Source organism: Cyprinus carpio, chromosome A19 (assembly GCF_018340385.1).
Source record: "Cyprinus carpio isolate SPL01 chromosome A19, ASM1834038v1, whole genome shotgun sequence".
Taxonomy (NCBI): Eukaryota; Metazoa; Chordata; class Actinopteri; order Cypriniformes; family Cyprinidae; genus Cyprinus; species Cyprinus carpio.
In genome coordinates, this window is record NC_056590.1 from 9,535,726 (window position 1) to 9,658,684 (window position 122,959).

A 122,959-nucleotide genomic window follows, 5' to 3' on the forward strand; every position below is an offset into this window, starting at 1 on the left:
TTACAATTTAATTAAAATATAGTTTATGTTTTAATTAAAACAAAAACATTTTAATTTGTGCCTAAAATCCATTACTTTGCCATTTTCTCCATCATATTTTTGAGGCAAACCACACAAGACAAACTAAAGGTTTTCCAATATTTCATTCATCAAATATTCATTTATTTTGAATGACAATAAAATAAAAATGTGCAAGGGTCTGCATTTTGTTTTTAACAAACAATACAATGTATTATGTATTTCCTTAAAAAAACTAAAAAAAACTACAGACAAACAGGTCAGTATTTATTTATGAAAGTTACTTTTAAGGTTAAGGTTCATTGGAAACACTTTTAATATGTAAGAATCCATCATTTTGCACTATAAATGCAGTAGGAGCCATAAATACTCTGAGCTGAATCAAGGAAAACTAACTTCTCAAAATCTTCCTTCTGTCCATCTAATACAAACACAGATGTGAAAACTGATCATCTTCTCTGCTCAAACCGGTCTGAACCAGAACAGCATCAGATAAACATCGGGACAGAGTAAGAGACTTTAGGCTGGATCTACATGAGAGAAAAGAGCTGGTAAAGATACTAAAAAAGAGAAACCAAAGTAAACTCAGCTGAGCAGGAGCCACAGCATTATGAAACTCAAGTAAAACCCTCCCGTTTGGGAAAAGATATGTGGCTACTATAATCATCTATGAATATGTTCATTTATAACTGCTCCTATATTCATTCAGATGTGTCCATGAGACACTACATCAAACATTTCACAATCAAATAACAGTCTGTTTCAGTCGGCACTGGATCAGCCGGAATGAGTTTGTAAGTAAAGAACCATCTTATATCCTGGACCCCAAGGGCCTGCTGGAGATTGGGTACCTGTGTCTGTTCTTGTTCTTGCGTTTCTTGTGGCTGCTATGGTGGCTTGCAGAAGACGACGAAGCAGCTTTCTGGGGTTTCAGGTCCTGCAGGGCTCCATCGGCCTCCTCTGTGTCTTCCTGGCTGGGTTCGTTTTCCTGGTTTTGGAGATCTGGGGATGTGTCGCTCTCTGTTCCGCTGCCTGGTTCACCTAAGAAAGCAGAAGAAAATGAAAGTTTACAAAATTATTACAATATTAAGCCACTAAATACGCTGATTTTAAAAAACAATCGTCAAATTGGCTGTTTATCATGACTGCATTTATGGGCATCACATGTACAATCAAAGGTTTTCAATGTTCATTTGACAATATCCATTTTTTCTGTGTAGGTGAACACATAATTGTGTCCCCAGCTCACTAGGTTTTAAAACAAAGCCCTTTAACAATTAAAGAAAATATATGACCGATAGAAATCTTTTTGCAGACACAAGAAGCTTGAGATTCTACTCACGTTTTTCATTCATATGATCAGGAATTCCTCCAAGAGCACAAACAGCCTGTACGATAATCCACAAAACAGTCATTTACATCATTTACTAAATTATCGTTCTATTTATTTATTGTTATTTTTACTTTTCTTTTACTTATTATATATGCACAAATAAGGTATATATATATATATATATATCTAAAATACTGACCGCCACTGATGTGACGGAGGACTTGCTGAAAAGTCGTTCCGCTTCCTTGAACTTCCTGTTCCTCCGATCCGTCTTGTTGTTGTTATTATTGATGTAGTATGATAGTTTTTGTTATAATGTGCGTGTTTTTGATATATATATATATCTGTGACCCATGAAGTCCCATCACACTCACTTTTGATTGGTCAGATATCGGTCCCATCCTCGAATGATGTTACCATACATCTGAGTATCCTCCAGGTAACTGCCTTCAAATGCATAAATCTGTCTTTCCAGATTCACCAAAGTCTCCTGTTGAAAATATAAACAAAAGTTTAGCTGCAGCTGTCAATCGCACATGACCTGCATATAATCATAGTATAATAATATTTATTTCTCTGTGCAGTTCTACTTTCTTTGTTTATTTTGTAAACCGAAGTTTTGAACAAGTGGCATGTTTTTTATTGCTATATAAGCTTCCTTTGCTGTATATGTCGTGCATCGGGAGGCGCCACAACAAAAGCGGTTAACACAGTTAGCATGTTAGCATAGATATACAGTAGTTATCGGAATATAATATTGATACGTGTAGTACAAATAGGGTAAAATAAGACTTTCTTGTTTCTTAATACGAACACATATTCATGCATTCATTTTAAAGTATTTATTACAGTTTATTTCAGACTCGGGTTTGTATGCTAACACAATTACGGCTATTTCGGTCTCATTTGGTGCCGCATCAACACGGTTTGTAGGGTTTTGGACATTTAGAAATGATTGTAAATTACCGCAAGCTCTTGTTTTCTCTTGACCAGCTCGGAGAGCTCGCGGCGGGTGTCTGGGATCTGCGGTGGAGTCGCTTTGGCGTGCATCGCCATGATGGAGCTGAGCTACTCGATGACCGAGAACAGCTGAAACGGGACCTAGTGACTGCAGTACTGCGCGTGTCCCCGGTTCGACAGGGGCGCGCGCTTCGCCTCCAGAGCAGAATTCGAAACACTAAACCTAAAAAATAACGATCAAAAACTTCCCCTAGGAATTTTGGATTTTTTTAAAATAATAGTAGTTCACTGTTAATCAATAGAATGGGAACTGTGATTAACCTTAACTTTAGAGAAATGCACGTGTTGTCGTTCGTATGTACAGAGAAGCACTACTTCAAATTTCGTTTGGGTACGATAAGTTTTAAGGACGGGAATTATATTAGTAATAATAAAACCCTGATAAATTATGGTGTATACTGAAATCCTAATAATAATGTAATTTATGATATCCAATAAATATATAACTAATGATTTCATTCGCATTCAGATCAAGTTTAGATCGTTTCCATGTGACGTGTCCTCCTCCTTGACCAATGAAACGCGGGCGTGAACAGGTAAGCCACGCCTCTTTGGGTTTTCGTTCTGCGTGCTATTTCCAGTTCTAGCCAATATGAACTTTCTTTGCCTTAGGCCACCATTATTAACACGAAGCGCGTTCGCGTCCCGCACAACAAAATCTCCTGCTTTCTCGCGCTTTTTTGTCTTTTCTGTCATTTCCCATATACACACACACACACACACACACACATCCAGTGGCCAGTAAGCAGCGATAGAGTACTTGTTATAAAAGCAACTTTCTTTACATTAACTAATGTATAACTAGACGTCACAGTAAAAGCCTATTTTGGGAAACATTTTAAAACTGTAAGGGCAATAAATATGAAGACAAGAGCAACTATTATATTAATAATACATTTATTCAATAGTAATATAGATTTAAAATAGAAAGGCTTTTCTTCGCAGTCAAAGATGTTTCAAGATCACCTGGTGAGTAAATTAAATAATCCAGCTCTCCTATATTCATTTTTATGTATTATATACTTTGAGTTTATGGTGTGCCATTAAAAGCAATGCTATCTATCTATCTATCTATCTATCTATCTATCTATCTATCTGTCTATCTATCTATCTATCTATCTATCATTTCTGAATGAGAATCCAGGGCCTGGTTCATATATCTCACGTGCACCTGCCGAGGGATGCAGTCCTTCATTCTCTAAGAGAGGAACAGGCAGCTTTGCTTCAAAAGTGAGACCCTGATCAAAGACATGTTACACAGAAACAAAGGACATATCCTACATTAATCAGTGAATGTGCAGGCATCTTCTTTATGGCAGAGGTCTTAATATAAGTCTTCCAAACCTTTATGCTTTAGACATTTGGCCTTGCTGTTAATTGCCTTGCACTTCTTTGAAATATATTATTATGTATAATATTACTGACTGTTTTTGCATCTTTAGGCCGGTCGTGTGGCACGTAGCTTCCAGAGATTAAGCCCAGGACCTGATGCTTATAACCTCCAGACGTCTCTACTTCACAAGCACGAGTTTAACAGAGGAGAATCCAGAATGTTTCGTCTGCCTGTTGCAGTAAAGAGGGAAGAACCAAAAAATTAAAATCCTGCACCAAATCAGTATGATGTATGTATCACTTTGTGACAGACATATACTATTGCTTTTTGTCACAGGGAAAGGTTACCATTTGATTATGATTATGATTGATTTCCAAATCATTTTCTTCTTAAATCAGCATTTCTTAGAACAACACACACAAAAAAAACTTTTGTAGCATTATAAATGTGCCTTTACTGTCTCTTTTGATTTGATACATTCTTGCTGAATAAAAGTAAAAAAAAAACTTGACCCCAAACTTTTGAATGGTAATGTATGATTTAATTCATGTTCTTGTCAGGTGTCTTATAGTGCTGTGGACAAAAATTCAACCGTTTCAGCTCAAAGTGCGTTTTGCTCTAAAACCAGACGGAGTGCCAGTGTCTCAGACATTTTTAAAGGACCCTCTCCCTGTGAGTAACTCACATATTTGACCAGTTTTAGATGAAGATAATTAAGTTAGATCTGCAATGCAAACTGTTAAAGCACTTCAGTAACTCTGAGGTTAAAAACAACATTATATATGAAAACAAATGAATATTGATGAGTTTTGTTGGCTTTTCAAGAAAGTGAGTATATGTTTGCACGTGCACATAATTACAACTACTGTACATATTTTAAATTGTGAATTTCATCACAATACATGGATATTTTTGAAAATATTTCATGTATAAAAACAGCTGCTTTTATCATTAACTACTAGATTTTCAAAAGCAGAATAAGAATAGGAATGGATATCTCAGATGTCTCATTCTTCATGGGTTAAGAGGTTTCACTCCTGAATCTGTGCAGAAGGAGACACTACTTGGTATTATCAGCGCCACCTCTGATTCCTACCAAAGACCCACCCTTCCCTGGCCCGGGACATTATAACATAGGAAACTTAAATCCTTCAGCCAAACACCTTGTATCTAGTGCCGCCTTCCTGTCTGGGACAAGCAGGTGGATACAAGACGTCAAAGGACAGGACATACCTGCTCCTGGTAACACTTCCATAACCTTTACTTCATTTAAAGTAGTGTTTAACTGTAGTGTTTTAACTTTTATCATGTATCTATGTACTGAATATCCTACATTTCCTCCTCCCAGGTTTCTATGAACCCACGGTCCTTTCAAATATATCATTCTTGTATAATCCTGCAAAAATTTGGATACCGGCTTAAACAAACTTACTTTGAACTAATTTTAGTGAAAAGTTTATACAGATTTGAAGTATTTGTGTGCTCATGTTTCATAAAAATGTTATCTCTATAAGATTATTTTAAATGATTATTTTGAATTTTTATATTAGTTGAGCGGTGATCTCAAATTGCTGTAATGAAGAGATATACACTGACAACCAAAAGTTTGGAATAATTAAGATTTTTAAATGTTGTTGTAATAAGTCTCTTATTCTCAGCCAGGCTGCATTTATTTGATCAAAACTACAGTAAAAACAGAAATACTGTGAAATATTATTACAATTTAAAATAATTGCTTTCCATATGAATATTTTAAAATGTAATTTATTTCTGTGACACAAAGCTGAATTTTCAACATCGTTACTCCAGTCTTCAGTGTCACATGATCTTTCAGAAATCATTCTAATATGCTGCTTTGCTGCTCAAGAAACATTACTAATTATTATCTATATTATTACATTATCTACAGTATACAGGAAACCTCAATACACTACCATTCAAAAGTCTGGGGTAAGTATGATTTAAAATAAGAAACCAAATTAATACTTTTATTCAGCAAGGATGCATTAAATTGATCAAAAGTGACTATAAAGACATTTAAAATATTACAAAAACTAAAAAATTCACTTTTAAATAAATGCATTGATACATTTTCAATTACCTTTATATTCATCAAAGAATCCTAAAAAAAAAAAATGTATCACAGTTTTCACAAAAAATATTAAGCTGCAAAAACATTGCAACAAAATCATTTTTAACATTGATAATAATAGGACTATTATTAATATCTGTAACGCTGGAGGCACGGAAACACAAGGCAGATGATCTACTTGAAGTAGCCTTTATTAAGAGCAGAAAACAAAGAACTAAACACAGGGTTTAAAAAAAAACGGAATAGGAGCAACACCAGGAAACAAAAACTGACACCGAACAAGGCAAACATAGGGGTAGTTATACAAGGGCTAACAAGGTTAACAAGGGGGTGGAACCAATGAATCACTATGACAACAAACAAGGTAGAACAGGAAACAGAAACTAAACACAGGAAGTGAAAACAGAAACACTGGGGACAGAAAACACTTCAACATAAAAGTCTTTGAACACAGATTGGGAATCGTGACAATAACTGAGCAGCAAATCAGCATATTAGAATGATTTCTCAGGGATCATGTGACACTGACAGCTGAAGTAAGGGCTGCTGAAATTCAGCTTTGCATCAATAAATAGCATTTTAAAATATATTATACTAGAAAAATAGTTCACATTGTAATAATATTTTACAATATTACTGCTTTTACTATAGTTTTGATCAAATAAATGCAGACTTGATCACTACATGAATCAAAGCATTCTCAGAAACATGAAGCTGCTTTCTCTGTCTGAGTCATGTCTGAACAGCTGAAAGTCAAAGCAGACACAGCTGAGCTCCAAACCCTTGATCCCTCAGCAGCTGATCTTGGAGCTGCTGGATGGTGAACATCATGGTGTGAGTGATGTGCTTCAGCTGATCCTGGGTCAGTTCTGTAATACAGGGGTAGGAGCAGCTGTTGTGGGAGAGGAGGGTGTGGAGGTCCGCGCTCTTCTGAACAATGACAAAATCTATGAGGGGATTTCAGACAATCGTGACATGAAAATGTCCTCTGGAGCACCTTTATCTGTTTAAACAGTTATAGATTATGATGTAACAATATAAAAGATGATTCAGTTACGCTATTGGCTACAAAATATAATAGACAATTGCTCACCAAAGCTCCATTTATTTGATCAAAAAATACAGTTAAAACAGTTATAATGTGAAATATTATTTCAATTTAATAGGACTGTTTTCTATTTTAATATATTTTAAAATGTAGTTTACTGCTGTGATTCAATGCTGAATTTTCAGCAGCCATTATACTCCAGTCTTCAGTGTGACGTGATCTTTCAGAAATCAAAGGGTCTTTACTGCACAAGAAACATCTCTCATTATTACCATTTTTAAAAAAAAGTTGTGCTTCTTAATATTTTTGTGTAAACATAATAAAAAAAAATCAGTATTTTTTGATGAATAGAAGGAAACAGAATGAAACAGTAATCTTTTGTAATATTATAAATGTCACTTTTGATCAATTTAATGCATCCTTGCTGAATAAAACTATGAATTTCTTTCAAATAAAATCTTACTGACCTGAAACTTTTTAATAATTTAGTGTATATGCTAATGATTTTTAATGATAATTATGACTACATATAGTATAAATGTTCTCAAAACCCGCCAGGATTCTAGGGTGTTCTGGGTGGTTGCCGGGTCATTGTTATGGGGTTACTAAGGTGTTCTGAGTGGTGTTTAGTGTGATGCTTTTCAGTTGCTAGGGTGATTGCTATAGGTGATAACTTTAGAACTGTTCACTAAAATGGTTCTTTGGGGAACCTATTGGTTCTTCTATGGCATAATTGCAGGAAAAAAAACCTTTTGGACCTTTTATCTTACTTTGGTTTGTTGAGTTCTAGATATTTTCAGTATGGGAAGCCTTACAGTAAAATTCAGTGCAGTTGGTGAAATATTTGGAGTAATAAGAGTGAAGCAATGTCGTCTGTTGCTGATATCTCAAACCCTGCAGCTGTTCAACCACCCCCATCAGCAGCTGTGAATATATCAAATGCTGACCTTACCATTGTCCAAAACAGCTTATCTTTAAAATCATGTGTATATCTTACAGATTTTATAATTAGATCTTAACTGTTAAAGTGATGTGAGGTTTTTGCTTACATTTATGCATTTAGCAGACACTTTTATCCAAAGTGACTTACAGTGCATTCAGGCTAACATTTTATTTACCTAACATGTGTTCCCCTGGGAATCGAACCCACAACCTTTGCACTGCTAACACAATGCTCTACCAATGCTCTTCTTGTGAGCATAGTCTAAATGGTCATTGTACATCTCATGTGAGAAGAAATCAGCCATAATTGGGTTTCTTTAAGAGAACAGTTCACCTCAAAATGGAAAATATTGACTTATCATCTGCTCACCCTTATGATTAACCTATAGGTTGTGCACTCATTGAAAGTGGAGTGTGACCTATGGTTGTCCAAAAAAAAGCTAAAAAGTACCTTTAATTAAAGTAGTCTCTTCCTTTGTGTGATCAGTATCCCAACATGCCACTACTGAAAATTATTCATTAACTAAAGTTAAAACTATTAAAAATCAATTATTAAAAATAACATATAATTATAAATGGTAATGTTAAGAAATTAGAAATGAAAACACTTAATTTAGAATTTAAAAAAAATAGAAATCTTTTTATACGCCAACCATATTTGTTTTATTTACCACTTAAATTTTTAACTGAAAAAAGTCACTGATCTATATAATATAGTTCAGTGAATAAAGCATCAAAATTGCTCACACTAATCCTGAAATTAAGATGAATTAAGCAAAATATAAATTAATAAAAAAAAAGTTAAAACTAATAAAAAAGACAAGTGCATAACAAAATTAAAATAAAAATGTAAACTGAAAATATTAAAATAATAGCTAATTCAAAATATTTATAAATACTATAATAGTATAGTACAGTATAGTTTTTTTTATAATTTGAATTTTGTATTTTCATTTACATTGTAATTTTAGTTAAAGTTTTAATAATTTTGCTGAAATGTTGTGTTTTTTTTTTATCTGTTAATCTATCTATACAGTGTTTGTTCGTTTTTATTCCAGTTTTAGGTATTTTAGTATTATTTGCATTTTTGGGTGTACTATCCTTTTTTCATCGTAAGGTTAGCTGTCTCTCATTTTCTGTTCTTGTATTAAATTCTCAGAGTAACTTAGCCACAACGAGAAAGCAATATCCAATCCATTTTGTGTTTCTATTCATTTAAACGTACTGAGACCCATTCGAAACACATTTTACTAAAGTGCAGTGAAGGCGTCTTGAAGGAGCTTCTTCAAATTGGGATTCAAAAAAGCCTCAAAGTTGCCCTTGATCTATCAGTGATGGATGGTGCATGTTAAAATACCTTCAATCATAACCTCTTCACTATCTGTCTGCCTCCTCTTTTGGTTTGCAGGCCACATTAGAAGAGTTTTTTGATGTAAGATCTTTACAAAGCACTGGACAGATTACATAAAACCCATCAGTATCTACTCATAAACAAATCTGATTTATGTTTTAAGGCTTATTTGTAGTTTAAGGGGGTCCAATGTGACCACATTCTCACCTATGTCATTGCAACAAAGCCTCTTTTTATCACATCTGTGTCGTTCTCCGTGATGAATTAGGGCAGGGTACGCAATGAGTGCGCCATCACGCCGGATACACATCCCGGGGCTTCTGTGCTGTACAGATCCCACTTGTTTAACTCATGACTGATTGGATCTACATTTATCTCCAAATACCCGCAAGCAGGGACTGAAAGCAATCTGAGAAACTTTCCGCCTGACTTGCATTGCATGCTGTTTTTTGACCCATGTGTTATTTTTATGTCTGTTTTAGCTAATCAGTTTTAATCTGCTTGTTTTTTAACCATTTGCAAGAGTATGTTTTGGAAATGTAGATTATTCACACAAATGTAAGTGGTTCAGTGTAGGTATGCTTCACTAGTTGTTGTTGGCAGGGTTATATCAGTGGCTCCAGATGGCTGATTTGCTTCGTGCTGCTAGAATGGCCTGATTTCAACTCTTAAATGCTCTATAGTTAAAGTATTAAATAAGACCAGACTCACATTAGTTTACACATGACCCAATCCAGTTCGAACTATACTGACAATTTCAGCAGTCTCAGATTGGTGTGCTCACAGTTATACGGGTCTGAGAGTCTTTGACTTGCGCTGTATTTAATTCAGTTCAATTCAAGTTTATTTGTATAGCACTTTTCACAATACAAATAGTTACAAAGCAGCTTTACAGAAAATTAAGTTTCTACAATATATTTAGTAGTAGCTTGTCAGTGGTGACTATGTCAAATTGATGTACATATGGTAGATTTGTGTGGTGTATTTTAGTTTTTGGTTATTTAATCAATTATTATAATTCAGGTCTTGGACATGGTTCATTTTATTTGTCTTTATGGGGAGAACTGTACTTTTTGAACCACTGTCTGCAATCAGTGTTATTTTTTCATTGGATGTTATTCTAGTTTTTTTTTTTTTTCTATTTTCATTTCCATTTTTTTATTTCAGTTAGTTAATTTGGTTGAGTTTTTGTAATTTTTTATTAGTTATTTTGTATATCGTTTTTGTCAATTTTTTTTCAGTTTTAGCTTTAGGTATTTTAGTAGGGTACATCAATAATAATTATAATTATGTTCTACATAATACTAAATTAAAATAGTAAACATTTTTACGAAACATTTTTATTTATTTATTTATTTATTTTTATTTTTTTTTTTTTTTTATTTTATTTTATTTTTTTATTTTTTTTGATTACCTGGAAATAAATATATTGCGTTTGCAGACCCAAATGTTGGGTGTGTATATGTTTTGCAGCGGGACACAGTAAAGGACGTGTGTACCCTTGTGCCTCCATCCTGATTCCGTAGATCCAGCTTTTAGAAACCGAGAGAGGGAGCCATTCTGCAAAAAACCTACAGCTCTACCTCTTCCTTTACAGCACATGTGAAGACGCCAGTATTTTCATAAATGTATTTAAAGTAAATTAGAGATATAAAATTTTAAATAGTGTATTTAGCCATTAATAACATTTTCAAATATGCAAACTGCGTGTCAGCGTCCCCCATGCAGGTGAATGGTACGCTCCAGTGGATAGGCAGAGACCGTCCCGCATCGAGCCGCTGTATTCGGCGAACGGCTGCTGTGTGTTGGGCAGGGCCCCGGACCTGGCCCCCCTCTTTTTCTATCTTTAGTTTTCACAGCTGAGATCACACGTTTGAGTGGGAATAGCGAATTTAATCTACAATCGATCGTATTGCTCTTTTAATTGAGCTCAACTGTTTGTTATTGACCAGATTTAAAGGGCCACTCCATTCGGGTGTGTTCATAACTTGGAGTTCCTCTTTTTTCACTCGTCTCTTCTGGAGCCTGTAATGGAATGACTGACTGAAAACCATGAACAAAATGGAGAACAAGGCTCTAGAGAGCAGCTTTGAAGAAAAACTGACGCTGTCAGACAAAGGTAAGTACAACTGAAATAAAACAAATACGTACAAAATGTCCATGAAACCCTGAATAAACGCATGGGTGGTCAAAGGACGCAGAATATATTACCAGAGTAGGCTATATGTGCGCATATTTTCCGTCATGTCATAGTGTTTATATTTTGTATGTACCTATTATTATAGGTTTCTGTGCCGCCTGTCATTAAGAAAATGACAAAATAGCGGCCCATATGTGTTTGACCTGGATAATGGCTTTTCGCATTTCAGTGAGCAAAATTCAGTGGCGTTTAATGTCAGCACTCTTTGATGATTCGGATATTATATTCGCTGTTATTGCTTGATCATTACTATATTTCCACGAGAAAAGCATCAGTGAGTTTATCTATTAAGAGGTTTCATGGATTTGAGTGCAGTACCGGTGTGCGAAAACCAGCCCTGCTCATGTCTAATTATCCGCTACATGTATAACACTCATAATTCAGCACCAAATGAAAGCCCACAGGTTTTTCGTTGTTGCATCATGATTAATCCTCCTGTTACCTTGTTATGATACAGAACTCAATGTGATCCTGCAATTGGAAACTACAAAATTTTTTTTTAAAAAATTCTTAATCAGTATTTTGATATTGTTTGACAGTAAAAAACAAAAACAAAAAAAACATTAAACATCCTTAAAACAAGATTAATTTACTTGTGATGCTAAAAGGTAAGCAGTTTGCCAATGTAGTAAAAATGTATTATTATATATTGATTATCTTGTCATATATTTTATAATATATAGGCCTAGGCTATCTTTTATTAATAGGACAAAGATACTGATTGCCAGCTTGCATAGCTTTGGAGTAATTTCTGTGTAAATTCGCAATGCCACATAAAACCCAGGCTAAATTATACCTGTTCTGACCCGCCTCAACAGTATCAAAAAGTGCAATTGCTGCATAAATGCATTTATGCTACCTCTGAGCAACATTAAACAAACCCCTAAATGCCACTTCAGAAATGCTTTTGTGCTGCCGTTGTAGTGCAAATTTGATGTTGGTTTATTAATTTTGCATGGGATCATATTTGAAAAGGATTCTGTAGGTTGCAGATTCAAATCCCATAAGGCATAATTCATGATCAACAGCTATTGTGTCCTTGAGCAAGGCATTTAACCTCAGGCTAGTTATAATGCATTGTAAGCTGCTTTGAATGAAAGTGTCTTCTGAAGTCGGATGCAACCCCATAGGTTTTACTAGAGTTCTCTAATAAATTACCTTTAACGGCAAGGTCAAATGCTGCCTCCAGATGCAGTTGCAGGTATAGAAATGTCAGTTATGCTAAGGAAACAGTCATTGCCTCTTAGTTTGTGCACATTCCTGTCTCTTGGTATCTGTAGTTTTAAATCAGGTAGTTTTGAACTGTCATACCACATGTGTACTTGTGCAGCCCTAAACTGTAAAAATGCGCCAAAAGAGGAGGAAACATGTAATCGCATTCCTATGAGATGACTGTGTTAAAGACAGATCTCGTTCTCAACTCTTTTGTGCCGGGCCAGTAAACTACAGCCTAGCAAACCCCCAGAACACCTTAGCAACCATGATGATCCTTGATGACCAGCTGACCTTTAAAGATCACATTGCAAAAACAGCACAGTCATGCAGGTTTGCACTACACAACATCAGGAAAATCAGACCCTTCTTAACAGAGCATGCAACACAGCTTCTCGTCCAGGCCCTTGTCATTTCTAGGTTGGACTATTGCAATGCTCTTCTGGCTGGACGTCCAACATGTCCAACTGAAAACTCATCTCTTCCATGAGCATCTAACTGCCTCTTATTATCCTCCTGTCCAAGCTTTTTACTATTTTGAATGATGACTGAAACCTTGTGTAATGAACACTTCTTGTGTTTACTGCCATCTTAAAAGACCCCCCCCTCAATTTTTTTTCTTGTGTCATTTATTCATATCCTGTGAATGTGAAGCTGATCTCAGATCAGTGGCAGCTGAATGGCTCACACCTTGGGCCATTTGAGTCATAGACACCAGTGTGTCATTATTATTAGCTCTGATGGATGCCTTGTCCTGTAGCCTGAGGCTCAGAGAGCCAGAGAGAGAGACAGGCAGAGAATCCTCTGTACAGCAACATTGATTGCTTTGTAGTGAGTGTTTGGGGGGCAGGACCAAGATTCTCCAAGACTGAACTTGTTCAAAGGGACACTGTTTCCCCATCACACATGAGACTATACAAAGACTTTGTCAGGTTTTCTCTCTCACACATGGCAAGACATTTTCTGTACACTGCACATGCTATATGATTCTGCTTGATAATATAGAACTTAATTTTAATTTGCTGTTTTGTTTAGAGTAAAGATATCAATAAGAAACTAGAAGGTTTTAGAGCCTTTTGCCATACGAGAACCTTTATAATTTTTTTTTTTTTTGCTAATATTGTGGCTATAATGTCATATGCTGATTGCTTTGTTGTTTTTTATTCTTGCCGTTTTTAATTTCATTATGTTTTTATTTTCAGTATAGTATATTTTTAATATCGGAGGGTTTGTGGTGTGAATGTTTTTATACATATAAGTTTGCAAGGCATGCGCATACATAAAATCTTCAAAATCTCCACAGAACCACTTAGAACCTCACAAACCCTCTACAGCCAAAATCAACGTTTTAAGAAGAAAAATGGTGCTTTGCTAAACCTGAAGTACTGCAGAGGTCCATTAAATAGCCTTTATGTTTTAAAACCAGGCCTAGATGAGAAAAGGGTTATTTCCTGTGGGATGAAGTTATTTATTGTTCAAGCCGAAGGCTCTTGTCTTTGTTAGTAATGTATGACGTGGATATTCTCATTCTCAGACACTCAGAGCCAATGACGAAATATTTCCTGCTTTTTTTTCCAAGAGGTCTTGGAGGATTGGAAATTTCAATATCTGGCCAAAGTGGCCAGCTCAGCAGACTGCGTGGGATTATTGCAACAGGTTTTAACTAAGAATTTCATTTTAATATTACCCAACAGACTGCTATAACATAAGAAACATGCTTTAAAAGCATTCTCCTTCAAAACTAACATCCTACAAAGCTTCCAGAGGTGATTTGAACTGTATACTAATGATCTAAATCTGCAAATCATACAAGTGTTGCAATAAACCAACATGGCTTTTTTCCATAATAAATATAGATCCAAGAAACCCCATTTTCACTTCTGTTTTCAGTGGAAAATCTGAGTAGTTTGTGGCATATGACCACATTTGTAAGATTTTGTAGTTCAAACTTGATGGTAGATGGTGTCGGCCACGAGTAATCGTGACTGTTTTCACCATAATGTCGTTATATACAAGTAGACCAAGTAATGAGAGAGGATGACTGCTATTTTTGGAGGTATCTTTGGCAAGAGCTGTGTGTCATAACCGTGTGGGAAGACGGAAAAGGAAAGGGAGGAGGAAGGAAGCAGAAGCAAGGATTTCATTTGGATGTTTCCAGAAGCCTGAATCTGAAAAAAAAGAGAACTAGGGAGTGCTATAAAAATCTGTCTGGAAACAGCTTGGATTTTAGTGATATATGAGAAAAGATGTTTTTAATATGATTTATTTGCTGAATTAATATCAGACATTGAATTTGCAAGAATTTTATGAGATTCAGATCATTGGGTTGCTATATTGTTCTTTGGAGATATTATTTTTCATTATAAGCTCTTCAGAATAACATTCTGGTTAATGGGTTCTTCAAAGCACTATAGATCATTGCCTTTTCTAGAGTGTTTAGTGCTATATTTCTTGGTTAATTAGAAGTTATCCATGTAGAGATATCCAAAAGATATCCACCAATGATGGATTTGTTTCTTACAAGCGCACAGCTATTTGCTGTCCAAGACGTTAGTTGGACTAAAGTCATGTGGATTACTTGTAATGTTTTTAGCAGCTGTTTGGACTCTCGTTCTGACGGCACCCATTCACTGCAGAGGATCCATTGGTGAGCAAGTGATGTAATGCTATATTTCTCTAAATCTGTTCCCAAGAAGAAACAAAAACTCACCCTCTGGCCAACAATGATGAGTTTCATTTTTTTTTTTTTTTTGCGAACTATTTCTTTAAGTGGCAATAGACAGATGATGAAGTCATTTTAACATGGAGAAACACCATAATTTGGCAGTTCTTTCCACTCCAAGCTTTGTTTACCCTAAAGCTCTAAATTATGGTGTGTGCTGATGTTTTAGATCTCAGAGGCATTTCTTTTTAAACTGACAGTGTGCATCTTGAAATTAGAGAGTGATCGTCTTAATTTACAGTTCTGCTTCCATAATGAGGTGTGGCGTCTGCAGGGCCGTGAAGTCAGGATCCAGTTTTTGTTGGCAAAACTGTTTTGTTGCGGCAGCTGAAATGTAAACAAAGTGAGAATTTGCGTGATTAGATCACATCTCCACTGTTGCACAATGACTTTGTCTTGGTGGGAGGAAAGCAGTGGAAATCAGTCTCCGTCTTACGTAAGCCAGGCGTGTGAATTCCTTTTGAGTCCAAACGTGAGAAAACAGGATCCCCTCAAGGACAGAATATTTCAAATTAAGCTGAATGAATATGTCTTTACCAACATACAGACAAAAGCCATTACAGGTTATGCTTAAAAGTGATTTTACCAAGTGAAGAAGTTATGTTTGGTGAGACACAATGCCTAAAAGAAAGCACTTTTATTATTAACGACTTGTATTATTAGAAAGGTATTATTATTATTATATTATTATTGTTGTTGTTGTTGTTGTTGTTATAAAATTATTTATTAATTTTATTGTTTTCATTTATATATATATATATATATATATATATAATATATATATATATATATGCGCTATATAGATCAAGCTTGCATATATATATTTTACTTAGTAATTTGTGATACTTAATATTTAAAGGTATAATATTCTTACTGTGCATTTTTAACAGCTAATTTATTGTTTATTTTGTAAAGTAACAGCCATAATTGTTCAGACTGGGTGACATATATAGCTACAAAAATATATTTCCACAAAGGTAAAAAATGCTTCTGAAAATCAAATCAAATGGGTTTATTTCTGGCCCTGGTTTGTATATGTTGAACACAGTATGCTACAGTTAGTTGTCAGATGCTGTAGTTTAGTGTATGTTAAGGCTGTTAGTATGAACTTTGTGTGGTGCACATATGAAGTCTCAATTGGTTCCCCTGCAGCTGTAGCTGTCAGTGTGGTTTTGACGAGAGACATGTGTGTGTCAGAAAGAGAAAACAGTCGTTAGCATGTGCTTGTATGTGTGTGTTCACACACTCATTCGTTCCCTGTCCTGTTGTCACAGGACCGGCCTGCTAATATTAGCACCACAGTTGTGCGGGCGGGTTTGGACCCCTTTGCTTGACATTATCACACTATAACACTGATCTAGAAACAGCACTGTAACACCTTAGACTGTTTCAGCAGCCATAATATAATCTAAAACAGATGCAGTATAAGTGCTTAGAGAAACATCTATTAGGAAAGTGCAGAAAGAGAGTGTTTGCAGCATGTGTTGTGATCTCAGAAGGCGTTTCATGATGGGAAAGAGTCACAGCACTCACATTTTCTTGGATTCTTTCCCTGATGTTCTCACATCTGCTTCTGTTGACCTTCAAAATGAATCTTCTGTCGCTGTAGCCCACAGGAAGCCTTTCCCCCAAGTGTGTCTGAATAGACCAGTAGGTATTTATAGACGCGGTCATATGATGAGAGTAATATTAGATGCTCTTCACAGAACGCTGCATGGTCGTTGGTTTATAAGTCATGATGGCTTGGCTAGGTGGTATCATTTCCGCTTTCATCTTGGCTTAGTCAAGGACGCAGGTCGTCTGTCCTCCATAAAATGACCTCAGTATCAAGTGGCTCTTAATGGAATAGCATGTAGGGAAATCCATTTCCTCCTAAACATGCAGCGCTTCTCTCTGTTTGGCTGAATCTAGACAATTACGTTTTATGTGACCGGTATGCTACTCTAAAAGCAGCTTATTGCAATGTGCGCAACATTGTTTTGATGTTTCTGAAGTGGTTGTCTTCGAAAGGTGATAAAGTGTACTGTTCCTTATATTCATCTTTAAAGTTTACTGGATCAAAACCCTGTGGTTCAAGGATCTAACCATCAGGGAATTAAGTTCACATTCCTTTTATGGTTTTCATAATTTTTAAGACTTCTGACAGCAATGTTATACTGCAATATGTCAGCGAGCCTTCACCCTTGATACTTCTGCAGGATCAGCTGTAACGGCAGACAGCATACCTTTGCTCTGTTTTACATATTTATATCTGTCCTCTTCTGCTTCAGTGTACACAGAGACGGCTAGACGTGACACAGACAAACCTAGATACCCTCTGCTACACTCTTGTCGTTTGTTTTCACTTTTTTTAGGTGTCTATTTGTGAGGAAATTGTGCACGGTTTTGCTGTCTGAGACGAATTTCAGGAATTGTAACATATAGACATATGTTGTCAAATCTGTGGAAAAGAAATTATACTAGCTTGGATCAAGTATCAAGTAATGTCATTCGTATCACCTCTTTTGTCAATATTTTAAATGATTCTTTACATTTATAGTATTATAAACATTTACATTTATTTTATTATTAAAATGTTATCCACCAAAATATTAAGCAGCACAACTGTTACATTGATAATAAGAAATGTTTCTTGAGCAGCAAATCAGCATATTAGAATGATTTCTGAAGGATCATGTGACACTGAAGACTGGAGTAATAATGCTTAAAATTCAGCATTGAAAGTGAAAGTGACGTGACATTCAGCCAAGTATGGTGACCCATACTCAGAATTCGTGCTCTGCATTTAACCCATCCGAAGTGCACACACACAGAGCAGTGAAACACACACACACACTGTGAAACACACACCCGGAGCAGTGGGCAGCCATTTTTATGCTGCGGCGCCGGGGAGCAGTTAGGGGTTCGATGCCTTGCTCAAGGTGCACCTAAGTCATGGTATTGAAGGTGGAGAGAGAACTGTACATGCACTCCCCCCACCCACAATTCCTGCCGGCCCGAGACTCGAACTCACAACCCTTCGATTGGGAGTCCGACTCTCTAACCATTAGGCCACGACTTCCCCACGACTTGCCATGGATTGTTTTCAGTTCATTTAGTTTAGGCCCTGTATTTATTGCTGTGGCCTGCTTAAGCAACTACAATTCAGGCCATGAGATAGGTCAGACTGAGCTGAGAGCACTGCACTCTTATTGTTAGCAGAAAGCATGATTAAATTAGACAGAATATTCCAGGGAAATTTGTTGAGCATTTAGTGGAATTCTGCAGATACTGATTCTGTGTGGACCTGGACATAAATGATATTATATGCACAATAGTTCACCCAAAAAAGAAAATTTGGACCCTCCGGACATCTGAGATGTGAATGAGTTTGTTTCTTCATCAGAACAGATTTGGAGAAACTTTGCATTACATCACTTGCTCACCAGTGGATCCCTTAGCAGTGAATGGGTGCCGTCAGAATGAGAGTCCAAACAGCTGATTAAAACATCACAATAATCCACAAGTAATTCACACCACTCCAGTCCATCAATTAATATCTTGTGAAACAAAAAAGCTGTGTGTTTGTAAGAAACAAATCCATCAATAAGACATTTTGACTTGAAACCATTGCTTCCAGCTAAAATACAAGTCCATAATCCATAATAACACTTCCTCTAGTAAAAAAGTCTATCCTCTGTTGTCCTCTCAAATCAAAATCCTCTTTTGGCCCATTTTTGGTTGATCTCTGCATATTCCTCTCCTCAATCAGACGAGATAACTTTTTCACTAGAGGAAGCAATTTTAAGGATAAAGGACTTGTTTAAAGTTAAAATGCCTTTATGATACAAATGCTTATTACAGTGTTTCACTTCACAAGATGTTAATTGATGGACTGGAGTCGTGTGGATGACATACGGGTTATTGTGATGTTTTTATCATTCTGATGGCACACATACTTTTCAGTCAAAGACACACACGAGTCATGCACATAGCCTTCCTGTAGTAGCGCATACAGCGGGACACGGCACTAGCAAAGACAATGTAAGTTACTTTGGATAAAGCATCTGCCAAATGCAGAAATGTAAATGTAAGCAGTATATTCAGAAACATGCATTCAGAAAGTAAAAAGATTTAATTTGATTTCCCGTTGACAATTCATGGCTATGCTGCTGAAGGCATGTGGATGGATAGATGTAGGTCACTCACTGCACATGTAAACAAAGTCACTGTGCCAATATCCTTCACGTCCACACACATAACACACACAGTGTAAGCATGCATATGTACATTTGGATGCTCTTTCCATTAAAGAGCCTCTTTAATGTAGACTGATAAAATCCCTTAATGCGGCTTATCTGATTTTTACTCATCTGAGGGTTTGGATGCTTGCTGAAAAAAACACCATGAAAAACACGAACAACTGTTAAAATTTTTTGCATATTCTCATATATATCCTATAAAATATAATGTCTCATTGTACCGTGGATGCGCTGAAGTGTTTATTGGTGCTAAATGATCAATCTCAACGATCACACACCAAACAAACATGAAGCGTCTCAGTAGGAGACCAATTACAACATGATGTAATATAGCGCTTACAGGCAATGCTTTGGTTTAAAACGATTGCCGTTGTTGTGTTTGTTGTGTCTGTAATCGGGGCAGCCATTTAGGCTGTGAGGTTGTTGGACTGGGAATCATTTTTTTGTGCTATGAGCTGTCTAATGAAGAACAACTTTTAGCCGTTAAGTCAGTCTTGCCCTACAATCTCTCAGACGTATATCAAGATATGAGCTGTTTCTGATTGTTTCTGTTTGTGCAAATGTCTGACTTCATTGAGTGGGAGAGATGCAGAGGGTTCTTAAAATATTAATGGTGTTTGGATGATTCCAGCACTTCTCTGAAGTACTGTGTGTGTCAGTGCAGATGTGGGTAACTCAGTTTATCCGGCATATTGATCTGCGAGACAGATTGTTGCCACTCCATTGGATACTTCTGAAGAACCCCAAGAGAAATATGCAATTCCATTGCTGTTCATTGTTCTGTTTTGTATTGCTAGTGCTGTGAATGTACTTGATTTGGATTTAAACATAGCTTAAGGGTTGTGTTTAGTCTCATCACATTACAAAGACTATAGTATAACACAGATGATCAGTATTAGACATGTAGAAACAGGTAATATGATTTAAGTAGCAGTGATTTACTGCATAGTTTTTTATTTTTTATCAGGGCTACTGAAACGCTGAGATCTTAAGAGTGGCAGGAACAGCTTTCAGTAGTTCAGCTTTGTTAAACATCAGATATACACAGTTAATGTTGTTTATTACTACTCCGTCAGATGTATAAGTGCGTTATTCTCAGGAAACGATGCTACTTATGGCTGTAATTTTCAGGAAAGTTATCTTTAAGTAATCATCAAATTGTACCATTATATTCTTACTATTCTGTTTCATTATTCAAGCTTATAATTTGTAGGGTTGGGTACCGAAGGGCACCGGTATCTATGTAACCGATATGAACCGAACCGAATCAGAACGCAGATTTCGGTGCCTCATTTCGGTGCCTCTTAAATGCCTGAGTGATTGATTTAAATATTTGGCCTGGTTCTCCGAAATGTACGCAATAAGCATGGGCATCGCTAGTCTTTTTTTAGCGGGGCTATAGCTCCATAAACTGCACACAAATTCGCGATCGCCTCAGAGTCAGTCCGCTTAAATTTCATATGAAAATGGTGGCAGACGGGTCTCCTCCCCGTCTTTCAGCACGCTCTTTAATCGGCCGACCACGGCGGAGCAGTGCTAGCGGACTCAAACAGAAACAGAGGACACAAGGTGTGTTTATCGATATTGCTCGAATATCTGTATCTGTGCAGTTCTTTATCATAAATACAGTTTACAAAAGGTCACGAGGGAGCAATCGGTTTCCCATCTACTGTAAAGTTTTCAATCCGTCCACCGCTCATCACACCACAGCTGTTTCCTCCAGCGAAAATCTAGCCCTTAACACATATGAATGCATACTTTAATTCTACTTATTTAAATATACTTAATTTAATAATACTTACTTTATACATACACTAATGTGCAAAAGTCTTAGGCACGTTAGTATTTTCACCCCAAAGAATGGTGTTCGGCCAGGTATTTCTATCTTATGCTGTAGTGTGTCTGTTTGCTGTAGAGACATTTAGTTTGTCTCAGTTTCATCTGTTTCTTCATGTAATCACAGACAGATTCGATGATGGTGAGATCAGATCTCCGTGTGGAGCACCGGCTGTTGTCAGACTGCTTGTGCGTTCAAAAGTCTCACTAGATTATTATTAAAATTAATGGCAAAATTAATGTTTGGAATTTTAAACTGATATTTCCTACTGACACACTACAGCAAAAGATATAAATAACTAGCTTAAAACCCTTTTTTGGGGTGAAAATACTAATGTGCCTAAGACTTTTGCACAGTACTGTACTTTACAAACGACATTGTTGCACTGTCATACAGTCATTCACAGAACTGATTAAAGACAGTGACAGACACCACTCATTTTAAATAAATATCAGAGTGATTGACAGAGATACAGTAGAAACATTCTATGCATCCTTGATAAATAAAAATATTTAACATTTAAATTAATTAAACAGTGTTGAAGGTCATAATAAATGGCTAATAATAACCTTAAGTAGCAAAAATGATGAAATTACATATCACACCGCATTAATCACAATCAATATTGCTTGTTCTTTATGCCAAGAAAAATATATATATATACAACTAATCAATAGTTTTTCATGCAAAGTTGAACCCTGTGGAGGTTTGAGTGTTTAAGCATGTTTTAACCAGTCAGAAAAGATTTCTAATTATGTAACTGCCCTAAATATGATGGCAGAAATGTCAAACCATTATTTTCAATGTAGAATCTGAATTTGGATCAAATTAGTTGATGTGGTACAGTAGATGCAAATTATCTGATTATCTAGCTAAATAAAATGTTTTGTTTCTTTTGCATTATTTAGTAAATATCGTTAAATCTGTCAAATACTGAGACTCAGTTCAGCATCTTCTTAATTATAGCAGCAGCAAGTCATTGGAACACAAACAGGGCACAAATGACACAGTTTCCTGTGAATGAGTTTACTGCCTGCAGGACACTTACAATAAAATTATTAGCACAAGGTATTTGTGGCATTTCAAGTGTAAACAGTAGGTAATATGCACTCTGTTGGTCTCTGTGAGTCTCTCAGTGTTCTTGTTTTGCTCCGCTGCTGCTGCTGTCTGACCGTCATGTGCCTGTGTGTGCAGATCTCAGGTGCCCTGTGCCATGTTGTGCTCTGTTGCCATCCACACAGACAGTAGAGACGCATGCCACACATGCCTGAGGTCCGACTGACCCAGATCCACTGAGCCTTGTGCTCTTCCCTCCGCTGCCGACACACACAGACCTGTTATGGACGTGCCACTGACCCACTTCACACCATTGTGTCTGTAAATCCCTTCACCAAGCACATATGCTAATGCAAAATCCAAAGTATGGGGTGTATTTACAGCTGTATATTTAAATCATGAACAGTATGTTAATTTTTTAAATCATGAACATGTATATTTACATCATGAACAGAATGTTAATTTTTGGTTGAACTAACCCTTTAAAATAACATTTTAAATGAGATGAAAAACTTAAACTGAACAAAAAAATGTAAAAATGTTGCTTTGCAAATAAATGAAATAAATTGATGTTATGAATCACTAAAATTGCTATCTGGAAATAAATAAAAACTAAAACAGAAAAAAAAAAATATATATATATATAAACAAATAGCACATGACAAAATTACAAAAAAATTGAATATTATAATTGTTAAAATTGTAATGAAACATTACAGTTGTAATAAAATATTGATGTTATATTTCTTTAAACTATATAACATTTGTCATTTGTTTATTAGTTTTTTATATTACTATTTTTTGTTTTATTTTAATTTCAACTAATTAGAGTAAGTTTTTTCTATTTCAGGTAAATTAACAAGAATGAATTGTTTTAGTTTTAGTTAGTGATAATAACCCTGTCACCTAACCATTTTATTTTTAAATATTACTATTTAGGTCAGTTTTTATTTAGTTGCTAATTTAGTTTTTTTATCTAATACTTATATTTTATCTAATTTCAGCTTTATTTCATTATTATTTTATAGTTGTAGTTTTTGCATAGCAACACCCTAGCAACCGCACACAACACCCTATCTTGGTAGTATGTTTTGCATGTCAGAAAATGTAAAGATCTAGTTTTGTCTCATTACATTTCTTGTCTTATATATAAATATATATATATATATATATTTATTATTACAACCTTTAAGAGTTTCATCTCCTTTTATGGCTGATGAGGGATTGTGGGGTCTATTTTTACTGGTAGCTAGAAACTCGATCCGGCTGCAATGGACCTGTGAGATTCTGTGTCTGTGTGGTGAGGAGCCCATCACGTGAACTTTTATACTCAAACCTAGGTGTCTGCATGTTTAGTTGACTACAGTCAGATGTGCTGAAGCTGCAACATTCTCTGCTGTGGCTACAGAACTGCCTGCATGAACCAAATCATCAGGATGAAGATTCCTCCTGGCCTTTTCTCTGAAACAGCACAAAGCCTGTCAGGAAGAGCTTTCTCTTTTATTTTATTTTTTAACCCGAAATGCCAGACCTCTCTTCTCTGTAGTGAGGTTTTCCCTTGCTGCGTCTCAGATGATCTGCCTGGACATGTCCTGAACTCTTTTTATGCTTTCGTCTCGGGTTTTACTGCTGTTTTTATCTCTTTGTCCCTTTGCCCAAACATTGCCTCATCCCTGGATCACATGCAATGTTTTTCTTTCTCTTTCAAGCTCACAAAACTTTGGTATATGACCTCTTTTTCCCTTCCTAGTGCATCTTTGGAGGTTTTGTTCCTGTTGCCATGCTGATGGGTAATTAAAGTCAGTGTCAACCATTATAATTAGCACAATTAATCTTACCACAGCGCTGTTCATCTGGCATTACAACCTCTGGTGGTGCATTAATTAATTTTTTTAATAATTCAACAATCTGTCATCAGTTTTTCTTTACATAATATTATAAATCACAGTCAAACCCCTCTCAAAATGATGATTGTGAATGTGAATATGTTATTTTTAAGGCTTTTCTCCTGGATGTATTATTTTAATCTAAAATAAAAAATATTATCATAATTTTATTTCACAGTTTAGATTTAAAAGTACACAATACTGATATTTTTAGATTATTTTCTTCATTGTCAAACCACAGGGAGCCCCTTGCATCCCTAACTAACATCAAAATAACCTCAAGTCCCCCATGTGACCCACTTTTTGTGTATTTTACAAACATATGGAAGGTAATTTCTGCAGAAGTCTAGCAGGTCTAAATGCAGTTAATGCATCATAGGAAATCGTAATTACAGAGTTTGCATTTGTTTTCATGTGGAAGATTTGACGTTTGAACTTTTGACTTGAAAGATTTCCCGATACATTAAATCTCTTTCCTAAAGTTGGCGTATTGTTCTGATAACAAATCAGTGTCTGCTTATGGTATCTCACGTCTGATATGCTTTATGTAACAGCCTAATTGCTTCTGTGAAGAACTAATTAATTCCATCTCCAAATTAGTGTAATTTAGCATCTGATCAGTGTGAGCGTTCTAAGCAGAAGAAAAATGGCACACTTCTGTGTCTTTCCCAGGACAGATGGCATTTCTTTGTTAACGCAGACAGTTTATCCCGTTGGTCTCAGCGGTGAGACATTGGCCTGCTGCTAACCTTTACAGACTGAACATGGGAACTTGACTCCCTCTAAAAAGAGCTCAGAATTGAATTGCTAACAGTGAACTTTATTTACTGCCATATGGGTTTCTCTGAGTTATTTACAGTAGCAAAGCTCAGCGATTGTCTCTTTGCACTTGTAAACAGCAGTAGCGTCAGTAGGCAGTCAAGCATTTTGTCTTCCTGTCATGAGGTCGGCCCTAAGAAGACGACAGCTGCACATTCCTCATCAACCTCAAACAACTGGAGAAACACAGACATGCCCTCTAATCAAAAACAGGATGTTTTGACCCACGCTGACCTTATGTTTACTCTGTGAGGTCAGAGGTCAACTGTTCAACATTAGCTTTAAACTTGGTGTGACGCAGTAGTTATGATTGACACAATCTCAGCAGCCAATTTTTCAGTAGTCAATAAACAAACTCTTATTTTACATTTTTCAAGATTTTTACAGTACATGTATCCTTAGTCTGAACCTACAATTGTTCAATGGCTAGTGCATATCAAGGTTGTTATAGTTAGCAAAAAAAGTAACAACAGAAAGTTAACATAAAAAAGTTATTTAAAATAAAGTATAAAAAACTTTTTTATTTTAGTTAAAGCCAACATTTCTCATTTAATTTAGTTTGACTTGATGTATTAAAATAACTGAAATTAAAATTAATGCATATATAAAAAGACATTAAGACACACACACACACATATATATAAAATGCTCAAATTTACAAAAACACAGAACACAATCACTACAACTTAAAATGAATATAGAAAATCTAAAAATAAAAAAACTAATTCCAAATATTAAATAAAAAAACTGTACCTTAATGATATAAAAATAACACTGATCCACATCTTTTAAGTTGAAATTGATTGACTATACTGATTTTTCAACGCTATCTCACGATCAATTCGTACGTAATTTACGAGGTGGCTAATTCGTACGAATTTGTACGACCTAACTCGTACGATTTCATACGATTTGGCTAGACCCCAGTGACGGGTAGGTTTAGGGGCGGGGTTAGGTGTAGGTCATTCTGCAAATTCATATGAATGTGCAACTCGTAAAATACGTACGTTTTGGCAAAAATCATATGAATTTGTACGAGTGTGGTCATACGAATTCATACGTATTAGCCACCTCGTAAAATATGTACGAATTGCCGTGAGATCGGGCTGGATTTTTAGACAATTGTTTTGAATTAGAAGTTTTCTTTTAAATGTTGTTTAAACGTGTAAATGAGGCAATATCTAAGTAAACATGCAGAAATTTGCATACATTTCCAAAACAGAAATCTGAACAATTGATAAAGGCAGGTTCAAGACTTGTTTCTCTCTCTCTCTCTCTCTCTCTCTCTCTCTCTCTCTCTCTCTCTGAATTACTCCATAAATCAACATCAAGAAAATAATTTGAAAAATAAAATTTAAACCAATGATTTAAGAATAAAATATCATTAATCAGGCAAATGACATTTGAACAAACCCTTCTATAAAAACCTTAGAAATATCGATGCTAATAAAACAGTAGATGAGAAAAAAATCTCAGCTTTTAAAAATATATTGTAACTGAAATCTACAGATGCAAATAGTAAAAACTTAAATGTGTATTCATCTAATCAACTGCCTGCAGTTCCCTCATAAACCCAAGTTTGGAAAACCCTAATATAGGCTATAATTTTGGTGTCACTATATAAATAATTGACTTTGATCAGTTTGTTGTAATTCAGAAACATCTGATGCTTTTGCAAATGGTTTCTTCATATAGCTATCGTTTAGCTGCATTTATTACAGATGAAAATGACTTTTTGCCAATTTTCTACTCTCTCTGCTGAGCAGCGTCTGTTTGAAGCTGGGATGAAGCTGTTGGATTGAAGCCACCCGCCCTTTAATTGCTCTTCATTTTGTCTTTCCTAAGGATCTCGCTTCTCAAGCAGACCTTCAATGCATCTGAAGCTCTTTTCTGCATCTGATGTGAATAGAATAAACATATTTAGTCAGCTGTTAAATGAGCAGTCAGTACTGATCCTGTTATCTAATTAGATTCATGCCATGATCATTATCCAAACTCATCTGAAGGGCTGCAGTCATGGATTTCTGCAGAATAGCTTTCGGCTAAGCCTTCAGAAGCCACTAATTCCATTATGTTAAGGATGGGGGAGAGTTTAAGACTTGCATTAAACTAATGAAAGCATTAAGTTGGAATAGCAAGGCCTAGGAAGGGTACAGTCAACGTTTATCGCTTATGTGGTATAGCCTAGTGGTTAAAGGCCCAACTGTTCCTCCAGGCCTCATCCACACCTTTATATTCAGAGAAAAGAGATACACAAGAGTCTAATGATTCTCTACTGTGTTTATCATGTGCAAATCCTGTGGGAGGGAGATCACATGCCATCTTTAATGTATTTTACGTGTGAGAAAAGTGTGAACAGGTTGCTAATGCCATGCTAATGGGGTTGAAGTACTTGGTTAGCGAGGAAACATAGTGAGATAATTTCTTCAGAGTGAATCTAGGTGAAAATGTGATACTGCATGCTGGAGCATACAAATTACTGAATTAACAGTCCTGGAGATTCTGTGCTGAGTCCTTGAAATGATGCTGGGGTTGCCAGGGAATGATACTTGAAATCATGAGGGTGGTTAATGTATATCCCATGAAAAAACTGACCATGGTAACCATAGTTTTAACATTGTTATTTTTATGATTAGTGTTGTGCAAATTATAAAGCTATCAGTTTGTTTGTTTGTTTATTCCACAACATTAACAAAAACCTTAATACAGTCGCAAAATTATACGTTTTCCCCCACATCAACCTTTTCTGCCAAAAATATGTACATAAATGCATACATACATATATGCATACATACAGATAATCTCTACAGAAGTCAATAGTGTCATTATTCAGCTCAATTTAGTTCAGTGTTGCAGTTCAGTTCAATAACTGTGTCAGTGTTGCAATGTTCATCAATTATGATGGTTAGTGCCAAATTACCAGTATTATATATGTGACCTTAGACTACAAAACCAGTCTTAAGTCGCTGGGGTATATTTGTTATAATAGCCAAAAATTCATTGTATGGGTCAAAATTATTGATTTTTGTTTTATGCCAAAAATCATTTGGATATTAAGTAAAAATCATGTTCCATGAAGAAATTTCCTACTGTAAATATATTAAAACTTAATTCTTAATTAGTAATATGCATTGCTAAGAACTTCATTTGGACAGCTTCAAAGGCGATTTTCTCAATATTTTGATTTTTTTGGAACTTTTGATTATATATTTTCAAATAGTTGTATCTCTGCCAAATATTGTCCTATCCTAATAAACCATACATCAATGAAAGCTTATTTATTCAGCTTTCAGATGGTGTATAAATCTAAATTTTCGGTCCAGGGTCACATATAGTATTTTATTACTGTGAATTTACTATTTACCCTGATAAATCTTTGGTTAGTTTTCAAAGTATGATTCTAATTTGAAAATCCTGCTTTATGTCCTTAATGTAAATTAACGTTCTTTTTTTTTCTCTCCTCCAGTTCTCACATCTCCTCCAGGCACGAGTGGCACGCTTCAGAAAGAGAATGAATTGGACAGTGAGATCCTGAAAGCTGACGACACAACAGTCACAGACTCTTCCTTCATAACAGACCCTCCCTCAAAAACAGAACCAATCAAATCAGACCCGAGACCCAGCACACCTGGATCCAGCCCCAACCCACAGGCAAAAAAAGGTACAGTACACTGCAATAGATGCTTTAACATGCTTAAAAGTACAGATAAACCTTTGGCAATGGTATGAACAAGATTTAAAGTAGGATGAAAAAGAGACATGTTGGACGAATCAATACACCCTCATCTCTGTAGATCGCATGTGAACATCCATGTCATCAGACTGACTTTAAAAAGACCCTTTTCTAAATTCATCCTAATCAATGGTGGAAAGCCAACTCATTGTTCATGAAGAGGGCGAGACGTTGAAACCTGGCATGGTTGTGCATCAAAGCATCAGCCGAACCTTGGGCTGTGTATGTGTTTGGGGAAGGTTTGCTTAGCGTCCTCGAACAGTCTCAAGTGTATAAGGCTTAGTCGAGTCCTATTGATAGTGGGCGCGGGGCAGACCGGTTGCTATGGCAACAGTTTGATTAGCTGGGAAAGGGTTGCATGTATAATGCATTACAAGGAGGACATGCTTAATGAGAAGAATGGATAGATGAAACACTAATGCATGTGTCTTAATGAGCATCCTTTACATGTGACTGTATGATCAGAATAAACCTGACTCACCACATCTCTCTTCAATGCCATGGGTTAAAGCATCTCTGCAGTTAAAGAGCCGGAGTCACACTTATCTTGATTGAATCAATACACTGCTGAGGCTGAGAAGAAAATGGAAAATGTCAGTTACAAGCCTCTAATTTGTCAGGGAAGAGAAATGAAGGAGAGAAGTAGCTCGAGAGACAAATTACTCAGCATAGGTTTTACCTACCACGTCAGCCAGCTCTCATCAGATTAAAAGCACCATACTTTATACTTTTTGTAGCATTTTACAAATTGTTCCAAGCAAAGGTTTAGTTAGAATATCGTTATTTTTTTCCATTCTCTCTATACTCCTTAGAATTATAGAGGTTATTTTAGCTTTTGTAGCTTTAAGACTACTATGCAAAAATGATAAAGATACATATCAGCCAAGCTGATTAATCTGCGAAAAAATGCCCATTTAATGTTGGTCTTTCATTTGCATTTCATACTTTTGCATGGTATTTTATTTGCCAATGACATACTTATGTCAATGTCAATTTTAGTGTAATTTAAAAGGTATGAAAAGAACATTTTAAATCTTTACATTTTTTGCTTTTTCCTCAACAGATGGGATGAGTTCAGAGCAACGGCAGAAACAGGCCAAAAAGCGGCGAGAGGAACGGGCCAAATATTTGGGTGAGACTTCATAAACGAAGCTTTTGTCCCAGGACATGTTCAGCCCTGTAGAGCTAATGATATGCTTATGCCACACAAAACATTTATCTAGTAGTGACTGAAGTATATCTCAATATATATTTATATATAGACACACACACAGTTAAAGCTACTGGGACTTAAGAGTCAGCGTGAGGCCAAATAATAATTAACCCAATTATATACTATTCTCATGTGTAATTAGGTAATCAAACTTTAACTGCCAATACAAGGCCAACTGGTTTCTAATGATGTTCAGCGAGACACATATCTGTGAAGTCAGCAGCATCATTTAACGGTACAAACTGATGTGACTGACAGATGTGCTTGTGATTTGTGTTTACTGCTGCAGACCAGCGAACCCAGGAGCAAGGTAAGATACACCATGTGATCAGTAATTTGATTAAGTGGATCCTTTCCATTTATTTCATGTCCTTTACTCTTCGAGTCCTTTTGTTTTTCTTCTTTTGTTGTGTCCAGTTTGACTTTGTATTTCTTTATCCACAATTAAGGAATATTATTTTAAATGTACTGAAACTTTTACTTTGCTTCCTTGTGCAAATCTGTTTTCTTGTTTGTTTTTTTTCACTGGTTTTCTGTGATTAATATAATACAAAAAAAAATAAAAAATTAGCATCTATTGCAGTTCGTAAAGAATGCAGGCCGTCCCATGCTACAAATGATTATGAAATACATGCATATTTTATCATTTCCATGTGCACCAGACTTCATAAATCAATGCATGTGTCTCATGTTCCCCACTTTTAACTATCTGATAGATCCCTGCAGGCACAGGGTGAAAAATGTGCCATCATTACAGTTCATTTAGCCATGCCGCTCTCTCAGATTAGCTTTAATTAAGTTTGCCATTAGCATGATTAGCCTGCTTGGCTATCAGCTCACTTTCAGCTGTAGAGATGCAGATAAACCACAATTGTCCAGCTGTTTATCGGTTCGACAAGTCCAGCCTTGCCCCACAGCAGCAGACTTTACATAAAGGGTTTATTGTAGCTTGGGACGAAATATCTTGACAAATGCTGTGTATACAAAGACCTAAACCTGGTTTAGCTGTTAAAACGAAGCCTGGCTTAGAGCCGGATTGCTGCTACACTGAATTGCATTGAGTATAAAATCTATTTTTCAGTGCAGTCGCACTGTCATATAGCATATTGTATGAAACTAATAGGATTAGCAAGCGCTGTTTAGCTCACTAGCGGTTCACTTCAGCTAAGACCAGTGGTTTAAAATGAAGGCTGAGATCATCTTACTTTTGAAGGATATAAAACAGAATTGTTATATAATTTATAAAGGATTGAAGGGTTTTATGTAATTGGATTTAGAGAAAGTCAGAATTACACATTAATGACTTCGTCAGTGCACAAACTACTTGCCTGCTACACGGTTTTAAATAGTCTACATATGAGACTTTTTAAGGTAATGTTAAAAGTTAAGTCATGAATCTGAAATTTTTTAATATTTTATGTAGTAAGAAAGCAATATAAAATGTATTAATCAACACAGTACAGCCACATTTTTCTCTGTTCAGATTTTTTGCCTTATTTGTGTTCAGTGAATTTCAGTGCTTCTCAAATACTCAAATAAGATTTTATCTGAGTCACAGCTCATCTCATTGTTGAGTCACTGCATTTCCTTTGCAGTAAAGCAGATGTGCCTTTGAAATGAAACAGGGTAAAGTGAATACAATTGGTTGCCACACATGGATCTAAAGCAATGTTGTGAATGGAAGCGGTTCCTTTGTGTTGGTATTCCTCAACTCACATCCCATCTGGACTGCTGTGTGTGTGGGTAGATTTAGTTATGGTTGAAGGACTGAAAAACAGGAAATTCCACTGTGATGTCTCGTGTGTTCCTTAAATCGGGCCTGTGAGCAGAATGCATCCAGCTGCCGCACAGCATGCTTGAGGTTTAAAATAAAGAGCTTTGATTGGTTTTTAATTGTTTTTGAAGTGAAACGACTGAACCCACATGAGAGAAAAATGCTGTTTTATTAGCAGTCCAATGGATTTTATAAATATAAAAATCCAGTTTCAGTGGAAAGTAAATCAACAGTTGGGTGTGTAATTATTAATGTTTAATGAACCTAAAACAGTCAGTTCTGATTATAGATTCACATGAGATATTTTTGATATTTCATTTATTTCTGCAAGATATTAATTAGATTTTTGCTTAATTGAGACTTTTCTGAAGTTTCCTGCTTTTCAGATATTTTTCCTGAGAAAAAGGCCAGTTATTTCACATCTCCTTGAGGTTTTCTGAAAAGATCTCAATGCCTTTGAATATGCTCAGAAGGAATTTTAAGTGTAACATATGAGGAAATACACTTCAACAAATATTTCAGTAGTCAAAAATGAAAATTGACTGAAAAATTTACTCACCCTCATCTCATCCCAGATGTGGAGAAGTTTGTTTCTTCATCAGAACAGATTTGGAGAAATTTAGTGTTACATCACTTGCTCATAAGTGGATCCTTTGCAGTGAATGGGTGCCGTCAGAATGAGAGTCCAAACAGCTGATAAAAACAACACAGTAATCCACATGACTCCAGTCCACTAACATCTTCTGAAGAGGAAAGCTGTGTTTGTTTCTCAAGTGAAAAAGTTGTGTAATCTGAATCAGGAGAGAAATATGCAGAAGATCAAACTCTGTTTACAAGTGAAAACAGTCCAAACGAGTTCTAAAAAAATATGTCAGAATTTTTCCAAATCTGTTCTGATGAAGAAAACAAACTCATCTACATCTTGGATGCCCTGAGGGTGAGAAGATTTCAGCAAATTTACATTTTTGGGTGAATGGTTCTTTTTAGATGAAATGTAATTGAGAATTCTGACATAAAATGTCATAAAATATAGCAGGCAGCATCACTCAGAAACTCTCTGTTCCTCTCAGCGGCCAAGAAAGCTCAGTGGTTGGAGAAGGAGGAGAAGGCACAGCGTTTGCGTGAGAGCCAGTTGGAGGAGCGCAGAAGGAAGTTAGAGGAGCAGCGACTGAAGGCAGAGAAACGAAGAGCTCTACTGGAGGAAAAACAGAGACAGAAACTAGAGAAGAATAAGGTGTGGAGACGCCATGTACTCAGGAAATGAGGGCTGTAGGAGGACAAACTAGCTGCAAACATAATGATCCTTGAGACAGCATGACAAAATATTATAAAGATTCAATGCATAACTGATTTTTAAGCTGAACTTTTCACAAAAAAGCTTAAGTTTCAAATTATAAAGCAATAAGCATGCAATATTCATACTATTCAATTAAAAAGATTTTACTTTATTGTTTTTAAAGAAAATAATACTTATATTCAACAAGGATGTATGAAATTGGTCAAGCACCACAACTGTTTTCAACACTGATAATAATAAGAAATATTTCTTGAGCAGCAAGTCAGTATATTAGAATGATTTCTGAAGGATCATGTGACACTGAAGACTGGAGTAATGATGCTGAACATTCAGCGTTGCGTGATGGCAATATATTAATTAATAATAGAAAACAGACATTGTAATTTGTAATATTTGTTTAATAATATTACTGTTTTACTGTATTTTTCTTCAAATAATTGCAGACTTTGTGAGCATAAGAGACTTCTTTCAAAAACATCAAAAAAATCTGTGCAAAAATGTGCTGCTAAAAATGAAGATGAAAAGGGTTGTGAGGCTTTCTGGTTGTCAAATGAATTATGTTTATAGTTCAAATTTGATAAACTACAAATGAACTACTAAATGAATTCCTGGACTGTTAATATAAGCTATTCAGAATCTTAGTAAGATAAAAACTGAACCACAAGTGGTCTTGTGATTGTCTTTTTCTCTGCAGGAGAGGTATGAATCCGCCATAAAGAGGTCAACCAAAAAAACGTGGGCTGAGATCCGTCAGCAGAGGTGGTCATGGGCTGGCGGCTTGAACCAGACCTCCCGCAGAGAGAGTAAGTGTCATTAGTCAAACTTTACAGTCTCAAACAACTTTAAAATAAGAAGTGGAGTTATCATAACCTTCTAAAACTATACTAAGGAACGTAAAGAGAACCTGATAGAAACCTGGAAATTTCTTATGTTGACACAGTATTGAATTTGTTCTGTGTCCATACGGATGAGTTAAAGTGTTCAGTATAGATTTTACTGCTGTAATTACTGCTGTTTAATGCGTAATAGGTGTCACCCTCTGGTTATGATTCTTACGATAACTTGATAATCATTGACATCAACATCATTTCTGTGGTTTATTTTTGTTTTTCTTTGGTTTTTGTATGTTTTTATTCTTTAAAACCAATTAGTTTAGTCTGGTTTTGTAGTAGCTTTGCTGGATGTATGTAGATAGAGGACTGTGATATTTTCTCTTTCTCTTGTTAAGGTGTGATTTTTTTTCTTCCATATTATTAGACCAAAGAGGTTAAAAGAGATGCTATGATGGGATTTTAAAGGGAAAAAGTGAAAATCCCGTCATCGTTTACTCGCCATCATGTTGTTCCAAACCTGTGTGACTTTCTTCTGTGACACACAAAAAAAGATATTTTGAAAAATATTAATCAAACAGATTTGGTGACCATTGACTTTCGTTATATGGACAAAAGAACACTGAGATGATTCTCCAAACAATTCTTTTGTGTTCCGCAGAAGAAGAAAGTCAAACAGGTTTGGAATGAAATGAGGGACAGAATTTGTATTTTTGGGCGAACTATCGCTGTAATGTCACAGTGACAGGTGTTGATATGTCTGCTGTATGTATGACATTGATTGATTAGAACATAAAGATAAGAAGTCTCTTCTATTCTAGTTTAAGTGTCTGAAGTGACCAATGATGTTCTGTTGCATCACTCAGTCCTACCCTTTTGAAAAGACCAGATCAGACCAGTATGAAAGTCTGGTATGCTGTTTGGTAATGATGGATGACCAGCATGGTTTTTATGGTTAAGCTAGTTAAGAAGCCTAAAGAGGAAACCAGCATGCCATGCTAGAAGCCATCCTCCATAAGACATCACATGCTGGAGATAATGCTGGTCTTCTCAGTAGGATAGTGCTGATTTATCTACATATTCAATGCCATTCAAAAGTTTGGGGTCATAAAGATTTTTTGTTTTTTAAAGAAATGTATACTTTTATTCAACAAGGATGCACTGAAGCGATCAAAAGTGAAAGTAAAGATGTATATAATGTTGGAAAAATAAAAAATTAAATATAGCATCAGTTATCAACAGTGATAAAAAGAAATATTTCTTAAGCAGTAAATCAGCATATTAGAATGATTTCTGAAGGATCATGTGACACTGGAGTAATAGCTGCTGAAAATTCAGCTTTGAATCACAGGAATAAATTACATTTTAAAATATATTCAAAAAGAAAACTGTTATTTTAAATTTGTAATAATATTTCACAATTTTACTGGTTTTACTGCATTTTTGATTAAATAAATGCAGACTTGGTGAGCATAAGAGTCTTTTGTTTTTTTTTCAAAAACAAAAAAATCAACCCTGAAACTTTTGAATAGTACTGCTCTGGTCAGCGTTCATGTAACTTTAAAAATGTTGTTAGCATTACATGGAATTTAATGTACATCTTAAATGTACGATCATCCTACATGATCACAAGTTGATGTAAGAGTGACCCGCCTCCTCCAGCTCTCCCTCTTTCCCCCTTCCTTCGGGAGAACCAGAATCGCGCTCCCTCCCGCCGTCGCTCACGGGGTCAGTATGAACGTTCTGCTCTCTGTGTTGCGCTCTGCAGGCAGATGCTCGGCCTCCACGGTCAACCTGCCACGGCAGACGGAGCCTGTGATTAACAACAGGCTGTCCAAGTCCTCGGCCACGCTCTGGAACTCGCCCTGCAGAAGTAAGAACGGAGCTGCTCCCGCGTTTCACCTCCAAAAATCCCTCCCTCCAAACCCTCGTCTGGTTTTTGGTTCTTCAGTTGTGTTTTCCCATCAACTACTTTTGATTTGCTCATTTCTGGTGGCCTGCTTGCCTGTGCCTGTGCCTGGTGATCAATGGTCATTCTCACACCTTTCTTATTCACTTCCCCACCCCACAACCCCCTCAATCTTGTGTTGCATCGTGGGTAATCTCTTCTTCCGTGCACTTTATGATCAGTGCTCATATTGTTGCATCATAGTCTGTAATGGTTATTTATCTGTGGTCCAGTAAGTGGTGGCAATATCTATTTTTATTTCATTATTTTTGTGTTCCCGTCATCACTTACAGTCTTTGGTGTGGGTTTGTGGTGCTGGTGGTTGGTTTTTACCTTAAGTGAAAGGCTGATTGTTGATCAGTGATAATAAAACAAAGGACTGATAACTAAGTTAGGAGATGTAATATAATATGTGCTGCATTAATTTGATCTTATGATCATGAATCATTAATGAGATCAATATGATCATTTTAATTGGTTGATTAATTAATATAAATAAGTGATGTTGAGAAATGTATCCGGCTGTGTTCAGAATGGAATACTTGCATACTGTAAACTGCTCTTTATAAACTGTATGCTAAGGATGGGAAATTAACAGAATATCTGTTCATTTAGTAGTTCTTTTAATGATTCTTTTGCTATCTTTTAGGGTTTTTTTGTGCAATAATGTATCCTAACTAGACAATTGTTCAAAATTTTAGGGTCAGTATGATTTTTTTATTTTTTTTTATTTTTTTAAGTCTCTTATGCTCAACAAGGTTGCATTTATTTGATAAAAAAACTAATATTGTGAAATATTATTACAATGTTAAGTATAATTTGTTCCTATGATGGCAAAGCTGAATATTCAGTATGCCATAATTTTGTTGAAACTATGATACATTTTTTCAAGATTCTTTGATGAATAAAAAGTTCAAAAGAGCAGCATTAATTTGAAATAAATATATTTTGTAACATTATAAATGTCTTTACTGTCACTTTGATCAATTTAATGCATCCTTGTTGTATAAAATTCTTAATTTCTTTTAAAAAATCAAAATCTTACTGATCAGAAATTTTTGAATTGTACTGTATATACAAAAACAAAAATGTTTCAAAAACTCACAAATGTTAAATTAAAGACAAGAGGTCAAAAACCATAAGATTCATCCTAGAAATGGAAAATCAGTTTGAGCACATTGCATTGTGAGAGACAGTTATTAGTATTCTCTCTAATATTCTCTACACAGCAAAAGTTAGTAAGCCATCCTGATACTCTATATGCAGAATTTACACATTAGAACCTGCAGAAATAGTAGTAGTGTGCTAGTTATTCTGAACATAGCCTTATTTTAAGTTTCCTGTCTGAGGAAATAATGGGTTTTCTACAATGCTGACATCCACATGCAGCAGAACGTACCAATGATAAGTCAGCAAAACTGTGGCTATGCAGATGTGTATAAATCAACATAATAACAGCATTGTGCACCGCATGGTAACCATGGAGCTCATGGTCTGTACTTATTTCCCTGTCATTAGAGATGACCACTAATCTCAAAGTGCACTCTTTTCTAAGATATAACACATAATATTTAGGTTAAACATATTTTAGCTGAAGTCTAATACTGTTTGAGGTGAATTTTTTGCATCAGGCCTCCTGGAAATATTATATTCTGTATTAGTTTTTAGAACATATAGTATAAAGATTGTTTCGAAGCAAGAGTTTATATTCTAGATCGTGATCAACCTTCTGTTACAGTAGTTCAAGCAACAGCACAATTTGCCGCAGTGGGGGAGAAAAAAAAGCAGCTGTTGCCTAGCAACAGCCAGTGACCAGCCGTCACGAAGTGTTGTAAATTTTCTTGGGTTGCTAAAGTGTCACCACCTTGTTGCTATAAAGGGTCTGTTTTTATACACAGGAATGTTGTGTGATTGCAAATATGACATCCAGAGTGTGTTTGTGTCTAAATGGGAGAGTGTATGTGTGTGTTTGTAGCACAGGAGTGCGGGAGAAAACCGAGACCACAGATTCATTTCTTTGTCACATAACTTGTTTTTCTCATGAGAACTGTCATTCAGTCATCTGTGTGACAGCACAGACTTCATTTTAATGTGATCGCAGATTATTAACACAACAGCATCCCATTATACCCAGAATAAAACCAGTTTTAACCCATCTTTGAACCCATGAACCGTTTATTCTGGTATAAGAGTGCTGTTAGTCTAGACATGCAGTTAAATCATTCATAGGAAAGAAAGCTCATAAATGAAGTCTCTAAAGAATCTAAGGCAATGAGATCAAATGGAGACCAAAATGCTCAGATTTGTCTCCTCTAGATCTCAATAATGTCTCAAACTATGTCCAGCCTTGCCACGAATACTAAAGTTTGTGTTCAAAAGATCTCAGTATGAACTCATAGTTGTCTCATCATATTTCTAGCCATCTACACCACCGTTTAGAGGTTTGGGGTCACAAATTGGGGTATTATCAATTAAAATAACTGTTTCTATTTTAATATATATTAAAAAGTAATTTATTTCTTTTTTGAAATTATGATTTTTGTTTTTTGTTAGTGCTTTATTTAGTTTTACATGATCCTTCAGAAATCACTCTAATATGCAGATTTGCAGCTCAAAAAATATTTCTTATTATTATCAATGCGGAAAACACTTAAACACTGATTAATATTCTTTGAAACAGAAATCTTTAGTAGCATTATAAGTGCTATATATTTTAAATGTGTCCTTGCTGAATAAAAGTGTTAATTTCTTACAGACCCCAATCTTTTGAATGGTAGTATATATAAATTATCACTCTGTACTCTACATGTACGGCAGTGATTGACTCTTTTGTGATTTTTAGTTGTCACAAGAAATTTTAAGAGAAATATACTTAAATGAAACATAAAATAGAGCTCCATTACATCTCCTGAGCTGAGAAAGAGCAAACTTTGTTCAACAAAGCATCAAAGTCTAACATGCTTTAGTTACTGCATTCTTGATTTAACCAGCATGGGTAATAGTACTGGTTAAATTCACTAATTAAATTGAAACTTCAACTTCCTTGAAGTTACAATGCACAAATAAGCAAGTAAAGTGTGTGAATGTGTGTATAAATAAGTACAGCAATTATAATTCTCAATAGTGTAGGTTATGTGAATTAAAGTCCACAAACATCTCCGGATCAGTGTTCACTCAACGAAGGCCCTGAGGATTCTGCTTCTAGTAACAGCTGCTCTGATTGCTCAGACATCCTGTTACTGGATGTTGCAGTCAGCCGATTGGATGAACGCTTACTTCGGCCCTTTGTCGAGTGACCTGCGGTATGTGTCCACATGTGTCGATGCTAACAGTGCCCTCTTGTGTCAGCCCGCAGCTTGCGTCTGAGCCCGTGGGAGAGCCGCATCGTAGAGAGGTTGATGACACCCACCCTTTCCTTTCTGGCTCGCAGCCGGAGCGTCGCCACCCTCCAGAACAGCAGCGACCCCCGTGAGTTACACATCACACACATTTAACATGTCACGAGCTTGAGGTAACGGTTATACTCACCACATAATGCACACACACCCATGTAATGAGTTAAACACACATCATAAAGGCCTCACTGAGAGACAACAAGCAGGTAATCTTAATAAACTTTCTTTGTCTGTTCTATGTATATTTTATTAGCCTCAGATTAACATGAAGCAATCTTAATTCCCAAATGTTGTCTATTTTTCTATTTGAGCTTAGTATGTACTATTTTTATTTGATGAAATTGAGACTAACTGCATATTGCACAGTATGTACTGTTATAAAGCTGAATGCACTTTTATGTACATTATGTATTTTGAACAGTAAGATGCTACATTGTTGCCACATGACCTCATTACGTAATTGCATATATACAATATACAATTATCATTTTGGAAATATCACAAAAGAGTCAATCACTGCCGTACATGTAGAGTACAGAGTGATAATTTATATATACTACCATTCAAAAGATTGGGGTCTGTAAGAAATAACTGTCTTGATTTTAAAAGCGAGTCTAGAATAATAAAATTTGTATCTGGGCATTTCATGCTTATGGAAATTTTACATACTGCTCACATTATACATACTGCATACTGAAAATACAGTAGTATGCTAGAAGACTGTTCTGAAAATAACAGATCATCTGAACAATGCTGTTTAAAGGTTTGGGGTTAGTATGATCTTTTTCAACATTGATAATAATAAGAAATGTTTCTTGAGCTGCAAATCAGCATATTAGAATGATTTCTGAAGGATCATGTGACACTGAAGACTGGAGTAATGATGCTGAAAATTCAACTTTGCATCACAGGATTAAATGGCATTTTAAAATGTATTAGATATTTACAATTGTAATAATATTTCACAATATTGCTGTTTTTATGGTAATTTGATCAAATACATGCAGCCTCGCTGAGCATAAGAGATTCCAACTCCCAACCCCAAACGTTTGAACAGTAGTGTATGATCTCAATTCAGTATTTAGTGTTTTGAACAACAACCACAACAAGTGAGTGTCTCTAAACATCTCTTGTTCTGAATACAGATCAGTGTTCCCGCTCTGCCTCTGTATCTCCTCTGACGCCCTGCTCCCATCATCATCATCCTCACCAGCACAGCGCTGAACGCTGGAGGGTCTCGGCCAGCACACCTGATATCACACAACGCCAGCTGAGACGCAACTCTACACCGGTAAATCCATGCACTCAACAACTCACGCACAAAAGCAGAATTATTCATATAATAATGCTAATATGTACTACCGTTCAAACGTTTGTGGTTTGTTGTTTTTGTATAGTAAAAAGAGTAATATTGAAAAAATATTTTGTAACAATATAAATGTCATCAGTGTCACTTTTGATCTATTAAATGTGTCCTTACTGAATAAAAGCCTTAATTTAACTTTTAAATTGCTTAAATAACAACAAATCCTGTTTGTCATGATCTGACTTTGAAATGATCCATCACTGTTTACTTTTAGTTTGAGAAGAAGAAGAAAGAAAAGAAAGACAAAGAACGAGAGAATGAAAAGGAGAAAAGCGCTCTGTCTAAAGATAAAGTGGAGAAGAAGAGACAGTCCCAATCCATAACCAGAACGAAAACAGAAGCCAGTATACAGAAGAAAGGTCTCTCTCTCTCTCTCTCTCTCTCTCAAACACACACTCACACACACACACACACACACACACACACACACACACACACACACACACACACACACACACACACACACACACAGTACATGCTTTTTAAGCTGCATCAGGTTAAATTACTGTGCGCTCATGAGCCAAAAAGAGGCTCAGATTCAGTTCAGCAGGGTTTCTAGCAGGCTGTTGGCTCTTTACATGCCTTTGTGTTTTAGTTGCTTTGTGGAAAAAGTGATAAATTAGCCATTATAGCAGTAAGGTTGTACTCTTATTATGGCCGGTTCATGTCCTGCCTGATTGCTTATTTAGACTGTTTCTTAAAGAGGTGCCAAGTCTCCTCACTGTGACAATATCCACATTATTGCTAAGGCAAGCATCACTATTATTTTCAGCTCAGGGTTAGTAAAGTATAGTAAGTATTGTTTTCTGAAAAATATAATGAAGTGAGTTTATGCTTTAAACAAGAACAAATATATATCAGTGGGTTAAGAAAAAGAAACTTAATTCAAAGAGAAAAAAAATTCTTACCCACTGACAGATATTTTTTCTTGGCTTAACCTTAAACTTAAAACAGCTTAAAACAATTTTTTTGTGGAAAATCTATATTGAAAATAAAGAACTAAATAAAAACTTAAGCTGAATTTAAACTAAAACTGAAAAAAAAAAACCTAAACAATAATATTTAAAAAGTTTTGACAAAGGCACATTACAAAATTACAAAAAATAAAAAAAAATTCAAATGATATTAAATTAAAAACTGAAAATATCAAAATTATGTAATGGAAATCAAATTATGTAATGGAAATAAAGATAAAAGTACTAATGAACTAAGTTATATTTTCAGTGTCACCAAAAAACCAGCCCAAATATCAAAGTTAAAAGCACAGCTTCATCACCTAAACAAACTACGATATAAAACTAAACTAAGCTAAATGAAAATGAGAAATGCAACTAACTAAAATAAGTTTAAGTTAAAGCTTAATACTTAAATTAAAAATTGTCAAAAGCACATAACTACATTACTAAAAAATGTAAAGAAAGTTAAATTAAATTGAAAACTTATATCAAAGTGTAATAGAAATCAAGACAAAAATACTAAATAAGAAAATCCTTTTTTTTTTTGGTGTTGAAACCAAATTTGTATTGGTTTATATTGGGATGTGTTCTTAATTCTCATCTTTTTTTAGCCCAAATATCAAAGCTAAAAACAGAGCTTCATCACCTGCGACGCCCAGGAGTCGCCCTCTCTCCCCCAATCCAGTGGTCTCCCCCAAACCCCCCTCATCTTCAGGCAGGACTCCTACTGGCACGAAGACCCGGCCTAAACGGGCTCAGACTCCCGTCCGTGTGCAGCCCCCCGCCGTTGCTGCTGTCGCTGTGGAAACCAAGGAGCCCCGTCAGGCTGACCCTCCCAAGGGCACAAAGAGTGAGTGTGATCGTCATGACGACGGGCGCAGAGAGGCGTTTGCTTTCAGATAAATCAGTGTGACAGCTCAATGGTTTTCAAGGACTTTTACAGCTTTAATATGTATAGATGAAACATAAGCTTTTACTCTTCTTGATGGAATATTCTCCTGTTTTTGTCTGTTTAGCTGCCATCAGTGTTCCTGACATCACCATCTCGTCTGCACCGGCCACGCCCCTCACTCCCTCTGCACCAATCACAGCAGCTCCTCAGACACCAGAGGTGGCCAATGTGGCAGCCACAACTTCCCGATCACTCTCTCCTGAGCCCGGCCCTCCGATTGCCAAGCCCTCAGCTGGGACCAATGATCCCGAGGAGGCGGCCCGTGTGCTAGCAGAGAAGAGACGACAGGCCCGTGAGCAGAGAGAGAGGGAGGAGCATGAAAGACGAGAACAGGAGCAGAAGAGCAGGTTAGTTACTTACAGACTGCTTTAGTCTTGCATAGCCAACATACTGCAACATACTGCATACAACAGCTTTTGCAAAGAACTGCCCACTTAGAAAGAAACAGCTTGATTGACATTTAAAATGATCACAGCGGGGTTATTATCATTAACTAAAACTAAAAGTTTTAAAAACATTATTGTTAATCAAAATAAAGCTGAAACTAAATAAAATATGAATATTTGAAAATATTGTATATTTGAAAAATGTGAAATATATGATATTTGAAAAATATGAAAATTTCCTGCCTTTACAGTTGACTGAAAAAAGTTTCTTGAAGCACTAATATTACTGTACTTACTGGAAATTAACATTTACATTAAAAGAAATAGTAATACAAAAAACCCTAACAACAATGACAAAAGCACATGACACAATTTCTAAAACTAAAATGAAAATAAATTAAAATATAAAATAAAAGCTAATTCAAAATATTAATTACAAACTATAAAAGTATGTAAATAAATCTCATTAACAGAGTTTCTGTCATTTTTAAACCGTAAATTTCCAGGACCTTTCCAGTTGTTTATGATTATCAGATAATAGTTTTTAAAATAAATTCTAGCAGATTAAATATTTTAGAGCTGATTATAATTATATAAATCATTAAATATAATAAATATATATTAGTATTAAATATGCATTTATATTTTGATTTAATAATTCATCAAACTGTGATTTACATGACTTTTACATTTATCAGACGGCTCAAACATTCCATAGGTGTGAGCAGTGATATTTTAGTATCATTGAAATACTATTATGATTTTTATTAATATTTTGAATGTTTTTAGTTTGATATTTTCATTTTAATTTTAGTTAAGGTTTTAGTACAGTTTAATTTTGTGTTTTTATCTTTTTTTATATATTTATATTGTAGTTTATTATTTCAGTTTTGGGTTATTTTTTGTACATTACATGAAACTAAATGAACATGAGAAATGTTGCTAGCTGACATAAAATAAGTGTACATTTTTTATATTATATTTCATTTCAGTTAATGTTTTTTTTTAAGTGATAAAAATGTGGGTTTTTTATTTAGATTTAGAGGTGTTGACTGAGAGTGACTAGTGGTAACTCTCTTGTTGCTTACTCTGCCTCATCTATATTCAGAGCCCTGCGTGAGGAGCACGCCAGACGTGAGGAGGAGGAGAGGAGGCGGAGGGAAGAGGAGGCGCGCTTCATGGCAGAGCAGCAGCGTCTGCAGGAGGAGAGGGAGGCGCAGGAGAGAGCACGAGCCGAGCAGGAGGAAAACCTGCGTCTGCAGAGACAGGTGAGCAGCGCTCTTCAGGGGTAATCCAGACCAGTATGACAAATTTACCAAGTTTTCAGAAGATTTTGAAAAGCTTCTGTTAGTTTCCACTTTCAGTGGCTTCAACAATATTAATTTAAATGATATATTTGTGGCCTATGTTTTAGTGTTGCGTAATATTGATTCGGAATCTACAAATTTGCTCACACCAATTTGTTTGGCTTCTTTTGCCTACTACCGAAATATTTTAAAATCCATACTCAAAAATCTATCTTCAGTAAAATCATTTTAATACAAAACACCTTCAAGGCATCAAGGTGACCGAGGCACAGGAAGGGCATTAGTTTGAGTCTCCTGCGGTTCACGTGAGCCTCCAGCGACTCTCATCTCATCTCATCACAGACCAAGCCTGTGTTCTGGTCTGATTTGATCATGCAGGACAGGCCTAATGGCTCTCTGGATGCACAAAGCACATCTGTGGTGTCTGAGCAGCATCAACAAAGACACAGATATACAGTACATAGACAGATTGAACATGATGCCACATCTGGCTTTATAGGGTTAAACTAAAGGATTTTTGCGATGCATTTTAATGAATTTATGATTCAGTATCCATATAATTTTCTGATATGCATTTGAAATATACTGTGTTTAGGTGAAGAGTATTAAAATAAATCGAACAGAGGGGATTTTTGGCCGCTGCTTCCCCCTTGTGGTGGAGGAGTGAAATTAAAACACATTCTGTTCAAGTTGCAGAATATTTTTTTTTTTTTTTTACATATCAGCCTTAAATTCAATACATTAATTGGCCAACTATTGATGTGATCATTATTTTATTTTAGTATTATTTATATAATATTAAAGTTTAGCTTTTATTTTTATATTTTAAATTTTAGTTGTAGTTGTAAATTTTAATTATTTTGGTATGCTTTTGTCATTTTTGTCATATATATATATATATATATACTAGGTAATTTAGTACTTCAACTTAAAAATTACTAAAGTTTAATTTTATCTATAATTTATTTATTTATTTTCCGTTTTCATTTCAATTTTAGTTTGAGTTAGTTTTAATTTCTTTTAATTAATTTTACTAATTTAAAAGTTTATTTGTCATTTTTTATTAGGTTTTTTTTTTATACTTCTATATAGCTTTAATTTTCTTTTTCAGTTTTAGTTTTTTAAAGCAATTATAACACTTCAGCTTATTTCTGTTAGCTACCAAGGCAATATTTCAAAGTTTCTTAATTCTGGATATTTCATCTAATATTTATATTTTATTTCAGCTTTAAGTATAGTCAACATTTATTGAAAACAATTTTAACAATTGTAATTTTAGTTTTAGTTTTTGTTAATAATAAAACCACTGATGCTGCCTCAGTACCATCTCTTAGTGTCATGTCGTAGGGTAATTATGGGTAATTTAGAGATATATAATGGATATATGGGTAATGATGTTTCATGTTCCTTTTCAGCGAGAGGAGGCCGATTCCAAAGCCCGGGAGGAAGCAGAGAGACAGAGGATAGAAAGAGAGAAACACTTCCAGAAGGAGGAACAGGAGCGTCTGGAGAGAAAGAAGGTAAAACAAGAGACTCTCAAATGCATTTACTGAGAAAAAAAAAGAATATATTGTTTTCTAAGAGAAACACATGACATTAAAGTGATTTCCATTCATGTGCGTTTGACTAACATCTATGTTCACCATTCTAGCGTCTGGAAGAAATCATGAAAAGGACTCGTAAGAGTGATGCAGGAGGACAGGTGGGACACATCTGTGTTTTCATTGAGTCTGAATTCATTTCACACACACAGAGAGAAAGGAAAATGAACTTGCTTTACTTGTTTCTTTGCAGAAAGACTTTAAGACTCCAGCTCAAGTGAACGGCAGAGTCTCTGACAGCGGTAAAAATCGATTTGTAGTGTGCATGCAATGTTACACTTAAAATTAAATTGAAGTTTAAATGAAAAATATAATGCTGTTATTCTCTTGTCTTGCAGTAATTCAGAAAAATCCTTCAGAAACTCTTCATAGTGGTGCGACAAATTTTAACCAATCACAAGGAGACGTGAAAACGAGGTAAAGTCGCAAAATACGGCCTGATTTGAAATGTACAAAGAAAGTTTTGCATGTTTTGTTGTTGTCAGCTATCTGACTAAAAGATGAGAATTATACCCATGTTTCCTCCTCAGCTCTGTGTCCTGGGACGCGGCACCCATCATTAATGGCGTCCAGCCCACTAAGCATCAGAATGGACTGTCCTCCAACGGAGAGGCAGCAGACTTTGAGGAGATCATCAAGCTGTCCAATCACAGTGGCAGTGGAAACAGTGGGCAGGGCCAACCTGCTGACCCAATCATGGCCTTTGAGGGAGGGGAACCGTTCATGATGAAGGCGGGGCCTATGAAACCTCAACATGTGGCAGGTAAGATTGGATATTATTAGATTAGATGAAATGACCATATTACCATAAAAAGTATGTTATATTGTTGTAATAAAAAGCAACAGGGATTTACAAAAAAAAAAATACTGTGTAAATTATTTATTTTTTTAAATATAAGGGCATAAAAAGTACAACTGTATATAAATGTATGGTATACATTAATATATATTTATATTTATTTTTTACACAATTATTAGATTTCATTCAAATGCACTAAAAAGGTCTTAAATTTAATTCCCTTAATCACACAGATACCCTGATACTGGTAAAAAGCTGTAAAATGTTTTTAATTTTTCAACATATAAGGTCATAACTTTATATAATTTTATATGGTTATATTTTAGTAAATGATATATAGTGAATAAATATTTTTATGTATTATTTTATGGGATTGTATTTTGGTAAATAATATATAGTGAATAAATATATAACAAATATAGTGTATATATTTTATTAATTGACAACATTTTGTTTTAATATTTTTTTTCTTATTTTTTTTTTCTATTATAGTAAAAATACATTTAAAGTCTTACAATATCTTCATTCCCTTAAATATGCAGATACCCTGATACTGGTAATAGCATATACAACATGCTTGTTAGAAGCATATTTATTAAAGTTTTATCCATATAAAACTAAAATTTACTGCTCTTATAGTTTCATCAATAATATAATAATGAATGATTATAAGGAATCGTTCACCTCATCATTTATCTTACACTGATCTGATGGTTAGTAGAATCTCGAAGCTTCTCTTTTCTGCATGAAAATGAACAATGATTTCTATTTCTTTGTCTTTAAAGCCATGTGGTAGCTTTGTGCAAAGAACATTTTGTTGTTTTGTCATTTTTGGGAGCTTGACAGTGTCTGTCACTTCTATTTCGTGTCCTGGTACAACGTGGATGTTCTGGGTGAACAAAACTTTAAAGGCTCAATCTCTGTCTTGTTTTCCCTGCAGAGGTCCTGTGAGAGAGCAGAGCCTTCTGTAAGAGAAGAGAAGCCTTACGCTACCACTGCTTCCACCCTGACGTGTGCCAAACCAACAAACAGACTGCTTTAACTTTAGAAACACAGGAAGACAGAAACCGCTGATTTCTGTGGAAGCACTTTGAGGAAGTGGAGGAGAACCTTAAAAAGACACTTATATACATTTAAAACGTTTGCAAGAAGTCTCTGTCTGTTTCACTGTGTCATGGTGCAAAATTGTTGAGTTTCGTTAAAAAGTTACCTGCTAATTATGTGGTGCACCTTAAAAGAGTCACTATATGATACAACTTGGAAATACACGATGTTTGGCTATCATTATGATATTAATTATTGTTGTTATTGTTGTTGTTATGATGTATTGTTATTGTTCTTTTAAGTAGACGTGTGTCTTGAATTTTTGCGTTATTTAACGTGAGGAGCATCAGAAGAGGGCGATATTCTGTATGTTAATGTATATTTGCCTGATTATGACAGACCTGTGGAATAAATCTTTATGAAAGGGGCTGTGTGTCAGTTCACATTTTGTCTGCTTCTGGGAACCCCAGAAATGCGGAAAGGGCTTGACACATCAACTTTTAACTAAAAAACATTTTTATACAGCAGCCATACGTTCAGTATATAATTTCTGTGCAGTGAATAATTTCAGCCAGCAGAGGGCAGCGCTGAATCTAAACTCAGCCTTCCACCCATGTTTGCTCCTAGCACTCATGCTTTCATCTCGTAATTTTCCTATACATACGTTATTTATGAAGTTCACAAACTCCATATCTTATCGTTCTCCTTGAGAGTCTGTGCATATATGGACACCATGTTTTGGTCACCCTGCTTTTGTCTGGAGGAAGTATATTATGGATTATTTATTAATTTTTTTTATGTTAAAATGCCTTACTGATGGATTTGTTTATTACAAACATGCAGCTTTTTGTTGTTTGATGGACTGGAGTCATGTGGATTACTTGTAAGCTATTGTGATGTTTTTATCTAGACTCTCATTCTGACGGCACCCATTCACTGCAGAGGATCCATGGGTGAGCAAGTGATATAATGCTAAATTTCTCCAAATCTATTCTGATGAAAAGACAACTTCATCCAGGATGACATGAGGTGTGTAACTTTTCAGCATTTTTTATTTTTATTTTTATTTTTTTTAGGTGCACATATGAAGAAAACATAGAGACAACATGGTACTATTATCATATTATCTAGATAAAAAAAAAAAAAGTTTGGACTCTCATTCTGACGGCACCCATTCACTACACAGGATCCATTGTTGAGCAAGTTATATAATGCTAAATTTCTCAAAATCTGTTCTGATGAAGAAAGAAATTCATCCTGGATGACATGAGGTGCATAAATTTTCAGCATTTTTTTATTTTTAGGTGCACGCATGAAAAAAACATAGTGACAGTATGCTATATTATTATCCTGTTATCTAGAGAGAAAAAAGAAACTGCATTGTTTTAACTCTGGCAGCGTCCACCTGAAGTTTCACCACCACACACCCACTGATGTGTTCTTGGCCCTGATAGTCCAAAGCTCATCTCAGGCACTGTATTTTTAGATGGATGATAACAGATACAAAGTGAGTTATGAGTAAGGCAGACACTGCCAGCTGGGTTTTAATTCATTTGGCATGACAGGAACGAACAGGATCTTAATGAGTGACAGAGCATGCTGCCTGAGTCCACAAAAACTGGTCTCAGGTTTGCATTTGATTTGAATAAAACCCAAGGGAAAAATGGGTTGCTCCCAGGTTGCTCAGGACTTCAACTTTATCCCAGATGTTTCTCCTAAAATTATTGGGGGGAAATAAAAATAGACACAAAAAGATACTTAAAATGTAACATTTACTCTTGAAAGATGGGAGAATTTTGAGTTCATACTGAAATATCTGACTGTGGATACAAGACTTTGTATCTTGGCATATTTGAGCATAGTGAAAAAATCTAATTTAAGATTTTTCTGGCAACTGAAAATGTTTTTTTTTTTTTTTTTTTTTTTTTTTTTTTTTTTTTACTAAAACGACTGAAACTAATGCTGAAATAAAATTAAAGCTAAACAGAAACAAAGAAACTAATAAAAACTGATAAAAAGACAAAAACACATGCCAAAACAAACTAAAATTTAAATGTAAATTTAAAACGTACTAATAAAAGCTTAGGCAAGACTTTAATAAATATATAAATAGTACTAAAATAACACAACACAATTTTCCATTGAAAAGTCTGAATTAGCCAAGATCCAAAGTTAATATTTGCCTCTAAACTTTGACCTTTAAAGGCCTGTTAAATAGTATGCTTATCTTGTCCTCACTGGACAGTTTCCCATGAGTCACTGCAAGGTGTGAAGGCAACTGAGAATGTACTTGTTTGTTGTGGGGCTGTTGGTAGCTGTTGATAAGTGTATATGTGAGTGTGTATGTGTATGTGTGGATAAATGCATGCGCTGCATTTATTTGCAACCTTTCTATTTAAATGTGATCTTGCAGCATGTTTCCATCAGCCACATATTTGCTTCACACTGAGTTGCTTTGTTTAATGGCTTTGTATAGCTGCTTGCAGATGCACTGTAATATGTTATATTTCAGAAAGTCTCCATTGCAGCTCTTCCTTTGGCTTTTAGAATGGACTTTTTACAACTCTGAAAAATTTTAAATAGAGATTATTTGTCTCCAGTTTACTTTGTGTCATTATGGATTCACATACACCACATTTGCACTGTAAATATTTACACAGTATGCTCAATAAAGACGACGTTTATTTTGTTTAAAAAATACTGTTTGTCGAATGTTTGACATAGTTGAAGGTCAATCAAATTTAATGAATTTAATGACCAAATTTGTTCCATGCATGCATTGTTTCTATATCAGTATTTTCATATAGTTTATATACTACTATAGTATGTATCAACATTTTGAATTAGCTTTTATTTTCTCACTGATTATGAGGTACATGGTTGAAAACAAGCATTACAGTGAGAAGTTCTAGTAATATTGTTCTACTAATGGAAGGACTAATTATAAACACTTTAATTGGTTAATTTATTAGGATTTTGTCAAAGTATTTTTTTTTTATATAGCACCATTTATATAGCAGCAGCTGACCAATGTGCTTTACAATGCATTATAAAACATTCATAAAATAAAATCAGACAGAAGCCATTGATAGAATGCTAGCAGTATATTACAAAATGTAGTGAACACTGAAAGCCAGTAAAAGAAGTGAGTTTTAGTAATGACTACAGGGGTGGAGTAGATCTAATCTGAAGTGAAAGAAGTTAGATCTGTGCATAAGCTGAAAGCGTAATTCATTTAGACAAGATGTGACTTAGGATGTAGCTCTGTCACTTAAACACAGGAAGTTCTCTGCTGATACACTGAATTTACTTTTGCTTTCTCTTGTATTCTCCACACCACTGAATGCCAGAGCTGAGGCTTTTCTCATATTTCTCCTATGCATGTTTCAGAATGGTTTTGAGAGGGATTTAATGTGATCATTTTTTAGGTGAAACTATTTGTGCACACTTGTGGCATCACTTAAACTTTAAAGGCCTAGAAACAGACAAATGTAACACCCCGTTGTACTCAAACCCACAATGACAAACATGCCACTTTCATCTGTATCAAGACCATATGCATGCAAAACAAACACCAGAAAAGAGAAATAAGGCTTTGAAAGATATTGTATCTAGAGCTACTGAGCAGAGCGTGAAGTGAAACAGCACAAATAGTTTCCACTGAATGTAGGTTACATTGTTAATCTATTGAAAATAACCCATAGCATGAGCTCACTCTAAATTCAGTCGTGGTGCACATATAGATATTTACTTTTCAAGCTGAAAAGCTACTTTTCTTTCTTTCTCCAGCTCAGTGATTTGCATGTGTTTATGTATGTGTATCCAGGCAGATAACTTTTCATCTATTTTAATCTACATCAGCAATAAAGACTTTACTGGACATGAATTAAGCTAGCATTAAACTCTCAATGTTTACATTAAACTAAGAATGCAAACCATTTGCCAATGTGACAGACAGGATTGCAAGAGTCGTGCCGTGCTTTCATTCAGTTTCGATCGTGCCAATTCAAATATGATACATGCTGATAATATTACAGAATTTTTAAACATTTGTATGATTTGGTTTTGATGTTTGTGCTTATGTGTGGGTGTGTCTGTGTTTATATATACAGTATAGTTAGATATAGATCAATAAAGATATATAGATAGATATGTGTATGTGTGGATGTGTAGTAATTATTTATTTAAAAGATATGATTGATGATTTGACGTACAGATTGCAGATCTGCACCAGAATCTTTCTCTGGCCCTGTTGCAGATGACTATTTTTGCGATAGCAGCTGCAAGCACTCTTAATACCACCCAGAGAACAATGCTTATCTCTGTCTTTTAATAAGATTATTTTTATTAGAAATCATTGTCAGTGGCTTATAATGTAACACCATGTGCACCAAGACTATACTGAGAAAAGGCCAGTAGTTCCTGGCAAGCATCTGTAACGGTAGTATTTTTGCAGACATGTCTGGGAGAGATTGGCTTATGCGGGCTGACTCTCTGTAGTGTTTCCTCTCTGTGAGAAATAGTGTCTGGTGTTGGACAGATTTCTCTGAACTGGCCCCGAGGCCTGTGATCACAGCTGTCACTCTGAGACGCTTTCAACAGGTGCTTGAAATGGAGGCGCTGCGGCTGTTTTACCATGTGTAGATGCTGCAGCAGAGCTTAGAAATAAAAATGGCCTTATACTGTATTAGAATTCAGCTCATTGTTGAAAATTAATGAAAGGGGGGGAGAGAAAAATTTGTTTATATTCAAATGTAAGTATTTCTAAAGGGACTGAGGAATGGGTTTAGTGTATATATCAGGCCTTTTTCAAGTTTGAAGTAAACATTCATAGTTTTGATTCATTTAAATTCAAGAGAAAAAGAAAACAAGAAGAAGAAGAATAGCAGGGAGGGGCGTGTGTAACGCTCTGCGTGCGCGCGCATGTGTTGATCAGGAAGCTCTGGCTCTGAACTACGTTACTTCGGAATCATCTTGCGTTTCCTGAGGCCCCCAGATGGCCACTTCTCGGTTTCATTACTCAGAAATCTTACATAACTGAACTCATACAAGTTATATGGGCGAAATAGATCAGTATAATTAAAATCAGACGTATATCGATCAGCGTTTGGCGTTTAATACACGCTATTCTACCGTCGCGTGCGCGCAGCGTCTCAGTGCGCTCGTGCTAATCACATCTGACTAGCTCCTCAGGTGAGTCTATTTTTATTTATTTTTACACATTTTAACACTATAATGTTGTTTTCTGTTGGGTTTTCTCCCAGAAATGTTCTTTCGTGTTATTTTGATGTCGTTGTGTCCGCTTCTGTGCGTTTCAAGCCGTTTCAAATGAGCTAATGAGGCTAGTGTTAGCATAGTGGCTAACAGCAGCAATTTATCTGGATTTTTGATAACATTGTGTATTTTGGCAGCATAATAATTAATTTGTCGTTTTACTTTTTTTGTTGATATAATTACTCAGCCAGATTTGTATGTATTCTGAACTCATTGAGGTGGATTAATGATATTTATAATATCGTTAGTGGTAACTTTAAAACGATCCTGAATGTAGATACAATAGTAATGCGACTATTGTACTGAACTCATTTTTTATTTCCACCCTTACCATGAAAGAAGTGAAGCAAAACAATACCTAGTCAGCTGTTTGAACCTGTAGGCAGGTTTGCTGCCTACCTAGACAGCATTTTATGCGTCTCAAATTGTCTCAAAACCTAGTAAATTGGCTATTAAACTTCTCATGTATTATCGACGGAGTCTGAAATGCTGTTTATATTGAGACACAGCCAGTGAGTGTCCTCTGTACTGATGATTTGATTAATGCAAATTTTTCACCCTAGTATTTCCTGAATAGATTAGAAACTAGCTGCACCGGTTGGGTTGCACTGTTTCTTACCCCAAAGGACTGGGTGAAAATTGCTTGGCAGTTGTTCCTGTTCCTGATTTGACTGCCAGATGCATAGACATTATGTTTACAAATCTTTCATGCTATATGATGCACCCTGATCTCTATCCCACACTGAAAAATGCTTCATATCAATTAACATAGGCGTCTAATCTTACTAGATAAATGCAACACACTGGAAAAGCAGGACCTGGAGTTGTTAAAATCTCATAGAGTAATAGTTAACCAGCCAGTGTAAGCAATTCTGAGCTATATATTCATATTTTCAGAAACTGGTCAGAAATGGAAACAAGAGTCAGTTGTATATATTGCAAATAAAGTGGCTGAATGCAACATTCCATTATTGTAAAGGACTTAAAATATGCACAGTATTGTAAGGAAGTGTAATGGTTATGCGTGTTTAACCCTTTAACTGTCACCCCCCATTTTTTTAAAATAGGCATTAAAGTGCACTATCCAAACTTAAATTGTTGCAATTTATGAACACTTTGGAATATAAACCTAAGGTTGGTCTCTTTTTTTAAAGAAGAAAATTAGCAGGCAAAAGTGGATTTTTTTTTCAAAAAATAAAAGTATCAAAAAGTTATAGAAGTTTAAATGTACTGTAAATAAAATGTTAAATAAAATTTTATTTATTATAAATATTTTACATAACATGTTTTACTCTAAAATTGGTATAAAATTAAAGCCTTCTGTCTAAATAAGTTATGTTCCAAATTTGAAGTTGATATGAAAAAAATTGAGCTTCCTGTGAGATTTTAAGGCGTCATACCACAAACAGCCACTGGGAGCCATCAAAACTCCTTTGGATTTTGCTTAATGAATTTTTCTCTAGATTTCTGTCAATTTTACTTCTATCTAAAAATAACCACCAAATATGGAATCCTGAGACTCAGACCTTTCCAATGATATGTTTGTTGCCAAAATTATAAAAAGTTTTGATTCTAAAAGACGTAATGCATTTTGTAATATGACACTTGACACTGCCCACTAAGGGGGAGGAGACCGCCTTAAGATTTTAAAGTACCATTTCCATGGTAACACTATGTCCAATTTCAAAATGGCTTCTAAGCTTTCAAATGATATATAATTTATGATGATTACTAAAAGATTTCATAGAGAAAAAGGACAACAAAAAAAGTGCGCCAAGCGTCCCACAGGTGGGACGGTGACAGTTAAGGGGTTAAGAATCTGAAACTGTTTCACCTAGGGATGTACCGATCGATCGGCCAGGGATCGGAATCGGATGATTTTCCTCATGATCGGTGACCGGCCGATCAATCTCACTTCTTTCCGATTTGGAGCCGATGTTTTGTTACCAGCGGCACATGCAATAACGTCACGTCAGCTGTGCATTCTCGCTTTCTTCTCTCCGAAGACCACTTGTCTCTCTCACACGTCAGTGCTGCGAGATCCAATGAGAAGAGTTTGAATTCGCCGAACAGTGATAAGGTTGCAGCGAGATCTAGTGAGAATCATTCAAATTCTGCACAGAAATCTGATGTAAACAGTGCTGACATAAATCAGGAAACCAGAAGCGGTAACTGTAACTATGGTGTTGTGGTAGAAATAGTCGAATGTATTACATCATTCATTTCAGGGTTTGTACAACCTTTTGCGAGAGAAATTCAAGCACTTTTCAATAACTTTCAAGCATTTCACACAACTGCTTCCAGCACTTTAAAGCTCTAAAATGATCCAGTTTGAATGTTATTTTTAATGGGATGAACAAAATATACTTTGTAGTAAACAGACACTTATGTAAAATTGTAAAATACATCAAATCACAATTATAACCAATAGACCGCAGCAGAGGAGCACTTATTGGCTTATAAGTCATTCATTTCTACTTTTTCTCTATGTCTTGAAATGATAAAATCACTATTATAAAAAATCAGATTTTGTCAGAATTTTACACTTTTTTTTTTGTGTGTATGAAGTAATAAGTCACAAACTTTTCTTCAATTTGCTACTAAATCACACACAATCACTGAAGTTTGTCAGTGCCATATGCTAGAAAAATAATAGTAAATTTAATAAGAGTGGAATATATACATTTTCTGTATATAAAAAGTAGATTTTGCACCTGCTACTGTTGTTAATAAAAGTAAATTTTGTATGCATCTTAACTCAAGCTTAGTGCTTTACTGTCAAATCTGTATAAACAACTAACAAAAGAACAATAAACAAGAAATTAACATGAAATATCATTAGTAACTGCACTTATTAATGCAAAACAATAGTAATTTTATGATTAAATGATATATATTAATACTCCTGCACACCACCCTCAGTGCTACCAAATTTGCTCCTAGCGCCACCATCTGTAGAACATCTGCTCTCAAATCTTAGTCTGGAGCCCTGAAAAGACAAAGAAAATCACTTTCTGTTCTTGACTGAATATGTTTTTTAACTTTAATGATAAGCATTAATTTGTATTTAATTTTTACAATGAAGACTACAGAAATGACTTTTGATAAAAAATATACATTTGATTACTTTAATTTCTGTAGTATTTCTTCCCTGAATAAAAAGTTACTTAACCTGAAAAACTTAGTTTCATAGCTCTCTTTATTCTGCTGCATTTATTTGTGCTTTTGTTCGCACAAATATAATTACAAAAAAAAAAAAAAAATATTTGTTGTTATTTTATTACTGACTTCTTTTTTTTTTATGAAACTTTGTGTTGAAGAAAAGTAGATTTTTGTTTGTATATGCTGTCAATTATATCTCTTAGGGGAAAAAATCGGAATCGGCAAAAATCGGTATCGGCAGATCACACTAACAAAAAATCGGAATCGGCCAAGAAAATTACAATCGGTGCATCTCCAGTTTCACCCTTTGCTTTCTGGCCCATTGAGTCAGTGTGTTTTTGTGTGTGTGGTCATCTGCTGCATACTTTAAGAGTTGTTTTCTGTTAATGTTTGATTTATCTGGTCAACATGGTACACAGAATTCATCCATTGTGGGTCAAGGAAAAAATAAAAACTTACCGTAAATGTTTATCAGGTAAGAAACCAGGCACGTATGTTTGAAGACAAATAATGTATTGGAGTTGCATCCGTTACCGTAAGCAGGAGTTAGTTCAGGTGACACGGATCAGGACTGCTGTAGTTTATTGAAGGGGTAACGGTAATCTATAAATAGTAGCTACTATGTTGTAAAACCACTGTTTTACACCACTGCAAAGTCACGTAGAGACTGCTTATTTTTGACCAGGAACAATCAGAAGAAAAAAAAGCAAGCAGTAACAAAACAGCAATTAAAAGTTGGTTCTTCATATCAGTTCTTGTTCACTTAGAGGTAGTTCACTAGTGGTTCAGTGGATCACAAATCTCACGGTTCAGATCAAATTACATTCTTTTTTTTTTATTTTTAAATTTCATAAAGATTTAATTGTTTGTTTATTTTTAGGGGACTTTTCTCCATATTCTGTATTACTGTACGAGTGTGACAGCCTTGTGTTCATGCGATTTCTCTTTTCAGATACTGTGAATATAAAGATGTCCAAGCCCCCGAATTCTGCTTCCCGGCAGGTCCAGGTCTAGATCACGGTCCTACACACGGTCTCACTCGAGGAGTCACTCCCGTTCAAGGTCCAGAAAGCGTCGTTACAGGTAGACAAATAGAACAGATTCCAACCACTTCCTTTTGCAACAAAGTGTTAGTTGGAATAGAATTTTAAAACAAGAAATCTGGTTATTTTAAACTGCTATAATGTCATAGCTCAGTTTAGAAACAGCTGCGTCTGAGCGCTTTATTCTACCCTTGACTCAAAGTCAATGAATATTCGAATAGCACTTAAATAAGATACCATCGTTTCCTGGCAATTGCTCCTCCTCTAAGTCTTTCTCTTCTTTTCTAACAGCCAACCCCTTTTTTTTACGTCTCCTGCGAGCGCTAGGCTCAAAACGGTTTTCTTTTCTTTGTCGTGACTACCTCTTTCCGCTGCATGTGGCTTAGCGTGTCGTTATGCTTCTCGGTAAATTATATTCTTAATCAGTTTTCCAATGAAAAAGCACAAACGGTAAGAAATTTTCATGTTAGCAAATGTTGGTTTAGTCTGGTGAATTTGGACCATGGTGCCTGTAGTTAAGCTCTAAATACGTCTAACTTTATGCATTACCAAGTTTAGGTAATGAATTCAAGTTGCATTTTCTTTTTAATATGAAATTTCCATATGTAATTTGAGAAGATTGTGATGAAGACATACTTTTAGGCGGTGTAATCTTTTAGTCAGTGGTAAAAGGGTTGTAAGAGTAGCATCCGTTGCAAAATTTACAGGAAGTGATTTAACACTTTGTCAAGGGAAGAAGTTGCTCATTTGCCATGTGTGTGATTATTGATTCTGTAGCGCCATCAAGTGGTCATGAATCATAACTGCATTCTTTCTCTCTTTTTCTCTCTCTTATCCTCCTGTATTCCTCTTTCTGTGCTTTGAATTTCCATCTTTCTTGTCCTTTAGCTCTAGATCAAGATCCCGTTCGCCTAGCAGGGAGAGGAACTATCCTTCCAGAGATTACCAGAACAATCGTGGGTATAACCGTGGTTTCCGTGGCTACCGGAGACCCTTTCAGTACCGGGGCAGAGGGCGTGGCTATTTCCCACGAGGTAACTATCATAGAGGTGGCAGCAACTATGGTTACCGTTCCAACAACTGGCACGGCCATAGAGACCAGCAGCAGCAGCAGTACGACCACTCATACAGCCCTAGGAGGGGGCGCTCGCGTTCCCACACACCACGGAAACGATCAGCAAGCCGAAGCCGCTCACGCCATTCCGATAGATCATCGTCTGTGCATTCCAGGCATTCCAGCTCTTCCTCCCGCTCCTCGTCCCCACATCGACGCAACTCTAGCACTGGACGACCCCATTCTAAAGATCACAAAGAAAGGGGTTCACCGGGGGAGAGCAAGGGAGCCAGCAAAGAATCACCCAAGCCTACAGGAAGCACCCCAGAGGAACACAGTAGCAAGTGGGAATGCCTAGCTGACTACGACACCAGCCCCAAACGCAATGCCCCGTCTGCTGGTGGTCAGACTGAGGTCAAAGTGTCCATTTCCGGAGGTTCCGGCAATGGTGGACCAATGTGGCGAAGCATCGGCCCTGCCAGTAAAAGTCCACTGGCAAAGACGTCAACCTCACCTGGCTTCGGGTTCTTCGCAAAGGAAGACGTGAAGACCGAAGACAAATCAGCCTCCATCTCGACCGCTTTCAAAAAGTATGTTTTTGCTTTCGATTTTTATATTTTCCTTCTTTTTCTTTTGTCCTCCAGGAAGTTTTTAATCTATCATCATTCTCTCAAATGTGTTTAGTCCTTGTACAGCAACAAAGAACCTTGGAAGAATAGAGCTTATAATGGAAACCAATTTCAAACTCAAATGTCACAAATGGGCCTTTACCTGTGCTATGAGGTTGTTTGCAATCCCGTAATTTAGGAGATAAAGTTATAATGATGTAAGTATGGAATAAAAACCCATCCTGGTTAGTCGTGTCTGCATTGCTGAAAAGTTGAGCCATAAGTTTGCGCATGTCTTAACTGTTGTTTGTTGTAAGTAACCTTTCTTTTCTTGCTGTTAAAGGTTATGCTGGTTGGAAAATGTAAATGTTTTTTAATACAATCTGCTCCTTGATGTTAGAAAATATGATTAACTTGTGATCGTTCACCTCAGGTTTTTGGCAGAAAAGAAAAAGCCCTTATCAGACAGGGATAATGGCAGGGGTGAGACTTTAAGCTTGGGAGATGCAGACAGTGAGAAGAGCGGCAGTAAGTTGAGAATGGTTTTCGACGCGTCCGAATCCGGCTATGATGGCTCAAAGACTGACAAAGGACTTCCGTTTCTGGATGCCAAGGAAGAAGAGTATCGCCAAGAAATGAAAGACAGGAAGACTGAGGAGGAATCCAAGTATAAGGACAAAACCATTGTCACAATGCGGGACTTAACCGAAGAGCGCTTCGGGAAATGGGATGACTCCATCTATCTGTCCAACAAAGATTCATCAAGGAGGGATGAAGATGTTGAGGAGGAACTGGACGAGGAACTTTATCGCAGTCGGAAGCATGCATCTAGAAAAGAAGAGAAGGCCTCCAAGAAGAAAGAAAAGAAAAAAAGCAGGATCAGCCCATCTTCTTCATCACCATCGAGAGTATCAGAGAATAGAGGCAGGCTGCTGTTTCCAGCTGGAAGAGAGGCCTCGCCCCCAGCTAAATCCTCGAAGAAAGATCCAAAGTTTAATTTCAGTATAAAGGCATTCACTGATGATGGAGAAAGGTATGTATTTGAATTTACATGTACTGCTGTTTTTTATTTAGTTATTTATTTATTATAATTTTTTTAATGGCATTTGGGTACATGTATGACTCTCACTTCTTTCCCTCAGCTCATCAGGTGCATTAGCTAAAGAAAGACGTTTGTCACAGGATCTTGTGCACCCTGGTAAAAAAGATCAGGAGGAGTTTCGCTCGATCTTCCAGCATATTCAGTCTGCTCAGCTTCGCAGGAGCCCATCAGAGCTATTTGCTCAACATATAGTCACCATAGTACATCATATTAAAGGTAATTCCAGACTAAGCTGGTTGTGCAATGCTTAATTTTAATTCTCCACTTTGTGCTTTGAGGTGCTTCAAGATGCAGAACTAGGACTTTTTGGGGGGTGGAGTGTACTTCAAATAATTTGTCTTCATATTTGAACATTTTAAAAAGGTGGCATGCAAGAAATTACCTGTTTTTCTGTCTTGTGAATGTAGCTCAACATTTCCAATCATCTGGATTAACTCTGAATGAGCGATTTGGATTATACCAACGAAAAGCTGCAGAGAAGGAAATGATGAAGCCGAGGAAGAGTCCTGAGATCCACAGGTAGGTGTATTTGTTTTCTGGTCTGCATTCCACTCATGTATCTCCAAATGCTTTTGTGGATTATTATGGATAAGATGCCTTGTTCCTCTCTTAATCTTTTTTTTTTTTTTTTTGCATGCTCTTCCACAGGCGAATCGATGTGTCTCCCAGTGCTTTTAAGAAGCACTCTCACGTGTTTGAGGATTTCGAAGAGAGCAGCTACAAGGTGACACAGAGAGTTTTCAAATCTGAAATTCCTGCCCAAATGTGTACCAGCTGAAACAGCAGAAATGTGCTATGAGATGTATAATGATAATGCACAAGAACCCCAAACTCAGTCTTGTATTACTGAGCATTACGCTCTCAGCCTCCAGCGTTTGTCATATGATTAATCATGGGTACATACTTGACCATACAAAATGGCTAATCAAAAGGAAGTGACAATTGATCCTGTCCAAGCCTTTCACTGGACCACTAACCAATGCAATAGTAAGTATATCTCCTCGCAAATGTGTTCTTAAAACCAGAAAAGTGAGGCTCAGTACTAATCAGTATTGGGAAAGCATGGAGCATGCTGTTTTCTCATGAGAACTGTGCGTTTTTTGTTTTGGTTCGTTTTTTTTTTTTTTGTCAAAGTCTCACGTTTTAATGTCAAAGTCTGTCACATTTTCAGTGGGTGATCAGATTACTTCTTAAAATCGCACAAATATTTCATTGGTTTCATTAAAACTTGGCCAACATCAGCCAACACTAAAGTCATAGAGGGTGACTAAATAAAAAATGAGGATTGAATTTAGGTCATTCTTCAAGATTGCCAATAGATAGTCTGTCAGCTGGGTTTTGACTTTCATTGCCATAAGTATCTGCCATTTCAGTGTGTGGTATTTTCTTCTTGTGCCTAGGTTAACGCTAAATTAATAATAAATTCATATTTAAGGGTTAGTTCACACAAAAATGAAACTCATTTTCAAGTCTGTATGACTTTTTCTTGCAAACATCAGATGTTTATCTGAATCTCTCACATGTTGCTTTTGTGCAAAGAAAATGAATGAGGATGACTGCTGTCGAGCTACAGAAATCAATAGAAAGAAGTCCAAACTAAATAGTCAATCTTAACTTTCATTGTTTGGAAAACAGATTACTGAGAAGAGATTCTACTAAACAATCTTTTGTGAAAAAAAAAAAAAAGACAGTCATATAGGTTTGTAAACACTTGAGGTAGATGAGTTCAATTTCTTTTTTGGATGAACTGTCCTTTTAAGCTTGAAATTTAGTTGAAATCACATTGTAGTTCAAGACACTTATTTTTAGTTGTTTACACTGATTAAAGAAAATGTGTTAATTATTTTGGACGTTATTGTGTCTCTACAGGATCATGGTAAAAGGCATGATGGCGATTCGTTGGACCTTCGCTTGGATATTGAGCGCCGTAAAAAGAACCCTAAACGAGAGGGAGGAAAGAGTTCGGCTGGCTCACGCACGCCCAGCCATGAACTCTCCCCTGACAGATCCTCCAAACACAAGAAATCAAAGTATGTTCATGAATAATGTTTGAATGGTACTCTTATTTTTGAGCCTGGGTCAAGTTGTTTAAGTCTTGTGCTCATTTTCTAGACTATAATGATTTGATGATTGAATGTTGATTTAACTTACCAGTTTTCATTCACAGTTGAACACTTTATGTAGTTAGTGTTTGGGAGGAAGTACTGTATAATTTTTTTAACGTTTTAAATGTTGCATCATTCAAATTCCAGTAATTCTATGATTCTAATATTCTAATTCAGGAAAATGTACAGACTCTGTTTAAATTTTGTAGATAATTTCAGTCTTATGTTGGCTATTTATTTATTTTTTACAACTTTGTACAAAAGCAGGTCGGTTTTTCTTAATTTGAAGCTCACTGTTCAAAATCAAACAGGCCACAGTGTCACATCAGTTTTTCATTCTGTTTAACTTAATAGTGCAGAGATGGTGTTACATTGGGGGTTTATTCTCATACAGCTCCCACAGATGGCAAAGTGGCTCTGATGTAGAATTTAATTTACACAAAAGCACAGCCTAAAACCTTAACCTAACTTTAACCTTTTTTTTCACTCTGTTCTCCCTTATTCTAAAGGAAAAGCAAAAAGAAGCGAGACTGCTCTCCTTCCTCCTCCTCCTCTTCCTCTTCTTCTCCCTCCCCTCGTATGTACAGAGTGAAAGAGTACCATCCAGAGGAGCACATGGAGGGAGGAGGGGGTTTTAACAAGGCCCGTCTGGGGTCAAGGGATTACCCAGGGCCCATGGATCGCGGCCCCCGGGACTATGAGGGCCACATGGACAGGGGTTTTGAGAGGGGCAGAGGAGGATATGACCGAGGAGGATATGACAGAGGTCATGGGGGATACGATCGGGGATTTGTAAGTATCCTACAGTTCTCTGTGACATTGACCTATTGATCATTGATGAGATACAGATGGAATTTGTTTCTTTATGTATTTATCGTTGATTACTGTCAAACTTCAAGTCTTCAAAGAAACCTAGGTATGCAGCTTATTAGGGTTTGCTTTCTTCACAAAATCTGTTTAAATAGTTTGTTTAAAAAATCAAGAAGCATGTCTTTGAATTTATTGAATTCATAAAACTTTAATTTAATTTTTTTTATATTTAAATTATTTAATTGAATTGTCATAACTTAATTTTAGCAATAAAAAAAAATATTTTTCTGGATTTTGTTTTATGATTTAATACAAATTCATTATCAAATGTAGTGGCAATTAAATAAAAGTGAACTTGTAAATCTTTTAAAATGTAATTAAATTGAAATTTGATAATTAAGGTTTACTGTTTAAATTAAAACATGGACAGAAAATTGTGATATTAAAAATGCTCTAATACATTGTATTATTATTAATATTATTATTTTGAGAAGTGTTCTACTGTCCAATTGTGTGTGTGTATATATATATGTGTATATATATTTGTGTGTATATATATATATATATATATATATATATATATATATATGTGTATATATATATATATATGTATATATATATATATATAGAATATATATATATTTGTGTGTATATATATATATATGTGTATACACACACACAAGTAGTTGAAAATGTTACTTTTGGGTTTGAAAGTAAAGACTTTTTTTATCAAATGAAATGGAGAAATGCTGGTAAAATGAACTCTCAGAGCAGCTCTGAAGATGAAGTTTATAGACGGATGGTTTATTCATCCAAAATTTGCCAAGTTCCATCCACGTTGGTGCTTTTATATTTGTGTTCTGAATTAGGTCTCATATATCTCAGGTGTTTTTCCTCTATTCTCAGTTGATATGTTTTTTTTCCCTTGTATTTGTTCTTTGCAGCTGAGAGTGAGAGGAAGAGGATGGAACCGGGGAAATTACCCAGGCAACAACACCAATAACAACCCTCCCAATATGGGTGGCCCCTCACGGCCCCCAGACGAGGAGAGGGACCCCGAATATACCCCCAAGAGTCGGAAATATTTCCAGGTGTGCTAACATTGATCTTAGATGCGCACATGCCCCCCCCCGTAAATGTCACGCTGAAAACAAAAACTGGTGGTTGGTTGCTTCCCATGTCACACAGACAGTCTCTTCCTGTAGAAATTAGCAATTTTGGGACAGTATAAGCTGCATAGTGGCCAGTAGGAGAGTTTAAATATACTTCTCTCTCATTCAACTGCAGCATGATGACCGGGACAAGGAGGGGGAGATGAAGTGGGTGGACACTCGGGGGCGCGGCAGAGGGAATTACCCACGCGGCAGGGGCACCCTCATGATTCGCAAGAGCAGCGGCAGCCCCAAGTGGACCCACGACATGTTCCAGGGCAATGCTGAAGAGGGAGACATGGGAGATGGAGGCGGAGACCACAAAGATGACGACAAGTCTGGGGAAAACACTGCTTCCAAGCCATAGACTGATTCGCATCATTTGTGTCTGTTCTCTGTCTCTAGCTCATCGAGAGCCCTTGTGAGCAATGCATCCTTGTGTGTTCAGATGTTGGATTGTAAAGCCCTGCTATTATTTTTCAGTTGTTTTTTTTTTCCCTGTTTGTCTTGTTGGTGGTGTTTGAAAATATAAATTTAGCCATCTGGTGGCTGAAATGAATTCATTTTCATTTAAAAAGTGCAATAAATCTGTGCACTTGTGCCTTGGATGTAACTGTAGTTTTATGATTCCTTTTTTTTCAGTAGGTTTCCCCCCTTTTTGGAATTGCATGTAAAGTAATTCATACATGATAAAATCTTTTATATTTCTTCCCTTTTGGTGTATGGTTCAGTCTCATTGGAGCATATCCCTTGTGGACCAATACACTGTGTACTGGGCCGATTTTCTCTAGAAAATTCTCTGTTAAAAATGTACAGATTCATTCTTCCTATCCAATTGTTTCTAATCCAATTTAATTAATTTTCATTTTCTTCCCATAAATTATGCCACTAATGACAAAAAAAAAATAGTCCACTTACTTTGTGAAGCGTACAACAGATTTTTTTTTATATTTTGAGCAACAAAAAAAAGCTCATTCATCAGATTTTAAATTGTAGATAACATAACATGCAAGATAAAACTTTTAATGATGCATTTATTGCATTATTGTGTTTATCAAACAAATAATAAAATAGTTCATGCTGCATGTTAAGATCATGTGTTTTTTTCTTCCATTGATCTCTGTACGCTGTGCTGTAAGCATGTAACTGGGGGACTTGGCTGCGCTCTTTTCTGCTTTGTGACATTGTAATGCTGTGACTCAACATTCTGTTAACATTTACAATCTTTTAACTCTGTGCTTTCAGTCTCCATGGTGAATTTGAAATAAAACCCGTCTTCATTTTGTTTTTGTTTCGAGTTGCATTGGCCTTGTAAGACACATTATTTGAACAGCTGCTCTCAACAGCTGGAGCCTTTTAGTGATTTTTATGAAGAGGTAATACAGATTACACAATGTGATGTAAGCTGTTTAATGATAAAATTCACAATGTGTATAATTTTTTGCTTAACTACTTTGAACTGCTACAGGACTGTTTGTGTGTTTTTACACATTTTAAGGTTCAGTGTGTCCAATCCTGAAGATCATGAACAGCAGGTTCAGGTGTGTGATTAAGATAAGAGCTAAACTCTGCGTGAAGGAGGCCCTCCAGAAGCAGGATTAGACACTTGATTTAGAGCAACAGATGAAGCAGTGAGTAAAGTGCATTTAAGATTCTTAATTTGTGTTTTTCAGTTGGTTTTTACATTTGCAAAGAACATCCATTTGATGATGCTTAGTATAGTATTGGAAGGCAAAAAAAAGAAGGAATTTTTAAGATCAAAGACTTAAATAATTATAGAGGTTTTGAAAGCATAAATGTTTTCTTTGCCTCCTGTTATTTCTTATCTGTAAATTGTGTTATTTGAGCTGTAAATTTGACTAAATTATCCTCTTCGTTGGGGTCTACTTTTTGACGTGGATTAACATAACGATACAGAAAGTTATAAATTGTTTTATGAGAATATGGAAGTTTACCTAAGACCTTGATTAACTGGTTCAGGTGTGTTTGATTAGGGTTGGAAACTTAGAAACCCCTGCTTTAAAGCAACTGTATGTACGTTGCAAAACCACATTTCTTTCTTAGTTGTTTTAAAGCAGTAGGCAACATAACTGCACTGCATGCTTATAAAAAACTATTTTACTGTGAGTTTGGTGTGGACTCTAATATAGTTATAGTTCTTATTGTGAACAGGCATTAATGGAAGGTGAAGGCTGCCTCTTCCTTTGGAATGTGTCTTCTTGACACGACTGTCACTTTCTCATTTATAATGCACTGAATTGGGTGAAAATCTTTGGTTTTATTTTCATGTAGAAAATACAGTATATATACAAAGTTAAGTGCTAAAATGTATTTATAGATATAAAAATGCAAAAAAATAAATGGATTCATCAAAACTTACTAATTTAGAAGATTAGCAAGGGGTTGTGAAAACAACTTCAAAACAGATAATGCAGATAAAATTCAACTTAAAAATAAAGCTTCTTTACTGGCATCAGTTGCTCAGTGAAGAACCTTTAACATCCATGGAAACTTTCCATTGCACTAAAGGTTATTTGTGTGAAAAATGAAAAAAAAAATTCTTTAGATCATTAAAATGTTCTTCACATTAAGGACATTTTTTTATTTTAAGTTCTTTGATGGCATCGCTGTAACATCTTCCTTTGGAAGCCTTATTTTTAAGAGTGTACTCAATCCTTACCATTTTAAAGGTACGTTACACCCAAATCTATTGCTCAGATAAATGTCCAGGTGCATTCCATATCTGTATGAAACAACTGCGTCCAGTAGATTAAAAAAAACTGCTAGAGATAGTGAACTCGTCCGAGTGTGCCTGTGCCGGTGACAAGTATATCCGGCTGTCCGTTCCTCCAGATCTCCCTGACGATCCGTTCTCTCTCCTCCAGTCTCCTGGCTCTCTCCAGCTCCTCCGCTGAAGCAAACACATTCACACTCTTAATGGTTCCGTTCAACTGGGTCAGATCACTCATGGGACTCACTGAAACCACTGGGACTTCTAGGTCCTCGTCATCTCCTTCCTCACTTTGGTCCTCTCCCTTGTCTTCCTCCTCCTCGCTGGATTCTTTCAGTCGTCTCTTGTCCGGTGAGGAGGGTGTTTTTGTTTTTGAACGTGGTCGGCAGGCGATGCCCAGTATGAGGAGGACCAGGGCCAGCAGAAGACCTGAAGACACGCCCAACATGAAGTACAGCGCGAAGCTCTCCATGTTCTCTGTGTTCAAAGGAAAGGAAAATGGTCAAGAACATGTCCACGTCATATTTCATCCCAAAATCAAAGAAAGAAATAATATTAATAAATATATTAAACGTGATATTAATAAAAAATAATGTATTTTTCAGGGTCAGTGAGATTTTTTTAATGCTTTTGAAAAAAGTATTTTATGCTTACAAAGGCTTTGATCAGAAATACAGTAACAACAGTTTTATATTATTTTTATATTAATATTATTTTTCTGTTTTTCTGTTCTAATGATCCTTCACAAAACATTCTGTTATGCTGATCTGGTGCTCTAGAGACATTATTTATTATTATCAATGTTGAAAACCATTACATTTATTAGAAATAGAAATCTTTTGTAACATTATAAATGTTTTTACTGTCACATTTGATCAAGTGAATGCATCCTTGCTGAATAAAGCCATATAAAAAAAACTAATGACCCCAAGCTTTTGAGCGTGCGTGTGTGTGTGTGTATACATACACATTTCTAAATTTATAGTAAATTGAAGATGCAATGTAGAGTAAATTTCATAACTTTTTACAATTTTATAGACTGATTTGACACTAAAGAAAAATATTAAACCCCAGAGAAAAAGAGAAAAGTCTTTAGGAACATTTATGCCATTTCTCATGAAGTCATATGTGTGAAGCCAAATCAAACTGAACACTAAAGTTCATGGAATTGGTTGTTATTTTGTTCTTGGGGTCAGAAGTGTGACGGGGCACAAAGTTCAACAAAACCAAACCAAATCTAAATAAAGTGCTCAGCCATCTGTCTTTCACTGCTTGATTTCTTAACCTGGGCAGTAATGAGTTGTTTGTGTTGAATGCTCTTATACCTGTTATGTGGGCGTATGTAGCCATGCTGTTACTCAGCAGCTCCATGTCTTTGCGTATGGGGTTCATGTTGGCTTTATCATATGTTTTGCTTTCTTCTCTATTTTCTCACCTTGACCTTCAGCTTGACCCCTGTGTTAGAACAAAATACATATATTTCAGAGACAGCAGTCATATGTTTAAGAAAAAACCTGATACAAACGTTTGGGTGTTGTGGCAGGTGGCCTACACATCACTATGCAGTTGCTAGGGTGTTCTGGGTGGTTGCTTTGCAGTTGCAATAGTGTTTTGAGTGGTTGCTAGTTCCTATGTAGTTGTTATGGTGTTCTGAGTTGTTTCTAGGATATTTTGGGTGGTTGCTATGCGCTTGCTAGGGTGTTCTGGGTGTTTACTATACAGTTGGTATGATGTTCAGTTGCTCGGATGGTATGGTTTGTTGCTATGGTGTGTTGAGTGATTGCTGGGGTGTTTTAGATGGTTGCTATGCAGTTGCTAGTCATCTTTTTTCTTTAAGAATGGTCATAACTTTTCTTAAATATACTAGTTCTTATGTTTATGCAACTTGCCCCTGATTAGTTGCTGATTTTAGGTAGGCTATCATTCATGTTCGTAGCACAAACAATGTTGAGTTGCATGCAAAGATTAATACTTAATGTTAGGGCTTTTGAAAAACCAACAGTGATGCTTGCTTTAGCACTGCAAGAACAGCTAAAACAACATACCCTTCTATGCATAACTAGACAAATAGGCTCTAATTTATTTATTTTGGACACTGAGGCTGAAATTGCGCTAACTATGCCATTAAGCAACATTATATCAGTCTCTTTCCACACAGGCCATTTGAAACTGTTGTAGTTATTGCATTGACCCGTATCTCACTCTTTGCTCCCAGACAGATTTTCCCATTTTTCCCACAGAAACCGAGATACTGTGAAGACATTCACATGCTGCTCAGGGTCTGCGTGGGACTCTTCCCTGGGAAACTGGGAGGGATCCAGCTTGTGTCACTCTCTCCGAGATGGAAAAGAGGAGGGGGAGAATTAAAGCTGAACATCTGGATTTCCCAAGCTGGAGCCGGACGAGTCCTGGATGTGTCCTTGGCGAGAATCTCCTCCGGCCCAAGTGAGGAAAAGATAAAAGCATGAGACTTTAAATGAGGTGACTCCCTGTGTGGGTCCACACCATAAAAGCCGCAGGCGCTGAGACCATGCCGGGACCACGGAAGAGGTGCCATGTTATTGTCTTCCTGTTTGTTTCCTCTTGGGGCCTGTAATTACAGCAAACTTAAATCTACGCCATCAAACGCCCAAAGTCTCAGCCGCCCTGATCCTTATCTGCCACGCTCTTGGCAGAACGAGGGTACAGATTTAAGTACACTGGAGTGAAGCACATTATGTTCTGTTGACCGTGACTCTTTGTATTTATGCAGCATTCCATTGGTCAAAATGTCTACTAATTCCCTCACAGATGCCTGAAGTAATATTTTGCTGTTCAGAGGTTGCTGATCTTTCATAGCTCATTAACTTAATGTAGCTCTCACTTATGTGGGATTTCAATTATCATTTCAGATGTCAATACTAATAAATACACACAATTAAGACAATTTTTGGTATACAGAGTAAAGGACACCCCTTTTCTTTTTGCATCAGAAATCTCATAAGACAAAAATATCAAAATAAGATCACAACATACTCAAACTTTTCTCATTCATTTTTACACAACTGAATTAGGATCATTATCAAATTATCGTCATGATAACTGTTTCTTATTTTATTTTATAAATATATAAAATTGAACATAAAACTAATACCGATTATTATTATTATTATTAATAATAATAACTGTAATATAATAATACAATATTATTAAATATAATAATATTAACAATAATAATAATAATGTGATGATGGTGATGATGATTATAATTAGCCCATAATATGTATTAATGTTTAATTATACAATATAATTATTATTTATTATTAGTTAATAGCTGGTTAACAGTTATTATTATTATTAGTAGCAGCAATATTATTAAATTGCATATATATCAGTATATTATAAATTACATAATTAACAATTATTATTATTAATAATAATTTAAAAACATTTATGTATAACAGTAATAAGTATAATATTTAAATAAACAATGACCAAATTAAGAGCAAATTTTAAACAAAATATGATTATATAAATATTACAGAATATAATAATAATAATAATATTAATCGATGAAGAATGTTTAGATATGGATATAATTAACAACATCATATTATAATAATGGCAATAACTATAATATATGTAATTGAATATAATAAACAGATGAAGATGACAAGATTATATATATACAGTATATAAAATTTTATTATACCATATTATTTAATATCATGTTAAGTATTATATTGAATATTATATGCATAAAACGTTATTAGTAGTCATTTTTAAATATTCATGCTATAATACATGATCATTAGAATACTATACAGTGGGTATAGATAATAATCACCCCCCTTTAAAATGACCACATTTTGAATCAAAATGAGCACAGTTGTGTGCCAAATGGCTTTGTGTGCCATTGAGAAGGTGATGAGCTACACTTGATTGAGTTTACAAGTCATTTTTAGGAGGAGGGTGATCCTTCTTCCAACTGTTTTTTTTTTTTTTGATATGTTGGTGTTATATCTTTCACTTGGATGTCATAAGTTGCACTGTTTTTATTATTTATTATTTATTTTTCTGAGTAAGTGTTGATTTATGAATGAAGAGCTGTAAAATGTGATTATTTTAAAGGGAGATGATTCTTTTCTTTACTCACTGTAAATGATAATACTTTATATAAACATAATTAGCATAAGAGCAAATTTAAACAATAAAATATTCATAATACTTAAAGGAATTAAATGTTTAAATGCAAGCAGGTGTTCTTGTCTTGCTGTGAAGCCCCTCCAGTGTGGTTTAGCAAACACAAACTACATTCTCTCACACAAACAAACGACAAACAGGAGGATACCAGGAATATGAGATTACACCAGAAGCTTATAAACATCGTCAAGTCCTGCTCCAAGTACCAATTAGCGTGGGACGTACGCCACAAGTTCCAAAAATATTCCTGTTAGTGACACAGCATAGCAGACAGACTAAGTGTCCTGCGTTCTGCCCCACAGCCGTGAGTCATCGGCAGTTCGACACAGGACAAAACATCTCGAACATACCATCAGACACCTGTCAGAGCCTTTCCCAGAAGAGCAAACCTGCAGAAGGGCATGTAGCAGCAGAACCCGCTGAGCTCAGGCTTTTCTGCATAGTCTCCTATCATATAAGATCCAAACTTTAAGAGCATCTTTTTTTTTTTCAAGGGGTATTACATAGTGTCATTATTTACATTAGCTGCCGAAAATTGTCGTGGGTGCATTGCAATGCAGTTTCTAAGATGTTGTAGGTGGTTGCTAGGTTGTTTCGACGCAGTTGCTAGGGTGTTGCTATGCAGTTGCTAATGATTTGCTATGCTATTTCTAGGTTGAATGATTAGGGTTAGTTAGGGTGTCGTTATACAGTTTCTAAGATGTTGTGGGTCTTTGCTAGTGCATTGCAATGTAGGTGCTAGGGTGTTGTGGGTGGTTGCTGGGCATTGCTGTGCAGTTGCTAATGAGTTGCTATGCAGTTAGGTTGATGAGTGATTGCAAGGTTGTTTCTACCCTATGCTAGGTTGTTGTGGATAGTTGCTAGGGCATTGCTATGCAGTTGCTAAGGTCTTATGGGTGGTTGCTAGGGCATTGCTATGCAATTGTTAATGTGTTGCTGTGCAATTTCTAGGCTGTTGTAGTTGCTAGTTTGTTTCCACACAGTTGCTGGGGGTGGTTGCTAGGGCATTGTTATGCATTTACAAATATGTTGCTATGCAGTTGCTAGGTTTTTGTGGTTGATTTGATATGCAGTTACTAGGGTCAGAAGAGTCCAACCTTAAGTCTCAGTGATATTCTGTGTTTTTATATGATTTACAGTATATAGTGATAATCTGGTTTTTATATGGTTTATATGGGGATATTAAGGTTTTATGGTTGATGGGACTAGAGTCACTCCTTCAGTTTAAATCTGTGGGATTTTTCACCCAGTTATATTTTTTTGCTAGACAAAAATCTCCAATTGGTTAAAGGTAACAGCAAGCTCTTAACTAAAATAATCCAGCCATGTTACACTTTATCTGATATTTGAACAATTTCACAAGCTTAATAATGTTTTGATGTTTTATCCTTTTAACAATATTGAAGTATATAATTTCTTACCTTTTCTAATGAACCATCGTTTCTGTCCAGATTGTCCTGGTGGGGGAAAGATGAGTCCCGTATCCAGAGGTGCAGTGACCTCATACACTGGCTGATGAAGTGGGAACACAAAACACTGAGAGGTGCTTGAGCTCCAAGCACACACTCTTTCTTTCTTTCTCTCTGTCTGTCTACTCACACGTGTCTGTGCCTGACATCAGGAGAAGCAGCAGAAGCAGTCCTCTGTGCTCACACATACACAGTGGCTCTCTCACTGGGACCAGACCATTGGAAAGCAGTTTGGGCAGAGGGAGGTGTTTCCTGTCAGAGGGGAAAATAGAGTCAGGGAGGGGCAAACAACATGAGACTAGAATTTACACCCTCGGGATGGCAGTGCGATCCACATTTCACGCCCACTGGTCACCAGATCAGTGTAAACCTCTTCTTCAGGTCCACACATGTATATTTGAGTGTGTTGTGTGGGTGTGTAAACCACAGAAAAACATACACCTCATTTTCAAGCTCAGACAGAGTATAGATGCTTTACTAAATGTAGCAACTTAAATATAGTTTGACTGTATGGTCTAGTATTGTTTATACGCTATATAGTGGTCTCAAAAATATTTTTTAATGCCCAAAATATGATGATCCCCTTGCAAAAGATCCTAATATACGATATATATCTTAATATATGATTCTAATATATGAAGGCTGTATAATTCAAGCTCCATTTATACTGTAAGAAAAATAAAATGAAATTATGAAGATAATAAAAAAAAAAAAAAAAACAGAATCAGTTTTACAAAAACATACCATACAAACCCTAATGAGCAGCTTAAGGTGACAATGGTCAGGATAACTTCTAGAAAGATACAATACAAATGCCACTCTAAAATTAATTAAATATACATAAATAAATGTCTTTTGCTTAAAAAAACAAAATATAATTTATTTATTTTTATTTCAAAGAAAGCGCAAAAAAAAACATACAAAAATAACTGTTATAGTTTCAAATGGTCTTGTATATACACACACACATTACTGTTCAAAGTTTAAATAGAATAAATACATATTCTATTTCAAATAAACACTGTTATTTTGAACTTTCTATTTACCAAAGTATCGAAAGTTCAAATGAAAAAGAAAGAAACTGAGAACTTTCTGAGAGACTGAGAAAGTTTCTGAGAACTCTTGCAGTCTCAGTTTTCAACCTTGAAAATACAAGGAAATTTAAAAAAGGATTAAAATTGGTTACAAATGTGAAAAAGGTTAGTTAAATTGCAATAATGTTTTACAATATTACTGTTTTTAATGTATTTGTAATGCATGTGTAATTTTTTTTTCTTCTAATGTTTCCCAAAATTAAGAATCAACATTGTCACTTTTTATAACATTAAAATCTCTAAAACACCAGTTGATTAAAAGACGTTTTTTGCACGATCAAGCCCTGCTCACTTTTTCTTCAGAAATTGTCTTTACAGTATTAATACTTATAAAGGGAGCCAAAATAAATCTCCTATACAACACACAGAGCTCAAAAGTAAGAAGAAGCAAATGTAAAACTCAACCCAGCCTCTTTCTGTTTCTGTCTGTCTTCACTTTAAACATACAAACACTCCCCTAAATGATGTTTCTTTCAGCATGTGCAGGCTTGAATAAGGCCTACCGCCCACCCTCTGGGACGGGCCACGTCAAGCATGCCAGAAAGCTCTCTTGTGTGTTGAAGGTTAACCCTGTGGGGTGGAACAGGAAATGTCTGCAGTGGTCACAGTGCCTGCTGCTTCGGGCTGCAGCTGGATTAAAAGAGCTCTTTGTGCTCCCATCTGACGAGGGTTTAAACACCTGAAGCGACTCTTAACTGTATGGCATCCCAAGCCTAGCAACAGCCAGTGAAAACCGTCTATCTTTAATGGTACAGTGAACCATGCTCTTCAGGTAAGTTGAGTCTGACGGAGATAAAAGGACATAACGTGGACAACATACGCACTTGAGCAGGTGCATGCTGGGAAAATTTAGGATGTGGAAAGTTGAATTGCCCAGTGAGATTGAACACTGAGCTGAGATGATCATGAACCAAATGTCCCAGCGTGCACCAGCATTAAAACCCTTAAAAAGGAAGGTTTAAAGTTTTTTCATGAGCAGCATGTGTAATTGTCAATTGTGCAATGTTTTTGTTTTGTTTTGTTTACCAGAATATTCCTGTATCCGGACAGGAATGAGGTTTGAGTCATTGCAAAGATGATGATTATGTGGTCACTGAAAATCTTGCGACCTCTTACGCAATTCCAAAACATACGCAGCATTCTGGAAGCAAAATAATATTGTTCCAAAATAAGATTTTAAGTCTCTTGCCACAGTGGCCACAAACTGAGACAAAAACAGAAGATTGAGACCGAGACATCTTTATCCCCATCAGCTTTCCACGTTTGAAGATTCCTGTCCAATCCAATCCGGGATTGTTCTGTTATTTATTTATTTATATGATCTCATGAAATAATCACCAATCTTGATCTTATTCTGCTTATGAAACTTCTGCAATACAAAACATTAACAGAAACCACACAGCAAACAATGTTTTGAATTGCACAAATAAAGGCCGTAAAATACCAATATTTGCATTCAAACAATTATTGTTGTTAAGAGATACTGACATCACAAATAAGAGACAAAACAAATATTAAAAGTTACGTTGTCTAAACAAACACAACGTCAACGTAAGGAACACATCAATCATGGTTATTTCACCGTTTATTGGTTTTTCAAACCACTAGAGCAATACAAAATAAACAGAAATAACTTTTCCAACACTTTTCCTAGAGAGTTCACCATCTAGCGACATTTTTTTTACTTTTTTTGCTCCATGATTGCATTACTTAATAATAAAAAAAAAATAGTGTGCATTACAAAACCATATATTTGACAAATATTAGTTTCTCAGAAAATCTATTTTTTCTTAGAGTATTCTTTGCGTCCACTGCTTGCTCCAAAGTTTCGCACACGGTGTATTTTTGCGAGCTGGGTCTCTATTGTCTCTATAATGTTCATGTGGTCTGGGATGTGGACGTAACGCACATTTCGGCCAGTGATGAACAAGTCATCCATACTGGACATGCGTCCACGTCTGTCCCTGTACAGAACCTTCTCCAGCCGGATGTTCATGAAAGCGTCCACGTTAATAACACGTCCCCTCGCCGTGCTCTCATCTCGCAGGTCAACAGTGGTCACCTGGCCATGCAGACCCTGCAGGAGGATCACCAGACTGTTCTCGGCAATGGTGCGCTCACGAATGGAATGGCTCACGTCCATGTTCACCTGTGCACTAACAATCAGACAGAGTCATTTGTCTTGCAGTGTGAGCAATTTAAGAATCACTTTCTTTGTATTTTATTTCTTTTTATCACACCAAAGAAGATGAAAAGCACACCAGTGGTTCTCTGCCAATTAATTGTAAAAAGGTAGCCCTAAATAAATGTATGACTTGTATTACAACTTTAGCTACACCCTCAACATTTCTTTTTAAATGTTTTTGAGCATGTGCATACTTACACAAAATTAATGATAATTACAGGTTTCTGAGAGGCTCTGCTGACAGACAAACCACAGATTTGCATGGACAATATGGAAATTAGGTCTGTTGTCTAACCAGGTGAAATCCAGAATGAAAAGTAATTGTAATGTGTGTGTGTATTTATATGCTATGATGATGATGATCTGTTTCCAGTCACAATGCATAGTTTGGCTGTATTACTGAAATAGTAGTTTGTTACTAAACGACTACCTGAATACATGCTATAAAAGTACTAATATCGAATTAAGTCCTATTTAACGGATAGTTACTAGTGATCACTGAAAACGATGTAGTCACGAATCACGACAGACGTTTGAAGATATTAAGCTTTACTGCAACTTTACCTTTAACGTCCTTATTGAGGCACGCGAGATTTATAATCATTCAGAGAAGAACATTTAATTCTCACTGAACCCATAGTCAATCACATGTGCCACTTGCAGTAAAAACATTAATTTTTATCACCTACCTTTGTGTTGTCTAACGTGCTCAAAGCATCGTGTTTACATCCTCCGTCGCAGAGGAGAGTGACGTCATCAAGGCGTACCGGACTGCAATCGCGCGCGCTCCCTCTAGCGAGCGACTCGGATAAACAATATCGAAGCAGGGTTGTCAGGTTTTCTCAACAAAACCCGCACAACTGCTCCTCAAAACTAGCACAGTGGCGTTTCGGGGGTTCCACCGGTACGAAGCGCGTTCCGGGAGATAAATACACGTTTTTAGCGGGGTTCCCCTTGTAAAAGTATGCAAAAAAAAAAAAAAAAAAAACACGCGGACCTGGCAACATTCGCTAGTTGTCATACTTTTTTCCAGTGGCTATTTCTCAGTTCTCATTTTAAAGTTATTCCTGAAAGTCAGCTATTTCAGCTTTAGTTCAAGAAGAACGTTAATTTAACAGGTTCACTGCTGTAGCGGGGCATCTGCTGTTGATTTGAGAATAGCTTTGTTTGATATATGAAATACTGTCTGAAAAAGCAACGTATCTGTTTTTAACATGCATTACATGTTATGTAAGTTAATGGTTTTTGTGCTAAATCTGAACAGTAAAACAATTATGAAACAATAAAACAGTAAAAATGCTAAACATGCAAAAATACCAAACTATTGTGCTTTAGCTGCCTAATTATTTGTCTTCCCCCACACCCTTACTTGAGGTATGCACTTAAATTTTTAGATTTGTATGTTAAAACAATATTGTACACAGTATCTATACATAAAAAGCACTTTGTTAAAAGTTTTGACAACTTTGAAAACAATATAGAGAATATCAATAAATAAAGAAATACATCAATAAATAAAAAATAAAACAATTGAATAATAAATCGAACCCATGGGAACCTGTACCAACGTGTATAACTTATATTGAAGGTTATATTGTTGACATTTGGTTTTCTGTCAGCAGAATGAAACGCCTTCTGTTCCAGTGAACTCAAAATGCTTGACTTTCATTTTGATGCAGTTGAACTAGATAAAAAGATAAATCAGTCATTGCATGTCAATCAGACTTATTAAACTGACATTATAGACACAATGTGTTTCTTACGAAGACAAACTTTTCAGTTTTAAACATTTTTTTCAACTGGTTTAAAGCTTCACATCATATACGAAATCATAACAACAACGTGTTACAGTGCGATTTTGCTTCCAGCTTGTTCTTAATCATGTTTTTTTTTCATGTTTTTGTATAAATGCCAGGCATTTCCAAACCTACCATATTTTTCTGTAACATTTCAGACCTACCACATGTGTCCTGACTCACAATCTACAGAAAGTGACCTTTACAGCTCATCCATCATGCCCAGCAAGTCATCCCCCTTGTTCCCGGGTTCCTCTGTTGGGCTTCCCCCTTCATCAAATTCTCCCGCTATGCGTTCCAGCTCAGTGCTGGCCAGCTGATCCTGAGAATACCAAGGTAAACAGTTTTTAAAAAACTGATTAATATTGAGCCATTTACTGAAGCTTAGGGTTTGGTATTAATAAATAAGGAGTTAACTTATGACTGGGTCACTGATGTAAAAAAAAAAAAAAAAAAGTGATGTAATGATGTGGTTTGGGATTACCACAAACTCAGTATGCATTTATTAAATTAATTGTCTAAGGCACTTAACACTAAAAGTTTATTGCAAACTCATTAAACATTCCTGAATTAACAGGAACAAATGTGTGGTTGCTTCTTTTGGTGTTAACTTCCTGGTAACTTACATTTGAATGAAGATTAAATCATATGCCAAAAAGCTCTCAAGTTAAGTTCTCCCTGGAGCAATGCTGTTTCTTAGTAAATCATAGTAGGTTTTACTAGTAGCATAGAACATTCCCAGCCCTGGGCAACAGAATAAAGTAAGACAAGGACATGAGCAGATTTGTAAATTGCTTGAGACAGCACCTGTGTGGCTTGTATGTTTATGACTCTAGATGATTGATGCTCCGTTTCTTCTGAAATTCCACTGAAAAACATTTTGAGAGATTAGGTTATTGATTACAGTAATACATATTTTTACCTGTGATTTTCAATCAGGCCTTCAGTAAAATAAAACAATTAATCCAAAACAATTTGTTATACTTTGTAAGACATGCAAGTTTTGTTTTCTACAGTAGATTGTGGGTAAATATCCACCTCACCCAGCACTCTTTTTGCTTTCTTATAAAATATCCCGTTACTATTTCAAAGTGAGAAGCCACTGTCCTAATGAATCAAACTGAATTGCAAACCATTTCAGACCTTTATGAAATCTGGCATCACTAATTCTGATTCTAAAAAGAAGATAGTAGAAAAACATGTGTTTTTTTTTGTGATATATATTATAAAATTTTTTTTTTGGGGGTGTATGTTGTTTTTCATTTTCAAAAATAAAGATTAACCTATTTTGGGTTTTGTGTCTGAGAATATATATCTAGCAACACCCCATATTGTGATAAGTCTTTGTCATTTTTGTAATAGCTTATTTATTTATTTTTGTATGTATGGCTATGTAGTTTTTATAAATTTTATTTTAGTTTTAGTTGGAGTTATCTCAGTACATCAAGTTAAACTAAATGAAAATTTGCCTTGGGAACTAGCTGAAATTTTTTTTTTTTTTACTAAATCCAAATCTTATTATATGCATGTATATATTATTATTATTATTATTTTTTTTTGTTATTATAGTTAACTAAGTCCAAATCGTTCTTATAGTTCTTATATATATTATTATTATTATTTTTTTTTTTTTTTTTTTTTTTTTATTATTATAGTTAACTAAGTCCAAATCATTCTTATAGTTCTTATTATATATATATATATATATATATATATATATATATATATATATATATATATATATATATAAATAAATAAATATATATATATATATATATATATATATATATATAAATATATATATATATATATATATATACAATTAATATAATAAGAACTATAAGAACGATTTGGACTTAGTTAACTATAATAACAAAAATTTTAAAAAAATAATAATAATAAATAAAGAGAGAGTTACTTTATTTTATATCATATATAATGTTTTATAATATAGAATGTTTTATATTATATATTCTTTTATATTTTATATTTATACATAAGCTTATATAAGAAAATCAAGCACACCTTTGGAGATGTGTGTGGCTCGTGGTAGGATTATGTCTGGATTAGTAATGCTTACATGCCCTCATCCTCCTGGTCTAAGGTTAACAGGTTCACTTTGAAACCAGGGTCCACATTTGAGAGTTTCTGCACCTCCATTCCACCCATCAGTTTAGCGAGCAGGTTGAGCTCCTCTGTGGCCAGAGGATTGGGTGTTGTGTCTGCCTGTCCACAACATGTTCCGATTTTCACACAAAAACACAATGACACCCAGAGAACACTGATTTGCAAAGATACAATTTCAATAAATCTACATGTTACCAATATAATAGTATTATATTATATAGTATAATATAAGTATTAGACTTAAGCCTAATTTGTTTTGTTTTTTCCTCAACATGAGCAGTACTTTTGGAATCTGGCATGATGCCTGCAGTAAGGGTGTACCTGCTTTGGTTTATTTGTGCTGTTAGAGGTGGTTGATGGATCCATGTCTTTAGGTGAGGGCGTGTTGTACCTGTACAAATGTCAACAGAGATTCATACACACACACACACACACACTACACTCATACGTTTGTGGTCAATATGATTTTTTTATAATGTTTTTGAAAGAATTCAGTAAAAATACATTAGAACAGTAATATTCTTTTCCATTTTAATATATTTTAAAATGTAATTTATGCTGATTAATATTTTTGTACAAACCGTGATATATATACATACTGTAGATTTTTCAGTATTCTTTGAGTAAAAAGTTCAAAGGGACAACATTTATTTAGAAAATATTTTTTGTAACAATGTAAAAGTCTTCACTGTAACTTGATTATTTTAATGCATCCTTGCCATATATACCTATATTGTTTATATTAAATAGTTATCTCTTTAAATAACATGGTTAATTTATTTTTATATTACATTTGAAATATTCTTAAATGTATAATATATAATACAATAGATTAACTACATTCTATTTAGATAAGTTTACAATATTGGAATTTAAAAAAGCAGTTAAAATTCCTAACTATTCATTTTGATATTTACATGTTGGTGCCCAAAAGTGTGACCCTGTCCCCAGAGAGGTCAAATGAGGCCTGGTGTGTAGCACTTGTGTAGCTTCCTCCACTGAGAAACCTTGTTCTCCTCACCTCTCGGCCTTTAGCATTAAACCACCTGTAAGACGAGAATGTTTAAAGGAATTCTGAAATACGTGACTGTTTGCATATGGGTGTGTATGACTGTAACAATGTGATCTTATTTCCATGAAGCCTCTTTGTTTCCCAGTGAAAGCTACTTCATCTGCATTACCTGATTAAACCAGGAACCTCAAATCCGCAAGGCACCGGCCCTGAAGTCTGCAGCACGAAATGGCCATTTGGGTTCTGGATTTTTTCTTTCAAGAAAATCGAGACCTGACAAAAGACCGTATCACAAAACTCACAAAATCAGTTAGTGTCACTTCCACCACATGACAGAATGTCTACGCTTGAATGTTCTTACAAAAAAATGTCATGACTGATTTGCATACAACTGTGTGATCTGGCAGCGATCCATTTCAAACACTAATGCCAATAAGCTTTCATAAACAAACTGCTCACCCTGATTTGCATATCTTGAAAAAGAACCAGCAGTGTATGTCGGAGGAGTTGAAACTCACCATCGGATAAGGGTGTGTATACCTTAGAAAGAGGTGCTCTTTAAAATTTGTCAAGTGTGAAGAAAAGCAACTTGATGTGCGATAGATTCTAGATACAGAACAGTTCTGAAGGAGATATAATTATATATTATTACACAAGATTGACACCACGTTTAGAAACTAGGAGCAAACTAGTTCTTGGTGGAAGACAGTGGACTTTTACCTCAATAAGCTGTCTCTGGGCTTCATTGATCTGGTTAACTAGGCTGGGATTATCCTTAACCAGTTCCTTGATGGTGTCCATGTGGTTGAAGGTGATAAGCAGTAAATCTTGTGGACGTGGACACAGAACGATCTGATACTTAAAGGCCATGGCCATCAAATCGTACAGCTACAATAAAGACAACAACACAAACTTAAACAGGAAAGTGGTAATAAATATAGATTGTGGACATTTTTGTGCCACATAAGCTAAAACAATGTGCTACAGGTGGTCTAAACTTTTATCTGGGTTGGAACAAGTAGAAATAGTACAGTTTTATAGTTGCATTACACAATGTAAAATGCTATTAGTTCATAGATCAGTTAAATAATGCAAAAAAAATAAAAAATTGTTTATTTGTAAGTATAATTTTTCGAAACCCAAGTAATGCATTGTTGTATTTAATGCATTTTCTCAGATTTTTTTGTTTGTTTGTTTAAATAGAACTAAACTGAAAAAAACATTTATAGTTCAGTTCCATTCAACATCTCAGCATGCACTGGGGCATAAAAGTTTTATTTACATTGGCCTTTTTTTGGTCACATTTAATAACCTGTTGATCATGGCAGATGGAATAGTTAGTCCAAATATGGAAATTTCTCTAAACCACTTTGAGGTATTACGTTTATTTAGCTAATAATGTATTTAATTACAGTGACACTATAAGAAAACTCAATGCAAAAAGAAAAAAAAGAATGTGATTCACAATTGTTTTTGCCTGGAGAGAGAATGAGTTCATACCTTATCCATGCTGGCTGGGTTTAGACGCATAATAGAGGCATGTGCTATCCGTGTTAAAACTGTCCGCAGGGCTCGGTGGGAGTACAGATCCTGCGGCGGCAAGAGCTCCCCTAGAAAAGCCTTACTGAACATAGTGCCCACTATATCATTCATTACTATAGAAAGAGCATGAGAAAGATGAGTGAGAAAAAGAAAAACATTGAGGCAGGAGTCAAATCTTAAATATCACAGAAAGAAAGAGAAAAAAAAACAGAAAAGAAGCTGCTGAAGTTTGCATCTTGATTTTTGTACAATAGTTATTTATGGGTTTGATAATGAAATAAAGACATTACATGAAGTGTGATTTATTTGAATTACTTTTATTTTGGTATTGCCATGTAAAACGAATGTACCTCTTTTCCTGTCATCATCTGTCCAACGGCCTGAAACAGAGCAATTAACCTGCCTTAAGGAAAAAAATTCTTTAACATACATCTAAACAAGTTCAAGCAATTCCCCTTCACTCAGCTGACAGGATGTAGTTTAGTGTAAGTGAAAATTAGGCATGGTACATGAATCTTGTCATTGTCAGTTCTTTGTCTGACAGCAGCTGAGATCACATCAAGCATGTAAACAGATATTTTTTTAAACGTTCATTATATTTGCATTAAACATATATCTTAATTATATTTCCAGTAGATAGATAGATAGATAGATAGATAGATAGATAGATAGATAGATAGATAGATAGATTATATTTTCTAGATAGGTTTTATTTTCGTAATACGTTATTAAAACAAACAAAAACACGACAAGGGAAGGCCATTTTGATGCACTAGCTGTTGTCAGCTTACTAAAGCAGGATTTAGTGACTATGGGGTCGAAACTACTGTTGGTTACCTCTCTGAGTTTTATCATCGTTCTCATCCTGCGCTCTGAGGCGCTGATCCAGAATGTAGATCATTTCTCCGCCGAGGTTTATGATGAGCAAAGGAAGAGTTCTTTGAGACATGCTGAAAAGTGTTATTGTACGCCTTTATTAGGTTTTTGTTTTACTTTGCTTCTTGCGAGGCATTATGACGTCACGTAATGCCACGCTGACCTGCTGCTCTTGCGCGCGCGCTCACACACACACACACACACACACCTGTCATTACAGACGCGCGCGGTGGATGGATTATAAGTACTGGCATACATGTTCCATTGTATTCATTCATTCATTTATTCAAACAAAATTATAGCTTATCTTTCAGTAAATAATCTAGTAACATTCAAATATTTCAAATCAAATTTGTTTTCGCTAACTTTATTTATTTTAAATAAATATATAACATTTTAAAAAAAAAATTCACTTTCACTTTAAAATGTGTGACAACTTGCCACAAGCTGACGTGTAAAATATCCTGTTCCTGAAAACACAGCGTACCCTTTTAGTTAATATCTACCTTCCTCATATATACAATGTCGTGTCATTATTTAAAAGGTGCCAAAATTATATTCATGTAAGATATTCATTCGTTATTGCTCTTGAAAACGACAAATGAATTTTATGATTTTCATATGCTATCTGTACACAGTGAATGAATGGATATTTCAGGGCTCATTTTACATGGACTGTTTAGGCAAATGTAGTCAAATGCTGGATAACTGCCTCAGTTAAAGATGTAAAGTATATGACAGAAGGAAAGACTGCAAACATCACCGTTTTTTTTTAAACTTCTTGAACTGTCTGATGCCAAGGTCAGAAAAAATTCAGTGCCAACTAATTCTAAAAATATTTCTTATCTTCAGCACGTGATATTGCGCTAGTAAGTATAATTATTTTTAAATTATTATTTGTTGTTGTTTGAAAATCATGATGTAACACATTCCTAAATATGAAATAATGTTTAGTGTGTTTATTTTGGCATGGTGGCAAAATGCAAATGAATTTTACTAGGAACTCTTGTACTTTAAACATGTAGAACTGTTGAAGATTGGATTACTCAAGGTTTTACAGTTGATATTTGCTGACAAGAGCACGAAACCAGCTTTTTATTATTGCCTTTTTAAAAATGTTTTACAATAGGCATATTCAATAATGTGACCAGTGATTTTAGCTCTTTTGAAATATTCATAGACTGATGTTCAAGTTCAAATTACAGCCTAGACGATTAGAAACTTTATATACGATTAACTCTTTTCATCTATATCGATTATTAATTTTTCAGAAGTGCTGTTGCAGAAGGAAATAAAAAATCATGGGAAACCTTCAGTACCTTTCTGTGTTTATATTGTAAGTTCCATTGTGGTGAGTATGCATATGGCAAACATGAAAACATTTACAGACTGATTGATTCTGTAAGAAAAGTATATGAGTGCCATTATATATATATATAAATATATATATATATATATATATATATATATATATATATATATATATATATATATATATATACACACACACACACACACACACGCTTACTATTTATTTATTTTTTTTTTCTTGCAGGGTGGCTATCTTTACGTGTGAGTGTAAAAAACACGTCAGCGTTTCTGAAACTCTCAGTTATAAGTATGTCAGCCACAAATGGATGAAGAAAATAGAAGATGACAAGCTTCTATCAGCTATATCAATCCCTGGAACACACCAAAGCAACAGATACTTAAAAACGTCTGAACCAATGTTCCAAGCATGGGGACTGCACAACCAACTGGATGCAGGCGTGCGTTTTTTTGACTTGCACGTTTCCTCGGACAGCATCAAGTATGTTAAAACTGGAAGCGTCCAGGAATCAGAGACCCTTAGTTATTTTTTGAAAACTATGTTGACGTTCCTTGTGAAACAGAAGAAAGAGACACTGTTGCTTAGAATAACTCCAGATGAGGGTGCTGTTGCTCGAGTCACAAAATTGTTAAGTCGTGATGATTGGCCTGTGTGGAGAGACAAAGAGATTCCAACTTTGGGCCAGGTGAGAGGCAAGATAGTTTTGATTCAGAGTTCAACATTAGAATTAGGACTTTCTGTTCACACCACAGAACTGAATACAGACATGGATACAAAAGAAACACAAATGAAAGAAAATATCAAGAAAGCTTCACAAAAGTGTGAGCAGGAGATGATGCTCACATACACTGTGGCCAACGGAGAATCAGAGCCACTAAAAATCGCAAAAACACTAAATAAACAAGTTGACAATTATCTTCTAAATCTTAAAGAAGATGAAAATAGACCACATTGTGTAGGTATAATTGCTATGGACTTCCCCGGTCCAAAAGTCATCCAAACAATCATCAATTTTAATGGCAAATTAGGGGAGGGGACACAGATTGTAGTTGACTCAGGTAGCAATGAAGATGTTGCCTTGCCTGATTCTGACATTTCTGAAAATGAGGAGGAAGATATAGGTGGAGAATCTTCAGCACAAGAAGAAGAATCTCATGCTGCAGATGAGGAACATCATGCAGAAGGTGGAGAAACTTCAGCAGCAGAAGAATCTCACGCTGCAGACGAGGAACATCATGCAGAAGGTGGAGAAACTTCGGCACAAGAAGAAACTCAATCCGCAGATGAGGAACATCATGCAGAAGGTGGAGAATCTTCAGCAGCAGAAGAATCTCAATCTGCAGACGAGGAACATCATGAAGAAGGTGGAGAATCTTCAGCAGCAGAAGAATCTCACGCTGCAGACGAGGAACATCATGCAGAAGGTGGAGAAACTTCAGCAGAAGAAGGATCTCACGCTGCAGACGAGGAACATCATGAAGAAGGTGGAGAATCTTCAGCAGCAGAAGAATCTCACGCTGCAGACGAGGAACATCATGCAGAAGGTGGAGAAACTTCAGCAGAAGAAGGATCTCACGCTGCAGACGAGGAACATCATGAAGAAGGTGGAGAATCTTCAGCAGAAGAAGGATCTCACGCTGCAGACGAGGAACATCATGAAGAAGGTGGAGAAACTTCAGCAGAAGAAGGATCTCACGCTGCAGACGAGGAACATCATGAAGAAGGTGGAGAATCTTCAGCAGAAGAAGGATCTCACGCTGCAGACGAGGAACATCATGCAGAAGGTGGAGAATCTTCAGCAGCAGAAGAATCTCACGCTGCAGACGAGGAACATCATGCAGAAGGTGGAGAATCTTCAGCAGCAGAAGAATCTCACGCTGCAGACGAGGAACATCATGAAGAAGGTGGAGAATCTTCAGCAGCAGAAGAATCTCACGCTGCAGACGAGGAACATCATGCAGAAGGTGGAGAATCTTCAGCAGCAGAAGAATCTCACGCTGCAGACGAGGAACATCATGCAGAAGGTGGAGAATCTTCAGCAGCAGAAGAATCTCACGCTGCAGACGAGGAACATCATGCAGAAGGTGGAGAAACTTCAACAGAAGAAGGATCTCACGGTGCAGACGAGGAACATCATGAAGAAGGTGGAGAAACTTCAGCACAAGAAGAAACTCAATCCACAGATGAGGAACATCATGCAGAAGGTGGAGAATCTTCAGCAGCAGAAGAATCTCACGCTGCAGACGAGGAACATCATGCAGAAGGTGGAGAAACTTCAGCAGCAGAAGAATCTCACGCTGCAGACGAGGAACATCATGAAGAAGGTGGAGAATCTTCAGCAGAAGAAGGATCTCACGCTGCAGACGAGGAGCATCATGAAGAAGGTGGAGAAACTTCAGCAGCAGAAGAATCTCACGCTGCAGACGAGGAGCATCATGAAGAAGGTGGAGAAACTTCAGCAGCAGAAGAATCTCACGCTGCAGACGAGGAGCATCATGAAGAAGGTGGAGAATCTTCAGCAGAAGAAGAATCTAACGCTGCAGACCAGGAACATCATGAAGAAGGTGGAGAAACTTCAGCAGCAGAAGAATCTCACGCTGCAGACGAGGAGCATCATGAAGAAGGTGGAGAAACTTCAGCAGAAGAAGGATCTCACGCTGCAGACGAGGAACATCATGAAGAAGGTGGAGAAACTTCAGCAGAAGAAGGATCTCACGCTGCAGACGAGGAGCATCATGAAGAAGGTGGAGAAACTTCAGCAGCAGAAGAATCTCACGCTGCAGACGAGGAGCATCATGAAGAAGGTGGAGAAACTTCAGCAGCAGAAGAATCTCATGCTGCGGACGAGGAACATCATGAAGAAGGTGGAGAAACTTCAGCAGCAGAAGAATCTCACGCTGCAGACGAGGAGCATCATGAAGAAGGTGGAGAAACTTCAGCAGCAGAAGAATCTCACGCTGCAGACGAGGAACATCATGAAGAAGGTGGAGAAACTTCAGCAGCAGAAGAATCTCATGCTGCAGACGAGGAACATCATGAAGAAGGTGGAGAAACTTCAGCAGCAGAAGAATCTCACGCTGCAGACGAGGAGCATCATGAAGAAGGTGGAGAAACTTCAGCAGCAGAAGAATCTCAATCTGCAGACGAGGAACATCATGCAGAAGGTGGAGAAACTTCAGCAGCAGAAGAATCTCATGCTGCAGATGAGGAACATCATGCAGAAGGTGGAGAAACTTCAGCACAAGAACAATCTCACGCTGCAGATGAGGAACATCATGCCCAAAGTGACCAACATCCCAGAAAAAAGATTATTAAAAAGGTAAATTGCCACAAAGTTCACAGAAGACCCCAACCATCTCCTTTACTTTAAACATGGAAACATTATTAGTGGAGTCTCTTTATAGAATAAACAGTTACCACTTAAATATAAAATAGTTTTACGTTTTAATCTCTATGAATTACAACAATTGTATAAGCAGCACTCAAACACATCCTGTCAGTCAAATAAAATATACAAACATATAATACATCTCAGTATTTTGTCATTCATTATTTGCATGTCAAGGTAGGAAAAATATTTAAGCAAGAAGGCAGGTGAGGGGAGTCTCGTTGCAATCTTTGCAACTAACTGTGGTCTGACTTAGTGTTCTCTTAGGGGTTTCCCCTTTTTTGCAAACCACAAAAGAAATTACTTTTAACATATACCAAAATGTTGATGATTCTGTTTTTGTTGTTCTCTTGACATTTGCATTTCTTGATCCCAAGATAACATCAACCAAATGTTTATTTGAAGAAACTAATTCTTAGACCAATTTGTTGTGTTGTTTAAAAGCAATAAATCTATAAATAAGTTAATTATTATTGTTGTTGTTGTTGTTATTATTTTATCAATTTAAAGGGATACTCCACCCCAAAATGAAAATTTTGGCATTAATCACTTACCCCCATGTCGTTCCAAACCCGTAAAAGCTTTGTTCGTCTTCAGAACACAATTTAAGATATTTTGGATAAAACCAGGAGGCCTGTGACTGTCCCATAGACTGCCAATTAAATAGCAGTGTCAAGGTCCATAAAAGGTATGAAAGTCATGGTCAGAATACTCCATCTGCCATCAGACGTGCAATCTGGGTTATATGAAGCGACTGGAACTTTTTTTGTAAGTGAAGAAAACAAAAATAACGACTTTATTCAACAATTCCTTTGTCAGCAGTCTCCTCTGTGTCTCTCTATATCACCAGATGCTGTGTATGCTCTTCTGTATCATCCACGCCACAAGGGTGTGCTGTTTTCTTTCAAATCAAAGCTAAATACACGTAGAAACAGCGCATCCTTGTGGCACGAATGACACAGAAGGGCATACGCAGAGAGACACAGAGGAGATCGTTGACAAAGGAATTGTTGAATAAAGTCGTTATTTTCGTTTTCTTCGCTTACAAAAAGTGTTCCCGTTGCTTCATATAACCCAGATTGCATGTCTGATGGCAGATGGAGTATTCTGACGACGACTTTCATACCTTTTATAGACCTTGTCACTGTTATTTACTTGGCAGTCTATGGGACAGACACAGGCCTCCCGGTTTACATCCAAAATATCTTAAATTGTGTTTTGAAGACAAACAAAGCTTTTACTGGTTTGGATCAACATTGGGGTAAGTGATTAATGACAAAATATTCATTTTGGGGTGGAGTATCCCTTTAACAGTATCACACATATAAAAAATAATAAAAAGTTAAATTGTGTTAATAAAATCACAAACTACATACTTGGTCACTTATTGGGAATTATTACTAAATTAAATGAAAGTAGTTCTCGATGTTCCATTAGGGTATAGTTTCTTCAGATCAGTGTATTGGCTTGTGGGTTCTGGGTTTTCTAGGAAATAAAAAGTGGAACTTAAAGTTCTCGTATGACCTCAGTTCTCATATGATGTGTACAGCAATTGATTCTAATGGAAAATTTATTTTTAAAGAATGAGTTGAGAGAAGAAAAAAAAAAATCATGTAGCCTACTGGAGTGTCAACAGCATTCTTTTACAATTTACAAATGCAGCCAGTAGGTACATTATAATAAACAAAACAATGAAAAAAAGACAAAAGTTTCTATAGAAATAAAGTGAAGCTAAATAAAAACACAAAAATGTTTTTACACAAATATCACACCATTTTACAACTTCTTGTTATAAAAGTTTATTTCTTTTTAGATAACTTCTGCTTTTTAAAACAAAGTCTTTTATTATAGATTATTATTCTTAATAGAGGAAGAAGATACATAAATCGACTCTACTGTATGGTAAAACCCGAAGGCCCCCGTGACGTCAGCACACGACTTACTTCCTGGTACTGTGTTTCTAAGATAAAGGTGTGTCGATTCTCTCTCCGGTATTTTGCTGCTTTGGCTTCAACCGGAACGAAACTTACGTACTTATTAACTTTTTTTTTACAAGAAGACAGCAGCTCGAAACACAAAGAGAACAGATCAAGTAAAGGTACGTAAACTTTTATTTTGCTTGTAACTTTTCCAACTTCTGTATTTGTACATATAAATAGGCTACATTGTGCGATAGTTTCTATATATTGACATTTCTAATAGCTAACATAGACATTTATGATAGTAAACTGTTTAATATCTACGAATACTGTGATCTTATATAGAAATAAACTTTAAAATATTGGTAAACAGTGGTGAGCTTTAGTAAAGGGACAGAGCGCGTCCATGTGTTGGAATGCGGGTACGCGCCGCAAATAAAGACAGTGGAAACAATGAAATAATGTGATGTCGCTGTTAAAGTATCAGAATTTCATATCTTAAAATGACAATGAGTAATGAGACATGCTCATTGTAAAATTAGGCAGTGAAGCCTGAAGTTTCACGTATGAAAAATACGTTTCCTTTGCAGTAGATTTTATAGTTTGTTTGTTTATAGATCATATTTATTATTTTTATGTATTTATATATTTTATACGTTTTTAATATAAATGCAAACTCATGTTTAAGTTATGTATGTTTATAGATTTCATTCAATTTAATATTATTTATTGAAAAAAAAACAAGATTTATTGAATAGTAATTAGTTATAGTCATTTTAACTGGTTTAAAATTAATAATTAAATTCCTAATTGTTTGAAATATTTACCAGATTGCCACATAGTGTAACTCCATTCCCATGAGGTATTTAGATAATGTTGCAATGTTATCAGAGGCTATAAATAAATATCTTACTAGGCCATGAATGTTTTGTTTATCATATCTATTATTACACATTCACTTAACAGGAGTGACTGACAAGGACGTTTTTCCAGAAGAAGAGATGAGTGCTGAAATCAGCACCATCCCCACGTTACACTTGTATTTGGATTCCTTTTGGTCATCCAGTGTAGGAACCCACAGCTCTGACGTAAACACCAACAACGCATGGGTAACAGCACCCACATCTTTGTACAACCCACCCGTTTCCAGCACCTTTAGAATGGACCCGGCCCAGTCCAGCCCGACTCCAGATGAATCCCCCGAACTAAGTTCCGAGTTTCAGGCCCAGCTCGACCTGTTCCTCAAGCTGGGGTTTTCCCAAACGCAGGTCCGTGCTGCTTTTCTGAAACTCGGCCTCAACGCAGACACCAACAAGGTTTTGGGTGAGCTGATACAGGCTGCTGGGGAATCAGAAGAGAGAGAGGAACCCACAGCCTCCCCGGTGCTGGTTTCACGTGGGGATGCTTCCTCTAAGGTCCGAAATACCCAGAATCACTGTCATAATGCTCCGGCAGTTTCAAGCACTTCAGAAGAGCTGGTAGAGGATGAGGACGCACTCAGACCAATAGTTATTGATGGATCTAACGTAGCCATGAGGTGAGTTTACTGTAAACACGACGTGCAATAAGCTAGTGTTTACAGTCACATTTACCTCTCTCTTCTATCACTTTGTTAGTGCTATTGAAGTGATTTGCAGTAAATTTAAAGGCGATATTATATTTATGTTGACCTTTTCATCTGTGTCATGTTTAACAGGACAGTTTAAATTTTAAAAATCACAAGATAACACTTTTTATATAAGTCAAAATGAAAATAAACATTTAATTTGGAATAATTAGGATTTTAAAAGTGTTTTTGAAAGAAATCTCTTATGCTGCTGAAAATTCAGCTTTTGCTATTGCATGAAAAAATTGTTTTAAAATATATTAAAATAGAAAACCGTTATTTTAAACTGCATAAATATTTCACAAAATTACTGTATTTTTATTCAAATAAAATGCAGGTTTGGTGAGCATAAGAACCTTCTTTCAAAAATATATATATAAAAAAACTTACAATTCCATTTAATAAGATCCTTTTTATCTATATTAAACCTGAAGTGTGCAATTTTGTGCAATTTTGTGCAATTTTGTGCAATTTTGTGCTTTAAGCTTTACCAAATGGAGTATCAAAAATGGTTGAGCAGTTTCTAAGTAATTTTTTAATGTGTTTAACACTTTTTGCCTTAAATTATATTTGCCTATAGTTATAGTTGCAAATAATTTTGATAATAAAACAATCAAGAAATATTCATATGGCTAAATATGTTTGTTTACTGTAAGATAGATGAATAAAGTTTAAAAATTAAGAAACAGCATAGCCAAAATTTTAACCTTTTAAATATAAAAGATTTTAGAAAGCTTTTAGTAATTGTGTCATAGTTGAGGGCAGATAAAACCAGTATTTCCTCATACATTTCAAGAAAATGTGCAAATCAGGTCCATTTCCTTCTCTCTTTTTTTCTCTTCTGAAAACAGAGATGGATTTGTGTTTATGTAAAGGTGTACATCTTGGTTTTCATGTTACTAAAAAACAGATGAATGTAATTGCCTGTTCATTGGACGGACTGGATGACACTCAACTTTTGTTATTTTATTATCTTTTATCTTTTTGCACATTACACACTTTTATTTTTCGTCTCAAAAGCTTTCTTTGAGATTTGTTGAGTAATTAATTCCAAATGTCAGACCAGAAAATCAGGAAATTATTTGGAGAAGTTAGATCATATGTTGTCAAAACAAATTATACTGATAGGCAGATTTGTTATTATTTATTTATTATTTTTATTTTTTTGATGTATTTCACAGCACTTATGTGTTTAATGAGCTTTTAAATCCCTCCCTTTGTATTTTCACCTGCATTTGCAAGTGGAGTCCAGATTTGCCCCTGCAGGCTCTTGTATCTGTCATCACCCCAGTATGCAAATAATCTTATATGCAAATCATTGTCGTTTCCCGTCCCCTCCCTTCCCTTTTATTATCCTGAAGGAGAATGTCTGTGAAAAGAACACTTTGTAACAGAACAGGCCCGACAGCATTGCAACACGGTGTCTGATTGGATAACTCAGCCTACCTTTGCTATTTTTGATCCTATAAATCAGACGCTTTTTAATTACCTCAATTGTGTTTCATTCAGGGAGTATTAAAAGATTCTGGCTTGGAATTGAACTAAAATGGACTTGTTCATCTAATTCTATCGATTTTTAACTCCTGTGCTGTGCTGAAAAACCTTTACCTTGCCGGTCAAAAATGACCAGTCTGTTAAATTTTGCTCATAAATCTCTCATTATGCTAACTTTTCACCAAATCTTTGATTCAGTCTTTTTGTCAACTTGATCATAGGCTTTATTGATTTGAGCTTATGCACCTCATTTTTTGAGTGAAAAAACAACAACATTAGGCCTATTTGTGGATAAGTTTGGCAATGTTCACTTAAAAACTGAGGTGCATAAGCAAAAAGAAATACAAAAACTGGTCTGATTGAAAGAAAACAAGTTAATCAAAAGATTGAATACAATATTTGGCAATAGCATAACAAGAAATGTATACTATACTATTATAATTAAAATTAAAATGTCAAATTGAACACAACATGAGGGGTTAAACAAATAAATCTCGCACAACTTTTTAAAAAATCTATAAAAAAAAATGTAGATGCATTTTACAGATGCTGTATTTAGATGCATTTTATTTTGTGATTTCACTGGAATGTATATTACTGCACATTGTTGCCTATGACCAAGAAAGAAGGACAACAACTTTCACTGTAATGAACTTAAACATTTTAAACAGGAAATAACCTGATATCCTAATGAAAAACCTGAAGAAAGATCTCCTAATCTATGTCTATAATCCTATGCCACTGATGTAGTTTCAGTTTTTAGTTTTCTAAAAGTTAAACAAGGTTAATTTGATAAAATTCTTTTGATATTCTTTATTTGGATAAAAGCATCTGCTAAATTAATGTCTTCACATGCCATATAATTTTATTATGCAAAATGCAAACGAATTGAAATTCACAAGTAAAATGGACCTTTTCTGTTTTGTTTTGTTTTAGCCACGGGAACAAGGAAGTTTTTTCCTGTCTGGGAATTCAGTTGGCGGTGAACTTCTTCCTGGAGCGGGGTCACGTTGACATCACAGTGTTTGTGCCTTCTTGGAGAAAAGAACAGCCGCGACCTGATGTGCCCATTACAGGTGAGGGAAAGGGAATGCACCGTGTGTCAGAAACGATTACTGCTTTCCAGAAGAATTCTCATTCCTATAAACAAAGTCTTGTTTCCTCTTAGCAACCAAATGGCTAAAAAGAGACTTGCAGACCTGTTATACTAGAAGCCAGGTTCAACTTAAGTACAAATGGAATACAGTTCTGGTTTCTATCACTGGTTTCCAACCTCAGGTCTCAAATAAAAGTGGAAGTAAGGGAAAAACCCACACTGATTTTATTTTGTAGCCGTTTGAATGAAGCATGTCATAAGATATATTGGCAAATACCTGGGTTTTTTAAAAAACATTTTAACTTCCTTATAAGATAATGAATGGCGCAGTGAAATAATACAACCACTGTTTTTGGTGGGTAAGATATATCAGACTATTTGATCTGCATGTGTGCCGTAACTAGAGTGAAATAATGTAACCTTGTGTGGTTGTGGTGAATACTCTGCATCCAAAAAATAGTTGTGATGTTGATTTGTCTCAACAGTTGACATTTAACTATGCGAACGTGTAAATATGTTTGAATTCCTGCTTCTCCTGAAATAAACTGTTTATGTGAACATAAAGGCACTTGTCCAATGAAAATAACAAGCAAATTAAAATGCCATAAATCTTTTATCCCTTTGGCTGTTTATTACAGCTGGTAATACCAACTAAATACCAACTTGTTTAGTTTCAACAGAATAGACACTGTGTTCCAACATGGAACGTCAGTCATCGGTGATGTCAAATTAATTACATGATATGCTATTAATCGCATATGTTATTCAGTATTTGCTGAGAAACTACCTTGAAGGACATTATATAATTGTGGAAGACAAAACATTTCATTTCATATTTTGCCACTGCATAGCTTAATGATTGTTTGTTTGTTTTCTTCAGCATATTGCACCATAAGAGCTGTATGAACAAGTAGTATGAAAAGCTAGTCTTAAAACATTTATTTCTAGAAGTGCAAAGATGCATTTAGGCATTACTTTAAGTTTAAAATGCATGACTAAATATGTTAGTTCAGATTTTTAATAATTTACATTAAGCAACAAAATGACATAATTGTAAAACGCACCAAGAGATTTTAAATTTCATGAATATTTTTCTCAGATCAGCACATTCTGCGTGAGTTGGAGCGGAGGAAGCTCTTGGTGTTCACACCATCCAGAAGAGTGGCAGGAAAACGTGTGGTTTGCTACGATGACCGTTTTATTGTGAAGCTGGCGTATGAATCTGACGGCATTATTGTATCCAATGACACTTACCGAGATCTGCAAGGAGAACGTCCTGAGTGGAAGCGTTTTATAGAGGAGAGGCTTCTGATGTATTCGTTCGTCAATGACAAGTGAGTGCTGTTGCAGTTTGGTCTTTGCAGCATAGATCAAGTTGTTTGACAGCCCTGCTGCTGATTAATTCCAATTTGAATAAATTCACATTGCTTTTGTGTAGGTTTATGCCTCCGGATGACCCTTTGGGAAGACATGGACCCACCCTAGACAACTTTCTCAGGAAGACTCCACGTATTCCTAAGAAACAGCCCTGTCCTTATGGTAAGAAAATATTTCTATTTTTTTCCCCATTAATTATTGACATTGCACATTAACTTGTGAATTCATATGGTCTTGCAGTCACATGTTGGTGTAATTATCAGGGTGTTTCATAATATTTTTAATTGCCATGGCCCATGTAAAAGAGATAATCCAGATACAAGGAATTAATAAGCAATATACATTGGCATTCAAAAGTTTTGGCTCGGTAAGACTGTTTTCTTTGTTAATATAATTTAAAATGAATTTCCAGCATCATTACTCCAGTCTTCAGTGTCACACGATCCTTCAGAAATCATTCTAATATGCTGATTTGCTTCTAAGGAAATATTTCTTATTATTATCCATGTTTAATACAGTTGTGCTACTTAATATTTTTTTGGAAACCAAGATACATAAAAGAATGGCATTTATTTAAAAAATAACTCTTTTGTAACATTATAAAGTTCTTTACTGTCACTTTTGATGGACAGTGAAACTTTTAAATCCTATATACCCAAACTTTGAACGGTAGTATATTCCATCTCTTTTCTGACCACACAAGGATAGCACATACTATGTGAACAAGAATTAAACTCTCCTGTTTTCAATGCAGGAAAGAAGTGCACTTACGGAATCAAGTGCAAGTTCCATCATCCAGAGCGAACTAAGCAATCCCAGCGTGCCCTGGCAGATGAGCTCCGAGACAAAGCCAAAATTTCATCCACACTGCACAAACCTCAACCAGGTCCCAGTCAGAGTCCATCTCCGGAGGAAGTAATGGAACAGAAACTCTCCCTGGATGCTGGATCTCTCAAGAAGAGTCACGCCAGTGAAAATGTCCTTGTCATTAAAGCAGCCCCCCAGCCAACTCAAAGAAAGCTCCCTTTGAAAAAAGAACGACGGCATTCGCCAACAAGTCTAGATTCCTTTCCCAATGGATCTCAGGAGCGTTTGGATTCTGGCTTGGGTTCCTACGAATGCCATTCTCCTGAAACTTCCCATTGTGATCGCTACAGCGACCACAGGAAGTCCAAACCACCCAACAGTGGGCGGCATCGCTATGTTCTGGCCAATAGCCAACCTTGCAGTTGCTGTTCCTACCAATCCTTAAGCACCAGTGGAGCCGGTCAGCACCATAGCATGGGCCTGCCCAGCTCACCAAACCCAAGTTATGCTCAACCCCAGTATCACTCCTATGGAGGAGGTCCAGTTTACCCACCTGTTAACATGTCCCAGTATTCATTTCCACAAAGCAGAGGGCCTTCTCCCCAGCAGGGCTACTGGTCTGACCGTTATGGTGGCTATCCTCCAGCGTCCCACAATTCCATCCAGCCAGAGAGAGGACATGGACACTGGTCGCCTTCCAATCACAGTCCTCAGTGGTCAGAACGGGAGCAAGTGAGGAAGAAATTACTTGCAATTTTCAATGCACGTTTGGTGGACAGAGCCATGGACAGGTTCCCGTATCTCCTGGACCCACAAAGACTGGCCGCAGAAATTTTGACCCTTCAGTCTCAGGATGGGGTTTTTTAATTTATCTTAGTTGAAAGACTAGGCAATAAGACTAAGAGTCTGGCACCAATGGTGTTACAACAAGTTCTCAGCAACAACCACAAGAAATGATTTCATTGGAGTCTGTTGCGTAATTCAGTGTAGCTCCGCCCACAATGAAATTTCATCGATCTACAATCGTAGATGTCTTTTGTCATGCATCGTTTTGCTTTTCAGTGAGGACAGAAAATTACTATTTCATTCGAGACTGTCGCATAATGAGGTATAGCTCTGCCTGCAGTGAAATCTCATTGGTCCTGATATATTCTGAATGACTGTTTTTGTTGAGTAATGTTGAGTAATTGTTTCTTTCAGCGAGGACAGAAAAATTATTTTTGTTGGAATCTTTCGCATAATGCGATGTAGCTCCGCCCACAGTGAAATCTCATTGGTCCACAGTTCCGCTTTATGTAAGATTTGATGTTCTGATTGGCTGTTTTTGTCAAGTCATATGCAGTTTTGCTTTTAGCAAGGACAGAAAAATGACTTGACTATCAAAAAATTGCCATTCGTAATCAGGACACGATTTGAAATTAGACATATTAATGTCTACACAGTTTTAAAAATACAGATGATAGTTTAGCAGATGTTTAATCTTTGAATACAAGCTATTCAGAAGTTTTTATTTCTGTTGCATTTTTAATATTGTTATTTGACCTATAACTATGGTGAATTCACTATTGGTTTTATTAACCAACAGGAAAAGGAGTTCGTATTTGATCATGGAATGAAAAATTTCAGATTTATTTGTGGGAAAACATCTCTTTGTGTGTTCAAAGTGTTATTATTTGTGGTTCTGCATGATTTGCGGTACAGCGTATGTTGATTGTGTTGGCACCGTGTGCCGTAACAGACATTTGTTAAGCAGAACTACCACTAAGGTAGAAGAGTACGCACCCTTTGGTGTATTTTTCCATTTTATTAAGTGCTAACTTATAAAATATCCTAAAAGAATGCATTCATCACCAGTGTAACTTGACATAATTTCTCAAAGTTCTCAAAGGTAATTGCCAAAAGCATGGAAAGTAGTGGATCTTTTGCTGCCTCTGTTAGTTTGTATTGGGACTGTTTAGAGTTTAAAAAAAGGAAGTCGGCAATACTTAGTAGGCAATTTTTTGCCATTTTTTTGTTTTATTTAGCTGCATGTTCTTTGCTCATTTAAATATGTCATTTTCTTTTAATGTTGTATCTCATGTTCTGAAAATAAAATGCCATATTTATGTACCCATATCAGTCTTTGACTTTTATTTGACTTGCTTGTGTTGTTCCTCTGCGTAAGTGTATGAACATACGTTTATGACAAGCAAGAGCAGAGCTGACCTTTAGAAGCATACGTGCTGCAGGCAACAACCTCGTTTGTGAAAGATGCATTCCTCAAAAATCAATGTTCCCTTCTAGAAACCACCTTATGTATCTGCTGTATATGCGGTTTCACTCCACCTTAGCAAAGAAACCGCATGACAGACATATTGACTCACTGATAGTAGAGATCTAATCCATCAATCTGATATTCTTGATTTTTCTGAAAACTTTAAGCTGGATGGAATGAGAGTTCATATTGAAAGAGTAAATGTTTCTTCTCCAGGAAAAGCTGATGGTATTTCTCAACATCTTGACATTATTAGTCATACAGGGCAACTTTACTTTTGTTACTTATTTTATTTCACAACTCATGATGGTTTTTCTGAAATTCTCAAATACAAAAGTTCTATTGTATTTTTAATGAATTGATAAAAAAATGACATGAAATACAGGTCTCTTTTATTATTTAGTTCTTGTCTTTTGTTCTTGTTCTCAACTTTTGTTCTTTATTATATTATATTTCATAACTCAAGTTATGTTTGCAAATCCACTGACAAATTCTCATCAAAGATGGTGTAGAAGGCATCTCAAAACAAGCATTGTTGAGCAGACGTTATTTCACTGAATTTTTATACAGATCATTCAGATGAACAATAAATAATCTTTGTATACTCAAAGGGTTCATTTACATAATCACACATTCATTTTTGAGTGAACGGTCCATTTAACTGATTGAAAAATATTTAAAGATTTTTCCAGTATGAGAAAATCACCTTTATGTCCTCTTCAGAGCTATGACCAAAGAAAGCAGAAGACTGAAAGTTTTTAAGATTGATAAAACCAGTGACATGAAATAAAGGGACAAATAGTCTTTTTTAAAAATATTTATATAATATTTACTATTTTTTGCATACTTGTTAAACTATGCACTAATATTGAAAAATGTATTTAAATAATACTACAAAAAATAAAATAATAAAATAAAATGGCACTGTAAATCTCATAAAAGAAATTAAGGGGAAAATGGGCAATTTAAAAAAATACATTATTAGGTTACAGAATAATGCCTTTTGTTCGGGGCTTCTTGAATATTTGTCATTATTAATTTGAAATGGAAAAATACAGCAGCACAGGCGTCAGGAAAGAAAGTCTATATATGGAAAGAGCTGTAGATGTCCTTAATAGATCAGTTTTATCAGAGGAAGTGGCCTGTGGGGGTGAAGATTTCAGAGGAACTAAAGGTTTATGGGAGTGAAAACAGCATGTGTGAGGTATTTTTCAGACTAAATTTAGTATACTTTTATTATTATTATTATCATGTAACCAGGGCCGTCCTTAGCTGACGCACCAGCTGCACATAACAGGGCCTGTGCTTCTTTCAGGAGTAACGGCAGTCATGCGCTGACGTGATGATGGAATATGTCTGATGCAGCATCTTTCTGCACTTTCAGTGGTTCAGATGCATCATGACTGAGATCATTTCTCCAATGCGCATAGTCAGTGGATTTCCACAAAACTGTGGAATCCATCTGTAATCTTTATTTATTTTGTCTGCTATTAGGGTCATACGCTGAAAGATGGAACTCTAAAATACAGTGAAAATACCACAGTGGTGTAGAACACACTTTACTGTTTCACATCCCCTGGTTTACTGCGTTACAAATGTCCCAAACTTTAACTACAAATCTAAACTGGTTTCTTGTGAAAATGATAGTGCCTTTCAGGAGATCAGCTTTCAAACCAGATGTCAACTATTTTAGTTACTTATAGCTATAGCATATTCAGTTAGTTACTTATTTTTTGATAAACCTTTAAATTCAGATCTATTTTTTAAAATTAATTGATAAAACCAAAAACGTGACATTAAGTTTTTTTTTTTTTTTTTGTATTTTATTTATATGACTTTATAAGACTTTTTTTTATTCATTAAGTGAGTGAGTTAAGTTTTTTTTTTTTTTTTTGATGTAGCCTACCTTTCAGTTCGGTTCTAGAACGTTTTAAAAAATGAATTGATAAAATCAATGAAATGAAAATGGTAATTTAATAGGCTATATATATATATATATATATATATATATATATATATATATATATATATATACAAACACACAAAACACACACACACACAATATATATATATATATAGCTATATATATATATATATATATATATATATATATATATATATATATATATTGTTTGTGTGTAGGGTATGTATGTATGTAGGCATGTTTTTTTTTTTTTTGTATTGCAAATCAATATGCCGAGCTAGTATCACCTGCGTGTCTTATCAGACATCATCGTTTCGGCAGAGTGTACTTATCTCCCTGCGCTCATTATGAAGGGGATGTCCCGACGTTTCCTTTGCTGACAAATTTGATCCTAATCACAGTAATTTTCTGTAATCAATGCCGCATGTACATAATTTTTCCCCGCTCTTTCATTTGACATTTACAGGATGGAGTTTTGCAATTGTCAAAGTCAAAAGAAATTTCAAGCATCGCTATCACTATTATGTATTACTCATATAGTCTACTAACTAAAGTTCCAGGGGCACCTACTGTAGATCCTAGAAATCTAGCGGGGAAGCCACCGCTCATGACTTACTTCTGCACACGGATACGAGTCTAAGCAGTTCGCCTCGACGCAGGATCACATGTCTGCAGAAAACAACACTGGCCTGGCGTTTATGTGGCTTCTAGATTTTAACTTGTACTTGATGTCATCCAAATCTGCTGTCAAAACAGAAAAAATAAACTGGCGTAGATAAGGCTACAAGAGTCATTCAGGCATGATCAAGTGCACAGAGACGTGAAGGATTCTGTCAGAAGCTCAGATTTATGGTCTTTTATCTGTTGCTGTTAGCTAAACATTAGAGGCTATGAGCAGGGGCGCCCCCAAGGGGTGGCCAGGGGTTGCTGCGGAAGATAATGTGTGAGTTATGGATTACACTGTGGATGCCATTAGGATGATTTGCAGTGGCTACTATTAATTTAAATCTATTTTAAATCTATTAATTTTAGATCTATATAATTTATATATCATTTAATATAGTTACTATCACACGAAGAGTGACGTTTTTTCTCCAGAAGTCTGCATAATTGCAAATGTGACATTGATTTTATACAAAACAGTTCAATAAACAAGAAGTTAATATCAAGAGTTTTACGTTTTTAGACAACATATTCATTTTTTGCGCTCTATTTCTAAAAACAAAAATCATTCCAAACACAGCCACTGTTTTGCGTCTCTGAGCAACATGATAGTGTTTCGTTCCTGAATGAATCAACCGTTTAAATGATTCGGTTCAATCGCAATGACTCACTTATTAACAGTGACTCGCTGCCACCTACTGGCTGTTTTAATTTCACATTTAAGGTACCATTTCATTTTTTTAAACAATTTCAAACATCAGTTTTCAATGTTTTATGTTTAAAATATCAAAACATTATTTATTAATTTGTAACTCCAGGTTAAAGTATTCCATGTCCCTCAGAGCTCCATTAAACAGTGTGTAAAAACATCTAAATGGCACTTCAGATGCAGTTTCTGTTTTCTCTGCATTGCAAAGATCAATTTTGTTGATAGTGATTGCATTTGCTTGGTAACAGCCCAAATGCAAGTGTCTGACTTAAAAGATGGTGCACACTTTTAGAAAAAAATGGCGTAAAGGTAAAAAAAAAAAAAAGCCTCAGCTGTCAGCACACTTAGAAATAAGATATCAGCACAATAACACACACAGCAAAATATTGTCTAATTTTCGTTATTGATAAAATCCCAGAAATCACAGAGATATCATTTTTTTTGTCAATATTGCAAACCCTTTATTTATTTATTTTTTGATGTGCCACCCCAAGATTTACTGTGGCCTCATCTGGCCACCCCTATTAAAATTTTCTGGGGGCGCCACTGGCTATGAGGGATTAAACTGAATCAACAAAAGTCCTGTAACATCTGCTGTGTAACGTTACAGCAAGTGAAGGAAAAAAACATTCCTGACAATCTCACAGGTGTGGCAAATGTTATTAAAGCGAAGTCTTGCTGGGATATTTAACCAACTGCCACTAAACTCCGTGTCTGCTAGAATTAATAAAAACAATAACCACTTTTTTTTTTTAATTAAAAAGCAAGAAACCACAACAACCACAAGACCATTGTGACGTCGCATCTGGCACGTAACACTGATAACAGTAGTCCTTGTGTTCTATTGTAAGAATCTGTATTTGGCATCTTATGAATGTCTCCTTTTTATTTTATTTTAATTTTTTTTCTTTTTTTTTTTCTTAATTATCTTTGTAATTTGGAATTTGATGCCTGTTTTTTCTGTAATGGTATTTACATGTTCTCAATAAAATAAAATAAAACAGTAGTCCTTGTGTTGTGAAGGAATTGCGGCCTCTACTGGAGACTTTTGGAAATGACTGCTTCTTATCCATATTGTGTTTATGAATCTGAAGTTACTTTGAAATATATGTGACCATCACGTAATTACCTTAAATCACTGCACTGGCTTTCAGATGAGCATAACACGCTTTGCATACAAATAGATTTCTCTGGCATTGTCATGTTAATTAATTATGGAATTCATTTTAAAATATTTATTGCTTTTCGGAGGGAAGGCGAAGAATTACCGGGTCTAGAAGAATCACAACTAATGTTCTATCTGTATTACATAAGAGGCCAAGATATGTCAGTCTATTTTCCTCCAGCAAATGACTTTTTACTTAGCTACATTTCTTTTATGGACTTGAGATAATAGTGATAATAGATAAGTGATAATAGACACATTGGACTCTGACCTCACTTTAGTTTAGTGAGAGCTTTCAGAGAAAGTAAAACGAGCTTTGTAAACTAAAACTATTAACCTCTTTAAACAACAGAGTATTTCAAAGACCCTTGTGGACACATCTGATATTCACAGGTAAGTGATAGAAATATGCAAGAGATTGTCCTGAACATATTTCTAAAGGTCTGGTTTAGTTGGGTTTATGTTAAACTGGAATAAACTGAACAGAACCAGATATATGTATGTCAAATACTCAACTTTAGTACTTTACTTATACTTTACTAATACTACTTTAGCTGTTTACTGCACTGAAATTATCTCAAAATCTGTATTAAAAGCATGTCATTACTGTATACTTTCTTTTAACCTAAACAGCAGGTCATACTTCAGATTATTTAGCGAGTTCCCTGTATTTAATATCTCACTATGAAATCTTACATGACTTAAAGAATAAAAAACTAATATCATTTGGTGGTCAAAAGGTCATGGTATGGTTTGATTTCAAGTCTGACAAAAAGAAAAGATTAATTATTTAGAAAGATTCACTCTGTTAAAGGTTAAGAACATTCTGTTTACAAGATTGAAAATGTCATGCTCTTTGCAATTAAATCAAGATTAGAGTTAGTTCTGGCAGGTCACGTGAGTCAAGCTTGCATCAGCTGACTCTCAGCTGATCCATGCATACCTATACAACGCCTATCACGGCATCCTATAGAAGAACTATTCAGTATTATTCAGCAGCTTTATTGCTTTGCTCAGGAGCTAATTACCCTTCTCCACCCACAGCTCCTCCTTTTGTGCACAGCCAGGACTTGGCTTTATGATATTCCTCACTGAATCAGACTCCTTTATCTTCAATTATGTTACATTAAATTGTCATTAAGAACATTCATGATATCTGCTACATTTGTTTATTATATCATATATATATATATATATATATATATATATATATATATATATATATATATATATATATATATATATATATTTCCCACAATTTAGTCATCAAAACTATGAAATAACACAAATGACAACATTGAAGGGTTTCACATACTTGACAAACACCTTTTTGCTGCTTTTCCTTCACCATCCAAAACTTTACAGCATTTAAGCAGAAGTCAGATAATTCTGTAAGATCTTGAGGAACATAAATTCAGTCAAATGTTTCCAAACTTTAGACTATGGTTTATCTTCATCGTTTCTCTTTCCAGGTATGTCATCCTTCAGTGGTCCGCTGACTGAGGAGCTTCAGTGCTCTATATGTCTGGATGTGTTCACTGATGCAGTCACTGCTCCATGTGGACACAACTTCTGCAAGACCTGTCTGAATAAGTACTGGGACAACAGCCAGACCTGCAACTGCCCATACTGTAAAGAAACATTCAACCAACCCAGACAGCAAGCAGTTTCGGCCCAGATCTGGCCCGCATGGATTTCACGCGGGCCAGATGTGGGCCGGATGTGGGCCAACACTATATTGCTGTCTGGGAAAGACCTGATCTCAAGATTAATATCACACTCCGAGAGCTTGTAGATCGCTATAAAAAGAAATGTCTTGTGAAAAACCATGTGGCAGATATAAAGAAACACAAACGGACCGACCCTGTGAGTTATCTGGTGGGCTATCCACCTTATTTTTAACATAAGAGTGGGTACAGCCATTTGTAACTTGAATGTGCGAGACCTTCAGTGTAATGCTTTCAGTAATTTTAACCAAACAAAAACAGTTGGTCCTTGGTTGAGAAACACTGCTCTAGACTAGAGAGTAAGCAAAAGAAGGAAGAATTTGCTAACAAAACTGTTTTAAAAGGGCCCATATCGTGAGGAGATGTTCCTTGATCTCATGAAATAAAAAGAGCTCAATATGAAAACATACTGTAAGTTTCCTCTGGAAATCTCTTGCGATAATTGTGTATGTTGTTCTCTGTCTATAGACTCAACGGAGGAAGACACAGAAAGACGTGCAGCAGTTGATCCAGGAAAAAAAATCAAGAATATTCAAGACATCAAACACTCAGCAGAAGTCAGAAAAGTGAGTTTAAAACAGGCCTCATTAAATTATATTCATCTAACTATTTATTAAAAATCATTTAGTAGTGACGTTCAGTAGTAAGTCATTTATAAGTGATTATTTAATGATGAACTAATCATTTACAAAACATAACTATGTGTTCATAAATGATTAATAAGTGATATATTAATATTTTGACTTATGTTTTGTAGATTAAGTTATAAATGATTCACAAATGATCAGATAATGATGAGCTAATCATTTAGAAAACATGACTTAAGTTATCTTAAGTTATAAGTTATCGTAAGTTATCTTCAAAAAAATAGCATATCATGAAATAAGTTACTAGTTAATATATTATTAATCACTTATAAATCATTGAAATGTCAACATTGTACCATTATCTCACAGTGTTAAAAATATTCCATGTGTCAAAGAAGATATCTGTCTACACCCTCACCTGTCAGCCTGCGGAGAATCCCTCCTTAACCTGTTGTGTAAACGCATGAATAAATCCTTTACAAAGCTGTCTGCATCCCATAATCTAAAGTGTGAGCTACTCGTCAGGTGTAAATGTTTTACAAACCTGCCGGTTACAAGTTGTGTGTGTGTACACACTGGGGTGAAAGATCTACGAATGATGAGTAAGACATTAAAAACTGATGAGTAGTTTACACTTTAGATTATGGGATGCAGACAGCTTTGTAAATGATTTATTCATGCGTTTACACAACAGGTTAAGGAGGGATTCTCCGCAGGGAGATTTTATTTTGAAGTGCAGGTGAAGGGAAAGACTAAATGGGATTAAGGAGTAGTCAGAGAATCTATTAACAGGAAGGGAGAGATCAAACTGAGACCCAGTAATGGATACTGGACTGTGTGGCTGAGGAATGGGAATGAATATGCAGCTCTCTCTGATCCTCCCGTTTCTCTGTCTCTGAGAGTGAAGCCGCAGCGACTCGGTGTGTTTGTGGATTATGAGGAGGGTCTGCTTTTATAATGTAGGGTCAGGCTATTATATCTACTCTTTCACTGGTCAGTCTTTCAATGGCAAACTCTATCCATTTTTTTAGCCCGTGCTCTAATAATGGAGGTAAGAACTCAGCCCCACTGATCATCACACCTGTCAAGACAAGATGAAAATCATTCTTATTTTTTCAATGTTTTTTCGTTTTTAAATTCTATTAACTATAATTACACATTTTAAAGGTAAAATGTCATGATTCTTTTAGAATATTCAATGAATTATTTTTTTCTCCCATCTCCACCCAGCAAAGTGAAATGGATTTTCCAATATGATATTTTCCAATATCATCCAAATATGAAGATTCAGTTATCATTTACTAACATTCATATACATTTAAACCTGTATGACTTCCTTCCTTGGAACCCAAAAGGAAACGTTTTGTGTTCAAGAATGTTAGACAATAGAAATCAGATTTTTGTCCATGCAATAGAAGTTATTGGAAACCAAAATGGACAAATTTGACAGTTGTTTGGGGAATTATATTTATGGGGACAATTTTTGTTTTATTTTACTGTACTGAAATTCTTAATAGGTAGCCTAATGTGCACTTTATTTACTTTATCAATTTGTAATGGTTAAGAGCAAAATATAAATATGTATACTACATGATATCAGTGTTGTATTTTTTGACCCATTTAAAGTTTTATCACGTGTTGTTTCTGAAATCCAACCTGAATCCACACTTCTGCTGGAATCCTGCTAAACATTTTGAAGAACAGATACTTGAATGTTACTGTAGATCCAGATCAAAACCAAGATTTGGATTGTGTGATCTAATCTGATTTCAGAATATTTTTTTTCTGCTGATATCTCTTCTTCATTACCTAATAGAAACATCAATCCCAATACAAACAAACACAGATGAATCTAACACACCAAATACACAGAGACACGTTTAAATGTATAAATACAGGAGGAGCTCTGACATCACTGGAGTTCAGGGAGAGATTCAGAGAAAGTGAAACTAACTTGATCAACATCAATACAGACAGCTGAAACAATCAGCTGAAACTTCTTTAAAAATCTGAATATTTCAACTATCCTTGTGGATCTGATACCCACAGGTAAGTGATAGGAATATCAGAGAGATTGTCCTGAACAAGTTTCTAATGGAAGTGGTTGAGATTATTCGGGTTTATGGGTCATTTTGTCACACAACATAAAGACTTAAGAAACAGGAAGTAAACTTGTAGTGTGCCTGCAGACAGACTGAACACACACCTACATTGCAGCTGAAAATCACATTTACATTAAACAAGATTAATATTACACTTCATCATAAAATATATCTGTTTAATTTGTGGAGATATATTTATTTGTAGTTAGGTGTTACCTATATTTTGTACTTTGTTTCTGATCTCAACAACAAGTCTAGACTGTTCAGTGAGTTCATGAGTCAGTGTGTTTACAGTGAGTGACTGTTTCCTGGACTATCAATAAGATTTTAACATTTTAATATAAATATTGATTAAATAGCCATGATCTGATTTGGTATTATGTTTGAAAAAGAGAAAAAAAATCTTATTTACATTACTCTCTGTTGGAGTAAAATCACAGTGGAGAGTTGCTCAAGACTGAATGGACTGTGTGCTCTTTGAAGAATAAGTAACCCTTTGAGGTAAGATTTTGTTTAAACCTGAGTAACTAAAAATATATACTCGTTATCAACCACTGGCTCTGCACCCATTTACCTAAATTCACTTCTAAAAACACAGAATCACTGAGTTGGAAAAAGGATCAGCCCCTTTTGTCAGTATTTTTTGAACAACCTTTGCTTTAATTACAGCCTTTAGTCTGTTGGGATTTGTCTTTGTCTCTACTAACTTTGCACATCTAGACTTTGCAATATTTGCCCACTCTTCTTTGCAGAACTGCTCAAGTTCAGATAAATTTGATAGTGAGCGTTTGTGGACTGCAGTCTTCAAGTCATTCCACCGATTTTCAGTGGGGTTTAAGTCGGGGCTCTGACGAGGCTATGCAAGACATTCACCTTTTTCTCCTTCAACCACTGTGTGTCAGTTTTGCTGTGTGCTTTGGGTCATTGTCATGTTGGAAGGTAAACCTTCTTCCCATTGACAACTTTCTGGCAGAGGGCAGCAGATCTATCCTGACAAGTGCTCCAGTCCCTGCTGTAGAGAAACACCTCATAACAGGATATTACCTCCTCCATGCATTTGGATGGTGACTGTACTGGATTTCCGCCAGACATGTACAGTCGTGACTGCATGTGGTCTTTCTTGAGGAGTGGCTTTTTTCTTGCAACCCTCCCATACAAGCCACATTTGTGGAGAATTTGTGATATTGTTGTCACATGCATACAATGACAACTCTTTGTCATAAATTCCTGCAGCTGCTTCAGAGTTGCTGTAGGCCTCTTGGTCGTCTCTCTGAACAATTTCCACCAGCTCTTTCATCCAGTATGGAGTGACGTCCTGATCCAGGGAGGGTCTGTGTTGTACCAAATACCTTCCACTTCTTAATAATAGACTTCACTGTGTTTCAAGGTATTGATAAAGTCTTTAATTTTTTTTTTGTATCCATCTCCTGACTTGTACCTGTCCACATCTTTATCCCGGAGATCTTTAGACAGTGTCTTGCCACCCATAGTTGATTGTTTGCTTCAGTTGCACTACCAAGGACTGAAATGCTCCAGGAAAGCACTTTTCAATGCGAGCTAATCAAAATGAGCACAACTGATCACGGTTGAAAGTCAAATGACTTTGTGTGCCATTGAGAATCTGATTAGCTACAAAGTTTACAAGTCATTTTTAGGAGGAGAGTGATCCTTTTTCCAACTCATGATTCTGTTTTTTTTATTTTAATTTTTCTGACATGTTGGTTATCTATCTTTCACTTGGATGTTATAAGTTGCACTGAGTAAATACAGCTGGATGAAACAAAAACTGTGTCCATCTTCATTTCAGGCTGCAAAGCAACAAAATGTGATTATTTTAAAGGGGGGTGCTTCTTTTCTATACCCACTGTATCAAGTGTGTCCAAATTTCAGACTAGTAGTGTAGGTGGTTTATCTTCATCATTTCTCTTTCTAGGTATGTCATCCTTCAGTGGTCCACTGACTGAGGAGCTTCAGTGCTCTATATGTCTGGATGTGTTCACTGATCCAGTCACTGCTCCATGTGGACACAACTTCTGCAAGACCTGTCTGAATAAGTACTGGGACAACAGCCAGACCTGCAACTGTCCATACTGTAAAGAAACATTCAACCAAAGACCTGATCTCAAGATTAATATCACGCTCCGAGAGCTTGTAGATCGCTATAAAGTAAAAAGTGCTGCGAAAAATCTGCAGGACTATATATGTCAGAAACATGAGAGGCCTTTAGAGATGTTCTGTAGAGATGATCAGACATGTGTGTGCCTGATGTGTGCTGTGAAAGAACACAAGACCCACAACACTGTTTCTTTAGAGGAGGAGAGTGAAGAAAAGAAGGTAGAAATTCTTAACAAAACTGATTTTAAAGGAATTATGTTATATGGAAATAAATTTTGATCCTGATCTTATTAAATAAAAGAATTAATTATAAAAACATATTGTACATTTCCATAGAACACAGTAAATCTCCTTTATGATAAATATGTCTGTTTTGTTCTCTGTCTAGACTAAACTGATGAAGACACAGAAAGACGTACAGCAGATGATTCAGGACAGAATAAATAAGATTCAAGACATCAAACACTCAGCAGAAGTCAGAAAAGTGAGTTCAAAATTCTGTAATAAAAGTTAATTCATAGTTTATTGTAGATTGTTTTGTTCAGGGGACTTCACTGTTTGTATCGCTCTGCTTGTCTTTGTTTGTTCAGACAGTCGGTCTGTGTATTAGTGGTGGGGATTTTACAGTGACTCTTTCTGCAGACAAGTGACTGTCTTTGTAAGTGAGTCACTGATTTTAATTCATTCCCTTAAAGGGGTCATATGATGCTGCTAATAAGAACATAATTTTGTGTATTTGGTGTAATGAAATGGGTTTATGCGGTTTAAGGTTAAAAAAACCACATTATTTTCCACATACTGTACATTTTTGTTTCTCCTCTATGCCCCGCCTTCTGAAACGCGTCGATTTTCACAAGGCTTATCTCTCTGAAAAGCGAGGTGTGCTGTGACTGGCCAGCTATCCAGCGTATTGTGATTGGCCGAATGCCTCAAGCGTGTGATGGAAATGTTACGCCTCTTAACATATTGAGATGCCTTGTCCGGCCGGAGTGACGAAACATAAACATAAAACCCATTATAAACGTGATATAAACATGATTTCTAGTCGTTTCTTCTTTTGGAAGGCCAAACAAAGTAGTTTCGCTTTCTCAACGAAACAGCATCACACACCGTGGCCTTGAGTGAGCAGAGGCCAGAGGCCTAGAGTGAGCCGCGGTCTAGAGTGAGACGTGGCCGGCTTGATGAGCAGAGGCAGGCGGCTTGAGAACAGTGCGGCAGGCGGATTCTACGAAGGAGCGTACCTTGGGCTTGCAGCAACCACATGTCCGTCATTCGTCAATGGTGAAAGCCAATTCGGCGATCCACAGTGCCAATCTGATGTATTTCCTCAGCGATCAGCTCCAGGCATGACGAAGCAGATATCATCGTCTTTTGGAAGGCCAAACAAAGTAGTTTCACTTTCACAGTGAAACACACAGCGTCTGTACAACATGGCGGCGGCAACAACAATACTACAACAAGAATAAAAGGTACGCCTTCTTTCTTTGCGTGAACATCTGGGCAGCGTTATGCAAAAATTCCCGCATACTGACGTAGATATGTGGGGGCGTGTTAAAACAAGCCATTTCAGGGGGCGTGGACGAGTGTTAACTTTTATAAAGAATATCTCTTTGGATTTGAGACTTTAGTCTTTGCAACTGCACAGATCTTCTTTATTCACCAAGAGCTTGTAACATTTCAAAGAGAAAGGAAAATTTGAAATCGCATCATATGACCCCTTTAACTGACTCGTTCAAAAACACCTATTCATTCAGGAATAAATAGGATTTTTTTTGTTCAGAATTGCAAAAGGAATTGCAATTCTGAGATAATTTTGAAAAGAAAAGTCCAGATTGTGAGATATAAACTCAGAATTGTGAGAAAAAAAGGAAAAAACTAATTATGAGATAAAAAACCCAACTTATTAAAGTAAAGTAAAATAAAGTAATAAAGTTTAATACTTCAGTTGAGGGATTTTGAAAACCCCTTTAAACACTAAAGTATGAGGAAGAGTAACACTGATTCTTGCCTTAGGAAACATTGCTGATAATTTGTTGATTGACCTGGTTGAGCAGAGAAACACAGAGAAGGAGAAAGCAGCCCATGCTGAACTCTTCACTCATCTCATCCGCTCCATTGAGAAATGTCAGACTGAAGTGCTGGAGATGATGGAGAAGCAGCAGAAAGCTGCAGAGAAAGAGGAGAAAGAGCTAATTGAAGAGCTGGAGCAGGAGATCACTGAACTAAAGATGAGAAACACTGAGCTGGAGCAGCTCTCACACACTGAAGATCACCTCCACCTCCTACAGGTCAGTCAACATCTCTCTGATCAGTGATAATGCAGTACATGACACCATAACACTCCCCAAGCTGAAGGATTTCTCCTCTCTCCTGCTGTAGAGTTACTCATCCCTGTCCACCCCTACAAACACCAGGAACTGGTCTGAGATCAGTGTGAAGACTCATGAGAATCTGGAGACTCTGAGGAGAGCTCTGACTCAACTTCAGGACACTCTAAACAGCAAACTTATTCAAACTAGTATGTCAACACTTACTTTGGATCAGATAAAAACATAATGTTGTACACATTTTTTTAAATATATATAACCTTAAAGATGGACTATAATTCCACATATAAAAACATCTTAAAGATCTCATGATGTTTTATTGTTATAGTGTCAGAGCTGAGGTGGATGCAGCAGTATGCAGGTACAGTATGCTATCTGTGCTACAATAGATTACATTCTCAAAGCTTCAGTACAATCTAATTAAAAGCATCATCATGAAATATCTGTATTGTGAAGTTGTGATTAATATTCTCTGTCTTCTCAGTGGATGTGACTCTGGATCCTGATACAGCTCATCCTACACTCATCCTGTCTGATGATGGAAAACAAGTGAGACATGGAGATATTGGGCAGAAACTCCCAGACATCCCAAAGAGATTTGATTTCCTTGTAAGTGTCCTGGGAAAAGAGGGATTCTCCTCTGGGAGATTTTATTTTGAGGTGCAGGTGAAGGGAAAGACTAAATGGAATTTAGGAGTAGTCAGAGAATCTATTAACAGGAAAGGAGATATCCAGCTGAATCCCAGTAATGGATACTGGACTGTGGTTCTGAGGAATGGGAATGAATATTGGGCCTATGGTCATACTACAGTTTCTCTGTCTCTGAGAGTGAAGCCACAGCGGGTCGGTGTATTTGTGGATTATGAAGAGGGCCTGGTCTCCTTTTATGATGTTGATTCCAGCTCTCATATCTACTCTTTCACTGGTCAGTGTTTCGCTGACAAACTCTATCCATTTTTTTGCCCATGCTTTAATGATGGAGGTCAAAATTCAATACCACTAATCATCACACCTCTCAATTACAATAAATTAGTTGTACACCCCTAATATGTTTTAGAAACACTATCATCTCAAACTTCCTCCTTCCCAAATTATCTCAGCTCTCTGTGCCCACCTCCGTCTGTCAGTGGATTACCAGCTTCTTTACAGACAGGCAGCAGCTAGTAAAGCTGGGAAAATTCTCATCCAGCACTTGAACCATCAGCACTGGCGCCCCCCAGGGTTGTGTCCTCTCCCCACTGTTCTTTTGTCTCTAACCCAATGACTGCACATCTAAAGACCCCTCTGTCAATCTCCTGAAGTTTGCAGACGACACCACACTCATCTGCCTCATTCAGGATGGTGACGAGTCTGCTTACAGACAGGAGGTTAAAGAGCTGGCTGTCTGGTGCAGTCTCAACAACCTGGAACTAAACACGCTTAAAACTGTAGAGATGATTGTGGACTTCAGGAGGAACCCTCCTGCAATCCCCCCACTCACCATCATGCACAGCAATGTAACAACAGTGAAAACATTCAGGTTCCTGGGCACCTCTCTCAGGACCTGAAGTGGGACAATCACATTGAGTCCATTGTAAGAAAAAAGCTGAGGAAGTTTAACCTGCCACAGGAGCTGCTGAAACAGTTCTACTCCGCCATCATTGAATCCATCCTCTGCACTTCGGTAACTGTCTGGTTCAGCTCAGCTACCAAATCTGACCTCAGAAGACTACAGAGGATAGTCCAGACTGCTGAGCAAATCACTGGTACAACCCTCCCTTCTCTCCAAGAACTGTACTCATCCAAAGTGTGCAAAAGGGCTGGCAAAATCACTCTGGACCCCTCACGTCCAGCACACTCCCTGTTTGAACTGTTGCTGTCTGGTCGACGCTACAGAGCTCTGAGCACCAGAACAGCCAGACACAGGAACAGTTTCTTCCCTCAGGCAATCCATCTCATGAACACTTAACAATAAATGTGGAACACGCAACACTATTATACATTATTTATTTAACACACATACTTATTTACATTTCAAATTTGCACGTATCAGACCTGTACATAATTGTCTATATTATATATAGTGTTTTTGCTATTTTGTACATCGTCTATTTTGTATATTTTTCTTTTTATTATCTACATCCTGTCTTGTCACTGTCATTCTGTTGCACTGTGGAGCTTCAGTCACTAAAACAAATTCCTTGTATGTGTGAACATACCTGGCAATAAAGCTCATTCTGATTCTGATTCTGAGAATGTCCCATAAAAATTTATTTTTTTTTATAAGAAAAATTCAGGTAATTTCTGTCCTCTCATACATGATAAAAAAATATATATATAAAATATATTGCTTGTAAAATGTAGAAGCTGCTCTGCTTACATCTATGTAATTACAGCATTTGAATAAAGTCATGAATTTCTATTAATTGTTGTGCTGTGTTATGTTGTGTCTGTGTTTCAAACCAGTGCAGGGCCAGCTGACTGTTTGGGTCATGTTTAATCAAGATGTTTTTGGGTGTAATTCTTATATTTCAAGTTCACAGTCACAGGTCAGAGTCATGGGTTTGATTCCAAGCAATGCAAGAACTGATTAAATAGGTACAATGTAAGTTGCTGGATAAATGCAGTTTGCCAAATATGTAACTCCGAAAAACCTAGGTTTGACCAACTGTTTTTAGTAAATTATTCTAATTTAATTTCATAATGTTTATTTATACAGGAATACAAAAATGGTTCAAAAAGTAAAGACAATGTTCTTCGCACATTCAGACCAATTTTCAATTGGCCTACTTGCTGTCCTGTAGACTTATAAGAAAAGAAAAACAAAAGAAGAAAAAAATTGAATAAAATACAATGGCTTTGTGAAGTGAGTTAAGCTTTATTATGATTATTATTATTATTATTCTTGAGTTAATTTCAGTGATTTGGGGCGTACATATGACGTATGGATAAAACTTCAATTCCCACAACACCACGCGGCGGAATGGTAGGGAATGAGCGCTTCCGGGTTATCCTCAGATTCAGATTTCTTGTGTTGTTGAGGCTTGAGTTTGCTGTTTTGTCGCTCTTGTCTTTCCTCTGTACATGTCACAGTGATGTAGATAAGGAGAACATTTGAGACTCTCCATGACATGCTCTACCGGCCTCCGTCCCCGCGGGATTCGGCGTGAAGACTGAGGCGTGAACGTCTGTAAGTCTGATCATAAATCTGGTCATAAACAGTGTCATCTGCGGGACTCACATTAGACACACACCACTCTGTGTACAATCACTTTATAATGATATCACACATGCAAAAAAGAGATTTATCATATGATATCCTAATAGACTTTTCATTGTAACTTTTTAGTACCATGGTATATTTTAAAGTACCATTACCATTTTACCACTTGATGCCTAAAACAGTAATACCATGATAATATGATACATTGTAATATGACGCATGATTAACTGATGTATACATAGAAAGATCTATAGCTAGATACTGCAGGATGTATATACAGGATATATATAATATATATATAATGTATGTGTGTATATATGTATGTGTGTGTATATGTATGTGTGTATATGTATGAAGTGTAATTTTGTGATAATGAAGTGTAATGATATGTGATATATTCAAAATATGTCTGAAGTGCAAGATTATATATTTATATTTATGTGACATTTTTAAGATTTGATTGATATGCATTTTACATAGTCTTTGCAAAAAGATGATTAGCATTTTTTAAAATAATTACTACACCAAAAAACTATGCTACAAAAAACATGCTAATTTATGCCTGTGGATGCATTTCTGTAAACTGAACAATTTATGCATATATTTTTAAATATTTTATGTAGTACTGAATTTTAAAAAAGCAATAATATTTATAATCCAATTTTTCTTCTTCTTCTTTTTTACTTTTATGGTCAATAATGCACAGCTTGCTGATTCTGAAAAGGCGTATAATCAAAGGTGTGTTTACTTTGTTTTGTTTATTAGGAAAGAAGAGGAGGATGTGGCAGAGTGTCGGTTTGACCGTGTTGGTGATCGTGGCCACGCTGATATGTGTCCTCCTCTTCATGCTCTTCGGTAAGTAGCTGCCGAACACCCAGAGGAAAGATCTTGCAATCCTTCATCTAATGCAGTCACATTTTTAAGTGTCTGAATACATTTGGGGTCACTGTAGCTTATCTTAAACTAGGAATTCAAGGAATTGCATGATTCTGTGAAGTCTGTCGCAGTGGTTGCTTACTCCGTGATCTGATGGTCATGATCCTTGTCACATTTCTGGGGAAAAAGTCCCACCTTTCTCTACAGTGACTTCACAGCCTTGAATTATGGGCTCATGTGTGAGAATGTGGTCGGTCCAGTCACACACTGCAAAAATAGAGCAGGTTTGCTGACGGTCAGCAACACAGACGTCTCATTTCCAGAGTTCACTGTGAGTTGAGTGTTGACTTTAGTCAAGGTCTCTCTGACTGAGCCACATCTGTTAAAGGCACAGGAGCTGGAAAAGGTTTTTCTGTACTGTAGAAACCTGTCAGCTGTTACACAAGTGTTCATCGTCCAGCATGTCACTTGAGAAGTTGTGTCTTCATGTCAGACGCAGGCCTGGTTCAGATTTATGTAGGTCACTGCACTAAACATGCCAACACTTATGTGTTACTATATGAGGAAGAAGCTTTTTCTGCATTAACTAAAATGTCTGAATATGAAAATTCTACAAAGAATGAGCCTAGGTCATACTTTACCATCAACATTAATGCATTAGCTAACATTAAAGAACACTGAGCAATTTTCCCGCTGCATTTGTTAATCTTTCTTAATGTTAGTTTATAAAAATTCAATTGTTGATAGATTTTTCTCTGTTAGTTCATAGCGCTTGTAAATGTTTAAATTAACATGAACCAATATTAATAAATGCTGTAGAAGCATTGTTCCATGTTAGTTCATGTTAACTAATGTTTACAAATGGAATCTTTTTGTAAAGTATCCAGATGTTTTACATATGACTCTTATTATGATTCTTATTTGATTTGTATTTTATCCCAAAATAAATATAAAAATAATTGCATAAATTAAGGTTAAAGGATTTTTAGGATTTTTTATTTATCTTTTGCATAAAGAAAATTACGATTTTAATCATGAAAATTTTCTCACTAAATTCTCTTTACCATAATGCATCCAGATATTTAACATTTTATTCTTATTATGAATTTGTATTTCTTCCTGAAGTATTTATTTATTCTATTTTTTTTGGATATTTTGCACTGGCATTATTATTATTATTATTATTATTATTATTATTATTATTTACATTTTCAAAGTAGAGTCGTATTACCATAATGTTCCATATGTTTCATATTTGATTCTATTTTTATTGTCATTTGAATTTTTTACTTTTCATATTTTACCCAATAATGAAAGGGAAAAAATAATAAATAATAAATAGTATTTTGCATAATTACAATGAATATTGAGAAAATTCTGACATTTTCCCACCAAATTCTCATTGGCAAATTATTTTATATGAATTTGTATGAGAAATTTTGACATTATAGAATAAAACAGTTGGGTCACAAAGCAAAATCTTAATGTTTGTAACATAAAGCTTGGTTTCATTAACACAAGTGGCCGAACATTTCTCAGCAAAATGAAATGTAAATCAAGTTTGTCAGGCATCTGAAGGGCATAAGTTCACATATAATTTTGCAAATACCAGCTCAATCCGTGCTTTATTATAAAGTTAATGCAAATGAACCAGAGTCAAATTCAGGGTAGGAATGCAAAGCCATATCCTCTCACTCCTAGTTCCAGTGTAATCCTGACAGCAGGACATGGTGTGTTCCACTCAAAGTGTCTGTGTGTCCTGTTTGTAGGGTGGTATGTGGTGTGGCAGCTCTTCCTGTCTAAGTTTAAGTTCCTGCGGGAGTTGGTGGGAGACACCGGTTCTCCGCAGGCTGAAACCGAGCCCTCCGAGTCCGAGAGTGAACGCAGCTCGCCCCCGACACCCCGCCACCGACCCAAAACCGCTCGCCAGAGGACCGTCCCTCCTGACAGCACTACATAGAGCCCTGAACCAGATCTCCTCCAGCTCAGCTCATAACCGTTATGCTACTTTAGGCTGGACGTGAGGTTATTTCTTGTGTACCGGACCTGCATCAGTCTCTGTGCTCTCCTTCACATCTGCTCAGTCATCATGGCTACACTTGTTCACGGCGGGTCGTGAATGTTCATGTCCTGACTAACACGCTGCTACCCTCGGCTCCGGCTGCGTGGATGTGTCATATATTTACACGAGAGCGTATCTGTATGTATTTGTTATTGTTTAACCAATCTATTAATGACTCAGGCTCACAAAAAACAGGCTAATGTGATGACCAAACTTCCAGTGTTTCTGTGAGCTAACAGCACTACTGTTCACACTGACAGCACACTGGCTCTGACATTGATGGAAGCCTGTTTCTGCAACAGAAATAAAAAAAAAAAAAAGGTAATTACGACTTTTTATTTCACATTTCGGACTTTTATTCTCTGAATTCTGAGTTTACAATTCTTGCCATTCTTTTTTTTTTTTTTTCATCAGAATTGTGAGAAAGTCATAATTATTTTTTTTATTTAGTTTCCATGGTGGAAACACAATAATAAAAATAATAATAAAAAAAAAAGATAATTATAACTTTGTCTCATGATTCTGAGTTTTGTTTTCTGAGTTTAAAAAGGTAATTGTGACTTTTTTTCTCTCAATTATGACTCTTTTCCTTGTAATTCTTTAATAACTTTTTCCTCACAATTCTTACTTTTCTTCTTAGAATTTTGAGTTTAGCTTGCAATTCTGAGTTTATATTTCACAGTTCTGACTTTTTTTTACACTTACATAATTCTGAGTTTATATCTCAGAATTCTACGGTTGTGTATTAAAATTGCAATTACCTTTTTTTATTCTGTAGCGGAGACAAAAAACAATTGTAAATTCACAATCGTGAGAAAAAAAAACTCAGAATGGCAAGTTTATGTATCATAGTTCTGTGATCTTTTTTTTTTTTTTTTTTTTTTTTTTTTTTTTTTTAGAATTGTTCATTTTTTAAGAAAAGTTTGTTTATTTTCTGAGAAAAAAAATGTCATATAAAATGTCACAATTGCCTTTACATTTATTATTATTATTTATATATTTTTTTCTGTGACTGAAATATGCTTCCATACACATTTGTCCAACAAGTGCATTGAAAGCTACTTTATTTGTCATGAAGTAAACAGGACTGCACACCCTACCAATGTCAAGAATCTGCACATTAGGATGATGTCGAAGTTCCTTCACTTCCAACACAGCACAGTCGCCTCCGCTCTGCATCCTTGTGCCTCTGGCTTGGGTTGAAGTCGTCCTGCTGTTCCCATTAGAGCTAGAAATACTGCACTGACCCCAGCTCAGCCCGACCCTGCCTGTGTGTGAAACTGTGTCCACAGGTCAACTTCTGAAGAAATGCCATTATCACCAATGTAGACGGTCACATGTTTTGTTACATGTTCTTTTATTACAGTAGATGTTTTCCCTTCAATAAATATATTTCATTAAACAGTTAAGTTGTTTATATGAACTCCTACTTTAATGCAAGTTTTAATGATACTTTTAAAACAAATAATTCTGACTGTCTGGAGTGGCTTACTATTGTAATTTAAATGATGTTTTTTTTCTAAGGTACTGTTTTGTACTTCAGTAATAAGTACTTTCTCATAAAACACCAATTTGGTGGCCATATAAATGTAACAGGTACGGCAGTAGTGATTTTAAAAAATATCCACAAGATGGCAGTAAAATGATGAAATAGACTGACTATAGATTGATTACTTCATATATTAACATATGAGTTTGCTGTATTTAAATCCTGTTAGTATTAATATGGCCTGCTTCTTAATAATGGTAATTTTACGTCAAACGTATTATAAAAATTATTATTATTATTAAATGCAAAAGCACTCTAGTCACTTTTTCTGTCAGCAAATTTTGCTGCACTTCTAAAAATGCGCATAATGTAATACAGCAGGTCGCGAAGGTGTGAACTTTTTCAAACACTGAGAAATAAAAATAAAAAATATGCTTCTAGACTAGAACTTTAAATTGATAAGCTTTATTAATACGTTTAAAGAAAAAATTAAAAATTACCATATATTAAGTACTGCATATGTTATTTCGAAATAAATTTGCAGAATTAAACTTTATTAATTATAATTGCTTCAGTAAATATAAACATGAAAAGTTTAGCTGAAGCTAAACTTCAGCTTTTTTTTTTTTCAGCTTTTGCTGCACTACTAAAAATATCCCCCAAGTGGCAGTAAATACAAATAAATATAAATAAATAAGCTTTTACATTAGAACTTTGAATTGATTGGCTATATATTACATTTATTTACATGTTAACATAAAATGTACGTTTGTAGTATTAAATACTTATAATTTTTCCAATAGCAATATGACGTACTTCTGAATGTCATTTAATAACAGTAATAAAATAATTTAATTAATTAGATTTTTGTCACGTTAACTAGCACTAACAAATGCAAAAGCAGCTTTTGTGCACTTGCATCTGATTTCGCTCAGAGGCCCGGGAGTTGCCCCTGATTGGTCAGGTACGTTGAGACGAAATAATAATTTTCCTGTTTTAACCTGTATTTTAGTTAACATTATGTATTGTTATTAACTTTTATCACTGTCATTACTTGAGTATAAATTATTATCCACAAAGTTACTGAAGAGTTTTCTCTTGGACAGTTAATATTTTTAATATAAGTTACCAATTATTTAAATGAATAATTAATGTGTTTAAATAATTGGACGTTTAGTGGCCAAATACCAAATAATGGACAAACAAACAAACAAAAAAACCTCTCTGCTCTCGCGAGCGCCACCTGGTGGAGATGCATGCAGTGGACATGTAAGTGCCTGCAGCTGCTTTAATCAGCAATAGACCTTTCTGTAATTTTAAACAGAGTTCATGACCCTCTCTCTATCCATATTATTTTAAAACATAGTAAAATATAAAATATACGCTGGTTAAATCAAATGAAAGAGCTCAGAAAAACCAGGCCATCAGTGTTTGACCAGAAATGCAAGATTTCAAGCACTTATGCAGAAACTGTCAGTAGCTTATATCATTTTTAAGAGAGGTGCCTACCCCTCTCTTAGTCCACAACATTTTAAAACCTATTGAAATATATGCAGCATTTACAAAATAAAAGAGGGAAGAGAGGCTTTGCCATGTACAGAAGCTGTAATTTTGAGGCCTTAGAATACTTTACAGGAAATAGTTGTGGTAAGCCACGGAAATAACATCACTAGAGCTGCTCTGGTCGCCACTGTATTCACAGGTCAGACCTTCCAGTCACCCCCCCCACACCCCCACCTTACTCTTGCTTTTCTGCATAAGGGTTGCAAACATCAGGCATGCAAACCTGTGGTGTCGTTGTTTGTGATGCAGCAAACATTCTCACAACATGCTCAGCAATGCAAGGTACCTTTCCTCTGTTGCTTGTCAACATCAGGGGTCATTAAAGGTTTTTGGAAGCATTTGGAAAAGTTTTAATGCTGAACAGATGTTGATTTTTGGCAAATTTGCATGAAAACCAATGGGGGACAATTTGACCCCAACACAAAAGTTGTAACTAGGTTTGTACAGCTTTTAAAAAGCACACCTATGTGTCAACTTTGCATGCACATTCATGACCCTAAATGAGAAATATTCAAGAAGACATAAATAGATTAACCAATATTTTAACCAGTTTGAAAATTGAGTGTGATACAAATTGACCCACAACACAGCAGGAGGCTTTAAAGTCTATGTGAATTCAAAATGTACTATTTTGCTTTCCTGTCTCACATTTTGGATTATGCAAGTTGCAAACAATTATCATACTTTAATTGAGCATTTTTGCACTTTTTGGGCTTCCTGAATACTAAAATGAAATGTGTTTTTTTCATTAAGTTCACATGAAGAAGTGAATCTGGTTGGTTGACTTATTTAGAGTGAGTTGTGAGGCAGTGATTGGATAACTCAACCCTCCCTCCTCAGGCTCTTTAATTCAGTGCAGATCCAACTTGAGACATATCCAAGACCGCAGAACTCCCCCTGATGCCATTATTAGAGTGAAATAAATCACTAGGAAAGGGTCTGGAGAGAGCAATGGTAAGAATGTACCACTCTCTCACCATGTTTACTGAAAGTTTCTTTCTGAACGCTTTCTCTTTGTCTCCCCGAGGAGAACTTAGTCCTGAATGCGGCAAATGTTTAAATCGTTAATTACGTGTAAGTGCCAGTCAGTGGATGCTGATGCTTTTACAGAGATTTGCAAGTTGGCATTCCTTGGTTCCCAGAAATATTGTTAGCATTCATAACCATGCTTAAAAGAGGGAGAATGTTGTAAAAGCACAAAAGAATGACCAATGGCATGTGAAATTTGTTTTCAAGATGATTTACGTGGTGTTTGAAGACTATTTCTCGTTCATCTCAGTTTCTTTTAGTTCTGAATTCAGATTAAATGATGTTCCTAAGGGATTAAATAGAAAAATATGGAGCTTTAACCCTTGTTTAGTCCCTTGAACATGAATTGTACAGTACAAATATTTGTTTTTAGATTTGAAAGGCTGTATGAAATGTCTTTTGGGACTGAAACTAGTTTTTTGGGCAGACAAACTTTTTATGTGTCATTTCTTTGAGTGGAGTTTGTGTTGCATCGCTTCAATCCTTCTTCAAGGTATGCCATGTAAAAGTAATCGGTTTTGCATTTGTAGCTGGTCATGAATTTATTAATTGAATGGGAATTTGCACAGACATTTACTTTAATTTGTATGAATTTGGCAGACACTCTTTTTCACAATACGTTTGTTTATGTGTTAGGATTATATTTTCGAAACAGCATTATAGTTGTAAAAAAATATGATCATTTAAGGCAGCAACTGAACTTAAAGGAATACTTCATCCAAAAATTAAAATTTGCTTACAAACATGCGACTTTTCATTTCACAGCACATTAACTGATGAACTGGAGTCGTGTGGATTACTTGTGGGTTATTGTGATGTTTTTATCAGCTGTTTGGACTCTCATTCTGATGGCACCCATTCACTGCAGAGGATCCATTACTGAGCAAGTGATGTAATGCAAAATTTCTCCAAATCTATTCTGATGAAGAAACAAACTCATCAACATTTTGGTTGACCTCAAGGTGACTAAATTTTCAGCAAATTTTCATTTTTTTTTTGGAATCAGGTGTTATTTTAAACATTAATTTATTCATTTGTAAAATAATTTAATTTAATAGAAACCTACAGTTGAATGAATTATGGGACAAACTGAGATTGTTGTTGGTGGTTATCA

At 35.8% G+C, this 122,959-nt stretch overlaps 7 protein-coding genes and 2 pseudogenes across 21 annotated transcripts in view; 6 read left to right on the forward strand and 3 right to left on the reverse strand.

Annotated features, from left to right (window-relative positions):
* LOC109103293 (chromatin modification-related protein MEAF6-like) overlaps positions 1–2,520 on the reverse strand; it is a 3,785-nt gene extending 1,265 nt beyond the window's left edge. Inside the window, exons 1-5 of the mRNA XM_042776268.1 lie at positions 2,318–2,520; positions 1,725–1,841; positions 1,551–1,637; positions 1,361–1,406; positions 870–1,059 (exon numbers count right to left, since the gene is read on the reverse strand). Coding sequence (XP_042632202.1) covers positions 870–1,059; positions 1,361–1,406; positions 1,551–1,637; positions 1,725–1,841; positions 2,318–2,407 — 530 coding nt within the window. The 5' untranslated portion in view covers positions 2,408–2,520. The remainder of the gene's footprint in view (positions 1–869; positions 1,060–1,360; positions 1,407–1,550; positions 1,638–1,724; positions 1,842–2,317) is intronic.
* Positions 2,521–3,322: 802 nt separating this feature from the next.
* Positions 3,323–5,388, forward strand: LOC109103296 (annotated as a pseudogene).
* A 5,512-nt stretch (positions 5,389–10,900) lies between these two features.
* LOC109069065 (MAP7 domain-containing protein 1-like) lies at positions 10,901–48,138 on the forward strand. 4 transcript variants are annotated; one of them, XM_042776269.1, is made up of 19 exons: positions 10,901–11,256; positions 28,577–28,771; positions 29,907–29,975; positions 30,346–30,366; positions 32,901–33,064; positions 33,822–33,930; positions 35,726–35,830; positions 39,254–39,373; positions 40,446–40,591; positions 40,881–41,011; positions 42,234–42,472; positions 42,639–42,921; positions 44,069–44,228; positions 45,683–45,787; positions 45,919–45,969; positions 46,062–46,110; positions 46,207–46,285; positions 46,399–46,631; positions 47,608–48,138. In XM_042776269.1, the coding sequence occupies exons 1-19, from the start codon at positions 11,190–11,192 to the stop codon at positions 47,616–47,618; spliced, it is 2,337 nt and encodes a 778-aa protein (XP_042632203.1). In that variant the 5' UTR covers positions 10,901–11,189; the 3' UTR covers positions 47,619–48,138. The 4 variants fall into 4 exon arrangements, with proteins under 4 accessions (XP_042632203.1, XP_042632205.1, XP_042632204.1 ...); XM_042776271.1 differs by lacking the exon at positions 35,726–35,830 and having other exon boundaries at positions 40,881–41,009; positions 42,232–42,472; XM_042776270.1 differs by lacking the exon at positions 30,346–30,366 and having other exon boundaries at positions 40,881–41,009; positions 42,232–42,472.
* Positions 48,139–57,101: 8,963 nt separating this feature from the next.
* On the forward strand, positions 57,102–64,483 carry LOC109060974 (annotated as a pseudogene).
* Positions 64,484–64,944: 461 nt separating this feature from the next.
* Positions 64,945–72,677, reverse strand: LOC122148779 (protein eva-1 homolog B-like). The gene is made up of 3 exons (XM_042776277.1): positions 72,355–72,677; positions 68,077–68,206; positions 64,945–67,228 (listed from the first exon to the last, which is right to left on the reverse strand). Exons 2-3 carry the CDS (start codon positions 68,141–68,143, stop codon positions 66,804–66,806), a joined length of 492 nt encoding a protein of 163 aa, XP_042632211.1. The 5' UTR covers positions 68,144–68,206; positions 72,355–72,677; the 3' UTR covers positions 64,945–66,803.
* Positions 72,678–75,063: 2,386 nt separating this feature from the next.
* On the reverse strand, positions 75,064–83,208 carry LOC109069457 (U7 snRNA-associated Sm-like protein LSm10). 5 transcript variants are annotated; one of them, XM_042776273.1, is made up of 12 exons: positions 82,996–83,208; positions 82,509–82,538; positions 82,117–82,271; positions 81,337–81,504; positions 81,076–81,156; positions 80,786–80,889; positions 80,522–80,650; positions 79,926–79,995; positions 79,558–79,703; positions 78,285–78,345; positions 77,661–77,799; positions 75,517–75,652 (listed from the first exon to the last, which is right to left on the reverse strand). In XM_042776273.1, exons 1-11 carry the CDS (start codon positions 83,105–83,107, stop codon positions 77,680–77,682), a joined length of 1,176 nt encoding a protein of 391 aa, XP_042632207.1. In that variant the 5' UTR covers positions 83,108–83,208; the 3' UTR covers positions 75,517–75,652; positions 77,661–77,679. The 5 variants fall into 5 exon arrangements, with proteins under 5 accessions (XP_042632209.1, XP_018933682.1, XP_042632210.1 ...); XM_042776274.1 differs by lacking the exon at positions 81,076–81,156; XM_042776275.1 differs by lacking the exons at positions 78,285–78,345; positions 79,558–79,703; positions 79,926–79,995; ... (5 more) ...; positions 82,509–82,538; positions 82,996–83,208 and having other exon boundaries at positions 75,064–75,652.
* A 6,428-nt stretch (positions 83,209–89,636) lies between these two features.
* On the forward strand, positions 89,637–98,164 carry LOC109093325 (ribonuclease ZC3H12A-like). The gene is made up of 6 exons (XM_042776278.1): positions 89,637–89,850; positions 90,638–91,208; positions 93,708–93,847; positions 94,967–95,201; positions 95,306–95,406; positions 95,999–98,164. The coding sequence occupies exons 1-6, from the start codon at positions 89,652–89,654 to the stop codon at positions 96,916–96,918; spliced, it is 2,166 nt and encodes a 721-aa protein (XP_042632212.1). The 5' UTR covers positions 89,637–89,651; the 3' UTR covers positions 96,919–98,164.
* A 4,850-nt stretch (positions 98,165–103,014) lies between these two features.
* Positions 103,015–113,285, forward strand: LOC109093324 (E3 ubiquitin-protein ligase TRIM39-like). Of its 8 annotated transcripts, XM_042776280.1 has the most exons (10): positions 103,015–103,159; positions 104,239–104,397; positions 104,962–107,129; positions 107,623–107,683; positions 109,116–109,516; positions 109,686–109,781; positions 111,352–111,585; positions 111,677–111,815; positions 111,953–111,985; positions 112,109–113,285. In XM_042776280.1, the coding sequence occupies exons 5-10, from the start codon at positions 109,118–109,120 to the stop codon at positions 112,669–112,671; spliced, it is 1,464 nt and encodes a 487-aa protein (XP_042632214.1). In that variant the 5' UTR covers positions 103,015–103,159; positions 104,239–104,397; positions 104,962–107,129; positions 107,623–107,683; positions 109,116–109,117; the 3' UTR covers positions 112,672–113,285. The 8 variants fall into 8 exon arrangements, with proteins under 8 accessions (XP_042632214.1, XP_042632216.1, XP_042632220.1 ...); XM_042776282.1 differs by lacking the exon at positions 107,623–107,683 and having other exon boundaries at positions 104,962–105,059; XM_042776279.1 differs by lacking the exons at positions 103,015–103,159; positions 104,239–104,397 and adding an exon at positions 104,517–104,632.
* A 1,252-nt stretch (positions 113,286–114,537) lies between these two features.
* Positions 114,538–118,069, forward strand: LOC109084728 (small integral membrane protein 13). Its single transcript, XM_042776287.1, has 3 exons — positions 114,538–114,793; positions 115,592–115,681; positions 117,472–118,069. The coding sequence occupies exons 2-3, from the start codon at positions 115,606–115,608 to the stop codon at positions 117,660–117,662; spliced, it is 267 nt and encodes an 88-aa protein (XP_042632221.1). The 5' UTR covers positions 114,538–114,793; positions 115,592–115,605; the 3' UTR covers positions 117,663–118,069.
* Positions 118,070–122,959: the final 4,890 nt, after the last annotated feature.

Excerpts from the sequence above, each read along its gene's own strand:
- LOC109069065 (XM_042776269.1), top strand. The coding sequence starts at position 11,190 with ATGAACAAAATGGAGAACAAGGCTCTAGAGAGCAGCTTTGAAGAAAAA. Across the intron at positions 11,257-28,576 it reads ACTGACGCTGTCAGACAAAG|TTCTCACATCTCCTCCAGGC; the intron begins GTAAGTACAACT and ends TCTCTCCTCCAG. Across the intron at positions 29,976-30,345 it reads GGAACGGGCCAAATATTTGG|ACCAGCGAACCCAGGAGCAA; the intron begins GTGAGACTTCAT and ends TTACTGCTGCAG.
- LOC122148779 (XM_042776277.1), bottom strand. The coding sequence starts at position 68,143 with ATGAACCCCATACGCAAAGACATGGAGCTGCTGAGTAACAGCATGGCT. Across the intron at positions 67,229-68,076 it reads TACATACGCCCACATAACAG|AGAACATGGAGAGCTTCGCG; the intron begins GTATAAGAGCAT and ends CTTTGAACACAG.
- LOC109069457 (XM_042776273.1), bottom strand. The coding sequence starts at position 83,107 with ATGTCTCAAAGAACTCTTCCTTTGCTCATCATAAACCTCGGCGGAGAA. Across the intron at positions 82,539-82,995 it reads CGATGATAAAACTCAGAGAG|GCCGTTGGACAGATGATGAC; the intron begins GTAACCAACAGT and ends GCTCTGTTTCAG. Across the intron at positions 79,996-80,521 it reads ACACTTTTGGGCACCAACAT|GTACAACACGCCCTCACCTA; the intron begins GTAAATATCAAA and ends ACATTTGTACAG.
- LOC109093325 (XM_042776278.1), top strand. The coding sequence starts at position 89,652 with ATGGTAAAACCCGAAGGCCCCCGTGACGTCAGCACACGACTTACTTCC. Across the intron at positions 91,209-93,707 it reads GGATCTAACGTAGCCATGAG|CCACGGGAACAAGGAAGTTT; the intron begins GTGAGTTTACTG and ends GTTTTGTTTTAG. Across the intron at positions 95,202-95,305 it reads TATTCGTTCGTCAATGACAA|GTTTATGCCTCCGGATGACC; the intron begins GTGAGTGCTGTT and ends GCTTTTGTGTAG.
- LOC109093324 (XM_042776280.1), top strand. The coding sequence starts at position 109,118 with ATGTCATCCTTCAGTGGTCCACTGACTGAGGAGCTTCAGTGCTCTATA. Across the intron at positions 109,782-111,351 it reads ACTCAGCAGAAGTCAGAAAA|AGAAACACAGAGAAGGAGAA; the intron begins GTGAGTTCAAAA and ends CTGGTTGAGCAG. Across the intron at positions 111,586-111,676 it reads ATCACCTCCACCTCCTACAG|AGTTACTCATCCCTGTCCAC; the intron begins GTCAGTCAACAT and ends CTCCTGCTGTAG.
- LOC109084728 (XM_042776287.1), top strand. The coding sequence starts at position 115,606 with ATGTGGCAGAGTGTCGGTTTGACCGTGTTGGTGATCGTGGCCACGCTG. Across the intron at positions 115,682-117,471 it reads CCTCCTCTTCATGCTCTTCG|GGTGGTATGTGGTGTGGCAG; the intron begins GTAAGTAGCTGC and ends TCCTGTTTGTAG.